Consider the following 107,745-nt stretch of genomic DNA (forward strand, 5'->3'; position numbering starts at 1 on the left):
TGGATCAATTCTATAAAATTCAGTGCTTATTAATTTTCTCTATCCAAATAAAGTTTTAAATGCTTCCATTTCTTCTAACTTAATAATTTTATCTAAGAAACATCTTTATGTATACCAGAGTCAATAGGTCAATCCTGAAATTGCATTATTTCAATGAGGCTAATAGGTATTAGAAAAGATGGACTCTTTGTGCACCTTTTCAAGAGCAGTAGCTAAATAAAACAAATTGAAGGAATATTATTTTTTAGTAAAGAAATATGTACGGCATCCTTGTTGTCACTAAACTGTAGACCTAGAGTCTGAGCTAAACTCCACCCTCACTGGCTTTTCTGTTTGCTTACTGTGAGAGGACAAATAACAGCAGTTCTTGCTTAGCAAGGAAAATATAAAAAGTTCAATCATTTCTAGAAACTTTCTAAACTTCCCAAAGTATGGTGAATAGGCTGGCTATGAGGAAAAATTATTAGCTCTTGGTCAAAGAACAACTAATTCAAAACAGATTTAAATCAGGGCAGCCATAAGACATTGGGTTAAGAAGAAGAAAAGAATAGGAAAAACTTGTTTTGTGTTTCAAGTGGGTTTAGGGGATTTCTTTCAAGTCTAAAAATCACAGCCAAAAGAACATAAAACTTAAATGAACATAACAGTACTATGATTCTTGGACAAGAAATAATATTTTTTTCAATAAGATAATCAGTACATACAAGGCATCTACCATGCCAACAAAGCTATAATATTTATATTGATAAATATAGACCAACATAGAGCAGTTTATATATTGAACGAAAAGTCATGCTAACATAAGATGATACAGTGCATGATTGACCTCAGAAGAGTTATTTTGTACTGTAACCTCCACTAATAACAACAGAGATAGTATCATCAAACTGACCCTTGATTTAAGCTAAAGAAATTATTCCTACAGTTTGGTTTCAATAATTTATATTATTGATTCCATTTTAAGTCAATTTCTTAATAATATATAAGAATGTCAAACTAATGTAGTTTTGTATTTTGACTAAAGATAATACTACATTAGTTTGACATTCTTATGTGGTATATGTATGCCATGGAGTACTACTCAGCTATAAGAAATAATGGGGGTATAGCACCTCTTATATTTTCCTGGATAAAGCTGGAACCCATTCTACTAAGTGAAGTATCCCAAGAATGGAAAAATAAGCACCACATGTACTCACCATCAAATTGGTTTCACTGATCATCACCTAAGAGCACATTTAGGAATAACATTATTTGGGTGTCGGGCAGATGTGGGGGGGATGGGTGTATACATATATAATGAGTGCAATGTGCACTGTCTAGGGGATGGACACGCTTGAAGCTCTGACTCCAGGGGATGGGGGGGCAAGGGCAATATACATAACCTAAACTTTTGTACCCCCATAATATGCTGAAATAAAAAAAATATATAGTGGCCTTCCATGCTGATACCTTGACACTGAGGCAAGAGAAACATAACTATAAAAAAAAAAAGACAATATGACAGAAGTTTTTATAAAATGGTCTATTCCGTTAAGAATCTTCTCTAAAGATTCAATGCAGCCATGATATTATATGTGTATGAAAATACATTAGGGGCTAATTGTGGAATGGGCATGTTACATTTTAACTAAAAAGTATGGCATCTATAAAACCATACAAATATCTATGCAGAAATATAATATTAACTTTTTATTTACTTTGTATTAATAAATATCTAAACCATTTGTAAGAAAGAATAAACTACTTCCTTTGGGTTTTGATAACAATCTATATCAGAATTCCCAAATTAATGGAACAAAATAGGAAAAAGTACTTGAAACCATAATTTATATTTAGGTATTTGTCTCGAGGCCAGATTCCATGAGTTTTGTATATCTGACCCTTTGGCATCTTCCCACATAATCAGCCCTTTAACCCAGACTTGGAGTAAAAGGAATAACAGTATTTTTTCCCTTCTCTGTTTAACTTGGCTTAACTTTCTGTAGAAACTCCTCTTTCCCACAGCCTAATTCCAAACAAATTGTGATATTAACAATACCCTTACTGTGGTTAATTTAGTCATTTTTTGCCAGTTAACTCGATGAAAGACCAACAATTAGATTCATTTCCTTTTTAGGTGAGAAAGTAATTAGAAATTTCAACCTACAATTGACTTGTATACTTATTAGTGAATTTCTTTTTTTCCTCCTTCCACTGTACTTGAGCAGAAATTCCCAGTCATGGGAAGATCCTAACAAAAAAAACCACAAGGGAGATAATATCAAATTATCTAGAAACATATACCTTTTCATTTCATAAGTAACAGGATGCTAGGAAATGGACCACAGACAAATGCTTGAAATTGCAACTTTTTCAGGGGAAATTTGAATGAGTCGAATGTCTTGTTGCTTTTTCGTAGGTCTAAGAGAGAAAATATAAGAATTTAAGAAATCATTACATTTCTTAAATAAGGAGAAAACAAAGTGAGAAAGTTATCTGTGATGCTTTGGATAGAAATTGGGGAATAGTTGGGGGATGTGGAAGCAAGGTAGTCTCATCATACATGAGAGATGGGAGCATGCATCAGGGATGAACTATTTCAGCATTGCTCCAGGTTTGCTTAGTCATTTGATAGGATAGCAATAACCAGGAAATATTTCAAAAGTCCCCTACAATCAGGAATGGGGGATTCTGGGGTTGCAGATCTGTTGGACACAACCCTGGGCAGGCAGCTGGCTTGTGTGTCAGCATTTTCCACGTTGGGGTCAGGAAAACATCGAAGTCTCCTAAAATATTTAGAAGGTGTCCACAGCGGTGGAGGTGAGGAGTTGTGGGTAATAGTGTTATATGACTAACACTGGCCTTACTCCAAACTCTGGTTGGTTAGTTTGCTTGTGAAAGCCATACTCCTGGCTGGACTTTTTATCTCTAAGAATTGACAAGCCCCTGGAGGGGCAGTCTGTTTCTCAGCCAGAAGGTTTCTAAAACATCAAAAACTCATAATATACAGAAAATTTAAAATATATATCCAATATAGAGGTGGGGAGAGATTCTAGGAAATTTCCTTCAGTAGAATACTGTCACAGGAGCTTCATGGCCTCAGGCTAAAATCTTTGACCTGCCGTGTGTGTGTGTGTGTGTGTGTGTGTGTGTGTGTGTGTGTGTGTTTAGGTGGAGTACTAAAGATAAAAATTAAGAGATGTTATAAAGTAGAGGTGAAAATATATAAATTATTCTTATAATGTTTTCAAGATATTTGATCGTGAAGGAAGAAAAAGTAGTGGCCAGAGGAGGGTGTAGATTGGAAATAAATATTTATTGAAAACCTATTATATACATGACACTGTTCTAGAGAGTCAGTAACATGTGACACAAACAGGGATCTACAACAATTCTATGAGTTAATGTAAAACTAAAATTGTCACAATTCTAGATTAAAATTAAACTGCCTATTTGATAAAAAACATATAATAAAGAAGAGAGCATGTGCACAAACCAGAATAAGGAAAATTATTATTCACCAAACCTCCTTGTAAAATGTCTATAGGTGTGTTTGACATTGAATGGGCCCCTTTCTATCTCACACTTATGGTCCTAGGATAAACTGTTCTCTATGGCTAGTGGAGTTGTTACTGAGCTTGACTACCATGATGAAATTGAACACTTTCAAAAGAGTCAGAGAACAAAAATGTAATCTAGATTGCAATTTATGATTAAATCTTTTCACATAGCTCTGTAGATTCCAAATATGTGACAACGGAAAGTGGGACTGGTATGTGTTAGATGTCAATGATAAGTTTTCCTTTCAGTATTCCATCTGTCACTACAGCAAAGAAAATTTCCAAGTATAGCTGTTGCTCATGTGACTTTGAAGCTGAAAATCTTTCACAGTATTTGGGAATGTGAGAACTAAGTTACTCTTGACTACTTTTCCTTCATGTACTTATTTATCATTTGTTCATACAGCATAGTTATTGCATTGCATTTATGTACTAGGTATTGAGAGATAGAAATAAAATAGTCATCAAGGAAGAAATTGGCCATGCCCTCCCAGAGTTGACCATCTCATAGGAGACACAAACAATAATTAAGAAATTGCACTGCAGTACAATGAGTGTTGTTAGGGGAAGTACAGAGTGCCATAGAAACACAAGCATGCTACCCTAACAAGGAGTTAGAGATGGATTATTAAGAGAATGAAATCTCAGCTGAGACAATGAATAGGAGTTCGCTGGGCAAAAAGGAGGAAGAAGACGCTTCCAGGCAGAGGCATCAGTAAAAGTAGGCTATGACATGATGGGGTAACAAAAAGGATCTCCAAGTCTCTGTGGGTTAGAACTACAAAGGTTTATTTTATATTCATTCTATGTGTCTATGTGATTTAACCTAAAACAAAAACTGTCACAATTCTAGAATAAAGTTATGCTGCCTAGTATCTTTGATAAAAACACACATGACAAAGAAGAGAGCATGTAAATAAGCCAGATTAAGGAAGATGGTTATTCTGTTACACATGAACCTCCTTCTAAAAACTCCTGTAGGTCTGCTGAAGGTGGCTGACCCCCTTCCTGCCTCACATTTGCAGCCATCATGTGTTGGCTCCAGTTCTGCTCTGTGACTTCTCTCCAGGACACAGGTTCATGAATCATCCTCTGTCTGGGACATTGCCTGTTTTGTGGCAGAGTGAATAAAGAGATAATGTTAAGAGTGACTCTTAAGGCCATCATCCAAAGTGATACGTGCCAATTTTGCTCACATTTCACTAGGCAAAGCAAATCACTTGGCCCAGTCCACTGGACAAGGAAGTGCAACATCCCAATGGACAGGACTGGGCACCACATGGTAGAGAACTGAGCTTTATAGTAGAAGAGCAATACCACCTATCAATGGCATAAATGGAGGGATAGACCCAACATAGAACTCAGAATAGCCTAAGACCTGAATTTATTTCAACACAGCTTGAGCTTACATGGTGAGGCAGAAGGTGGTAAAGCATGAAGCTAGGTCAGTAACATGAGCCAGAGGGTGCTGACTCCACAGGCACACTAAAGAGTTAAAACATCATCACAAATGCTCTGGGTAGCCTTTGATGGCTGATCGTAATGTGGAAACTGGATTAGAAAGAGGCTAGATTGCAGGAAGGGGGTCAGTTAGAAAGTGTGGGCCTTAGTCTAGGTGAAAAATCATGGGGCCCTAACTTGGAAAAAGGCAGTAAGAATGGAAAAAGCCAACAGGATTTCAGACGTGTTTGAAAAATGGGATCAGCAGCAGTTAGAGAATGCTTGGATATGAGAGAGTAATGGAAAAGAAGTAAGGATGTAGTTCAAGTTTTGGTTTGTTCAGGGAAGGGTGATACTAAGCCCAATACAAGAAAGACAGAGCGGAAACGTGTGGAGACAAGATGGTAAATTCCATTGGAAGCATTTTGAGGCTGTCTCTTCTGAAAGGCTTTCCAGTGGAGGTATCCAGCAGGGAGAGATCCATTTAGCTGTAAAGCTATGGAAGAAGGAAAATCTAAGCTAGAGATATAATTACGGGACTCATCAAAAGGTAGATTGCAAACAAAGCTGTAGAGTGGCTGAAGTCATCCAGGGAAATGGTATGAAAGGAAAAAAAGAGGAAGAATAAAAAGATTATGCATCACAAGACCTAAACTTTTTCTGTGGAGAGATTTTCTCAGGTCTTTATTAGAAGCCCATGTCCCTATATCTTTGCTACTCTGTCAGTACAGGAAAGGCATTCGTCCTTAAAGGAAAGACAGGAGCTGTACTCTGACCTCCCATAGCATTCCACACAAAGTGGTCAGTGAATCAGACAGTTTGGGTTTTAGTTCCCAGCTTTGCCTCACAGTAACCACATGTCCTTGGAAAACCCCTTAATCAGCCATGTCCTTTGTAACACCGGGCTGCTGACACCTCCACTCCACTCCACACCGAATGAGGATGTCAGAATTGGCAAAACTGCATGGTATGGGTGAAAGTCCCTTGGAAACTGAAAGTACTTCTAAAATACAGCATTGGTATTATAATGTTCACTCTTGTGGGGGAAATTCCTAAATCTATTTTGAGATCTCATAAAATAAGGAGAAAATAGAAAGTCCTTCGCCAAACCTCATAAGAGCAAAATTGACAATGTTTCTGACATGACTCATTCTTCCTTTGAAAACCAACTATCAGATCCAATAAGGGTCAACTCATTTTAAATAGAAGCTGAAGGAAAATAAAACTTTTAAAAAGTCTTTCTGGAGTGAGACTGTTCTTCATTTTGCTCATTTTGAAGGTGTCCATTAGTTATGTACTAGTTAGCCTATTTATAACCCTAACCCTAACCCTAGTCCTAATCTTTGCATTTTTTTCCTTCAGACAGATACAGTTGTATGGTGGCAAAAATAGTCAAATTTTCCAATTATGTCATCAGATCTTTAGTGATCTTTCTTAGGGAGCTCTCTTAACCAAATTCTTTGAACATCCTTATACACATAAAAAAGAAAAATTCCACAAGACTTGTCTAGAAATGAGACATCAGAAGTTAGGTGTTTACACTGCCAACAGCCCAGCAAATGTTCTCTATAACTTGCATTTTTAAAATGTAATTGTGATTTTCTTCAACAATTTTTAGCTCTTTGAATTATAGCCAGCCTTCACTGTCATTGTTTATGTATTTGAATTTTTCTAAATTCTAATTTAAAAATACTTTAATATCCACTACCCAAGCAGTTTATAAGCAATTTGACTCTTGGTTGTATACTAAGTGTTTTTTTTAAATACTGTGCCAAAAGTAGGACTTACGCTTTCTGCTAACTATAATCTCCTCTTTTTATTTATTCAAACTAGAGTAGCCCCAACACGAAAGCATTATGCCAGGCTATTATGCAAACATTATGATTTATAAAGAGAAAAATAAATAAAAACTTCACTGTGTATTTAATTAAATGTCTTTAGATTTTATAGGATAAAATGTTAAATATATATTCATGGATATATAAATAATAGAATTAGTTTTGTCTTTTCAGTTAATTTCTAAGCTATATTAGCTTTAGTGATAGTAAATGTTAGCCATCACTCACCAGCCCCACCCCAAACTCAGAATCTTTCTGAACACAGTGCCCCAGGCAGCCACTTTTGATCAACTAGAGTTTTCACAGAAGATGAAACTTATTTGCTACCCTGAGGCCAACAGTCAGGATAGGGGAGAAAGACTAATAATCAAATACATTCCATCTTACCTATGATGTATTTTGTAGATGTATTTTGTCTGGAAATTTTATCTTTGAATATGAAAAAATATTCCTTATAACTAAATTTATGCTCCACGTACTTAAACATATAGACAACTGCCTATTTTTCTACAAGTATGAACACTATTCATGGAATAATAAGTTATTATCATTATACCACTACTCTCTCTGTCACCCTTCGCTATTGTCAAAAAACGGCGAAGTGTTTGTCCATCATTAATAACTAAATGCTCATTTAACAATTATCACTATATTCATGTCAAATAAACTGGAAATTTAGGAAGTTAAGAGTATGTTGATTTTAAATCTTGTGCAAACTTTATTTTACCACTTCCATGACTATAGCCTATTTTTTCATATTTCTGCTAATCTTTTCATTATTGTTTGTCAAGCAATAACAAAATGGACTTTTATTGTGCACTAATGTGGAAAGTTATCATTATTCTTCTAAAATACATCCTTTTGCCTCTTATTGAAAGGTATTTTTCTATTTTTTATATTCATTTGAAATATTCCAAATGAAACCATTAATACTAATTGCATTGTAAAGTCACACTATGTAGTCTTTGAGATCATACAGATGTGTGTTGACAAAATAGCTATTTCAAACATTGTATGTGGCCTTGAAAAAAAGTGTTTTAATGACTAAGAAAGGAGATTTGTTAAAGAAAACAAGTTGATGGTAAGCAGCTGTTTCTGTTTTAAACATTCCATCTGTTGAACTACATTTTATGTCTGTTCCCTTTTCAAGTCAAATCTTCAACAGATTCATCTTAGTCATTATTCATTTAATAGGAAGCGTCTGGTAGGGTATAGTTTTGGTATTTATAGTCAGCTGGTTGGTGGATAATATATATTGCATACCACTCCTGCCCAGGGGCCCGAGGCAACTTTACTGGGATACATACAGTTCTTAGTTGACAGTGTGAAAGAGATTTTCAACCACCATGGAAAAGTGTGATAATATCTCACTATATATAGCACTATAATGTGAGATCTTAAAAATGCACACCTATAAACACACATCTGAAAATACTGGTATTAGAAGTATATTTTCATCAGCATATAATATGTCTTTTTTTAGAGAGTCTACATTTAAAGCCTACTTTGAATTAACTTAGTAAATTCTAGTTACAAAAATCTTTTATGGCTACTTACATAGGACTCCTTATGTAAATAATAATAGTAATAATACAAATAAGTTTGTTAAAAACATTTTAAACAGGATTTGTTCATTTATTTCATTCTTTTGTTGAAAAAATGAATTAACCAAATTAGGTTGTGGCAGAGAAATCGAGTAAAGAGAAACTTATAGAAAGGGTCAGAATTCCTGGGCTGGACCATAGCACTTTTACTCTCTCTCGAATTGTTGCATATCACACTTGAGAATTAAAATGGCCAATGCTACAGTTGTGTGGTATTGATGAGTACCAGAGAGCTTACGAGGTCTAATTCCCATGATTTAAGCAAGTTGGTTGGGGAAAATGCATGTTTCCCCTTTTAGAACCGGAAATTAATGACCTGACTATTTCTAAATGGATTATATGACAAGCTATTAAGAATTTTATTGGGTAACAATAAAACTGGTAAAATGTCAGTACACAGTAATTATTTAAATAAAGAACCATTTGAAGTTCAAGCCAAAACAGCACAACTTGCAACTGCAAAGATATGGAACCAACATAAGTACCCACCAACCAATGAATGGACACAGAAAATGTGATATATATGTACCATGGAATACTACATTATTGAGGTGATAGGTACAGTAAAAGCCCAGACTTAACCACTATATAATTCATCCATGTAACCAAAAACCACTTGTACCTATAAATCTATTGAAATAAAAAATAAAAACATCTCCACTCACAGTGTGGTTTGTAAAAATATAAAACAAAATAAAAACACATACACCTAGCATATGATCCAGGCTTTGCAGTCCTAGGTATTAACTTGAGAGAAATAAAAACTTCACCAAAAAAATAATTAATTAATTATTAAATAAAATAAAATTTAAGCTAAAAGTCTTAATATGTTCACTGATGAATATGAGTGAACCATAGTCAATAATTTGATTTCTTAAATGATAGTCTCATAACTAAAGTATAGAAAACTAATCTAATGAATGAACTCAGAGTTGTCTGGGGTCTGATATTGGTAAATCAATAATCAGTAACTAGGTATCGATGTATCACATACCTTTGGCAGGTCTTCAGAGGGTACAGCTATGAGGTTAAACTGTGCAACAAGTAAACAGCATATATAACTGAAACTCCTGGAGTTGTGCAGTGTACAAGCTACAGAACAATACTTGGCAGCTCTGGGAGCCCGTCTATGGTGTGATATTAATGTTTTAATCAATAGTTTTGATGATAGAAATGAAATAGAAAGACCATGATATGATTCTCACTTTTATGTCAAGATTGGCCCTAAAATAACATGTCAGTAAGAGTTTTTGCTAAAAGATTTACTCTGACCACGTCTGCCCTACTCAAAATGACTCTATTACGTTAGACAGAAGTCCTAAATTTTGGTTTGTCAAGATCAGTTTTAAGTTGTGCCCAAAATGTTACTAATTTTAGTGAAATATTCAAATGTGTGCACAATTTGCTTGAAAAATAAGTTAGAATATAATCAAGGGTATCTCTACATACCTCTCTCATTTGCATTTCAAAGTGTTTTCTTGGGTAGGAGCAGAGGAGTGACATAGTGAGTACCATTAGGACTCCATCCAACCTGTGCTCCCTGCTCTGTCTTGTCTGTACCACAGTCCCTAACAGAGCTGGGCCCATGGGAACCTGTGGCACGGTGCACATCATTTTCTGTGTGCTAGAGCAAAGAAAGAAAGCAGCTTTACTCTGAAGAATGGATCGAACTCTCTTTGAATACAGACTGGGCAAAGGAAGTTCGCGATAGAAACGAATGTGTGAGAATGGGGAAATGAAGAAAAACCTTGAGTCCCAGAGTCAAAGGCAGCAGATGTGACATAACAGATGTTTCTGGCCTGAGTTCCCCTGAGAAATAAGTTCATGGTTCTTATTCTCAAAGAGCTCATAGTCAAGAAGTACAGACAGATGTAAACAAAATACTACAATATCATATATGAGCAAAACAGAAGAGAAGTGATCCACTTTTGCCAGGGTTTGGGCTAGAAAGGCAAGGCCCCACACCTGAGAGGAAGCTAGAGTAGGCAGGGCAGGAGGGGAGGTGGGACACAGGAGAATGTCACCACCACTCTGGCCTCTCTAATCTCTGGATGAGGATAATAAGGAATCTTATCGTCAGGGTCTGCAAAGGGCTGGGTGGAGCTTCCTAACAACAGAGCCAGCTTAATTTACAACCTGGGGTTTGTGATGCCTCCTAGGAAGCAGTACAGATGTGTAAGATTGCAGAGTTCAATGGGTCCAGGGTCCAGGGAGGATATGGAGGTAATGGAAAGTGACCTCCTATTCCTCCCTGGACCGCTGTGTTTTTAAATGCAGGCCAGAGTCAGAGAAAGTTATTTTTATCCATTTTCAAGGCCACTATTTCTTTCTCCCTGTGGTCTCCACTCCAGCTACACTCATCTTTCAGTTCCTCCAACATACTATGTTCCTTGTCCTCAGGGCTCTCCATGGAGCTCTAGTTTATTTTACTGGAGAGTGGAATTAGAAGCCCAGATTTGGGCACTAAATGATGATTGCTTTTTAAAACTACTAGTTCCAGGTTCATTAAAACATGCTTTCATTGTGAAGTCAACAGCATTGTATAGATGTTTCCCTGATGTTGATACAACACAGAGATGCTTCTATGTCTTGTTAATGTGTAGGTAGTCTATACTTTATTTAATAAAGAAACATATATGGTAAATCCATTTGGTCTTTTTGGTTTTATTTTTAGAGACAAGGTCTTGCTATATTGCCTGAAGTGGTCTGGAACTCCCAGGCTCAAGCAATCCTCCCACCTCACCCTTCAGAGTAACTGGTACTACAGGCACGTGCCACCAGACGGCTGCTAAATCCATCTGTAAAGTTATCTTTGACATGCTCCTTTCTTGTGTCTACTTCAGTGATAGCCTCCATTTATGCATCTCCAATGCAATATTCACAACAGATGCGTTACTTCTCTTCCACTGCACCCTCTAGTACATGATCTCAAATATCCAAAGGCAAATATTCTCTGCTTTTCAAGAGTAAGACTTAAGGGAAAAAAATCTTTAACATCCAGTTTTTCATTTTTGCTGTTCTTTTGATATATCTAACTTGGCAGTTATAAAAATTTTCTTCTGAGAAAGAAAGGACCTCTGAACCACAGGCCCTTCTAATGTGGGGCATAGGAAATTTCTGTTATAAACAGAGGAAGTCAGATGTTTCCTTTTCCCTAACTTCTAAGAAAATTATTATTGCTAACATCTACTCCCACCTAGGAATAAAAGTAATTTAATACAAATCAAAGAAAAGTCTTCATCACAGAAATTTATTTGCTTTATTTAGAGAGACAGATGTTAAGCGATGTTCTCATAAACTTGGTGGGGATATTTTCTATTTTTACGTAGTTTAGGTAAGTATATTTTAATCATTACAGAGTCTATACTACTTACTTCTAATGCAAGAACATGACTGTATTTTTGAAATATATTTTAATCTTGTAATGATAATTGGACAGTGAGTCTTTATAAATGAACCAGAAGGTATTAAAGTCAAACACCTGCACAGGGCTTTATAACCGTAGGTGCTTGATTCTTCCCATATAATTTATTGTCCAAATCAAACACTACTGAGAATGCAAAGGGATACTAAAAGTAATTCAAATTATATAACTTTTGAAATGCTTAATTTTGTCTAATAAGAGTTTTAGTGTTTTATGAATACATATTTCAAACATATCTATTTTAACATTTTTAGAAATATTTTCTTTTCAAATTAAAATAGCACATCTGTATATATTAAAGGCAAATAATATTTTAATCTTTTTATATTAACTACCTTGAATATAACATATTCAGGGCTTCCAGTTTCAACTCTGATATGTAAAAAGCTTAGAAGTTGTAACTTTAAACTTTACAGGAAGAAAAAGCTAGAAAAATTAAAAATGAACTACTTTTTTTAGACTCATCAGAAAGCTAAAGTGACATGACAAACCACAGCCCCAAAATCTGGAGAGACAGGAAAGTTTAGAGAACCACAGCTAAGCAGTAGCACCTGGAAACATGAACTTGTAGGAACATTTAAATGGCAATTTTGATGAATTGCTAGCTGCTGAGTGTGGTTGGGGTGAGAACAAGAAACTTTTGGGGGCCACAATCTTTGAAAGTTTTCCACACTTCTGTAGATTTTACCTCCAGGAACTTACCAGGTTTTCAGTGTGAAGATCCATAAAACTTCCCTCCTGGTTCTGGTCGGAGGGAGGGACAGAGAAATCATTGTGAAATCGTCACAGTGCCTTCTCCATATAAAAAGTCCTACTCTACAGGGAAAAGTGTTCACCTTTTGAGGGAAGGACATTCCTTTCTCTCTGACATTCCTGCTTCATATAGGAGAGGAACAAAAGCTATGCCACTAGAGAAATACTTGAGAAAGTCATAGCTTAGAGTCACAGACTTGATCAAAGACTGAGATTTAATTATAAGATTATAGAACTCTCCCAATCTCCAACACCTTACCTCCACACCAGCAGGGTTCCTGTATAATAATAGTGGATTATGGCTGAAATTGACATAAGATGCACTCTCTCTGAGAAGAAGTAGTCAGGGAAGCCTGAAGTTAAGAGGAGAAATAAAAACAAGAACACTAAAGGAATGTAAAGGTTTTGGCACCTAAAGCAAAAGCAAACATCAAACATGGCCAAATCCCTATCCTGACATAAATCTTCAAACTAAACAACTATTTTCCTTGGTTCTTACTTCCCAATACAGCATGTGCAGCTTTCACCAAAAATTCCAAGGCATGCCCCCACCCCCAAAAAAGTAGAAAACACAGTCTAAAAAACAAAGCAAGCATTAGAAGCAGACTCAGATGTGACACAGATGTTGGAATCATCAGACCCAGGATTTAAAATAACCAAGATTAATATGTTAATATCTCTAATGAAAAAAGTGGACAACATGCAAGAACAGATAGGTAATATAAGCAGAGAAATAAAAACTCTAAGAATCAAAAGAAAATGGTAGACATCAAAAAAATTGTAAAGGAAATAAAGAATGCCTTTGATTGACTTGTCAGTAGAAGAGGACGTGGCCAAGGAAAGAATTAGGGAGACTGAAAATAGAACAATAGCATCTTTCCAAACTGTAAATCTAAACCTGTTCTAGAATAATAAAACATTTATTTAAAAGTAGCAACTAGCAGTATGAAATAGAAATATAATTGGTATAATTTCACAAGCTTTAGTCAATTTCTTATTTATTTCTGCTTCTATTACTATGTTACTGGAAAATTTTTGATTTATCTTTATAATATACTATTATTACGTTATTACATTTAATTCTTTATAAAATTGCCTATAATCTTCTTCAAAATAGCAATTTATGGTCGGGGCACACATCTTTACCAGCTAGTGCCTTTATGCTTTTCTTGATAGGAATATATCAGTTATATTGCATCTGAAAAGGGAGATATTGTCTTTTGGATTTATCTACATGTATCTATATGTATCTATATTTATCTATGTTAAAATAAAAAGTCTCTATATTGCAATAGGATACACATTGCTATAGCCCAGATGCTGTATACACAAAGTGGAGGTCTGCCAAACCAATCTATGATCATCATAATGCAACTACTATTAATAATACTGCATTTTAAAATATGAGAAATCTAAACTAAGGCCAATCCAGGTATAACAATGGAACAACAGACATAAATAAGAACTGTCACAGGTAAAGTGAGACATTCCTGGATAGCTCAGACCAGCCATGTACCACTTAACAAAAGGGATATGTTTTGAGAAATGCATCTTCAAGCAATTTTACCGTCATGCAAACATCATAGAGTGTACTCACGCAAACCTAGATGGTATAGCCTACTGTACACCCAGGCTGTATGGTATAGCCTAATCCTCCTAGGCTACAAACCTGTATGGCATGTATTGAATACTGTAAGAAACTGTAACACAATGGTAAGAATCTGTGCTTCTAAACACATCTAAACCTAGAAAAGGATCCATGAAAATTCATTTTTTAAAAGAGTTTAAAAAATGATATGCCTGTACAGAACACTTACGATGAATGAAGTTTGCAGGACTGGAAGTTGTTCTGGGTGAGTTAGTGAGTGAGTAGTGAGTGCATGTGAAGGGCTAGGACATTACTGTGCACTGTAGACTTTATAAACACTCTACACTTAGACTACCCTAAATTTATTTTAAAAATATTTGTCTTTCTTCAACAATAAATTAAACTTAGCTTATTATAACTTTTTAAATTTTTTTTTTTAACTTTTTGACTCCAAGTTTGAAGGAGGGAGGTGGATGATGATGTGACTCTGTCTGAGTTTGAAAGCTGGAAAACCAGGAGCTCTGATATTTGGGGGCAGGAGAAGACGGATGTCCCAGCTCAGGCAGAGAGAGTGAATTCACCCTTCTCTGCCTTTTTGTTCTATTCAGGCCCTCAAAGGATTGCAAGGTGCCCACTTACACTGGTGAGAGAGATCTTCTTCACTCATTCTACCAATTTAAATGCTAATCTCTTCTAGAAACACACAGACACACCCAGAAATGTTTTACCAGCTATTTGGGCATCCTTTAGCCTGGTCAAGTTGCCACAAAAAATTAACCATCATGCTCTTGTTTATTTGAAGCTGATTAATTTCTTTAAAATCGTGGTACTCTATGATTAGACTTTGTGAGAAATAATTGACCTTTTCAATAAAAAGGTAAACTAAGTTCAGAGAAAAGGAAAAGATAAAGAATGAGCTTTATGTCCATTTTCCGGGTATAGGACAAAATGAAGGGATAATTTTAAGAGACTGTAAGCATTGCAAACAACATAATGGTTAACGTGCTTATGAGAAGGTAGTCTTGAAAACCTTCACCAAAACTTCATGCAAAATGGAATTTAGATAAAAATTGTTCAGTTGTTTACAACTATTGTATAGTGTATTGAATTGTGGCTCCCCAAAAATATGTCCACCAGGGACATCATAATGTCACCTTATTTGGAATAAGGATCTCTACAGATGTAATTAAGGTTAGGACCTAGAGATGAAATCATACCGGATTAGGGTGTGCCTTGAATTCAGGGAGAGTTTATAAGAAACATAACACGAAAAAGCCATAGAGGCAGAGGGGAGGCCATGTGAAGGTGGAGGCTGAGATTGGTGATATGCAATGCAGCAACAGCAGAAGGAATACCACGTATTGCCAGCAGCAACCAAAGCTAGGACAGAGATGTGGAACACATTCTCCACCTTGATTTTGGACTCCTGAACTGTGAGAGAAGAAATTCTGGATTTCTTTTTAAGCCACCAAGTTTGTGGTAGTTCATTGCCGTGTCTCTAGGAAACTAATACATATGGTGATTCTCATTAGCTGGGTGAAAGAACAGATGGTCTATAGATTTAAGATTCTCTAGCAGCTATCTTTAGGTGGAATGGCCTACAGACATTTATGTTTTTCTCTTTTTAAATATCTAAGGCAGGAGGCTGTTCTAAAGATTTCCAATTATCTTAAAGCTAATGCTCATTTGATTAAATTTAGTTGACTAAGATGAATGTTGGGGATCTAAGTAACTCAGTTTTGCTATCTGTACAGCCAAAGCATTTGTATAATTGAGATATCTCCCCATTTGTGTTATGATGAGTAAACATTGCCTCTCATTATGATGAGATTCATGTCCTCTGACCTAAAAACAGTGACAGCATTCTGATAATTGCTTTATCACCACTAAAATAAACATTTACACAAACTTTCGATTACACTCATAAGCATTTATTAATATACTGGTACCTTTGTATTTTCACTATCAATTTCTGACTAAAGAAGGGGAAACCATGCAAGAAACCTGAAATTACGTAGAGAACACCTAATGAACATACGAGTTATAGCTTTTTCTAAAATTAACAAAAAGCATTCTTTTTGTCCTTACACCAGTCAAAACATTAAGTAGAAGATGAATTCCAAAGACTTATGTGACTTTCCAATTTACTAGGAAGTTTAAATAATCCTTAGGAAAATCCAACTATAACAATTTAGAAGGGTCCATTCCACTTTAGTTATGAAATAAAACCAGGGTTAAATTAAGCAAGATCTAAAAATATATTAATAGTCTTACGCTGAAAGACTGAAAATAAAATTTAGATTAAATTATAAATCCTATTTTAGTTAATGTTTTACTAATTCAAATTAATAGTTGCCCCTGTCCTTTTACTAAAGTGTTGTACTTACAGGAAATAGAAAAGGGAATTTAAAAAATGATTCTGCCTGAATAAGTGTTCAGAATAATCACTGTTATTTGAAGTTTTCTTTCTTCTGTAAAAGAGATGTATTAAAGAAATGTATAAAGTCTTACTTGTTACTGTTGAAAGAATGTCTGGTAGAATTACCTATGTGTGAAAAGATTGAATTATAAGGCAATTTTTTTACTTCATCAAGCCTTAACCATCCTCAAATCAGGCTTCCAAACTGTCAAGGGAATTTGAGACCCTATACTCTGTCATAACATTCATCTAGGATAGTGACATTTATTACCTTATATAACTCCCTCTTTAATAAGGAGAATTGCGTTAAACAGTTTCCTAATTTTAAAGATCTCTGCACAGTCTTTTTATGCTGGTTGAGTTCATTAAAATGAGATAGATCAATGAGTTAATAATCAGTATGTTAATTATCACAAAGTTGGTAAGTAAAATATATTTCTAACGACAAACATTGTTTATAAGTGAACGAATAAAATTTTCTGCAATAATTTATATTCTAAAACCTGTAGCTCAATATTCTTGAAAATATTGAAACAAATAACATATAAGAATATTATTTGCCTCTTTCAGGAAATATAGTTGAAATACAATAGCTCTTCGACATAAAATACAGAATAAATATATACCAAGCTTGTTATGATAGGCAAACATTTTTTAACCTAAACAGAAAGTACTATTTATCCAATACTTTGCTTTACTAGTTCTCGAAGAACTAACATCAATAATTCTGAGTTAAAGCCGGGCGTGGCAGCTTCCTCCTGTAATCCTAGCATTCTAAGAGGCTGAGGTAGGAGGATCGCTTGAGCTCAGGAGTTCAAGACTAGCCTGAGCAAGAGCAAGATCGTCTCTACTAAAAATAGAAATATTTAGCCGGGTGTGATGGCACACCCTGACAGCCCCAGCTACTCAGAAGGCTGAGGCAAGAGATTTGCTTGAGCCTAGGAGTTTCAGGTTGCAGTGAGCTATGATGACGCTACTGCACTTTACCTGGGGCAAGAGAGCGAGACCCTGTCTCAAAAAGTAATAATAATAATAACAATAATAATAATTCTGATTTTCATCTGTTAATGTCTTTTTTTTTTTTTTGAAGCTTTGACCTCTCTTCTTAATGCACTTTTTAATCACAGTTAAAACATTACTAGGAAACTGGTTTTACATGACTTGCTCAATATAGAAATTAAGTGATCTGTCCACTGAACCAAGGTTTTTGAACTATAGTATTACATTATTTGTACTCCTGTTCCTTATTTTATGAGTAACCTAATATATCCAAGCTTTTTTTGTTTACTAATTATAGTTTTACTCCTTTGTCCTACAAAAATACAAGTTAAAGTTTATTACTAAATATGTCAAATTATTTTTCATTACCAATTATTTCCATATTTCACCTCATGGTTTTGAAGATCTTAAAAATAATTCTAGTCAATGGATTAATTTTGTATTTCATGGAAAAGGGAAAATTAAGATACAATAACTTTATTGCTATTCTTATGTTTTGCTATCTAGTAACAATTGTTCTGTAGCATAGCAAATGTCTAGTTACTTTAATTTACCCATCTTAATTCCCAAAATAAAACAAACACGATATGCAGAAGGAAAGCAAATAGGTAATAGGATGAAAATGTTCTCACTTTTCCACATGATTAAAATAGGCACTATCACCAGATAACTCTTTAAAAGTGCCTGGACATTGGCTATTTTTACTTTCCACGGCCTGTAGCCTAAAATTTTTGTTTTGTAGGATGAATATAAGTAATTTAGAAGTCTTGGTCAGTTCTTATATCTTTGATCTCTAATTTAGATTAAAAACCTCTGAGTGAAGCAGATATAAAATATTTGGGGATTCTTAATAGTATTTGTTGAATTATTAAAGATAACACAAAACCACAATTAAAGGTTGTGAACATAGTTTTGTTTTCTTATAAGCATTCCCCTTGTCCTCTTGGTTCCCGTTGTTCTAATCAGCTAAATTATGTGTGGCCTTTAAGCAGTTTTTGATTTTTGGTTTGTTTATTGTCATTGTTAGTATTGTTTGATAGGTTATTATCACAATAAAAATTTTACTCTTTTTCTCTTAAAATATATCACGAGATGTTAAAAAGAATCTGAACCAAGAGCAAAGCACCCGATTCTCTGAAATTTCAAAATGTAAGCCTTAGTAAATACAATCATAGGCTCCTACTCTTTCTCTAGTAACCAAATCATGCCTCACCCTTTCATCCATTCAACAAATATTCATATTAGGAGCCCCTACCCTGTGATAGGCACTATGTCAGATACTGTCCGACTTTACAAAGTTACTAGTTAACCTCTCTGAGGCTCAATTTCCTAATCTATAAAATTGAGCTATATTACTAGTTAGGCCTGAATTCTCAATTCAAATATCATCACTCTTCAAAATTATTCATGACCCTCCTTGGGTTCCCAATGCACACCGAGCATTTCTATGACATCATATGTATCACCCTATTACAATTGTGTTCAATTTTCCTTTCCACTTCTAGACTGTGAATTCCTGGAGAAACATCACTAGATCACATTTGTTTTACATCCTCCGCAGTTAGGCTAATAGACAAATAATAAAGTATAATTGAATCAAGTGAAAGAAAGATTAAATGAATAAACAAATTTAAGCATATCATTTATGGCATGTTCGTCTCATCAAAAGGTAGAATAAATGTTTAAATGTGTAAAATTTATGAATAAACATAAAATATAATTGATTTCATGTTTATATCACTCTTGATGCTTTAGACTTACTTAATCTACCTTACAACCCATAAATCAAATTGCAGTACAACTGTTTTTCCTCTCAGCCTCAACTCACCTCTCCACGTTAATCATTATTCTTCTCCCATACTTCAAACTTTTGATTAATTAACTCAAAGCTGGTGAATTTATTTACAACTTAGATGAGAAAACTCAGTATACTATAATAAATATATTGTATGGACTAATCGGACAAAAACCAACTTTTGCATATTTGCAATAATGAATGTTTCTTTCAAGCTTTGTTGTTGTATCAGATTGCCTGTTATCGACTCAGCATCGCCCCTGCCCCTTTCTATACATGTTTTTGCAATGCAAGCAGGGAGCGCGGAAACACAGTTCCCAGCATCCCTTCCCAACAGGGTTTAATTTGGATTCTGAATTCCTGTGAGATTTAGATGGCACAGAAAAGGAGAAGCACTATTCTCTGGCAGCAGCGGACACCTGCAGGGGCAGAGGGCCTTGTGAGATTTGTATCAACCACGTGCCTGTTGCAGGCAGCTGGCATCATTAATGGTATTTTTCCTTTGATCCCTAAGTTCCTCCCCTAGATCTTTCAATAGTTCTGTTAGCATCCTTTTCTGTCTGAAATGCATAAAGTGGTTTCTATTTTCCTAAAGAAAAAGAAATCTGATACAGTGGGGCTAACAAAACTTAAATGCTTTATATCTGAGAGATTTAAGAAGTAACAATTTATCGACTGCACATAAGAAGCAGAAGTTCCTTTCCCCCCCACCTTACCCCCTCCCACCAACCATCCTTCTATGTTCTATTTTTCTCCATAGCATCTATTACCATCTGACATCCTGTGTATATTACTTGTTAAGGTTTTTAATTGTCTGTCATGTCATATGGAAAGCCATGACAACAGGGATCCTTCTTTTATTTTTCTCCAGTTTTAGAACAGTGACTGGTATATGATTGTTATTCAATGTAAGTATTTTTATTTTAAAATAAGATATTTTCCTTCTCTTTGAATGTTAGGAAAAAACTAAAAGGGGGCTCTAATTATGGTAAGAAGAATGAGAGCATGCATACTGTAATTTTGCACAAGTCCTTGCCTTGTCTGACTAGTCCCCCAACAGTGTTCTTTCCTTGTCCTACTATGTTGTCCTTGCCCTACTATGGTCATTATAATGCAAAAATAGTCTTTAACTAGCTTGAAAAGGATAATAATCAGTCCAGCACTGAGTGCTATTTTCTTCGGGATTTGTCATTAAATTCCACTGTAATCTATAGTTTCTTATAATTCAACCAAGATGAATTCAATTTGGAGTCTCATTATTTTTGTTTCAGGTGAACATTCTCAATATAGAAGGACTATCTTCAAATGAATTGGGAAAACACTAATACCTCAATCAAAGACAAAGAACATAAACTAACAGTTCAAAAAATACAGGGTTGTGGTAATAATAATGACCAAATAAACCTATAAGTTATTTAAAATCATCTATGAAAGAAATATAATTTGAGATTCACTTTTAACAAAAAACATCTAACATAAATCTTTCATACAAATAATAACAAGCATGTAGTTCATCCTTTACACAAAACTGATAAGATTATAAATTTATTAAAACTTATTAAATGATTTGGCAAATGGTATTAGTCACAATTAAGTAAGATCCTCTGACGCCAAAATTCCTGGAATGTATCAAAGGGAAATTTAAGTCGTGTGGACTATTTATGAAGTTGCTCATCTGTTTTTAATTATGTGTTGCAAATAACTCACAGTTTTAGCTTCTTGCTTTACTCTTTTTGATGAAAGGAAGTGTTTAAGTTAAAAATAATCTAAGTTTATCAACCTTTTTCTTTGTTTATATTTAACCTAAACATATTATATGCTTACTGTGGTCCCCCCCCCATTCTTTCTTGGTGCTTAGATCTTCTGATTGGAAATTTTTCTTTCTGTGGTACATCTTTACAAATTATCTTTTCAAAGATATGTTGATTTTAAAATCTCCAAGTAAGATTACCTTCTTCCCACCCCGGCCACCAATTCTTGAAAGTCAGTTTTGCTGAATATATAATTTTAAATTGAAAGTTATTTTTCTGTCAGCACTTTCCAGCAGTTTGAGGATAATAGTCTATTTTTCTCCACTTTTAATTGTTTCTGTTAATCAGTTAGCAAAGTTGGTAATCAATCTACTTGTCATTCAATTATAGGCAATTGGACTACTTTTCTGGCTGCTTTTTAGATCTCTCTATCTTCAGTTTGGTCATTCTACCAAATATATTTATAAGTGGATTTTTAAAAATTTATTTATCCCTCTTGAGAAGTGGGCTAACCAGAAGATGGATGACTGAACTAAATTCTGGAAAATCTTAGCGATTGTCATGTTGAAATTGCCTTTCTACTAAATTGCTATTCTCTCCTTATAGTATCTGTCAAACATCTTAACCTATCGTTCATATTTTCATCCATCTCTTTGTCTAAATTCTGGTTTATTTCTTTAAATGCATTTTCTAGTTCATTAATTTTCTCTTCAGTTTTATCTAATCTGTTGTTTAGCTCATTCATGAAATTTTAGTTTCAATTATTATATTTTCTATTTTTGGAAGTTGTTTTTGGTTTTAGTTTCAACCAGGTTAAGTTGTATATTCTGTCTGGTTCCTTTGTCATACTATGAATACATTTTATTCTTTTAAATATATTAAACATGTTTATTTTATATTCTGTTTTGAATAACTTCAGCTTTTATGGCCTTATAGGTCTGACTTTTAATTTATTTAGTTCTGCTTTCTATCTATCATTTATGGTGGCTTTCTTCCTCATGTATTTGGTGACTTCCTTATTACAGACTCATTTTCCCTGGGACTTTATCTCTATAGATTATTTGAAGCTCATCTTAAAATAGAATTCCCCCGGTGAGGATTTGTGTTTATTTCTGCCAGGCTCCTAAGGTCATGACCACTTTAAAATAAAGTTTCCACCTTAGGAATTTCAAGCCACAGAATTAATATGAATTTCCAATCCAAAACTGTGGAAGTACAGTCTTGTGATCAGGAATTCTCAGGAGAAACATGTTTTCTCCCCTGCTTCATTCTGAGCCAAAACCTAAAGAGACAAGGTACTTTGTGTGAGAATACTCTCCTCTTCCACCCAAGGTGTCTATTTGTGTGTTGTCATTTCCTATTTGCACGGCTAGTTTTGTCTTCTGTCTCCCCTGTACATGTCACCAGATAACCCAGGCTCTAGCCCACCAGTGATAGGCAGATGGCCTCAGGGCAATTGCCAGCTACAGTGCTTGCTCACCAGTGACATCCTTCTTTCTAGTCTCCACTCATTACCTTTTCTGAACAGCCAGCCTGGTTAAGCCTAAAAGCACGTTTAGATTTTTATCCACCATTGACAGGTGTTCAGTACCGGGAAGGGAGTCTCAGTACATCTTTTATAGTGTTGGAAAGGGAAAGTCCTTTGCATTAATTTTATAATCAGACCAAAATAAAATACTCTCAAAAGCAATAAGAAAGAGATTAGGTAAGACACTATTTCCCTTAGGTAATATTGTCAACTGTTTAAACAAAGTATTTTATAAATATGAGAGAGGCAGCCATAACTGTCATTTTCATAAAATGAGATTTCAACAAGCCTGCCTCTGCATAATTTGCCATTTCTTTATGTCAAAACAGAGTTCTTTTTACTTTCAAACTTGAATAAGTTTCTTTTTTTAAACCACAGCTCAGGATATGGCTTTTGGCCCCATCTGGCAAGACTATCATTTAAGAGTATCTTGATCTCCTTGGCTGCCTTTTCCAGTTTTGAGATCTATGTGCTTTACTTTTTTCAAGAAGGAGAAGTGTACATAAAACATACTTATGAATGAGATACAAAGAAAACATCTTGACTTCTGAAGCAAAGTGAGAATCAAAAGCACAATTGATATCCATTCATTAGAGGTTTCTGATACAGTTGCATTAGCTCGTTAATATAACCCCCCCCCCAGGTAGTGAATGTCCTGTGTAAGCAACATGAAAATGACCTGGCCTTACTCCCATTGGGCTGCTTAATTAGAGGCATATTATTTTTCTCATATCATATTTTGTAGCTTTAAATTATAAAAGTATAATATAGAAAGCAGAAAAAAATGTATCTGTTAACAGTATTTTAAAACAAGAGAGGGTACTTTAGTGACTAAAGCACATTTTTAATTCTTTTTTTGGTTGTTGTTAACATTCTTCAAAAAGTTACAAGTTTGTCTTTCTACACAGACAACTCTTTCCCATCCATCACTAGATCGTATTACTTTGGAACATTTCTTAAAATGTAAGTGCTCATAGATCTCCACATTAAAAACTCTTCTAATTTTGAGTAAATGTGTTCTTCTAAAAGTGATGTTCTATTAAGGCCGTGATTTTTAAACTCCATTTCAACTCGGCTATGCAAGACCCCTTGAAATAGCAGACAGCTGTACTATTGGGGAAGATGCATGGGAGCTTCACCTTCAGGAGCTTTGGGGTTGTTTATATGTCCAGTGTCTAAAAATAGAAGATGTTAATTTTCAACTCTGTAAAAGGCATTCATTTAACCAATGATTATTTCTGAATAGGCCTTGCCATGAAAGGAAGCAGGAATAAGGCAATCTTTATGACATTTGAAGAACTGGGAGAAAGTTACCTGAGTATGTTTTTCTTAATATTTTCTTTTCTAAGCAGCTTTATTGGATATATTTCCAATGCTTTGCCCACCTGCTTTGGTAAAGTTCCTTTCTCCCTTCCTCCCTTCCTTCCTTTCTGTAAATGCATAATTAAACGGAAACACACTACTCCTAGTTAACCATTCTACGAGGAAATCAAACTCTTGAAACTCATGTTCTCCACCAATCACTTAGTAACTTAAACTAATGTCAAGCAAAGTAGTCAAGAAAATAGAACCGGTTTGACGTACTAGTGCTGAGAACCACAGCCTATTACATAAGGGCATCACCAATGTGCACCTGCCCAAGGACTTCTTCAATAAGATAGCTTTACTACTTCGAAGTTTTTAGTATTTCTGAGTGTCATCCTCAATATTCAGAATGATCTACAGATGCTTGTTAAAGTGCAGGTTCCTGGAGCCTACCACTACCCAAAGAATATGATTTAATAAGTCTGCACTGGTGATCTTTATTTTGATAACTCACAAGCTCTTTTCAGAATGACAAGCATGATTAATACCCTGGAGTTATGAGCCAGACTGCTTGAGTTTGAGTCCTGATTTTGCCACTTGGAGAAAGATGCTTAAACTCCCTGCACCTCAATTTTCTCATTTGTAAAGCTGATATAATAATAGTACTTACCTCTAAGGGATTTTAGAGGAAACAAATTATGCAATGCATATAAAGTGCTTATAACAGTGCCAGGCACATAATAAACATCCAATAATGTTAACTATTTAATATTATGTTTCTCTCTTGACAATTGAAATGTTAGAACCACAGCAAATAACTCATTGGTCTTTCTTTTGATAAGTTTTTTGTTGGCAGCTGGCATTAGTTTTCTATTTAAAAATAGTGACATCAAAGACTCATAAAACATAGAATCTGTTTTTAAATGGCCAATTATTTTGGAAATCCCAGAAATCTTATACAAAGTGGGGCTAGGAGACAGAAACTAAGTGAAAGAAGAAAAAAACAATATGGAAAACTAAGTGTTTGTGAACCAACTTAGAATGAGAGCTTACCTGTAACTATCTTTCTATGGACTTTTTTCTTTTTTTAGAAATGGGATCTCCCGATATGTTGCTTAGGCTGGAGCACAGTGGCTATTCACAGGCACAATCACAGTGCACTGTGGCCTCAAACTCCTGGCCTCAAGCAATCCTCCTGTCTCAGCCTCCCCAATAGCTGGGACTACAGGCATGTGCCATTTTGTTCTTTTTATTTTACAGAAATTAGCTTTGTTTGGCTGACCCATTCTTTTAAAACTGGTCAGATCTTACTTGCATGAGATATCTTGTGCTGAAATATTTTGAGTTACACTCAAAAAATACCTTGGACATGTTTCACAGACATTTATGTTGCAGTGGCCACAAACCCATTCATCTTACTCTTTCATATGCCACTGTATCCATCCTATGTTTTTTTCAATTTCCCAAAGTCAATGAAATTTTAAGTTATCCCTTTGGGGTAGTATTTTTAAACAGCTTTAAATATGTTTGGACCATCAGGATACCGTTATTATTTCCTTTTAAAGTACATATTAATACAATTTGTGGAATAGCAGTGCCTAGACTAAATATTGGCAACTAAAAAAATCAATATAATTATTATTTTAACATAGATTAAAATATAGAGATCTCTTGTATCAAAACATTTAGCAGATTTTTCAAATATGAGAACTGATAAAAACTTTCAGTCCTGCCAAAGTACAAAGACATTACGCTCACCAGGACAAAGGAGGATGTAGCATCCTTTGCAATCTGGATAGGCTGAGGATTCCCCAGATAATCAAGTCCAGCTTCTTTTTTGTTTAATAGTTCTTCCTTCAATCAATCTCTTTCTCTCACATTTTATAATAAATAGCATGAAAAAAAAACTAGGCCACACCTTTACCACTTTGCTTAAAAATCTTCTCAGCTAAATATCCAAGATCATTATTTTCACCTATCTATGAAACAAAAATCAGCTAAGCTTTCTGCCACTACACACTATGAATATCGTTTCCACCACTTTCCAATAACACTTTCCTCATTTCCATCTAAGTCGTAGCCAATAGTACTTTTAAAGTCCATATTTGTACCAGCAGTCTGTTCATGATGATTTATATATTCCCAAAGATGCTATAGGCTTTCTCTACCATGCTCCTTATTTCCTTCTGAGGTCTCACTAGCAGAGTTAACAACTATATTTTTATTAACAGCGTGCTCAAGGAAATCTAGGCTTTTTAAATGCTGGCTCCACAAAATACTTCCAGCCTCTATCATTGCCCAACCCCAAAGGCTCTTTCACATGTTCAGGCATTTGCATAGTAGTGCTCACTTCTCAGTATCAAAATCTCTATAGTTTCTTATTGCTGCTGTGACAACTTAACCCAACCTTAATGCTTAGAGCAACACAAATTTAGTATCTTACATTTGTGGAAGTCAGAAGTTTAAAATGAATCTCGCTGGAGCTCTTCCCAAACCAAAGTGACGGCAGGGCTGCCTTTTTCTCTGGAGAGCCTAGGGGAGAATAATTTTCTAGCCTTATCTAGTTTCTGGAGACTGCACACATTCCTTGGCTAAAGCCCTTTCCATCTTCAAAGCCAACAATTGCTGGTCAAGTCTTTCTCACATTGCATCACTCTTGACTCTGACCCTGACACTGACTCCTTGCCTCTTTCTTTCTTTTATAAGGACACTTATGACCACATTGGGGTCACCCAGATAATCTGAAATAATCTCTCCATCTCAAGATTAACAGATTAGCAACCCTAATTCCATCTGCATCCTTAATCCCCCCCTTACCGTGTAATAAAGAATATTCACGGGTTCTGAGGATTAGCATGTGGCTATCCTTGGGAGGGCCCATACTCTGCCTACCCCTCTATTTCATTTCTGTCACCATCAGAGTCTTTTCAAATTCAGACTACTTCATGAATGCCTATATCAGGACTAGAAATTTATGGACTCCAACATCATACCATCTGTTGTTCTTAAATAAAACTTCACGTTCCTAAAGAGACAACTTGGAGTACAACCATGGTTCTAATTATCATAAGTTACCAGTGTAAAATTTATCTAACGAGGTGTGTTAAAACAAATAGAAAATAAATGATACTAAGAAGAAGAGGAGGAAATCAAGTAATGAAGAGGTAGAAGTTTATCTTGTTTTTCTTATGTTTGGCAGGCTATTTGGTCAATAGTACAATTAGTGGTTTGATTGTTTGCTAAAATAAACAGAAGTTCTTCCTCTGACATTGCACACACACACACACACACACACACACAATGCTTCTCTCATTTTTACACTCTTGCTGTTTTTTTTTTCTCTCTCTCTCTCTATTCCTTTTGGTTTATGAATTTTTTAAGGTCCATGAAGTCAGAAGAGGTGAACTCATTAGTCCTGTTACTTTATTTGAACTGACATGGCAATAGTAACCCAGAAAAATAAAGCTTCTGGTTCTAAAAATTCCTGGATTTAGAAAGATTCAGAAAAACTGTTTGGGGGCTCAGCATACTTAATGAGTTGATTTTAGAACAGTGCTTTACAAACTTTCATAAACTTGAGAATCACCTGAGGATTTGTTAAATGAATATTCTGATTCAGTTGGTTTGGGGTGGGGCATGCGATTCTTTATTTCTAACAAGATTGGAAGTTATACAGATACTGCTAATACACAGACCACACCCTGAGTACTAAGGATTTAGATCATATATCTCTGGTTGCCATTGTCACTTCATTTTCAAGTATGAAAATAATGTACAGTGGAATGCTTCTGTACTACTGTCAATTGTGAGTACAAGAAAAGCAAAGGATCTTGAGGAGAAACACAAATACCTTGAGCTTTTCTGCCAGAGCGAGCCAACAAGGCTAGGGAGGATTGCTTTCCACTAAATAAGTGTCTTTGTTAACATTTTTATTAAATTGTCATGATAACTATCCTATTCTTAATAAAATGGAGGCAAGTAAGTTTTAACCTACAAGTCAACTGTAAGATAGAAGAATGAACCTGGAAGACGACGAAATGTTCAGATATTCATTTATCTATTCAGTCTTTTTACTGAATCCCTGTTATGAACCATGTTCATTGCTAGGCAATTAGGCTGCAACAATTAGACTTCCCTAGCATCAAGGAACACTTAGGACTTTTGTAGGGCACATCAAACATCCAGATTAAAGAATGTCTCTTGTAATCATCTTTTGGTAGTTCCAGCCCACCTTATACTTAGAGTGGTTGCTTCCTCCATCTACCCCATGGCCTGATACAAAGGATGGGAGAAGGGGAAGGAGGTAAGACACTCTCCAGTTGAGAGTTTACCCTTGATAAAACTAAGTATCTCCTGGCAGAAATTACTAGGGTTAAACATAGTATATATCAAGGAATTTGGTGTGCTATGAACTTTGAGGGTGGTAAAGGCAGAAATGAATGGGTTAAACAAGTCATGTTCCAGAAGGAAAGGAATATTGAGAATAGTAAAGTCAGTAGGGGAAGGCAACAACAGCAAAAAAAGTCTTTATAAAAGGCTACAACTCGTGACAAGTAGAGGACAGGCAAACTGGGGCATCTGGCCCCAATCTGTGTTTCCATCATATCTTCCTATACTTTTCTTTATGTACTGTTCTTTTGTAGCAGATGGTACCACTCCTTGTTTCTCGAATACCTGTGCCATGCCTTCTCACCTCTATGTGCTTGCTCACAAGTTTTCCTCTGTCAGAAACAAAACAAAGCAAAACAAACTTTCCTCTATTTCATCTTTTTTCCAAACATGACCAATCCTTTAAGACCTAACTAAAATGCTGTTCCTTTATGAAGTATTTTCCCTGTCAAAAGGTATCTCTTTTTACTCTGAACAGTCATATCATTTAATTTACTTTAAAAAAAATACGAATCCCTCCCCCCTTTTACTTGGGAGTTACTGTGTATTTTTTAAAATTTTTCTTTCTAGATCTTAAGTTCTAAGTACTCTGAATACAAATGCCCCACAGATATAAGATGGTATCATGGATTAGAAGTAGAAGAAGAGAAGCTTCTGAGATGGCAGAAAAAGCAAAACACTGAAACCTGACAGCTCTGAACTTGTGCCTGATGCTAAAACAAAAATTTCTGTGGCTACTGTATTTATTTACTGACTCTCCTGACTATTTCAATGCATTTTTTTTTCTGATTCTGATTAATGTTTGCTATGAGGCAAGCACAGTAGTAGGCAAGGCTGGGGGAAAGTTTGCAAATGCTATGAGACTAAATGGGACCAGATGAGATGATGGGTTTGGTAAGCATTTTTAAGAGGATATAACCATGAACAATTTGTCTCAAAGTTCCTGGGTTTGAAGAGGGATCACATAAAGATCATGATTCATTGTGAATGAACAATGGAAAACATGACAGGATTTTTTTTAAAGTCAGAAAGGCAACTAAAAACGTTAACACCAGAACACACACATTTATAACAAATAGAGCTAAATGTACTGAACCAAACAGAAGCCGGACCTTACTTAAAAGAAAATCTCTGCAACCATAGAAGTGTATCTGCAAAGAGATTAGCTTCAAACATGAAAATCAGGACAAGAAAACCATCCGTGCAGATGTCAACTTCCCAGCAGAAATGTTGGAGTTTTTGACTATGGAAAAATACAATTTTTTCCAGATCAGTGCAGAGTGGAGAAGATGCGTTTTTGTTTTTATTTTTAAGCGGATAAAATTTTGCTACAGTCCCCACCCTCTTTTTCCTTTCTTCTTCTTTGTCCCCTTCCTCTCGGTCTCTGTCTCCGCATAGTAATTTCTAGGATGGCGATTGGGTGGCTGCGGAAAGCAGGGCTCTGTTCCCCTGCCCTAGTCTGAGCGTAGTGGGTGGGACTCAGCACAGAGGCAGTTTTCCACCAGCAGATTTCAATGCAGAGTTTGCCTACACTTTCCCCACGCTAGAGCAGCCTCGGCCGGGAGAGCGGCCCGGGGAGAAGGACACCTGTGGGGAGGGAGTGCCGCGAGCAGCAGGGGGGCTCGGGCCCTGCCTTGACCTCACCATGGTGCGTTTTGGCAGCTACTTTCTTTTTCAGTCTTTCAGTGCAGAGAAGGTGAAGAGGCGGGGAGAGGTCTGAAAAGTCGAATGCTGTAGGGAAAGGAACTGCAAGGCATCCTTTGGGGGTGACCAAAGAGAGAGATACCGAGAGACACTGGGAGAGACAAAGGCGAGAACTGATTGTCTGAGAGCAGCGCTGGCAATCGGGTTTGCGAGGCACGTCGCGTCCCGCCCAGCCTGTTGAGCAGGTAGACCGAAGCCAGCCCAAGTGTCAGCGCCGCGGCCGCGTGTGCCGTGGGTGCACTAGCGCGGGGACCGACAGGTGCCACTGCAGGGTCGCCTCTCCCCACCGCCTCCCGCCCCTGACGCCCTCTCTCTTTCTCCGTTCGCAGTGCGGATCTGCGAGGCGCGCCCTGGAGCTGCAGGAGATCCAGAAACTCTGCCCCGAGGTGTGGGAAGCCACCAAGTAAGTGGGCGCTGTGGGGGCTCTCCAGAGAGGCGGCCCCCCTCCCGGGACCCCGGCCTGGACTCGTCCTCCTTCCCTTCCAGGGAAGCCTTCCGTGCGCTCCCAGCTGCCCAGCCCTGGGAAGCCGGCGCCGGGTTCCCACGCTGGGGAGGAGCGAGAGAGCAAAGCAGACGACGCCCGGGGACCGGCTCAGGGCCTGGGGGAGGAGCGCTGACGCGGGTGGGCGCCGGGCCGCGCCGCGCCGCGCGGGTGGCTTTGCTCGCCGGGCCGGGCCGTGAGAAGGCGCGGGGCGCGCCGGGGCGCTGCTCTCCCACGACCGGGGCGCCGGGGCCTCGGAGCCCTCCAGCCCCGCGCAGCGCCGCGGCCTCCCGCGCACTGGCGGGCGAGCCGGAGCACCCAAGGGATGCCCGGACCTTAAAGGCAGCCGGGCTTGAGGCCGCGCCCCGGCTTTACAACAACTTCATCAGGAGGCTGCTGCGCGGGTAAGCGACACGTCTTCCTGCGGAGCAAACGCTGTGGTCGCCGGATTGCCTAGAGAATGCAAACTTCCAGCGGGCTGCTCAGGGGCTCCGCGAAGTGTGTGCGTGGTGTGTGTGCCAGTGTGTATTACTGCTCAGCAGTCTCATTTCTGTTTTCATTATGACTGAGGCTCTTTGCAAAACAGTGACCAGGGGGTCACCACGGTCTCTGTGCCTCTGCGTGGGCAGCTGCTAGCCAGTCGGCTGAGCTGCCCTAGAGTGACATTTGTGTGAGGGGCTGCGTTGCAATTTGGTCATGTGATTCAGATTATGGATTTCATGAGTCTTTCTTTTACTCACCGGTTTTCACATGCTTATTCCTTCATTTTGTACTTTATAAACAGTTTACATCTTCTGAAATAAACCAGAAGATTGTATGTCTCACTTAGGTGACTGGTTGAAGACACCTTGATTTCCAATATATTGAAACCCCGCTGGGTTTTAAATAGGACGCTTTTTTTTTTTTCATTTCAACTTCACTTATAACACATCAGAAATTAAGTTCTCCAATGGTGATTTCATTAAATATCTACCTACTTACCAGCACTGATCGTCGTAGGAACATGCTAACTTTCCTGTTGCATATAGGTAAACATTGAAGTACTTGATGATAGATACAGATTTTTATATCTTGGTTCATAGTGTAGAAGTAATCGTTTGCTTTTCCTAAAATAGCTATATGTTTTTCTTCAGCAGTGATAAATTCAGGTACTGTATTTTGAATGGTAAAAATCAACACTTGTTATGATAGCAACAGTATAACAACAATAAAGATGTCTAGAATTCCAAAGCAAAACTTTATTTGTCTAAAAGTCATCTAAGCTTTATTAAGCCTTCAGTGGAGGTTGTATGGATAGTCTATGCTTTGTTCAGTCATGAAACAATTTTGTGGACCTACTTCAGGGGATCATGAGGGCTGTAAAATTGTACTCAGACATTTGAGTTGCTGCATTTTTATCGAGATAGTAGCACCCTCAGATATCCAAAGGGCTCTGTGACCTAATAGAAAAATAAGAACCAAGGAATTGAAACACATAAGCCGCACTTTTTCTTGTCAAAACGACAGACTCACTAAATAAAGCCTGCAGATACAGACTAGTAGGGAAAAACTCTAGAATAATTAAATAGTGTTGCAATAAACATTTCATATAAAATAGACCATTTGTATGTTTTCAAATGCGTCAGTTCAGGAAACAGGTCTGTGAAGTTTATTTAGTAAAAATTTATAATGAATAGCTGAGTACCTACTATTTCTTCATGTTCTGTAAGATCTCTTTCTAGTACATGACAGAAAATTTTAAATTTTTTTTTGTCTTTGAAATCTAACCGAAATGTAAAGTACTTATGCTTCGTATGGTGTTTCATAGTGTACAAAATATTGATAGCCCCTTACAGGCCCTGTTTATAGGTGTTCAAATATAAAACAACATGTTTAAGATAGTCTTCTGTCTTTCAGAGAATGAAGAAGAAAATAAAAAGTTATTTTATTTATATACGGCAAAATCAAAGGTAAAAGAAATGTGGAAAACTTCACAACACTTAGTACTTATAAGCATTTTGATAAGCTGTTTTAGTTAATATTATATTTCATTAAACTTAAATGATAGCATTAAAATTAAATTATATTTATTATGAATCATCAATAAAATATTATTGTGTCTAAATTTTAAGAATTTTGTCATAGACATTTTTCAAACAAAATTTAAAAAATTTAAATTTTTAGCTAATATCACTTTTATTGACACATTAAGATATTGTATAACTTTAGATTTTTCAGACATCATACAAGGGAAATTAAATCCTATATTTACATTTGCTAACAATTAATGAGTGTGGGGTGAAGAGAATATTTATTTTTTTACAGGTTAGTTTAAAATAACATGATATGTACTCCCCCCAAAAAACTTAATCCTTTTTCAGAAATAATTATCAAATTAGCTGTAATAATGAATGTCCATAAGTAAGGGGAAATGGAAAGGAAGACAGTATTTTGATAAAACAAGTCAAAAAGTATGTTAATGATTAGAAAAAGATTTGAAGAAAGTGATTATTTAGAACAACTTTGTATATGTCAGATTCTCTAAGAAGTCACTTGGCTTTTCTTTCATTGCTGGTATAGTCAATGTTATGGTACTGATGTTTATACAAGTTAATGAGAAATATTTACCCAGGTAAGTTTTCTTAAACATTTGTATTTATTACTTTTCTGCACATTTGTAAAAAGAAATATTTTTCTTTCTAAAGTATTAATAATTATAATGATCTTTATCTCTAGACCATCTGGATTTATTCTGTAATGGTTTCTTTGGGTGTGTCCCTTTCATTGTGATAAAAGAAGAGCTTTTGGAAATTTTTAGTTCTTTTGTTGAACCAATTTAGTTGGCCATAACTAGTTGTAATAAATTACTAGTAATAATAAATAGCTAGTAATTTATTGGCTCTCCTGAATCATATCTGCTTCTTTTATTTTCTTTCAGAACATTTTGAAAGGTCTTACCTATTTTATATTTTTTCTTCTCCCTTGGATTCAGACCAACAGGCTTCGTCTTCCTATATTTTAGGGGGGTTACAGAGTATCAACAGAATTATTTGGGAAGCATGAAGGGCTTTAGGGCTAGCTTTGCTTTCGGAGAGAATGACTACATTATAACACTTGAGAGACTTTGAGGTATGGTCTCTCTTGTCACAAAAATGTGCCTCACTGCTTATAGTTACTAACTTCTCTTACCTGGCATGCTTTCTGGCTATTAATAATCTTTTATTAAAGCAGAACTTCCCTTTTATAAAATTGAAGCCAACTCAAATTAGTTAAGTCACGTACCAACTCCTCCATCTCCCCATAGTAAGAATTAAGGAAATCAACACTGGACAATGGCTTTGGGAGTGAACGCCCTGGAAAAAGGAAATGGGGCAGACCCACTGCTTAATCCTGAAATTTTTTTCTAGGTACAACCTATTGGCATATCTGCTTTTGCTATGCCACATTACATCGTGAAAGTACCTGTTTAAATGTCTGCCTCCCCTACCAAACCCAAATCTCCCTCAGGATTTCTGTTGTTGAATTCACAGTACTTGGCACATAGTAGGTGTCTAGTGAGCTTAATGTTTGTTTTTGTTATTCTTGAATTAAGGCTTTTTTGTACCTTGATGCAATAGGTTATTTGATTTATGATGACCCCACACAGAGCTATAGTGTTAGTTATATAGAGACCCTTCTGTGCTCTTTTCTTATATAGTTTCTTACATAGTTTCACCACTTGTAAACTGTTATTTCTTTCACCAGCAATTTCACCTCTGCTCCAATCTCTTGCCACTAGACCTATCATAACCTGCTTGTCCAATTTTGTCTTCACTTTTAACGGCTACTTCACCTTCCTTGCTGTGGATTTAGCTGGACAAAGTGATATAACTGTATCTTGTGGTCAACTACAAATTGGTTCACTCCAACTTCAGCTTGGGGGATGCCTAATGGTATTATGACGTTATTTTATTCTTTCTTGGTTAATTCCGTACCAAATTCTCCATAATACATATTCTGAATTTTTTCCAGTTTTCTAATCCACTCAGATTATCCCCACTGTTCATTATTAGTGGATGATCATGTTTCCTAGCTCACAGAGAATATTAAGGTCAATTTTGGCAAATTATTTGTCAATACTCACCTTGCATATAGTAGGCATTTCTTTATTTGACCATTTCTGAGTGTAAGAACTCTTTTCTTATATCGAACTATACTATTTGTCTCAATAATAGTCATATCCTTATTTTAACCTCATAAGGAATTATACAAAATGCTTTTACCTACAACGACTCTTGCAGTTTCAAGGATAATTCTCAGTTCCTTCAACCCATGCATATTCGGTATGTGGTGAGAGTCTCATTATCACCAGGGATTTTCTTCTTGCATACCTGTTTTTCTTAAATTGTGGTCCCCAGAGCCCAACACAGAGCGCTGTCCTAATATCATCAGTTTTATTGGGTTATCTCCTCTGGATACCATGCAGTAAATCAACCTAAGATCTAATCTACCTCTTTTTGTTTGCACTTATACCACATTGTTTAATTATGTATTTCTTCTGCATGTTCTTCTGCAAATATGCTTCTTCTCCCCAATTTTATGTTTGGCCACTTGACTTGGGACTTTTAAAACTACTTACTGCAATTTAGTTTAATCTTTACCTTTAGTTAGCTTATTGTTCCAGAAGGTCAAGGTCTTTTTGGATTTTGATTGCATAATACAGGTTAGCCATTTTCCCCAACTTAGGGGAATTGATTAGGATATAATTAATGTCTTCATCCAGGTGACCATCTAAATTGCTGCACTGGAACTACATTTGGCATGATCCTAGACACATTCCCTAAGTTAGACTACTGCTTTACATTAGTCCATAAATCAGTCCTTTTTATAAGGCTGTTCAACCAGTTATACAGTCAAATAACTTTCTTTCTTTGGAGTTTACATTCCTTGTGTGGCCTAAGAGTATACTGTGACAGACTTCATCAAATTCCTTGATGACCTGTATTTCCACTTTCTGCAGAGTAGATATTAGTAACCCTATTAAAAACAAAAGGAAATAACACACAAGTTAGTTTATAATGATGTGTTCCTGTGACCTCTCATTGGCTTGTAGATAACACTTCACATTTTGAGTGCTCACATACCAACTTCTTAAGCATCTCTTTGGAAGAGTGCCTGGAATTAATGTCAAGCTCTCTAGGCTAGAGTTGGTGGAATTCACCTTCTTTATTTTGAAAATTGAAGCAATGGCTGGATTCCTTATTCTCGGTCAACCCGTCTCTTCATCATCATATTTTTAAAGATGATTTTAACAATTCCCTTATTTTATTCTCAAATACTTTAAGTATTATATAGCATAATTTCTCCAACTTAATGGATTTAAACTCATTTTGAGTATTTAATTTCATCCTCTGTCTTTGGCCTTAAATGTATTATTTTCATTTTTGCCCTACTTTTATCAGTATGCATATTATTTTCTTGAGGAACAGAGATGAAGCAAAACAAGAATAGAGTAGTTCTGCCTGTCTGATCATGTATTATCATTTGAATTTCTTCATTTGCCAGAAGCCAGTGTATTTTCTTGCTATTTCTAATAAAAATGCCATCATGACCACTTTGTCTGGCAATCATAGCAAGAATAAAAAGGACATTTTTTTGATTTTGTAATTTTTGAAAGCATCAGCTTATTTTATGTTTTATATTTTATGCCAGTCTTCTTAGAGATTCAGCCACTGTTTTGTACTTCTCTCAATAAAGTTTATTATGGATTATACTTGTCACCAAGGGAGATACAAGCAAAGTTTATGACACAGTCTCTGACATGAAGGCATTTAAAGTCTGAGCGTGGAGAGAACAAAACCAAGAAATAGTGTCAGAATTATACATGGCAGCACTTAACAATGAGCTTAATATTTGTGGAACAGTTTTAAGAAGTTCTAAAGAACGTGGGAGAAGGGAGAGAGTTCTTCTGCAGGAAGGAAATATTGAATAAGACTTTCCAGAGAAGATCTAGGACTTAGCTGAGATTTTAAAACAAGATCAGGATGTTGGACTTCACAGGACCTGTAGGATTTAAATATAGAGAATAGTGGGGGAGTGTATTCTAGGCAGAGGAAAGGAAAGGAGTTGCTGCAGGGAGCAGGGTGTGTGTGTGTGTGTGTGTGTGTGTACCCAGGGTATGGCAGAAAGGGCAACACCCTGCCTTCCCAAGCCTCCAGTTTGAAATACTCAAAAGTTTGTGCAGAACACCACCACTCCTCTGTCCATTTCCAGCTTTCCCTTTCCTCTTGCTCAGTCTTTGCAAGGTGCACAGCTACTCATCCTTTAGATCTCAAACTAAGTCCTACTTCTCAGGAACTTTCCTGATCTTCCAAGCCTGAGCTGAGTGTGTGGTTATGTTTTCCTGCAACACCCTATGCTTCCCCTATCCTATTATTATGCTATATTGTAATTGCTTGCTGAATCATCTGTTTTCCCCATTAGGCTGATACTCTGTAAGAGAAGGTACCATTTCTGTTTAGTTCCCCATTCTATGCACAAACACCTGACAGAAGTGCTTAATGGCTCATAAGCACTCAGTAAAAATGTGTGCTATGATATGAGCCTGCTTGGAGAAATGAAGATATATTGGGGATTTATTTTTTTTTATTTATTTTTTCTTTTCTTTTAAACAGTTTTATTGGTATATAATGTGCATACCATAAAGTTCGCCCTTTTAAGGTACACAATTCAATGATTTTTTTTTTTATTTTTTTATTTTTTGTTTGTTTTTCAGCTCATTAAGGGCGTACAAAAGATCAGGCTATATACATTTCCCGTGCCTCACCATCCCCCCAAGTCTGAGCTTCAGTTGGGATTTTTTTTTAAGATGTTTTAAGATAAAGAGGGGTTAGATTACAATAAATCCAGAATGTCAGACTGAGTCTTTGCTTTATTAGGTAATGTGGAGCCATGTTATGTTTTTTTCAGTTTTGAGGAAGGGGTGTATAGCGTATGCATCGCTTTTAATTACACTTTCATAAATCTATTCAAAGTTCGATATGCCTTTCTACACTTAATGAGGAAATTATTTGGCATACTTATCTTGTGTTCATTAAGGCTGTTATAAAAAATTACTGTACACTTTGTGGCTTATAAACAACAGAAATTTACTTCTCATAGTTCTGGAGACTGGGAAGTCCAAGGTCAAGGCGCTGGCAGATTCGGTGTCTGGTGAAGGCCAGCTTCTCTCTGTGTCCTCATATGGTGAAAGGGGTTTCTTTCATAAAGACACTAATCTCATTCATGAGGTCTCTACCTTCATGACCTAATCATCTCCCAAAGGTCATGACATCTCACTGAACTGAATTTGTGTGGTTTTTAGTCTGTTCATCCTTAACCTTTGCTTAAAACACTCCTTAAAGGTCTCAAGTTGACTTGTTTTTATTTGTTTGTTTTTGTTTCTAATCCCAGAAACCCCATCCTTTAGAATGCAGTAATACATACTTAATAAATACTTTTGAGATATAAGAATGAATGACTGAATGAATGGTCAGATAGGTTGATGAAAGATACTAAGGGAAGATCAGGAAGAATCATGATAAAGAAAGGTCCTTGAAGAATGCTTAGGAATCAATCCTTTATGCATATATAATTTTGGTCATCAGATCATGTAACATCATGGTCATTTGGAAAATATCGGTGCATTGAGATTTACAGATATTCCAAATGGTGGTAGACTTTCTTATACAGTATAAAAAGGTAACCTTCCTGAATATCACCACTGATCTTGGTAGGAAGTATTGGTAAGCCACAAGCACTCACCATGGAAGGTTTAGGTAGTGCACCTGTGCGTTGAGAAAGTCTCCTAGTGTCCTTTCTTTAAGCCAAGAATCTATCCTTAAATATAAGAAAAATATAAGTAGATTTTCCTTTAAATTAGAATAAACATTAAATTCTAAATTAATTAAGTGAAAATTTTAAAATTTAGAAAAGTTAAAACAATTTGATAGTACTGCAAAACAAAACAGCAAAGTGTAGTTACTTTTTTCTTTACATGTAAGCTCAAGAAAAACTTTAGGATTTCAAAATAATGAATTATTATAAAGAAATGAGATTATAGGAATTATAGCAAGTAAAAGGATAGCTAGGAAAAACAAAATGGAAGTTCTGAGAACAAACTCCATTAATCTCTGAAAATGTGAATTTATAGCCTAAGTCTACTAATTTAGAAAATTTTGTACAAACATAAATTCCATTAGAATGATAACATCATCACATGTCATGTAGCCTCTGGAAAACTGCACTGTGACCTGTGAGGGAATGAAAGTGAAAAAAGCACACAATATCAGAGTATTTGCAAGTTTTGCATGTGAACAATAGCGTTTGTTTATACCATGGTTTAATCAGACTCTATAGCATATAACTTTCAGAGTTAGGTTTCAAGGATGTGTGCACTTCCAAATAAATCAAATGATATAGAAAAAAATTAATATATTTGAGAAAATTTTAATAGAAATTTAGTCAAATTAAAATAAAAATAATTCTTTAATTTTGCCTTGTCTAATGCTAACACAATTGAAATGTTTAAGAAATTTGTTTGTATTTCATATTCACTCTTGAAGTATCTTTTGTTGGATGTAGAATTTAAGGTAGACAGATTTTGTTTTGTTTTTCTTCACACATTAAATTGCTGTGATTAGAATTAATCTTATCATTTTTCCTATCTTCATTATGGTCCTTGCTTTTTTCCTGTGGCTGTTTTTAAAGTTTGAAAAATTTAAAGTATGCAAAAACTTTTTTATCTTTGAATTTCAGAAGTTAGATTACGATTTGTTTAGGTGTGGTTTTCTTTGCATTTATCATGTGTGGGCTTTACTAACCTTCTTGGATTTGTGACTTGATGTTGTCATCAAATACAGAAAATCCCTAGCCATTACCTATTCAAATATTTCTTCTGCTGCAATTGACTCTCTGATAACAGCAATATCTGGGCAATTTCTTGGTCTGTTTCTATTAACTGTTTCTTCTCTTGACCCTGGGTATTTTTTTTTTGTTTTCTCCTTCTTTGTGTGTTATATATCAGGCTGTATGTGTATATATACATCAGGCAGCAAGTTAGAAGGGCTGAGTCCAGTAGTTAACCTGGATCTGAGCTTTGTTGCAGCCCTACTTTGAACCAGTTCACCACTGGTTTCAAATGTTTTGTGGGCAGAATTAGGGCTTTCTTTTTAACGGTTTGAGATCTGATACATCTGACATATTTGTATATCTCACTACCACAGTGGGTCTCTGGGGATTTCCCTTTGCTCTCCTAGCATTCTGTGCATTGAAAGACTTTTCTTTGTCCTATTTTCTTGCCACAGCTTCTAGCAGCACAGCCTTCTACTTGTTGGAGGCTTTGAATACCTCAGAGCTCTTTTTCTCAGCTCTTTTGCTTGGTTCATAGTCTTCAGCAAGCCATTGTCTTGCACTTGAGGAAAGCCCACACACCACAAAAAGGAACTCTCACCTCTCATACCTTGCCTCCAGCATTTGGCAGTGTGCTGTGCTTGATGAAGGCCAGCAGAAAGGAAGTGGCATGTAGGTGGAGCTCGTCAGTGTTCTAATCTGTTATGCTAGCCACTTGCTGTGGTTAAACATTTGATAAACATTTAACTAGTGTCTCCCGTGTGGGAGATTCTGTCGAATTCCACCACTTCATCAAGGATGAGCATACTGATGTTCATCCTTGGAACATACCCAGTTTTAAATCAGGTACATAAGTCCTTCAGTGTTTTGTTTCTTTTTCAATGTTGATTTGGTTATTCTGTGTCTCTCTATATAGTTGACCCTTGAACAACATGGGGGTTAGGGACACTGACCCCTCATGAACTCAAAAATCCACATAAAATACCCCTAAAACTTAACTACCAGTAGCCTACTGTTGGCAAGAAGCCTTATCACTAACATAAATAATCAATTATCACATATTTTGTGTGTTGTATGTGCTATACATACTGTATTCTTATAATAACATAAGCTAGAGAAAAGAAAATGTTAGTAAGAATGTCATAAGGAAGAGAAAATATATTTACTATTCATTAAGTGGAAGTGGATCATTATAAAGGTCTTCATCCTCCTTGTCTCCACATTGAGTAAGCTGGGGAGGATGAGGAGTAAGAGAAGGGGCTGGTGTTGCTGTCTCATGACGTGGCAGAAGGGGAAGAAAATCCACTTATAAGTGGACCCACACATTTCAAACCCATGTTGTGCAAGGCTCAACTGGATACACACACACACACACACACACACACACACCCCTGCAATCTTTTTGCCTTTTGTTTCTTTTACTAAACTTATTGCAATGGCTAGGACCTACCTTCAGTACAATGTTGATTAGAAGTCATGAGAACAGGCATCCTTACTTTCTTCTTCATAGTGGTGGGAAAGCATTCAGTCCCTGATAATTAATTGTGACTTTAACTATAGTTTCCATAGATGCTTTGTGATGGATTTTTTTTTTAAATTATGATTGCTTAGCTTGTCTAGCTTTTTCTCATTATTAGGTTCAGAATGGGAGTCTCTTGTGATTTTCTACAACTAAACCAGAAGTAAAAAACCGTGTACTTTGACTTTGTTTGAGCTAACTTTGTTACAGAAAGCTACTAATATAGGTAAATAAGGAAAAAGAGATTTCCTATCCTCAAAATTCTCTTTCAAACTTGCTATTTCTCAATCCATTGGTCAATGTAATCTATACTCAATTACAGCATAGTATTTCCACACCATACATCCTTATCTCTTTCCACTTCCATGAAGCTATTCTTATTGAATTTCTGTATTAAAAATCATAAGTATCTTTGTATCTTAAAAATCAAATGATATTTTATCAGCCCTCCTGACCTTGTTCAGACTTTAAACATTCACTTTTTTGAAACAGTTATCCTATTTTTTATTCATTCTCATCATACTTTTCTAATTTCTGCTTCTCTGTCTTAGTCATAACCATCCTTCTCCAATCCTTAAACATGAGTAGTCTCCACAGTTCTAATTGGCCATCTTCTTTCCCTACATGTAGCCCTTGATCTTGAACATTTTGAATAAAACTCCTGACTTGAATGGCTTCTTCTATATGGAGGAACACAAATTCATCTCTAATTTGTAATGCATTCCTGCAGTAAAGACTCCAGTTTACAAATGCACCTCTAACTAGATGCCCTGCTAACAGTTCAAGATCCATGTTTACAAAACAAAATTCAATATCCTTTTTTCTCAGGCCTAGTGCTCTACTTCTGTTACTTCTTTCTATTAATGGCACCATATCATTCCAGACAAAACTTCAGCGTCATCCTGTTCCTCAGATCTAGTGAGTTGCAACATAATGCCAATTTTAATTTTATCATATCTCTAGTACCCATCCTTTCCTGCCACTTTCCCACAATTTCCTGCATTCCTTGCATTCACTTGTGCTGTTCTCTCTCTATGGCTGCCCCTTGCCAATGTCTTAAGTTTTCAAACTCTAGTCATTTGAAAAAATAAGCTCAAATTTGCCATATTCCCAGAAGGCTTCCCTGATCATCTTTTTGCTGCCACTGTTTAAAAGTCTCTATCTCTAAATTCTCCATTTTTTATCATAGCCATTTAAGAAAATTTAGTGTGTGTGTATACATTTGTATGTATATATGGAATATATTTATGTGTATATATGTATGTATAGATATCCCACCGATAGCACACTTTGAAGAAAATTACAGGGAGGAACAGTTTTATTCTTTTCTGAAGCTCTGAAAATTTTGATTGAATAATAATTATAAATAAATTTATTAACAATTCATTTTAAAACATGTTCCCAAATAGCAAGACATTTTAGAGGCTCTGATTTAGCTTCCTTTTACTTGTGTTTTTATGAGGTTATTTTTGCCTTTGTCTCACACTATATATTGCTTATAGTTAATAGCCCAATATTAATATATTTTATTAACATTAGATTAATATTAATTGAATGCCCAATGATGCATGATACTGTGCTAAGTGCTTCTGATAAGGCAACGAACTATAGGAAGTGTGGATGGTTTTTCATTTAGCTGATTTCACGGTGAGGTTAAAAGGAGAATAAGGAATCACAGGACATTGTTGATTTCTTTGACAAGCTCAGACCTTAGAAATTCATAAACTTCTATATCTAGCCAGATTTGGCCCTTCCAAAAAATGTAGAACACTATACAGCTAATAATAGAAAAGAAGAATATATAGAAAAATTTTTGAAAAAGTTTTTCTCATCATATTGTGTATTATTTACACATGTATGTTTATGTCTTCACATACTAAGGATTCAAGGAAAAGACAATAAATTTGATAATAACAGTTTAGGCTCCCTATCTATACCCCTTCCTCTTCTGTGTTCATACCAGGAGACTTGGAGCCAGTAGTTCTTTTAATTTCAGTAGAAATTAAGTTGCTGGAGGTCCAAAGTTGGATAAACTGTGATCTGCGTTGGCTGGTTTGATTAAGCTGGAAAATACCTAACTTTCCATTAAGTGACAAAGACAGGATGAGGAAGGTTATTTAGAAAATGTGTTTAGAGAATTGAAAAGGGACTAAAGATAGCATCTTAAGAAAGTGCAAAAGGTGATGAGAAAATTATGAAAAAGAGTCTGGGGAAATAATTTAGAAAATGCAGATAGCCGAAGCAATTCTATAGTGTGTATTAATATTAGTGTGAAGTGTAGGTGAAATGTTACCTTCTAATGGGACTAATGTGAAGTATTTATGTAACACTCAAAAGATGGCTGAGTATTTAACTTTCATTAAAAGAACTAAGTGACAAATATTTCTTAGAGTGATCCTTGCAGTGGTTGAGGGTCCACAAAAAGAGGGGGAATTCTCTGCATTTCAGTTGAAGAGTTGATCAGGATCCACTGGGCTGAGCTCTGGGGTTGTGGCCAAACTGCCTCAGTTCCTGTCTCACCTATACACTTCATGAGCTTGGGGTTTGGGCCAAGTCACTAAAATCTGGACTCCTCTTCTGTCACCTGCAATTGAAAGAGATTGCAGTAAGTAATCTCTAACATGTCGTCCAGTTCCAAATTTATGTTCTGAAAATGACTGTGTCTTTATGTTGACTTTTATGTAAGATGCTGAAATGAAGAGTAAAACTTGTTTGGGATTTACTGCGAACAGGAAGGTTTCTTTTAACTTTGCCTATTTTGAATCAATTAGAGGGCAGAAGGCATTAAAAGAATATGATTGTGGTTTTGGATTTAATGAGAAAGGACTCAGTCTTTCTCAACATGGAATTTGTGGGTCTCCAAATATATACCTGCAAAGTACATGTCCAGAAGCCAAAATCCATTTCTGTTAATGATTTCTTCTAAACTAATCATTACATAAAAATTCAGAATGAATTGAATTTGTGTTGGAATTTGTTGCCTGTCTTTTGCTAGCCTAGTTCCAGCCTAAGTGTCCCAGTATTGGTGAAAAAAGGCATTTCATGTCTTAAGAATCAGAAAGAGCTTTGCTGCTGATCTGAAAACTTGAGAACACCTGGACATCCTGTTGGTTCCTAATTACTCAGTAGCCATGCCCCCAGCCCACCTACAGAGAAACATCTTCCCCTGGTCTTCAGGATTCTAATCTAGCCCTTTTATTAAATATTAGCCTTCTTCCTCCTTCCCCCATCCCCACCAATCATAAAAGAAAAATTCTCCAGTAAACATACTTGGACAGAATTTCTTCTTCTACTTTGCCATAATGATCCTTTAAATGTGGCAGAGACACCTACAGTCTTTCTAGTTGCCTTTTGATTCTTATCTGAGTCATAATACAAAAGAGGCTCAAAATGAAGGTTTGCAAAGGGAGTCCCTTTAGAATTCACTGGGAGCCTGAGAGGATCTCTTGCACCTGCATTTTGGGAATATCTCGGCTTCATCCTCTTAACTGACATGTCCAAAAATCTGACCTTCCATTTTCTACTGTACTCTAAGTTAGCAGATAAAATTTAGTCTTTGTTTTCCCAGATCCTGTGTATTGATAGGGGAACTTGAGTCACAATCACAATGCTGTGTAAAAAGCCCTTTGTTTCTCAAGGCCACTCCAGAGTGTGAGCTGGGTTCATTTCCTGTTTCTGCCACTCACTAGCTATGACCCAGGGCAAGTTACCTAATCTATGTTTTAGATTATTCTTGTGTAAAAAAATACTAAAACACACACACACACACACACACACACACACACACACCCATATACCCTACCCCATAAGAATGTTGCAAAGATTAAATGAGATAATGCATCTGATGTCCTGAGCATCCTTTTAAAGCAGAAATCAATCAACTGCTTTTACAAAGGACAAGATAGTAGATGTTTAAGGCTCTGCTGGCCATGTGGTTTCTGTCGCAGTTACTCAACTGCTCTGTTGTAGCAGGAACGCAGCAGTCACAGACAACACATAAATGAATGAGTGTGGCTGTGTTCCCGTAAAACTGTATTTATGGGGACAAAAATTTAAATCTTACATAATGTTCATGTATCATGAAATATTTTTGTTTTGATTTTTAGTTACCATTTAATGATGTAAAGGCCGTTCTTAGATCATGGGCTGGATAAAAACAGGCAACGGGATAGAGTTTGGCCCACAGACCGTAGTTTGCCAACCCTGCTTTCCAGGCTCCTGAGTGTCTGTGTCCTCCACAGTGGCAGTTTAGCTTTGTCTCAGCCTTCCAGCCTGCTCCAGCGTCGGCCCCTCGTCTGCTGCCTGAGCCTCCGCCGTTAGTACATTTGTTCTGGTTCTCCTTTCTCTTTCTTCGCTGTTCTGTGGCCAGGCCTGCACTTCTTGATTAATTTGTTCTTGATGAAGTTGGGTAAGGTTCTATCTCTAGCAGTGTGTAAAAGTCTTAAGTTTTCTGGCTGCATTAGTTTATGGTCCTTTCTCTCAAGGAGCTTGGGAAAGGTGCCAAGGGCTGGATTAGAAGAACTGGGAGAATCACTAGCATCTCTTATTCCAGAATCTTTTCTCCAAGTATATGACAAGTTAGAGCCAAACAATTTGACTTTCCTCTACCACTGGGTGAGTAATGAGCTCATAAAGTCACTTCTTCCTTTCTATCAGAAATAAGATAGCCTTGATATCTCCCCATTGTTCAAGATATTAATTGAAGTGCTCCACAGATGTGACTGTCAATCCCAGTAGCCGCTTTTCTTTTGTCAGGGGCCCTATATTTCTATTTTAATTGGAATCTGGGTGGTGACTTACCTAGGTTCTGCAAATATCCTAAAAAAAAATGCCAATTAGTGTCTCGCCTCTCCCTGCCCACTGCCCAAACATTTCTACAAAATAAATAAACACTGAGAAAGTAAGTAGACAAAAGAGGTCGATGTTGAGAACAGTTAGTTTATAAAAGCAGTGTTTGGAGACAACATTCTTTATATAACATACACTAATCATTTCTCAATATAGCGTTCTAGGAAAAGAAAATCAGATACCACAGAATTTTTATTTAAGCGTGGTTGTTATGATATGGTTTGTTTTTAAAATTTTCACATTGGGAATAATGTAGATTTATAGAAAAGAGTATATACTACAGTGGCATAAGACTGCTTGATTTATATAACAGTTTTGATTTAATGAGTAGAAAAGAGGTTTGAAATTCAGCATAGTTTCTCTATTTTTATATTCTAAATATTTTATTAAAGGAATTTGACATACAATTTATTATTTAATAGAATTAGATAAGATAAAATGCAAAATAGAATCTTTCTGCTCTGTGATGTGTTGTAAACTCTATTAATTTGTAATTCAATATAAGGAACTCTAACTATTGACTTAGATATAACTTTTTTTAAAGCATAACTTTTTTATTTCAAAATATATCAGGGGTACAAATGTTTTTGGTTATATGAGTTACTTTCATAGTGCTTGAGTCAGAGTTATAAGTGTGTCCATCACCCAGATAGTGCTCATTGTAACTGTTAGGTAGGTTTTTGCCCATCCCCTCCATCCTCCTTCCCCCTGGTTGATTTCTGTTAAGTTTTACGTCCCTTTATGTACATGTGTGCTCATCACTTAGTTGCTGTTTAATAGTGAGCACATATGGTGTCTGATTTTCCATTCTTTAGATATCTCACTTAGGATAATGGTTTCCAGTTCTATCCAAATTGTTACAAAAGGCATTAAGTCATCCTTCTTCATGGCTGGGTAGTATTCCACGGTATACATACACCACATTTTGTTAACCCACTCATGAATTGATGGGCTTTTGGGTTGATTCCACATCTTAGCAATTGTGAATTGTGCTGCAATAAACATTCAAATGCAGGTGTCTTTTTGATATAATTATTTCTTTTCCTTTGGCTAAATACCCAGTACAGGGATTGCTGGATCAAATGGTAGGTCAACTTTTAGTTCTTTGAGGAATTGCCATACTGATTTCCACAGAAGTTGTACAAATTTTCAGTCTCACCAACAGTGTATAAGCGTTCCTTTCTCTCTGTATCCACGGCAACAACTTAGATATAACTTTTTTGGTATTCATTAATATTCTTCAAGTGGAGATTATTTTCTATATTAGTAGGGTACTGGACATTTGCTATCCCCAGAGTTCCCTTTAATAGATTTTTATAAGTGAAGAATAAAAGGTTTCATAGGTGTAAAACATTACTGGATCTTTCTGAAAAGATAGACTAAGTTTAACAATCATTTATTTAGTAACTGCTGCTGGCATGATCCTCTTGTAGTATGTGATGAGCATTTACATTTGATTGTGTGTACTCAAATCTCTGATTATAAGGGTTGCTCTAAAGTCATCAAGCAGACACTGATAATTTCCTCTCAATTGTAAGAACTTGCCTAGAGATCTAGAAGAACAGGCATCATATCTTTGATAAAGCAAATAACTTAAGACTTGAATGCAAGACTGGGCTCTTTTTCTTTTTATTTTTTTATTTATATTTTTAAATTATGGATGTATGAGAGCCAGGCAAGGTCAGGCATTTTACATATATTATCTCCATCCTTAAATCAACCCATTTCATTACGACTTTACCATTTTGTGGGTGAGATAACAGAAGCTCATGAAGTTAAAAAGCTTGTATAATGTCACCCTGCTACTAAGTATAAATTGTGATGGTCAACGTATATTCATCAAATATTGGGTGCCAGTGCCTTTCTAAGTGCTTTATATTTATTGCTTTGTTTGATTTCACAACACATTTATGAAATAGTTGCTATTAGTACTCTTATTTTCCAGATGAAGAAAATTGAGGTGAAGTTCAGTTAAGAACTTGGCTAATGTCACAGAGCTAGGAAATGGAAGAGAACACAGACCACGTGGTTCTATAGCCTAAGCTCTTAACTGCTATACTAACTCCACTGCCTCAGGGCACGACTGGGCATGGCACCTACATTTATGTGAACACATGCTTTCAAATCATGAAGTCCTTCTATGCTAATCATCAGCATGAAACACACAGACACACAGACACACACACGCCCCGCTATATTTCTCACTTAAAACTCACCATTACATAAGGGGAAAAATAAGTGTATGTATACAAGTATATGTGTGTGTGTATGTCTGTCTGTATGTATATGACATCAAGAATGTAGAGGGTGTACTTCCAGGCTCTCCTGCCTTACTGAAATTTAAAAGAAGAGAAAACGGAGGAGTTATGATGTCATATAATCATTAGTTTTATTATGTCCCTTAAAAGAAATCTATCAATCAGTCCAATTGTTTAGTAAATAAAGGATTTGTTTTTATCTAAAAAGTTTCACCAGATTATTTTACCTAAATCATAAGCAAATCTGTGCAGTCTTAGAGAATGTGATTTTATGGAATGTGTCTTCCAGCTAGTTAAGTCAGCTTTTAACCTTACTTGTACATTTAAATCAACCACTGATGAGAGCAAAGACATTTCTGATATAACGCTATCGATGTGTTCCTAGAAAACCACATATGTTTCAAAACTGTGCACTAAAATTAAAAGGACTTATGGGAAGAAAATGTGTTGGGGTGAAACCACTCAACACTTATGAGCACTAACAAAAGCAATAATAATCCTAAAAAAAAAAAATGCATGGCTTAGATAAAAGGTAGGTTGAATTCTAATGAATACTGCATTACAGTAATTACAGGCCTTGACTTGAGGGGAAAAAAGCAAAAGTAGCCGATAGGAAAGGACTATAAGAAAGTTCTGAGCCTGCTGAGTTGTGGACACAGAGACCAGGGAAAAATAAAGGAAAACTGCTCAATGAGTGCTTCCAAGACTGAGTGTACAGTCAGATTACGCTAAGTGGAAGAATGGGGGGTGGAGGAGTTCCAGCATGACTGCCACCTTATCCTGACATCATTCCCCTTTTGACAGGTGTGTCTGAGCCTATTCACATTACAGAAATACACAGCACTTAATTTGAAAGTAGATAGAAACAAAATGGATTTCTCCAGAGGAAAGGGGACTTACATTTCCATCTTAACTCATTTTATAATAATTAGTATACTTTCAGCAAGTATATTTTTAAATGACTAAGCCTCTATAAGGAACTATTTAGTAATGTAACTATAATGAGAATCATAGAAACAGCTGCAAGAAATTGTTTTATATAATTCAGGACAAAATCTGATTTCCTCGTGGCCTACATGATACACCCTAAGTGGTAATGATTTTTAATTTAAACAGGTTTATTTACATGTACTCAAATTTTGCTACTACAGAGTATACTGAATTTTGCTATTACTTCAAAGATGTCACAGAATTGCCTTATAGATCTAATTTTAAAAGATTGTGGATTACACTCATCTTATTTTTAATAAATAATTTAATATAGCTTATTAAGCATAGTTTGTGTCCAGTACTATAGCTTTATCAAAGCAGTTGCCATCAGGCAAGGGTGGGACTCCTGGTATATTTGATTATTGGAAATGAAGTTGCCATTGCCTTTAGAGCTGATCTCTTTGTTTTGTGAGAATTGCCAGTATGGGCTCTTTAGTGACAAAAACTTGAGAAAAACATCCTCCATTCTTCTTTAAAATATCTTGAGCCGGCTAACACTTGCATGTAGATGCAGTCGGTTGGGAAGGTGCGTGCTCTTCTCAGAAATATAAATTGGAATCAGCTTTCCGGTGTCTGGAGTTTTGAACAAGAAAGAGAAATTGCTTTCCAAGAGGAGATTTTAACAGGAGAGTTGGAGTACCCCGACTCCCACAAGGTATTACATAACATCGGGAACTCAAACTCTGGGCTTAATTACAATTAAATAACCAAAGTCATAGGAAATGTATTAGGGCCGATTTTGATTGCTTTCCATGGTCCCTAGAGTTTTTTCCTGACTGTGGTTATTGAGAAGTAAAGTCAGAGGAATGTGTCCTCCCTCTCTTTGAGCTCTATGCGCAATGCAGTAGCTAAGGCCTGTGGATTCTCTCTCTGAAATACTTCTGCTTTTGATCCACTTATTTTATTCCCAGGTCACCATTTTTGCCCAACCTAAATCTGCCATCTGCCCAACTTTGATCCATTTTTCATTCTACATTCCAAATAATCTTTTAAAAACGTAGCCTAATTTATTCATTCTCTTGCTTCTTAGCCATGTAGTTGATTGCCCTTAGAATAGAATATTATCTGTTTGGCATGATTTACAGAACTCTGCAAAATCCTGCTCTACCTGTTTTATCTCTCACCAGCATCACCTTGTTCTCCCTGACCACGTCCCCTGGCTCCACTGGAATTATTTCAGTTCCTAGAACATGACGAGGTCTGTCTTGGCTTCCAAGCATATTGTTCTTTCTGGAACTCTCTTAACCTGACTCAGCTCAAATGCTTCTTATGGGACTAGGTTCAGACCCCTGATATGCACTCCTAAAGTACTATGTGCCTCCTCACCTTTTTGTACCACGTGCCACACTCAAAACTATGTCAGAAGCAGTTTTCTTTCTGGACTGTAAGCTCCACGAGAGCAGGAGCTCTGTCCCTGTGTCTATAAGAATGCCCTGCACATAGCAGGATATCTCTTATATAAATATTTGCCAAATAGAATGAAAAATGAGCAAGTGAATGCATGAAGAAGCAGAAGGCAATCTGGCGATAGCAAAGAATCTAGGAGATCAGGATTATGAACAAGAAAATGCAAATGAATGGAGAATTCAAGCAAAAGCCAAAAGATTCTTGAGTTTTGACCTTTAGGCATCATTGAATTTAACAAGGAGGTTTCAGTAACATACTAGAAACAAAAGTCAGATAGTTATAGAAATAGGAATAAATATGATGTAGGGAAATGAACCCCATAAGGCCTGTTCTTCCAACAAGTACGACAATAAAGAGACACTGGTAGTACTGGGGAGGAGTAATGGGATGAAGGGGTCTGAGATTTGTTTGCCTTCTTTTATTTAACTTTGTACTGGAGAGACTTGGATATGCTCACCAGTTTTCCTACTACTTTGTTTAATTTTCCTGTTATAGCACAGAGAAGGTTCTATAAATATTTCTTACTGCAAAGTAAAAAGAAACACATTTTAAAAGACTGATTTATGGGATTTTATTTAATAAATTTTCAATGTTTGAGGAAGAAAAAACTGTCTACGTTTTCTGCCTACCTGAAAACTAAGCTGTTTTCTTTAGTTTATGAAAATAGTTGTTATAATTTGTACTGAAGTATGGCAACATTATCCTTACTAGGGCAATTTTCTTTTAAGTTCTTTCCTTCTTTTGGCTACTCTTAAAAATATGGCCTTTTGAATTTGATCTTAAAAACTTGTGTCTCTTTAACCACAGATATTGGCATGTCAAGGTCCTAGGTGTGATTTTAGATGTCAGATATAGCTCTTTGTTTTTAATATTGAGACAATTCTTAGGCTTGCCCCTTCTTGCCATCGGTAACTTTGGAACCTACTCTTTAAGAACTGCTGTTGTAAAAGAGGCTTGCTGTGTCAGAGTCCTGAAAGGGTGTTTTCCTCAGGTCTACATGACCTTGTTACATGTAGTAAACAAGGTGTTCATGCTTAATTAAATCCCAGAGTTTAAATGCTGGAGAGCCACCTTCCCTGAACAATAATACGTCTTGATTATTAATACCGGGCCAGTAGCTGGGTCATTATTCTCACCGCAGCAAAGTTAATCGCTCACTAGTAAAAGGGAGTGAGCATTCAGTATAGCTGGAAGCTGTTTAATCATCAACTTTGGGGATGGCAAGTACCTCTTCAAGTTTCTGAGAACGTGTTATCCCTCTGCTTGCCAAGGCCTGTCACCAAATTTATTATTTTAATTTATTTGTTTTCCCCTTACCATGTTCCTACCATTTCTACCACCAGCTTTGTACTGAATTCATCAACTGACCAAACCATTTCTGTAGTTACTGCTAATGTTACCCATAAAATTTAGCACTAGTTTAGCTGAAGAACATATTCTGTATTCCTGGCAGGCAAAGAAAGGCAAGACAAACATAGGTTTCCAAGGTATCAGCACTGTGTGCATCTGTTTCGTAGTGTAATTTCATCAGTTGAACAGATGAAGAATGCTAATTAGTTTGTTTATACATATGTGATTTAATGAGACTAAACACTCTACTGATCCTGAAGTAAGCACAACTTGTTTCCTGTTGCTGTTTTTACTTTAATAAAAAACTGTGTTCGACACATTTTCTGGAAATTATAGTACTGTGCAATACAGGAAAAGAAAGGATTTCAAGGAAGGTTAGCTGGTCATTTGTATCCTGCTGCAGCCAGATTGAGTTGGAAGATGAGAATTAAAATATTGTGTTTGGGTACCAAGGTTGAACTCCGGTGTGAATGAGAGAGATTAAGTTTAATGGAAGGATTTATCATAAGCTATATGATGTCAAACTTCTAAGTCCAATACTAAAATTCTAATGTGTGCCAGGATAACTTATTTTAGGAAGCGGTTCTACGCCTTTGTCAGATCCAACCTATAATTTTCTATTTCTTATTGTCTTCCATTTTTTGGTTTTTCTTTTTTTTTTTTAGTACTCTCTTCTGCTAGTTATTATAGTTATATTTTCACATAACTGAAATAGTGGCATTTGGTTAATACAACTCTACTTCCTGAAAATTAATATAAAATAATGGTATTGTTATTTTTATAAATGGTTAGTTAATATTATCTGATAAATTCTCTTTGATTACGTTCAAGTTGTAAAAAACTAGGTCCACATAGGCTGCTATTTTTGGAAAGAGGTGAGGGTAGAGAGGATGAGAAAATAACTCTGCCCCTATAGTCAAAATTACATTTGAATCAAAATGCTCCAGTACATCTACCCAGCCTTTTCAATCAGGGGTCAGCAAACTACTGGGCTACATTCACAGCCTGTGCAAGTAAGGTTGTATTGGCACATAACCATGCCCCTTCGTTTGCATATGTCATCTATGGCTGCCTTCATGCTGAGGTGGTAGAGTTGAGTAGTTGCAACAGAGACCATATAGCCTGCAGAGCTGCAAACCATTACAAAAATGTTTATTGATCACTGATTTAAACCATAAATCAGAACAGGAATTAGTAAACAATGATTAGAGTTATGCTGAGATAAAGTAAGAACTGAGAAACAGATATTAAATTAAATCCTGTAAGAAATGTGAGTTCTTAAAATCCTTAGATTTTTAGGTTTCTTGGAATCTAAGTAACCATTGCCTCTATTGGCATATTACCTTTGGGTCACTTCAGTAGATTGTTGAAATAGACAGTTCCCATTCTCTTCTGGCAGAATATGTTTTCTGCTCATGAATATATAGGATCTTCCTTTGTGCTCTCTTGAAGATTCATTAATTACATATGATCACAAATATAACTTTAGGTAACAGAGAGTACTGGCAGCTGCTTCTGGCCTGTCAGCATCCATAATCTTCTCCTGTACCTGATGTCCCATGACACCTCCAGGGGTGACAGATGTTGAATTTAGCTTCAGAAAATGAATCATCCATTGTTCTAAACTCAGATGACTTACCTGTGACAACTTACAGACTGTTGCTGATACATGTTAGGAACATATTAAGGGCATTGTGAAGCATAGAAAAGAAAAAAATAATTGAACTCCAGTTCTGAAGATTAAAATATAAGGCTGTATCTTGGATAATTCAAATACCATCAACCAATGAGAAGAATTATGTTCTTGATTGGATTTCAATATAAAGTTATAAATCATATTTGCAAAATAAACTAATCTTAATTTATAAACTAAGCATGATTATGTAGAAACTGGTCTAACTTGGTAATATGAGTTCAGGGTCATAGAAAACACATTGGCTCTGTCGTCATATGAGTCTACGTTTGAACTCCTTCTCTGTCATTTTCTGGCATTTTGAATGAGAGAAAATGACCTAAACTTTTGGGCCTCTGGCCCATTAGGAATAATAATACCTGTGTCATATGGTCGCTGTGAAGATTAATTATAAATATAGAGTTCCCAGCACTGTGTCAGACACACTGTAGGGGATTAGTAAATGTGGATTCATTTCTGCTGCTTTTGGTGTTTTTCTTTTATTTTCCAAGCATAGGAAACAGTTGGTGGAGTGAGTTAATCAAGATCATTAATATTGTTGATAAGCTGAATTTGCAACTAGACAGTTCCAGTGACAAACAACTAATGATACATGGGTTGTGAATTGTGTGAGGATTTACAATCCCATCAACAAAAACAAAAGCACAAGGGAACATACGCTGGAATATGATTTCAGTGGGAAGAGAGGCATTCTTGATTTCTCCCAGTGTTGTCTAGATTCAGATCCAGAGATCCCTGCAAATCCCATGGTATGTTCTTAGGGATAAAGAGTTCTTTGGGGGAAAAAATTATTTTGATAATAATATTTTAAAATTACTGTTCTATTTCATATTTATAGCAATAAGTATTTTCTTTTGCAACAGTCATTTTCATTGAAATTTTTTTCATCTTAAAGTCAATGCTTCAAATCTGAAAACCTATACATGGGCACCATTTTATATATATATTATTTTCCTTTAGGTATTTTTGGAAACATTTGTTTGTACAATTCTGATTTTTCAGAAAGGACAGCATAATGAGAATGTAATAGTACTGTCATTAATAAAACACAGATTTAGACTTGACTTCTGTCATCAAACCATGGTGTTCTACTCTTGTGAAATTAAACTGGACCAAATGGGTTATATAAAATGGAAATCAGTAGTTCATGCTAAGGACATTGTGAAACAAATACATTTTATTTGAAAAGCATTAAAATATTAAAAGCAAATATTTACTTGTATACTGTATATTTACATAAATGTACACTAGTATACTCACATGCACATATATTAAATCATAAATATGTGCATAAATGCACACATTGCATCAGTGTATAAAGTCACTCCTCTTTCTGTTCTGACTTTTTGATGCCCATAGACATCCCAGTTACCAGTGCCCTTGAATTGATAGTGGCTTCTTTGAAGAATTTCGGTCCCACATAAGAACAACAGCTCATCAGGAGGAGATCAGGGCAGTGTGAGCACCACTGGCACCATGTTCTGCACCAAGCTCAAGGATCTCAAGATCACAGGGGAGTGTCCTTTCTCCTTACTGGCACCAGGTCAGGTTCCTAAAGAGTCAGCAGAGGAGGTAGCAGGAAGCTCAGAGAACTGCAAAGCAAGTCCACCCATCTGTCAAGACATTCCTGAGAAGAATGTGCAAGAAAGTCTTCCTCAAAGAAAGACCAGTCGGAGCCGAGTCTATCTTCACACATTGGCAGAGAGTATTTGCAAACTGATTTTCCCAGAGGTGAGTGCTTGCCCTTTCGAGATTTTAATATTTTGAAATTGTAAAAAGGTTTCACTAAGGAAAATTTAAACACTTGCTTTCTCACTTTCAAGGCTATAATAAATGTTGAGAAATGTTCTCTTACTTCAGTCATGTTCTTAAGTTGTGTTTAATCTTAAAATGTTTAAGATCTTGAATTCTTTTCAAAAGGATCCTGCACTCTGACAAACTTTATGACTTTGGGCAACTGGCTTAATCCTTCTTAGCCTCAGCTTCCTCTTTTTTTTTTTTTTTTTTTTTTGGAGACAAGAGTCTCGCTCTGTTGCCCAGGCTAGAATGCCGTGGCATCAAGCCTAGCTCACAGCAACCTCAAACTACTGGGCGTAAGCAATCCTCCTGCCTCAGCCTCCCGAGTAGCTGGGACTACAGGCATGTGCCATTATGCCTGGCTAATTTTTTCTATATATTTTTAGTTGTCCAGCTAATTTCTTTCTATTTTTTTTTTTAGTAGAGATGAGGTCTCGCTCTTGCTCAGGCTGGTCTTGAACTCCTGACCTCGAGTGATCCTCCCACCTCGGCCTCCCAGAGTGCTAGGATTACAGGCATGAGCCACCGTGCCTGGCCAGCCTCAGCTTCCTTATCTATAAAAGAGAAATAGTAATAGTATCTGCCTGCTAGATTTTTAATGAATGTTAAGTGAAGCCATCCATAGCTCATGTCATACCCAAAGTGATCAGTAGTTGTTAACTACTATTTTAAAATTAAATTCTTCAAAGAATAATTTATTTTCCTCTCAGTTTTCCTCTCTTAATATCATCATATATTCCCTGCCAATTTGCAGAGGTGTGAAAATCTCCCTTGTCTGCTCGCTCTGAGTCAGAAGTCTCTGCTCAGCCAAGCTTTACCTGCTCCCTTGGGTCAGAGTCATGAGGCTGAGATTACCTACATCTATGTGTTATTTTCTCTGACACTTCTTCATATAGCCCTGCAATCTGCATAGCATAGTGTCATCCTATGCTCCAGACAGAAGATCTGGAACATTTTCTGTCAATCCACGGTTAAGGGAACTCTGGGAACATAACATATACCTAAACAGATCAAATATCTTATGAGTAGACGGGGTATGTAGAGAGCTCCTCTCCCTCTGCAGGATTAAAGAGCAGTTGAAAGTCCTCATAATGTCTTCCTCCCTCTGTCAGTGTTCACAGTTTTATATAAATTCACCTGATCTATGAGGTTGAACACTCATTTAATCAGATGCCAGTTGTTATATAACACACTGGTCATTTTTAATTTACTCAACACCAACCATCTACCTTTCCCAAAGCACTAAAGAACCAAAGACTCATTGACTTTTAGAACTGAATGCAATTTCAGAGGTAATCTTATTTCACTCCCAGAAAGTGCTTGGGAAGTTAAGTGACTTAATCAAAATCACACAGCTTTCCAAGGGTAGAGCAATTAATTACTGCTGTAAACCATACAAGCTGGAGTGACTGAGAAAGAAGAGACTTGGACTGAAGCTTGAAGGATGGACAAATTACAATTAGCAGAAAACTGAGGGAGTTTATTTTAGATAAAATATTATCACAATAGTAATTTGGTTAATGAACTTTGAAATTGAAATATTTAATTATTCTCACCCCACTCCAGTCAATAGACAGCCAGCTTTGGAAGGGAGGAGGGATGCAGCCTTTCTCAGGGAGTTGGTTTGCATCACAGTCTGGGAAACAATTGGAACTCTCATTTCTAAGGAAAGAGTGCAAAGCACAGAAATGAACAGATGGTGATCATGAGGAAGCTGGATAGCTTCCATGCTTTCCTTGACTGTCGTCATTACCACGTTGGCTTCATTCTTTTGTTTGGTAGATTTTGAATTCCTACAATGGAACTCTTATACATATTGGACTCTCTTTTTATAACATCTGGTTCACTTAATAGATCCCAAAAGTCCTACAGGCTTTCTCCACTCTTTTTCATTGTTTTTGCTTTTTGCTTCGTTGACCAGAAAATTTCAAATGACCTGTCTTTGAGTTTGCTGATTCTTCTGCTCAATCACGTCTGCTATTGAAGTTCTCTATTTGAATTTTTCAGTTCAGTTATTCTTCTATTCAAGAATTTCTGTTTGGTTCTTTTTTGTGGTTGTTATCTCTTTGTTGATATTCTCATTTCTTTATGTATAGTTTTCCTGATTTCATTTAGTTGTCTATTTGTGTTCTCTTGCAGCTCACTGAGATTCTTTATTTTGAATTATTTGTCAGGCGCTTCATAGTTCTTCATTTCTTTAGGGTCAGTAACCAGAGATTCATTTTGTCCCTTTGGTCATGTCATATTTCCCTGATTCTACCTGTTCCTTGTAGCTTTGTGCTGTGCTGGTGTCTGTGCATTTGAATAAGCAACCACTTCTTTATGGACTGGCTTTGACAATGAAAGACGTTCACCAGTGGGTCCAGCTAAAGATTCTGATAGCCTCTGAAACCTTTTCTACAGATGCGCATTTTCCATTCCTCTCCCTCCCTGCCAGAGGAGAAATTTCAGGGTTGTGTGCCTTCTCCCAATCTTGAAGAGCCATGTAGGGTGCTGTAAAATGCCCTTCCATTTTCTTTAGGAGATTGTACTGAGGGGCTGGATGCAATGCCAAATATAAATTATATGTGTGTGTATATTTCAAATTTGAAATAATCTGCTGTTTGTTCATTAGCTTATAAGACTAATCATCAAGATTTGACTATAGTGTCATGCAGCAGAGAGGGCAAGGCTATAGGAGGTAGAAGGAGTACATTTGGCATGAGTGACTAGAACTCTTCTCCATCTGAGACCATTGCTTTATGACAGTAAATGGTCCTATGTTGACTACATTTGAACTGTTTAGTAATCAATCTAGATGACTTCATCAAATGTCCAAATGTCTACTTATCTTTGATAAATACCTGTCATTTTTTACTGATTGTTTTTTAAGTTGACAGGTTTAATGTTTAGATTACTACTTAGTTTCAGTTCTATCAAAAATCCAAAGGAAGAGGCTCAAAATATTATTTGACATCATAGTTTTTGTTTTAGATAATTATATTTAGCTTCCTGATTATATTTTTATTAGGGAGGGGGCAAGAATTAGAATTTGTTTTCCTTAGAAAATTTAAAATGTGAGATGTCATTTTAGACTAGTGGAATATTAGAGTTTACAAAGGTCTTCTGAACATCTAATGCAAAGTTTTCATTTCTATTTGATGACATCAAGGCACATAAAGTTAGATCACTTGCTTAAAGTAAAAATAATAACTGGAGAAATGAGAAACTCTCTGCATTTTGTTCATAATCCATGACTCATTCTACTATAATATCGTTTGCACTTTTTTCCTGGCTATTGCTCCCCAATAATCCTGTAAGCTCCTCGTGCATAGTGTCTATAAGCAGCTTGTAATAGAGTATTAGCCACAGTTGTAGCAAATCAGAACCCACTTACTGAATTGAATCAATTGAATTGGATATGCTTATGTAAATGATATTACCCCAAATCAAAGAGTTAGTGAGAATAAGAGGATCTGAAGAGATTCACGAGGTCTCTAGATGTGTTCCAGAGTATTGGATTGGAAGAAGAAAAAAACAGAAAGAGTATTGCAATTTATCCTTATGAATTAAAATATCCTTTGTCTAGAAAAACATTAAAAACTATAGAAAAGTTAAAAATCTTAGCCAAGCATGATGTCTACTCCAGAGGCTGAGGCAGGAGGATCAGTTGAGCCCAGGGATTAAGGTTACAATGAGCTATGATCATGATATCTCACTCCAACCTAAGCAACAGAGTGAGACCCTGTCTCTAAGAAACAAAAACAAGAAAACAACAATGGAAATGGTAACTTATCTATAACCCATACCAATGAAATTTCATCCATCAGAATTCATAGTGTTCACAGCAATGTTATATCAAATAGCAGTTATTCCTAAAGTATTCGTATATGGTATATTCATGACAAAAGTACTTATTTTAACAATTTAATACATACCTATTTTTTATAAAGCCAAAAGATAATTGTTTGGTCAAGAGAAACAAACTTGAGAGCAATAAAAAATGTTTACTTTTGGGGACAGGTGCTCCTTCTGTGAATCAGAAATTCTGTGATCCACAACACTTTAGGATCCAAGAATTGTAGATATAAGAGGACCTGTTCTTCCAAAATTCACAATGGAGGCTTTCCCAAATATATGTATGAGACTTTTAGTGCTGGACAACTAAAAGACCTGCAGACACTGCTACAAAATATTTATATGTATTTAATTGTAAGGAAGAAATTTGAAAGGAAATATTGGATTTAGTTCTAAAATACCACACTAAGCTAAAAATGCATATATAGAATTGTTGAGATATAGAACAGTCCAGGAGTGTTTGATTTTATGTCATGAGGCCCTGAGGTTGGCTATGTGTGACCGGTGTCACTTAAAGCTGAGTCCTGCCTATGGCTTTATTGTGGACTCTTGTCATCTCCAAGTCTGGGCTCAGGGTATATCACAGGAAGTACAGCGCCAAGGTAGGAAACTCTATGCACCAGCAGCCATTACCAATAAATGTTTTGCCTGGATAGCTTGTGGATTTGGTCCCTTGTGGGTTTTGTTTTGAACTTATAACAGTTTTCCAGGAGAGCAAAGATATGAGATGAGATTCCCACAAATGTCTATTAACCTATAATATCGCTAAAGTATGCTACTAATGCTTTGCTAAAATTTCAGCACTTTTTTTCCTTAGGCAAATAAGCTATAGTTCAAAATAGAAAGTCAGGACTACATTTGCTCCACCAACCCCAGCAATGGGAAGGGGACTATTTCTCCTCCCTTCTTACAATGACAGCACATACATTAGGAAGAAAGGACCAGAAAAAGATGTTCCTGGTGACAGTGGGAAGGAAATAAAAGACTAAGAAGGATCTTGACTGAAAAGGATAAAAGACTGTACCTGATGGTCTAATCAGAAAGGTCAAGAGGAAGAGAATGATATCTTCAGTAGCACTGGAGAGGAAGAAGGAAACAATCTTCGGTGGCAGAGCTGGCTGGATTTTCTTTCCTTATGGTGCATCAAAAGTTATTGGTCAGAGCAGCAATTCATATACAAGCAAATGTAATTCAAATTATTTTACATTGGAAACAACCTGAATTTGTTTGTAAGCAAGCTAACAGACCAACACCTCTGTACTTGGCTCTATCACTTCATTGATAAGTTTTTATAGATTCAGCCTTCAAGACTTTGAATACCTGACAGGGAAATTTCACTCATTCATTAATTCAATAAATATGTATTGAACATCTCCTATAGGCAGGTTATGTAATGGGTTCTGGACATACAGAGGTAAATGAAACAGACACTCCTTGCCCTTTTGGAACTCCTAGTTTAGTGGACGAAAAAGATAATGAAAAATTTTTAAAGTTGGGTAGCAAATGCTATGAAGGAAAACTTGAGAGCTCACGTGCAAAGGCAGCAACTCTCAATTTATCCATGACCCCTTTTCCCACGTGAATATTTTTGCAGGAATTAATAAGTCACAGCCACCCAACATTTCATGGATTTGTACCTACACAAACGCTCTGGTGCTGGTAATGCCCAAGTAACTTTCTACTGTACCAAGTACACAGCTCTTGAGAAATGTAAACTTTTCAAGCACCCTAGTTGATCTACTTCATTTACAGTCTTGCCAATTTAATATTACCTTCCTCTTTCCTTGATGTGAAAGACTACTAAGAAACATGCCCATATTTTCCTTCCTGAACATGTTCCACACCAACCAGGCTTCCTGCCCTTTGCCCTTACATATAGCCTACCAAGACCTGCTGAGAATTTGCCCTCTGGGTAATGGAAATGTCTCCTGCCAGCCTTCCTTTCATCCTGTGGCAGATGTATCCTTCCTCTCTATACCTGAAGGGTTAAAAAAAATTATTCTACATTGTTAATTTAAACATTGCTTTTCAGCAATTGCATTTTCTTTTATTTCTTTTCAGCAATTGCATTTTCTTTCAATTAATTTTAAATTTCCTTTCCGAGCTTTATAGACGCTTTTAAAGCTAAAGCCTTTTTCATAATTCATTTTGTTAAAGCAGAATCTTGCTCTATTTGGTTTAACTCCACTGCCTCACTTGACTGGTGGAAACTTTACAGGAGATATAAATAGTTCTTAAGGAAAAAGGAATTTCTCAACCTGGAACGTAGCCAAAAAATTCTTCACTTTCCTCTGGGTAGGCTACAGAAAGAACCAACAGTTATATATACGTACATAAGTATGTAGGATTTTTATAGAATGCTAAAAAATTTATAGCACTGCTTATCAGTGCTCTGCTTCCCACTTATCAATTAATTGGAAACAAACAGTTGTAAAGAGAGAATGGTAGTCAAAAAGTATTATTTACGCATGGAGACTTACATACAAATATCTTGTAAAATAGGAAAACTAATGAAATACTCAGAAGTCAATAAAAGAGAGTAAAACTATGACTACATTATTAGTTCAAAAGAAAGGAAATCAGTACAAGTTAAGCTAAATCCAAGACTCATTTCAAGTAAACAATCAACTGACTTTGGTGAGATATTAGATTTAAGTAATTAAAAAAAAAAAGGTTGAGATGGAGATAACACCAGAATTTTCTAGACTGAAAGATATGAAACATAAATATGAATGTGTAGTTAAGGGTAGAGGGTCATTGGGATGGTTGGGTGTGGAGTTTGTGAACGGAACAGGAATTTGCTTGGCTGAAGTCATACTCAGATTGCAATATTGGCAGCTCATCCAAGGAGATTTCCTGACCCAGAGGAAGTGATGCCCACAGATTCCCATATTATAGAAGACCTGACATTATCAAATTGGAGTCTTCCGTTTGGATTCAGACGTAGCTTGACTGTTTTGTGACTGTCAGTGAGACCACCAGCAAAGGCAAAGCCTGTGACCAAAATACGCATCCAAACTCAAATTAGTCTAAGCTTGTTTCTTCTCAAGTTTGAACAACCCATAGAAAATCAGTCCTCGTTTGCAAAGTGTAAATGCACAATACTCATCATTCAAGTAATAATGTTTCTGTTTCTTCAAAAGAAATAGGATGAATTTATCAAATGCATATTTTTAAATAAATCATTATTTAAGAGAATGCTTAAAACATTTCTTTTCAATTTTCAGTTTGAACGACTGAACCTCGCACTTCAGAGAACGTTGGCAAAGCATAAAATAAAAGAAAGCAGGTAAGTGCAACCTCTTCAGTCGTCTGAACCTTCTGTTACAATTACTGCCACTGCTACTAACAGCCAACACTTAGAATATATCAACCTTCACTGAGTCATTATGGTACGCCTTTTAACTGCTACTAATTTGAAAGTAAGTACATTTATTTTTCACATTTAACAGATGACGAGGGTTTAGGATTTTATAGCTGTTTAGGAAAAGATAGAGCTGGGGTTGAAGCCTGGGTTTTTCAGAGCCCATGATTTAAACCATATTACTGTTTGCTGCCGTTTTTAACAAGCTCTCATAAGGCCTGTTCTTTCATACTAAAGGATAATTTCTAAAATATTTAACAAAAGGTATGGCATGGATACCAAACAATCAGAACAAACTCCTTGCCTGAAGGATGTGGCCAAAGGTCTGAGCAGGGTCCCAGTGGACACCCCATCCCTAGTACATACACTTCAGCAACATGTTAAAACTTAGCAGCTACATCAGGAGGAGGTAGAAGTTATCAAGGGGGAAAGAGAAAGGGATTCAAGGGCTTTGGGGCAGCAGCTATTTAATTAGGGAATCTAAGATTCCCTAATCTTTAGGGAAATGTTTCAGTATTTTCCTAACCAGTTTGGTTGCCCTGGTGAATATCAGTTCTGTTTATGCCCTTTTTCTTGTATTCTTAGAAATTTTCTTTAAAAAGGTTTCTGAAGAGGTTTAATATAAAGTTCTTTTTTAAGATCTGATTTGTATAGTTAAGTTTTCAAATATAACTTAGCACATTTACTGCCGGTAGACAATTTAATAGGCCCTGTTTTTGATTCCCTGAAATCTCAAGGATTATTTAACTTGTAAATAATAGAATAAATACTTGAGTTCACATTTGCAGAATTGAGCATTGAGGTTTTGCAAACCACTATCATTGTCAGGAAGGTTTTATAAATTCATTCATCTGTCTCGTACTTGAGAGTCCATAGTCTGCTCTGTGGATTATCTGTGCTTCGTTTTCCTTGCTGACTAACTGCTCCCAGACTGCAGGCAGCAGGACCAAGCCAGGAAGGGGTCACGGGCGGGTGCAGAAGGAGAGAGTGTGAATCTATGTGTCTGACAGAAGCTTTGTGTATGGGAGCAATATGAAAGCATTCCAGAAGGCCTCTGACCTTAATTCTCAGTCAAGCTGATAAGGTAGCCCCAAGTCATTCTAGCTGTGCTACCGTGTCTGTCTGCTGAAGTCCTTGGCAGACAGTTTACTCAAAATTTATTCTTAGGGCTTTGTGTTCTGAAATGTTCCTGCAGCTTCATGCAGATACTCAGTTAGAATGTGTTCCCAACAGTGTTTCTCTTTTTAAAAAATCTCACAAGTTAGGCAAACAATAATCATTTCATTTGGAAATTTTGAAAAATCTTTTACCACTTCTGTAATTTCTTAAAAAAAAAAAAGCTGATTATGCTAGTGATAACTATTCAGTTGTTGAAATAAGATTTTTCATCATGAGACTACCCGCTGATATGCTAAATGGCTCCACTCTGCTTGCTTTTCTTAGTTCCTGAGCATCCTCTTTGATTCTGTGTTTTTCCTTCACTTTCTTGTTCCCTAGTCAGCTGCTGTCTCTAGGGCTCTGAACTTGCCAACTGCTGAACACATTTTAACCCTTTTTGTGCTACTTATTATCTGCTATGACTTGAAAAACAAAAAACCAATATACTAAACAATAAACTGTCCTTGATTGAATGACTAGAGCCTCCCCCCACCTTCTTTTTTTTTGTTTTAGTGAATGAGTTTTAGTACAGTCATTACATCTCTCTGAATTGGTTGCTCAGAAAGCTTTTGCTTGGTTTCTTTTTTGATCACATCACGATGTGTGTGAACTCATGGCTTTTGTGATGTGTGTGTATGTGTGTGTGTGTGTGTGTGTGTCTATGCATGTGGTGCACACATGCATTTGCTAGTGTATGTGTCGTGCTTACACCTGCTGGTATTTTTTGAAGGTGAGGGTGAAGAACGTAGTTTGAATTGCACTCTGAGCTATTTGGATTAGCTAATCTTTGCTCGCATCTCATGAAATGGGTGCTGGGAAATGGCAGCTTGGGCCTGAGTTCGCTGAGCAGATTTACTGCCATTCTTTAGAAAAAAAAAAAAAATTGAAGTTGGTTAAATAAGCTAAAGAAGCAAATCTAAAGATTGGTTAATAGAGAGAAATATATAAAAAGATATTTGGGGATCTCTAGATCCCAAATGGATATAATATCATGTAGGGATCTTCAACCAACTTAAATAAGAAAATATTTCTACCTAGCATTTCAAATATTTTTAAGTGTATATACCTTTATATAGGCATAGTTAAGTAGTTTTGAGCAATATACCTTTATGTGATAAAGTGGTAAACTGAACAATTGAAAATATTTCCTTCTGAAATTTTTCAACATGTACCATGTTTTACTGAAATCTGCTTAAAATCATAGTTGTGTGCCTGTTTTTAAACTTGTCTGGGCTAATGACAAATTAAACCACAAATAGAACCTTGGGTGACTTTTCATATGTTCAAGTAATTTGGCAAATTTGGTGATTATCAAAACAATCATCAAAAAACAATCAGGAAAATATGAATCAAAAAGTTGTCCAGTTGAAATTACAGAAAACTTCTATCAATCAAAATATATGCCATCATCAACTTCTGTGCTACAGAAACAAATGTAGTAATTGAATAGATTTCTTTTATTAATTTTTCATACAATAGCAACTTTTTATACAAAGGTTTAATATAATGATGTCTGAGAGATAAATATCAAGACCCTTAAATGCAAAAACAAGAAATAATATGTGTTTGTTTGATAAAATAATAGCATTACTTAAAAGTGAAATCCATCTCTATGTACATTTTTCGTCTCGGTTAAGTTATCAGAAAACCCCTGGGCCAATTAATTACCATCCTTTCCTTGGCCACTGCACACTCCTGACTGCTAGGCAGTGCAGGTTCTCTTTAGCACAGGTGCTCCTCAACCTACATGGGTTATGTCCTAATAAAGCCATCATGATTGAAAATTTCGTAAGTCGAGAATACATTGAATGCACTTAATCTACTGAATATCGTAGCTTTGCCTAGCCTAACTTAAATGTGCTCAAGATCACTTAAACATTAGCCTACAGCTGGGCAAAACCATCTTGCAATACAATGCGTTGTAGAATATTAGTTGCTTACTCTCGTGATCTTGTGTCTGCCTGGGAGCTGTGGTTCCACGCTGCTGCCTAGTATCACAAGAGAGTATCATACCACATACTGCTAGCAGCGAGGAAGATCAAAAATCAAAACTGAAAGTACAGTTTCTACTGAATACATATCACCTTCACATCATCTTAAAGTTGAAAAATCGTTAAGTTGGGAACATCTGTGTTAGCGTCCGGAAAGTTTATTTAAAAGGCAAATATGCTTCATAAAGAATGATGAAACACTCTATATCCTCAATGTCATGTATATTTTGGGGTTTTCCAACATTGTTTTGGATTGTGCATATCATTGCTCCCTTCCTGTAAACTTCATAGCCAAGATCTGCCTCTACAGAAAAGGTAATTAATTCTTTTCTGTCATTATTTCTGTATATTATACTATGAAGTTTTAGCATTCATTTATCAGTTTGTAATTTAAGATATTGACATATTTCTAGGAAATCTTTGGAAAGAGAAGACTTTGAAAAAATAATTGCAGACCAAGCAATTGCAGCAGGTAATAGAATTAAGCATATGTAATTAAGAAATATATCCTATACCTATATAACTAATATTTTCTCCAAAAATATTCATATGTATTTGTTGGTGACTCCCAGTATAAAATGTTCACTATTATATACTGTGTTAATGTAAAGAATAACTCTTTTTAATACTATGTTTTTGTTAGACCTAAAACATTTTCTCTTTTTATGTTTGCTTGCTGAGAAGTTGCTAAGGCTGTATGAGAAGCTGACTCACAGATATTCACAGGCTTTGGTGTTGAACCTAACTGTTCTTCATTTATGCATAAAAAATTATACTCAGCAAACTAAAATAAAAATAAAGAGTATTTTTAAAGGTTGGAAGCAATTATAGGAAAAAGGGTTAACAATGTTCTCACATTAATAAGTTTGGGGGAAAAATTAGATGAGTCATTTGGTTTTCCTGTCCTTTCCAAAGTTTGAGTACATGAACCAAGAGGTTCCATCTTTCTAAAGGTACAAAATGTTAAAAATTATAATGATAAAAGTAACTAACTTCCATTGAGCCCTTCCTAGGAGCCAGGTGCTATTCTAAACATAATCCTCACACGTCACAACAGTGCTGTGAAGGGGGCACTATTGTTTCTCCTACATTACACATGAGAAAAATGTGGCGCACAGAATATAAAAACTAAAGGAGGTTATTAAAGGAGAAGCTATAGAAAGTAAATAATATATTCTAAGCAAATATTCAGGTCATGCTAAACAACAAAACTGCTGTTTTATGCAGGAAAAAAATACTTTAAAATCATCTCTAGACAAAATTAAACTTCACAATCAGTGATTTTAAAATAATTCCCATATCTGGATGCTCTCTGAGGGAGAGAGCCCCTTCATGACGATGTATCATATTTGTTGTTAATAGAAAGATGGGAGGATTTTTTCTGAACTGGACTTAATTCTGGAAATCTAATTGTTCTGTTAAGTTTAAGGGAGATAAAAAGTTATATATTATAGTCAATTGGCCATTCTTTTTTAATTAACTGATTGGGGATTTTTATGCAGAGTTTTCAGAATTTTAGAAACTAATCTATGTAGATCATTTGAATATAGGTGTTTGATTTTGGTTATGACTCTTATTACCAGATACAAAGGGAGCTAAGTCAGCGAATAACACAGCCTCGAAAATAGAAGTAACAGCACAGTTCTACCAAGGTGGCATATTTGATATGGCAGAAAACGTATTTGTATGTTTGCAGGAGTTCCAGTGGAGATCATCAAAGAGTCTCTCGGTGAAGAGCTTTTTAGAATATGTTATGAGGAAGATGAGCACATCCTCGGCGTGGTTGGAGGCACCCTTAAAGATTTTTTAAATAGCTTCAGCACCCTTCTGAAACAGAGCAGCCATTGCCAAGAAGCGGGAAAGAGGGGCAGGCTTGAGGACGCCTCCATTCTGTGCCTGGATAAAGATCAGGATTTCCTAAATGTGTATTATTTCTTCCCTAAGAGAACCACCTCCCTGATTCTTCCCGGCATCATTAAGGCAGCTGCTCGCGTATTGTACGAAACAGAAGTAAAAGTGTCGTTAATGCCTCCCTGCTTCCACAATGATTGCGGCGAGTTTGTTAATCAGCCCTATTTGTTATACTCTGTTCACGTGAAAAGCACCAAACCATCCCTGTCCCCCAGCAAGCCCCAGTCCTCCCTGGTGATCCCTGCGTCTCTCTTCTGTAAGACATTTCCATTCCATTTCATGTTCGACAAAGACATGACGATTCTGCAGTTTGGCAATGGCATTAGAAGACTGATGAGCAGAAGAGACTTTCAGGGAAAGCCTAATTTTGAAGAATACTTTGAAATTCTGACTCCAAAAATCAACCAGACCTTTAGCGGGATCATGACCATGTTGAATATGCAATTTGTTGTGCGTGTGAGGAGATGGGACAACTCTGTGAAGAAATCTTCGAGGGTAAGGAAAACATGCTATTCTCTTCAATATGAAATCAATTATTTCATATTTAAGGACTAGAAACAAAAAGGTAAAAACATATGCATCACTTGAAAAGCTTTGATAAAATATTGGTGTCTAAAACAACTTTAAAATAATTTAAAACTGGAATTAAAACAAAATTCTTTCTGCTTACTTGATTCATTACTTGACAGATATTTATTGAATGCAGTGTGCCTTTTAAAATCTTTATTGAGTATTTTATAACTAAATCAGATCATAGTTTATATAAAATACGTTTTCAATTATTATCAAATAGCTTAGTTCAAATAATAAGAGGAATTGTTTTACAATTAACAAGAAACTACTTGTTTTTTATACTAGGCAACTAAATGGATTTTTAATCAATATTTAATAGACAGAAAAATAATTTAATTGTTACAGAATGTGGGGGTGCAAATATACTCTGTCATCTCATGGTAGAGAACTTTGATAATTATTTAGTCTCAGGAAAGAAAGTTTGCTAACTCGTAGTTGGTAGTACAAGCAAAGCTAAGAGAGAGAGGCTTTAGTCACTATAACCCCAAGCAGAAGCATTGTTTGTTCCCCCAAGTACAAAACAGTTTTATTATTATTTTTCTATCATATATCTGAATGTTTAAAAAGTGAGTGATACTTAAAGATATCCACTGCAGTAAAAAATGGAAAACAGTAGTTATATACATTCTTGTTTAAAACAAAAAAATACTATTTTATAACTTTTTTTTTTATCACTGAACAATATGTTTTGGGCATCCTTCTACATCATTGGATGTAAGTTTATTTTACTATTTCTGAGGCTGAGTGATATTCCAATGTATGGTTGTGCTCTACTTTACTTAACTAGTCCCTTACTGAAGGCCTTTGGCTTGCTTTTGAATTTTTGCTGCAGTGAACACACATGTACGTATTTGCCACCCATGTGCAAGTAAATCTTGTGATCCTAGACGATCACCTGAAGCCCCACCTCTCTCAAGGAGCCCTGGGTACAATCCTTTCTGTTGGCTGGTTTGTTCTTTTGTTTGTGTCCTGCCGGACACGGTTGGTTAGGTTCTTAAGGCAAAGTAGAAATAGGGAGAGGGAGGTAGTCTTTCTGGTAAGTTTTAGATACCTCATGCAGAAGTCTGGAAAAATAATGCCTTCCAAAAAATAGCTCAGGGGACTACTCATGATAGAAAAACAAAATATTCAAACAAAAATCTTACCTTTGGAGTCTTTTTAACTTCTGTACCTGCCATATGGAACCGGTAGCTCATGGGAGAAGAGGGAAGAAAAAAGAAGCATGCTGAAACAGGAGATATTTAAAAAAAAAAAAAAGAACAACAACAACAACAGAAAAAGAAAAACGAAGAAGAAAATAAAAGGAAGGGAAGGAGGGAAACAGGAAGGAAAGAAAAAAGGAAGGAAGGATATAATTTCATGATTACCACATTATTCAAAAAATATAGCTCCAGATTAACCAAATGAGAATATGAAAAGAATGTAGTAGCAAAAGTATCAGCATACTACTTAGTGAGAAAGCCTTGAAGCAAGAATTTTTTGCATTGTTCATTGTAAATCATGATTTCTGTGTAGAGTATACTGCAGTTCTTCAAATGTCTACATGCATTTTAGAATTCATTGCAAATTAGAACTATAAGGAAATATGTTCTTTTTTAGCAGGTTGAAAAAAATAGAGTTTAAACACAAAGCAATTATCATTGTATCTACTTCCTCTCCTTTTGTGTCAGAACGATGTTGAAAACTTGAATACACCACAACTGGTTCTCTTTTGCTTCATAGGTCATGGACCTCAAAGGCCAAATGATCTACATTGTGGAATCCAGTGCGATCTTGTTCTTGGGCTCACCCTGTGTAGACAGATTAGAAGATTTTACAGGACGAGGGCTCTACCTGTCAGACATCCCAATTCACAACGCACTGAGGGACGTGGTCTTGATAGGGGAACAAGCTCGAGCTCAAGATGGTCTGAAAAAGAGGCTGGGGAAGCTGAAGGCCACCCTGGAGCAAGCCCACCAAGCCCTGGAGGAGGAGAAGAAAAAGACAGTAGATCTCCTGTGCTCTATATTTCCCTGCGAGGTCGCTCAGCAGCTGTGGCAAGGGCAAGTTGTGCAAGCCAAGAAGTTCAGTAATGTCACCATGCTCTTCTCAGACATTGTCGGGTTCACTGCCATCTGCTCCCAGTGCTCACCGCTGCAGGTCATCACCATGCTCAATGCGCTCTACACTCGCTTTGACCAGCAGTGCGGAGAGCTGGATGTCTACAAGGTAGGGGTGGGGCAGGGCAATGACTGTTTGACCTGCCAAAGTCACTGGGGCGGGAGTGGGCGGTGTGGAGGCAGGGAAATACTGTGCCTTGGTCCTGAATTATACTGCAAGTGAAAGGCCTTCTCTGCAGGGTCGTGCAAGCCGCATTGTAGGAGCAGGCATTGTAAGTTAATTATGTGGGTGTTCTCCAGCCAAAAATAGCTCTGAATCTGCTAGAAAACAGAGATAATTGTTCCATGAAAGGACTGCCACATTGTCTTCTCAAAAAATGAGCAGAGAATGGAGAGAGGATAGGACCTGCCACTTCACTGTGGAAACTGAGTTGAATTATTAAGCATGAGATAATTCAAGCTATGACTTATACAGGGAAGCTTATACAGGGAAATCTTAAAATCTTGTTTTCTATCTTACTTGCCTTGTAAACTAAGCAATTTAACCTTTCTCATCATTTCTGAAACAGAGAAAACAATATCCACCCACAGAGTTTATATGCACATTATATCCTGAAATCTTCATGAACAGGATTGTTATAAAGACTATGGCAGATAATATATGTTATTAAGCATCCAGGATGGATTGGGAGCCTAGAATCAGTGAGGCATCCTTCTAGGCTCTAGGGATACAGCAGTGACCTATACCTAATAAGTTACTATTTTTTAAATGTAAAAGTTAGAGAGCTAGTAAAGAGATTTCAAGTTCTACCTGCTTCTTTAGAATTAAAACAGTTTTTACTGATTTAAATTATTTTTCCTTGTTTTAGATATTGGCACTAAGAATAAAGCATGTTTCTCGTTTATATGGCTTGAATTATCTTCTTAATTTGCCACATAATAATCTAGCATCCCAGAGCTTAACCTAACATGAAATAAATAAATTATTGAAGAGGAAACAGATATTATTCATGGGAATACATAAACCATTGCCTGTTTTGTTCTGGATGCTAGAAGTGAAACCTTCCTTTTCGAAATTTCTAACAGGAAATTCCAGACAGAGCTATGATTCCCTTGGGGAAAAAAGAGGTCTATGTATAATTACAGATAAAATAATTGACTTCAGTTAGGTTAAGTTTGATGGCCTCTTGTGGAATCCACTCCATTTATTTGTAGACATTTTCTAACTTGAGAATGTCTCCTCTTAGGATTGTGACAAGGAAGTTTTTTCTCCTTTGCAAACTGCTGTTATTGCTAACAGAAACTTTTGGTTATTTCTACCAAGGGTATGGAGTATAGTTTCCAAATATCCTATCAAGTATTTTGAAGCTATGCTCCTTACTATTAGGACAGCAGTTGATTAATCTAACTATAGTTGGAGTTAGATAACAAATCACTTTATCTCCCAGACCTCATTCTCACCTTCTCATTTCTTCACTTCTCATTTTGCATGAAAACATATGGAGAGAGTTCACTACAAATAAGGAAGGGTCTTAAGCATGCAATAAACTTCAGATATGCAGAATGCATAATCATAGGCAGACTATGAGTGTGATGGCTTCCAAGGAAGGGTCAACCTTATTTATTCCATGACACGATTGTACCAGGGCTTTATTTAATTTTATTTTCTTTCTGTCTTTCAATCTTTTAACCATTTCTCTATTTATATTCTGTGTTCATGTACCCACTGCTTTAGCCAATATTTACTGGTCATCCAGCATTTGCCAGCATGGATGGGCAGTGGAGACAGAGGTAGAGGGTACAGTTGCTGTGAGGAGAGTTTGCACTTGGGGGGAGAGAGAAAGGAGTGTGGAAAGGACAAACGCCATATTTCCATTTGACATAATAGGTGAATGCCTGCTTCTGCCCAAGTATATATTATACAAGATGCTCCAAGAGCAGAAAGAAGAGGCCCCTAACACCAAGTAGGGGTGGAGGCAGATTTTCTCCTAGTTAGTATGTTTACTGAGAGCCCGTGATAGCCATCATGATGAGCACTTCTTATGTACTCATTGCTGTGGAAAAGCTTATGGGAAGGGGACGTTTCTGTCTGGTTCATTCATTACTGGGCACTGGCGATATAAGAGTTAATAAAATAGATGAACTCACGGAGCTTACATCCTATTGGGGAAAAGAAAGACAATAAACAAATGAGCAAACTTACAGTATTTCAGTTGGTATAATATTCTAGAGGAAAAATAAAGCAGGTTCAGGGGAAGAGGTGCAGAAGATAAGGGGTGATAGGCCCTCCTAATAAGGTGAGGTTTTAGCAGGGACTGAAGGTAGTGAGGGACAAGCCACATGGTTATTTGGAGAGAGGTTGTTCCAGACAAAAGAATAGCAAACGAGAGCATGTTTGGGATGTTTGAGAGATAACAGCGGGCCAGTGCTATTGGAACAAATTGAGCTAGTTGGAAGATGAGAAGATAACTTCAGAGATTAGCAGAAAGACAGGTCAAGAACTTTGGAGCCATTATAAGGGTATCAGCATTTACTCTGAGTGTCTGATGAGGAATTTCTGAAGGTTTGCTCCTCTTTTCTGTTTTTCCTTTCTCACCCTTATCCTTTCATAATGGAGACTTTGGGTAAGAAGAGTAATATGATCTTACAAGTTACAATAAATATTTAGAGGAGAAGCAAAATGCAGCTATGAGAATTAGGGGGATTATTTGTAGATTTAAATTAACTCTTTACTTTCCGTAGCCAGTATCACAGATAAAAATTTCCTGTAACAACAAAAATAATGATGATAATAATGTTAATACTTGAGGTTTAGATAATAGCTTGATTTCCAATAGCCTTACAAATACCATTGTTTTTATCTCCTGGTTCAACATCTTGGCTTCTATACTTTGTAATTAATATCCGTGTAGACACTTGATAATTGCTATAAGAACCCCAAGAGTCTTTTAGAAAAGCCACATCTCTTTCGCTCTTATGACTGTTAATATCTTGGTTTTACACTGCACATTTTTACTACAATCATATGACATTTATTGAATAGTGGCTTCATGCAAAACACTGTTTTGTGAGGAGGATATAAAATCAGTAAATGATCCCAATATCTTTAGGTAATTTCTTTTAATTCCAAAATATATCATTTGTCTCTACAAAAACTATTTTACATGGCGGGGAGGGAAAAAAAGAGGTTAAATGATGTGATGAGCCAGTGACACATCTGGGAGTAGAAGGCATCTTATAGTGTGTTCACAGGACTGTGCTGCCTCTCAGTGCAGTACCCGATGTAAGGCGTCTAAGTCTTGTGCATTTCCTGAAAGGGAAAGCGTTTTCTGAGTGTATCTGATTGACCCTGATTCTCCATAGGGCCTGAGCACTGAGATTTCTGCTATATGATTCTTAATTTCTGCTATACACTGTAGGCTGTGATTCTTCCTGAGCTTTTTGTTATAATGTGGAAACTATATCATGTCTAGGTGGAGACCATTGGCGATGCATATTGCGTAGCTGGGGGATTACACAAAGAGAGTGACACCCATGCTGTTCAGATAGCGCTGATGGCCCTGAAGATGATGGAGCTCTCTGATGAAGTCATGTCTCCCCATGGAGAACCTATCAAGGTAAGACAGAAGACGTATTGTCCAGGAGATGTCGTGGGAACAAATGCATATTAGCTGATTATCAAAAGAATGGTGTATCCATTGGGGTTTGGTTGCAGAGAGCAAAATCTCTAACTTATTTAAGCAGGAATAAATTTATTATGGAATATTAAACAGATTCCAGATTCATTGAGAGGACAGAAGAAGCCATCTTTCAAAAAATGCCTCCAAAAACCACACTTCAGATCCACTGCTTTTTCCTGATCTGGAAGCTGATTCCAGAACTATACCACCACAGTCACAATCAGGAAACTACCATGTTTAGAAAGCTGCTACTTCTACTACTGGCTACAAAAAAAACCTGCACCTACTGTGATTTGTATCAGCAAGATGGCAATTCTGCATCATGACCATCCCAAGACGAGTGACTGGGAAGTGAACTCTCTGCTAAGTGTCCCATAGAAAACACAAAGGCTTCCACAATTGTGCTTGCACCTGGAAGCAAAAGATGTGCAGTCATAGCAAAAATCATACCTTCCAAATCTTATGCAAGTGCATCTGATTCACCAAACCTGAATGCATTTAGAAGCTGCAAGTTAATTTGGAAAGTGTAGTTTTTAGTTTTCCAACCCCTGCAGGAGAGGACATTACACTCAAATGGGTGTTGACTGTTACTCCACCAATATTTTCCACTGCACATAACATTCCAAAATTTCCAGATGAATAGATCCCAGAATAATGTCTTCTTGCAGATGAGAAAATAAAGTGAACATGCTAGACATTGGTTTAATGGATAGAACATGAGCAGATTAACTTTATCTGTCCCACTTGTAGTGAATCTGCCACCTAATTTTTATAGAACACTCCTCAATTGATGACCTTCTGAAATAGGCCTTTGAAATAATGGCCTATTTTTTTCTTTGTTATGTATATATTTTATATACATAACAAAGAAAAAAAACATTTTGTAAACAAACTATGATATTTAGAAGTTTAGCCTTGGCTCTCTTTAAACATAATAGAAACCAAATGTCTAAGCCTTCATAACTATTTTTTAACTCTGTTGTCCAGCCATTTACATGTTGTTGTGTAGCATATGTCCCTAAATTTAGTGGTGTAAAACCACAAACCTTTTATTATGCATGGCTTCTGTGTATCAAAAATTTGCATAAGGCATAGAAGGGATTCCCTATCATTGCTCCACAATATCTGGGATGTCAGCTAGAAATACTCAGTGGTTGTGGATGTGTGAATGTGTGAATGTGTTGGGATTGCAGTACTTGGACCGGGAGGATTCATGGCAAGATGGCTGCCTCACTTACATGCGTGGTTCTTTGGTGGGGATGGCTGAAAGGTTGGGCTCAGCTGGGATTGTCAGTCCAAGTGGTGCTCCAATATGGCAGTCTCAGAGTAGTCACATTTCTTACATGGTGGCTTGTGTCCCACAAAGCAAGATTGGTGGAAGCTGCATGGCCTTTTATAACCTAATGTTGGAAGACAAATGGTGACACTTCCACTATATTCTATTGGTCAGAGCAATCATAAGGCTGTCCAGAGGAGAGGGAGCATAGACTCTATGTCTCTCTCTCTCTATTTTTTTTTTTTTGGATACAGAGTCTTGCTCTGTTGCCCGAGCTAGAGTCACCCTAGCTCACAGCAACCTCAAACTCCTGGGCTTAAGCAATCCTTCTGCCTCAGCCTCCTGAGTAGCTGGCACTACAGGCATGAACCATCATGCCTAGCTAATTTTTTCTATATGTTTTTAGTTGTCCAGCTAATTTCTTTCTATTTTTAGTAGAGACGGGGTCTCACTCTTGCTCAGGCTGGTCTCAAACTCCTGACCTCGAGCGATCCTCCCACCTCGGCCTCCCAGAGTGCTAGGATTACAGGCGTGAGCCACCACACCCGGCCAACTCTATGTCTCAATAGGAGGAATGTGAAATAATTTGCAGCTGATTTTTAAAAGTATAAAAATGTCCAAAAAACCCCCCAAAAAACCAAAAAAAAAGTATTAAAATGTCTGACTTTTTGAGACTTAATTTCAATAATTATGTTTTTAGAAGGGAATTATGTATTTCTTTTTTTTCTAATTTTTGTGAGGGAATTCATAGCATCAAAGTAAATATTAAAACTATCCAGACTCTTAATATAATTTAATGATTAACATAGGACCAGTGATTTCTACATAAATTGATTTTGTAGTTAAGAAGTATATGCTTGGGTGAGGGAATTAATGGCATGATTTTTGTTATTTATAGAAATGTATTTTTAGATTTTTGCAATTGGAAGAAGTATTCATAGTTACCTGAGTAATAATAGATTAGCTTTAATAACCTGTAAAGTGTGACATTAATCGTACCTTTTTACATGTACTAACCCACAGTCCTGGGAAATATTTGATGGCCTTAAGAGCTACCTGTGAAACATTGCAGTGGTAAAATGGAGAGTATTTTTAGTAAATGGGGAAGCATTAACATGTATCAGAAGGGAACATATTATGACTTAAACATTGTCTCATTTACTCTTTATAACAACATTATGAAGAGAAATTCACAGCTCCCGGAGAGACAAGAGCAGTCAAGTCTCATGTGTCAGGATGGGGAGTCATGTCCACCTGGCTTCAAAGCCCAGGCTTTTTTCTCCCTGCCCTGCTGCCTCACAGGATGGAATCTAAATGAAAGAATAGAAAATATTCCCTTTTTTTCTTTTCAAACTCTATCCTTTTCTCCATCATGTCACATATGCAAATCGAATGAATCGTCTTCTCACTTATTTCCATTGATTTCCTTCCTGACATCCATTCAGTCGAGCTTGGAAAACCACAGGTAGATTGGTGACAGAGACGAGAGGGCTGAATGCGACAGTGAAAGTAAGTGGTGAGCGAACATGGAAACAAACTTCTGGTGTCTGTCACCTCCTTTCCTATTCCTGGAAGCCTATGATAAGAAATGGGCTATGCCAAAAGTAGTCCCCAAATAGAAGATGCCTGCAGCAGGCTCCTGTTCAAACTTTTACTGAGAGCCAGAATTCTGTCTTTGCCTTTTCATTGTTGCACATGGAAGTCTGTTACCAGTGAAAAGAGATGTGTTTGGGGCATGATGTGTATCTTAAACTTGGGATCATTTTCTTGCTCATGAATCTGAAAAGCTCTCTGATAAGAAAACTTTGGGCCTGAGTGTGAGATTCAGAGCTAGAGAAGGGGACGTAGGGAGAGCTGCACAGAAGGAATCAGGGGGTCGTCTGCTTTATCTGTGTTGTTTGGATTTTTAGGAGGAGAAGGTATTTACATATTAATTATGAAATAAAAAAGATAAAAATGCGTGGTAAATTCCTCATATAAAAATCTGGAATAACTAGGTACATAGAGAGAAACTGTTTAACCAGAAGAGCCCCCAAAGAGGGCAAAAACTTGTCAATCTAAATGTGGTAAAGTTGTAGCTAATATTTATGGGCAGAAGATAGTCTTTACTCACCTTTCTAAAAATTTTTCAAAATTTTTTTATTTCAAAATATTAAAAGGGTACAAATGTTTTTGTTACATGGATGCATTGTATAAGGCGTAAGTCGGGGCTTTCAGTGTGCCCATCACCAGAATAGTGTTCATTGTACCCAACAGATAAGTTTTTATGTCTCATCCCTCCCACTGTCCCCCCTTCTTGGTTTCCAATGTCCTTTGCATCTCTTTGTGCCCATGTGTGCCCATTGTTTAGCTTCCAATTATTAAAGAGTACGTGTGCTGTTTGTTTTTGCATTCCTAAGATACTCCACTTAGGATAATGGTCTCCAGTTCCATCCAAGTCTTTGCTGCAAAAGACATTATTTCATTCCTTTTTATGAATGAGTAGTACTCCATGGTGTGTGTGTCTCTGTGTGTGTGTGTGTGTGTGTGTGTGTATCATATTTTCTTTATCCACTCATGGATTGATGGGCATTTAGGTTGATTCCACATCTTTGCAATTGTGAATTGTGCTGTGATAAACATTCCAGTGCAGGTGTCTTTTTGATAAAAATGACTTCTTTTCCTTTGGGTAGATACCTAGCATTGGGATTGCTGGATTGAATGATAAGTCTACATATATTTCTTTGAGGAATATCCATACTATTTTCCATATTTTACACTCCCACCAACAGTGTATAAGCATTCCTATCTCTCTGCATCCACACCAGCATTTTTTAACTCTGTTGTCATCCCATTGTTTTCTGACTTTTTATTAATGGCCATTCTGACAGGAGTAAAGTTGGCATCTCATTGTGCTTTTAATTTGCATTTCCCTGATAATTAGTGAAAATGTCCATATTGCCTAAAGCAATTTACAGATTCAACAAAATCCCCATCAAAATACCAATATCCTACCTCACAGATCTGGAAAAAGTAATTCTATGCCTCATTTGGATGCAAAAAAGAGCTCAAATAGCCAAAGCAATCTTAAGCAAAAAGAACAAATCTGGAGGCATCACAATACCTGACTTCAAATTATACTACAATGCTATAGTAACCAAAACAGCATGGTACCAGTATAAAATTAGAGATGTAGACCAATGGAACAGAATAGAGAACCCAGAAATAAAATCATCTACCTACAATCAGCTGACGACAGCATACACTGGGGAAAGGAAGTCCTGTTTAATAATTGGTGCTGGGAAAACTGGATAGCCACATGCAGAAGAATAAAACAGGACCCCTATCTCTCACTGTATACAAAAATTAATTCAAGATAGATAAAAGACCTACATGTAAGAAATTAAACCATTAAAATTCTAGAAGAAAATATAGGGAAGTTTTTTCTACACATTGGCCTAGGCAAAGAATTTATGACTAAGACCCCAGAGGCAAATACAGGAACAACAAAAATAAATAAATGAGATTTAATAAAATTAAAAAGCTTCTGCACAGCAAAGAAAGTAATCAACAGAGTTAGTAGACAACCTATAGAATGGAGACAATATTAGCAAACTATACATCTGATAAAGGTCTAATATCCAGAATCTACAAAGAACTCAAACAAATCAGCAAGAAAAAAACAAATGACCCCATTAAAAAGTGGGCAGAGGACATGAACAGAAGTTTTTCAAAAGAAGGTAGACAAATGGCCAACAAATATTTGAAAAAATGCTTAACTTCTTTTTTTAAATATCTATATCATATAATTGTTATATGTGTAAACTAATATTATCCTAAAGAAGAAAAAGCAAAATATAACATACATCTAAATTTTGCTTCTTAAGGTAAAACTCTGATGAAGAAAGGACTTTAAAAATAATCCAAGTCTGCATTTTATAGCTGAAAAGATAATCAGAGGGAAGAAAAGAGACTTATAGAAAGTCAGACTGCTAGTTACTAGCCAAGTTTGGTTTAGAATGCAAATCTCCTGATTCAAAATCTAGTGATTTTTTCAAAAATTTTGTAGGATTCATGTTATAACATCTTCAAAGCAAGCAATTCCAGAAAGTTTCTAGCAGGTATCTGAAATTAGCTATAAAGCTAGGTAGAACTGGAGTCTTCTGATTTCTAAATTATATCTAAGTTACTAAGTACTTGGCCTTTGTTCAAAAGGTGTATATCTAATAAAACTTTTTTAAATGGTCAACTAAACATAGAACTTAAAAATAATGAATATGATATCTGGTTGTCAGTTAAAATATCCCCACTTTAACTTGCTTTGTGATAGCAGTAATTTAAGAATTAAGAAGATCCTATTTTAAAATATACTATCTCAATGGGTCTCCAAATCATTGATAACTTTCAGGATTCCTAAACTTTTGCCCTAACATATCCCAGACTGCCTCTTATAGGTAGGTGCGGTACAACTCTGGTTTTCCATGGTTCCAGATTTTTAGCTTAGTGTATGTAGTCACTGAAATCTAGACCTTAACAACTCAGCTTTATCCTTTCTCTGTTATTTTCTGCTTAAATATTACAATTTCCTTTACCCAGCTGTTAGTCATTTGAACAGTGGGATAATGTTTGGCAAAAAGTTATTTTAAGGCAAAATGTCTAAAAAACACATTTTATGTCCTTAGGGCTAACTTCATTTGCCCTTCTCCATCATTGTTCTTGGAAATGACTCCTGAAGTCCAGAAATTATGTCAATCTCACTTGATGGACAGAGCAGGTTCACATGAACAGCTCATGGACTCTGTTGTGTTGATGTGGTGACTGTGATAGGTGTGCATGGAAATTTGTTTCAGATACTAAAGACAGGCACAATAAAAATAGTTCATGTAATAAACCTAACCGTATAAATGGAGGAGAGTTCTGAGATATGACTGCTGATTCTGCACTAGTAATTTTTAATTGCACGTGCGGAGTAGGGGGAAGCTGGCTGGAGGTTTTGAGAAAAGGAGTGGTATGGGGAGGCTGAATGGTAAATTAATTTAGAAAGCATTCAAGTGGGAAATGTTTCACCAGTGACTGGGAACATTGTGTTATTTTTTGCTTTCAGATGCGAATTGGACTGCATTCTGGATCAGTTTTTGCTGGAGTTGTTGGAGTTAAAATGCCACGTTACTGTCTTTTCGGAAACAATGTCACTCTGGCTAACAAGTTTGAGTCCTGCAGTGTACCACGGAAAATCAATGTCAGTCCAACGACTTACAGGTATTGATTGCATTAAGCACCTACAATCTATTGTTTTTATTCATACACAATTAGCATTTTCCCATTCATTTGATTCATTCTCCATCACTTTTTTTCTTACTTAGATAATCTTAAAGGAAAAAACAAAGCAATAACTTTTTATCATCCTCACTTTAAGTCTTTCTGCAAACTGCGTATTAGCCTCATGAGAACGACACTCCTGAGGTATTTGTAGCCCAGCTGTAATCTTTGGCAGACATCACATTCTCCTCCATCATTCTTCTTTTATGTGTGTATATTAATGCTCTTAGTATGTTGATAGGTGTTCTGATATCAGCTGGTGTAGTGCAGTACAATTCTGGCACTAACCACCTAGAATTAGCACAGTCATAACCACAGGTTACAGGGCATGGTACCCAACAAGACTGCCCTTAATTTAGATGACAACCATACTTCATGGTTCTCTACACCATCAGCATATCTGACCAACTGACTACAAATTTGGGGGTTCCCAAGACCCCTTCTAGTTAGATAATTAGCTAAAATGATTCACAGTACTCAGGAAAGCCCTAGAATTACTATTAAGGTTTAATTATAAAGGGTACAAATCAGGACCAACCAAATAAAAAGAAAGATAGGGTGTGTATCTCCACCTTAAAACAAAACCTCTATATATGCAAAGCATATTTTTCTGTTTCTTTTCTATTTTGATTGTTTTTAAGCAGTATAAAACTGAACTCTTTCGAAAATCTTCTGTTCCATATCTTAAATTCTGGTGGTCTTGAGTCATGTTTGGAGATATTGATACTAACTATTCATTTTACTCACCAAATATAGTTGAGAAACTCGGGTATTTCAACAGAGGATCGTGACGTGTTAAAATACATTTCCAGCAGTAGGCCAAGGCTTATGACTTAAATCTTAGATTCACTGTATTGGCAATGTTACTAGAAATGCACATATAGGTTTTTATATCATAGACAGTGGGATTTTTTAAATAAAATTTTTTTTTATTACAATAGTAACATGTCCATTTTAGAAAATTTACAAAATCAGAAATTTATAAAATAAATCAAAATTACTCATAACCTCACTATCCAGAGATAGTAACTATTGACGTTTTTGTGTTTTTCATTTTTTCTTAGTTACATGTTTCTATGCACATATGTGAATGATATTGAAAATTTAATTCAGTTTATATTGAACTTCAGCACATTTGCTAAAGACATTTCTACTTTTTATAGACATATATGATATAGCTTTTTCCCTTTTCTGTTTATTTGAATAATAATTTTTTTTATATATGAGATATTCCTGTCTTGACTAAAGAGCAAGCAGTGGTTAATATGTTTTATTTAGGCAGGAAATAAATACTTAATGTGAAATACTTTTAAGAACATTTTAAAATCCTTTTAGAGCTACTTCATTTTTTTCTATATGATAGGAAAGCTTAAAAGGGTATAGGTAATTTAAATTTCAATCAAACATCCATACTTTATAAAATTTAACTAATAATAGGGACATAATTTTAGTTTTGCTCTTAATTTCAGGACAAGCAGTAGATGCCAATAGAAGGTATACAAATATAAAAGGCAATTGTTTCTTTGGAGAGCTTTATTGGCAATACATTGAATTCTGGAATGACATTTGTCTAGTAATAAAATAATGTTTGACATTAAATGTAACTTCCTCAATAGATTTATGAAACCTATGTAAATTTAGGACACAGAATACATACCCACACCAAAAAAAAAAATCCTTATCTTCAAATTTCTACTTTCAAATTCTAATCAGTGATTCAGAATGTAGGATTGTAATGAAATTATGCATTCTTTTCTTTTAAATGTTGTAAGGTGTTTTACTTTTATTTTCGGGGACAGTATTCCGTATTTTTGTTTGCTTTTTTTGAAGTAAGGAAAACAAGTAAACACTACATTACATATTGTTAAAGTTTCAGGGCAGTGGATTAATCATAGAGGCTTATGTGGTGATTCAGGGATCAATAAAAACAAACATGGCAGGTGGGAGTATGTATAGATGCTGCCCAGTGTAGGGTAGGTGAATAGACCTAGGAAGTCTTATTTGTAGATGTCTGAGAACATAGTGCTAGAAGAACCAGGACTTGACTTTTATAAGAAGAAAGAACAAAGTGAATAAAGGAATATAGGAGACATAACAGAAATCGGAGGAGTTGATGCAATAATTTTGGGCAAATGGTGCCTGATCAAGAGGGAGTAGAGAAAATGTCCACTATGTGAGGACATCTAGAATGTTGCTGCCTTTCTTGATGTTATGGTCATCAAGCTTTCATCTAAATGGTTTTATTTTTCTAAGCTGTCTTTCTTATAAATTCTGATTTTTTTAAAAGATGATTTTATGAACATTTCTAACTCCGTGACATTCTAATTGTGTTTGTTAAGTTTCTTTTAAAAGCTTAGGATTTTCATTAGTTTTAATATTTTGCACATTACACATTCATTGATATACCAATAAAAATTAGTTAATAGAATACCATGTTGTAGTCCACTCAAGGTATGAAATTTTTGAGACACAGATTTCTATTCAATTGGTTTCTTCAGCCCATAAAAGTTGTCACAGTACCAAAATCTAATTCAGCAACATCATTCTATTTCATTTAGACATGACATCATAGACTGGTAAGTAGAAGGCCTTGGTCTGATTGGGCAGATATGATAAATGATTTTCTGTAGAAGTGGGTGAAGAGCCCACGATGATTCAGCATTTTTCATCCATGGCCTGAGTAGGAGAGAGAATGCAGTAGATTAGAGGGAATGCTTATTAAGTTTGCATTTGGGAGAAAGTTAGGGAAACAAATGGGAAGAGGTGCCAGTAACTTAATCAGTAAAATTAAAATTTAAAATACATTTAGCATATGGACAAGTAGTAAATAACAAATGATATAATTTGGTAGAACAGGTAAATTTAAGAAGAAAAAATGATGCTAATAACAATCAGTAAGTAGAGTACTGTTGTTTATAATTAAATATCATTTGAGTCCTACTAATCTAGAATTCATAAAAATTCTTTTGAAAGATTCAAATATTGTTCTTACATCACTTTTATCATTTTACTTTTCTTTCACAATTTCTTGCCCATGATTACTTCTCAATGATATTTGCACAATTGATGAATTGATAAATGGACAATGTCTTATCTCTTTCAACTTAGGAAGCCTTATTTAATATCATTATAATTATGTGTGGGTTTTTTTTGCTATTATTAGACCTTTGGATTATTTTGGTGTTTTTTTTTTTCATTATTGTGAATTGCACTGTTATATAGATTATGTCTTTGCAAAGATATTTTATAATTACTTACTTTTTCCAACAGGAGTGAAATACGTTAGTTAGTAGAATTTTCTTGTTATTGTGAATTTATTCCTCATGGAACTTCTGTGAAGATGTCTGTCAATGTCATTAGACTTTTTCTGTCAATCACACCTAAAATGGCTGGTTTATTAATATTCTCAGTAATATTCATGTACTTATTTTGTCTTCTTTTCTTGAGTGGACATTTATGCCAGTGTTAAATTTTAATATTTTTATTTAATCTTTTCAGATTACTCAAAGACTGTCCTGGCTTTGTGTTTACTCCTCGATCAAGGGAAGAACTTCCACCAAACTTCCCCAGTGAAATTCCTGGAATCTGTCATTTTCTAGATGCTTATCAACAAGGAACAAATTCAAAACCATGGTTCCAAAAAAGAGATGTTGAAGATGGCAATGCCAATTTTTTAGGCAAAGCATCAGGAATAGATTAGCGAACTGTATACCTGTTCATTAGTCTTTGGGGTTTGACTCCTTTGAGGATGTGTAGAACCTCTGAAAGCACTTTAGGACCGCAGACGGCTAAAGAGCAGTATTAAAATTTCAGGAGCTAAGTCACAATCTACTCATTCTCCCATTTAACATGACAAAAGTGTATTCAATTCAATACTCTTCTGTTTAAATACTCTTCAATACTCTTCCGTTTTGTTTTTTTTTTTAAAGAAACCTCAAAAGGTAACATTTTGGGGGATATTTCTGTTATAGATCACTTACAACCCATACTCAAAATTCAGCACATTGTACATATATCAGATAATTGTAGTCAACTGTACAAAGTGATGGAGTCACCTGCAATCTTGTGCCCTGGTGGAATGCCATGGTTATTAAAGTGTGTTTGTGATAGTGTTGCCTTAAAAAAGTTTTTTGAATAGAAATTACATTCTTTGATATCATAAATTCTTTCAGCCTTTCAACTCTGCATTTTATTACATGTTCTTATTTAACTGTTTAGCTTATATAGGAAAACAGGCTGAGACTTTTTTTCTCTGTTGCACTTTCTTCCTTTTTTCCTTTTTAGAAAATAAGCAATTAGGGGTTAGATGCAATATGAATATAAAATAGTTCTTCTGTAAATACCAAAGATTATTTTTAGTTCTTGAAGTTAAAAATATTCTCCGTAACACAATGTGTCATAACAATAAATATTTCTTTTTGTTTGACATTGTTTTTTATTCTATATATGGTAAAGGCTATTTTAATTCATATTAGCATTTTAGCATCGTAATAGCAAAATATTCAGAATAAAAGAGGTTTATAACCTGTATTAAAATGCAATAATATCATTCTAGTTTAATTTGGCCATAAGCCCCATGGGAGTAAAGTAAGCTCCCAAAGGACCCATAAAGTATAGTACTAAGACATTTGCACACATGCATATATACACATACACTTGGAATAATTTGGACCTACTTCAGCAGACAATTTTCATTGCCATGCTGAGCCATGTAAAGTTGCAAGAAGAAAATCTAAGTTCAGAAGTAAAAAAATAAGACTTGTTCTTTTTATTGATAGCTCATTTTTTAAAGTATTTGTATTGAATATTTTGGTGTATGTATATGTACTAAGAATCAAGTTTTTGACTCATTAAGTATATGTGCATGAAGATTTTAATTCTAGTTGAAATATCTCAATGCCATTTTTTAAAGAGATTGTTAATATTGATGAAGAAAATGATGCAGTGACTTCATTATGGGATTTTCTAAACATTTTTCTGGAGCTTGAGTTTTTTTTTTTGTTTTTTTTTTTAAGAAAATGATGTCAGTCTAAGTTCTCTGTTAAACTAAAAAGTCTACAGAGTTTTGTTTGGGACAAGGATTTGATTTGCAAAAGAGTTCAACTTTAAAGCAAGAAAAAGATGAACATTGTAGTTTCAAAATTAGTATTAGCAGAGCCATAGATACACTGAACTCTTATTTGGGGTTCTGAGAAGTAACTCAGTTTAAAAGTTCTTGGCCGGGTGCGGTGGCTCACGCCTGTAATCCTAGCACTCCGGGAGGCCGAGGCGGGTGGATCGCTCAAGGTCAGGAGTTCGAGACTAGCCTGAGCAAGAGCGAGACCCCGTCTCTACTAAAAATAGAAAAGAAATTATATGGACAACTAAAATATATATAGAAAAAATTAGCCGGGCATGGTGGCGCATGCCTGTAGTCCCAGCTACTCGGGAGGCTGAGACAGTAGGATCGCTTAAGCCCAGGAGTTTGAGGTTGCTGTGAGCTAGGCTGACGCCACGGCACTCACTCTAGCCAGGGTAACAAAGCAAGACTCTGTCTCAAAAAAAAAAAAAAAAAAAAAAAAGTTCTTTAACTGTCTCTATTTGTCCGGAGGCTAGTCCATGGTGATGTCAGGAATAAAAAGTCATTGCCGATTGACCTCCAGTATCCCAAGGGTACCACTATAGATGCTACAATGATTACTATTTACTGTTACCTTAGTGAAGAATAGGACTGAATGTGTCTCATTCAACACCCACCCTATTATTGGAGAGTACCATAAGCCTTGGGAAAATATAGTTACAGTCTCATAATTTTATGAAGTTAAATAAGTATATACAAGGAAAATAAAGATGTAAACACATTTTTTTGTGGAATTGAACCCTTATTATAGGGAAATAATAGAATTTAAAGAAAATTAAAAAGCATAAAATAGAATGTGGTCTTCAACAATATTTAAGCAGACCTCAATTAGGTAATAATTTGTTATCTAAAAGTTTATAACTTAATTAGAATTCAAAAAGTATTTTCCGTATGTGTGTGATATATTAGTGTACACAAACCTGCACACACACAGAACAAATGGGGGAAATGGACATAATCGGGGTAAAAAGCTGTATGGGAGTTCCTTGTACTTTCCTGCAACTTTTCTATAGATTTGGCATTTTATCTAACTAAAAAGTTACCACAAATGTATTTTCCCAGAGAAATTAAATCATCTGAGATAGATTCCCCAGATCAACCTACAAAGACTGATTAATGATGGAATAACTTGTGGACTTTAAACAAAAGGAATGTACATTCCCATGAGAGAATGCATTCAAAAGTCATAATTTGGATTTGGATGCTAAAAAATTTTAAGAGTCTCTTTTTTCTCTATTTTATCTGGTTTAGGGAAGAGATCGTGGAGACATTTTTCAGACCCAGAACACTCATAATAGCCAGGGCACAGACCATGAAGGGTAAATTCTCAAAAGAAGTAAGAGACCAAAATCAGAGCTCCAAGGTTAGGAGTGGAACTGAAGATAGAGAAAAGAATGGACCGACAGGGCCTATAACTGAGTAGGAGACTAAGGGAACTGAATCATGTTGCCAGTTACCTATTCTAAAAAATAAGGTGGGGTTCCAAGACTGCTTCCCTATCAGCCTGTTTCTCCTGAGAACTCCAGGAGCTATTTCTTCTGCTTGAGTTATATAGTTTCCATTCGTCACTTCTTGTCCTGTTATTTTGTGTCAAGTACACAAAATATTACTCTTCAAACATATTTCTCAAGCAAGCATAGAGTTGAAGTTTTCTACAGATGCTTTGCATCAAGAAGCAAAGAGAAATATGGAGTTAAAATGTTTCTTCCCATTTTGCTTTATCTTTCTATATCCATCTAGACTTTGTAAGAAAATGCCAAGTTTAGTAAGAAAACATAAATATAATAGATTCATTTACTCATTTTCATGTATTCATTCATCAAGCATTTATTGAGTGCCTATGTGTGCCAGGGTAGTGCTGTATTTCTGAAATTTAAAGATATTATATGGACCATTCTATCAAGAAAGGAAAATGAATGACAAATATATGACAAACAATTACAAAATTCTGTGGGATCACAAAGTGGGGGCCTCAGTTCTCGGGGACTTACAGTTCACCCAGCAGAGATGGGGAAGGACATGGTCCAGGCGAGTGATCTATCACACACAAGATATGGGATTTGGGAGTGGCATGGTATATTCTGGACAGCTGGTTGCCTGGGATGAGTTGGAAGGGAAGAGAGTAAGGACAGAAAGACCATCTGGACAAAAATCGTGAAGGGGGCTGTTTGTCATGTAAAGGTATGCAATTAATAATAATTAGAGGTAGTATGTTTAATTTGTCCAAAATGAATCTTACAAAAGAAAAGAGAAAACAAAACAGAAAAAAAGCAGACTCATTGGTTTCTGTTTTCCAGGCCAATAGTTTTAAAGCTACTAGACAAGGGAGACATCAAATCTTAAAGGAAGAGAATGGTATGATCAGATGTGTGTTTTTGAAAGGCAATGTCAGAAACAGCATAGATAAGGCTGGATAGGATGGATATTTACTTACAAAGATGACTAAATGACTATCTGCCTATATCTCAAGGGGAAAAATTAATGCTATATCCTGGATATTTTGCTGAAAATATGAATATAAAGCTCAGATGTTTGGCACTGGAATTTCCTATCACTCTCAAGGACATAGTCCTTCAGATCCTTTGGTAGGGAGGAAAGAAGAGTTGCTTCAGCATTTTAACTAATCTTTCTTCAAATTACTTCTCCCTGATATTGCCAGTCACACTAAGGCAGACCCTGTCCAGGCCCATCCTAGTTAGATTAGGAGAAGGTGTAGGATAGAACAGAGTGTTCTATGATGGGCCTAGAAAATTAAAGAAATGAATGAACACGATGTCTATTCCAAATAGTGCCTGAGGAATAGACATGAATACCCTGAGATTACTGAGCTGGGAAACTGCCCAAATGGAGCTTTACCTGCAAAGCCCCAATGAAATCTAGCGCTATATAATGCCTTAAGGCTGTATTCAAGGCCCTGTTATAGCAAATGGTCACAGTCTCAAACAGAATGGGTTAATGAATTACTGCAGTACTTTTAAGCACATGGGTTTGACCTGCATAAATCATTATTAATAAGTGAAAAAGAATCTTTTTGATACACATTAATGTAGATCAATAGATCACTACCCTTCACTTAACAATAAAACATAGTTTTTCACCTAATTGTGCACTTTGGTGCTATTCACGCTTTAGATAGGGGTACTGGGACAGTTAAATGAAGGCCAGCTTGAAGGGAGCAGGATGGGGGACGTGAGATGTGTGAGAGGCGGGAGGGCAGTCATTAGAAGGGGCTGTGCCAGAGGCCCCACAGTTCCTGCAAGGAGGGACTTATCTCCTCAGAAACAGAAACTCAATGCCGCAGAGAGGATAAGGAAGTGCAATTCTCTTGTTTAAACACGGGCTAAAAGCAGGGACAGCTTGACTTGTTAAGCAGAGAACACAAAAATGGCATTTTCAAACAAAATTTACAGTGTTATAGTGTATAGTCTTTGGTGGGATGCTTTTCAAGACTTGGGAAATCTTTGTGTCCTTTAGTGAGAAGGGGAACAAATCGCTCTAGTTGGGAAAGCCATGAGTTTACAGTAATGGATGCCATTAGTTCTTTGTAGTCTTTGTTGAGTTCAGTTTTCTTCTGCTTTCAGCATGTAGGCTTCTGGGTTTTTTATGAAGTAGTGCTCACTTAAAAATACGTCTCTTATTATATTGATGGCGTGTATTCATTTGGTATTCTTATTTTAAGCCACTTCAAACATCGTACATTTTATTAGCACTTATATTTCTCTTCAAGCAACTTTGCTCTTAACTTAGCCACACTTGCATCTGTTTTGACTAACCCACATAATCCACACATTTTTGCATGCAGAACTATCTCCTCACTTTCTTATTTATGCCCATTTCTTCCCATATCAGGGTCTACCCCCCTCCCCAAAATAGCAAAGCTTCATCAATGCATATATTTTGATTAAAAAAAAAGCAAAACAAAAAAAGTTGTGATATTCTGAAAGCCACACCTTTTACCATCAGTGCAGATTTGTTTCCATCATAATAAATCACTAGTTTCATAAAAATGTTAATATCTTAGATTTAAACGTTTAAGTAGAAATCAGGACAAAATTTAAAGGGCATGGCCAGGACTTAATCTCAGATATTCTGGTAAAAGATTTAAGATAAGATTGGGGCTATTAAGTTTTTAAATGTTTTCAAGTATATGATGTGAGAAAATTAAATCACAAATGAGCCTTACAGAGTGTGAAGAAAATTGCTTAGCAGAAAATGACTTTGCACAATGCCCAAATCTTAAAGTATCTGCTCAGATATTTGTTTAGTCTGAAATACTGCCAAACCCATCTGTATTGAGGAAAGAACTATAAGGTACTTTCAGAGAAAGCTAAAACAAAACAAAGCAAAAGAAAAATGCTGTTATAGAAGTTGGACAGTCCATTGTGTTAAGTATTGTACATCTGGAATAAGAGCAGCAAAACTGAAGCTCTTTGGAAAGTTATGGTGACAGTGGTCATGGAATTTGTGCTTTGGAAATAGGCAGGCCCAGTGATGCAGGGGTTTACAACATCCAGACACCGTTTAATCACAATGAGTGGCCTTCTTCCCTGAATAAATTGTACTTTGTAAAATTGAAATGAATGAAAATATATTAGTATTTGAGAATTTACTGTTCCTTCGCCTCCTCCCACATGTAAATTAAAGATACCCTGAAAAATCTGAGAACTTGACATTGACTGATCTAGAGCAGTGTTCTCCAACCTTTTTGGATTACTGTACACTATTAGTAAAATATTTTAGCACACCAACCCTACATGCTGATATATGCTGCTCTCAATCTGTATACTACATATTAGTACAGAGTAGTTTCTTTTCTAAATAAGCATGAATATAACTAGTAACTCTAGTATTTTTTTCACTTACCCAAGTGAATCATCTTCATATTTTACTTTGGAAACTGCTATAATCAGCCAATGGGTCTTCACTTTTATTGAGTGACATATCATTTTGAGAACTGAATAAAAGACAAAATATATAGACCATCCATCCCTCCAAAAATGTGCATATGCCTTTATGCCGCAAGACATATATACTTCCAGAGGTTTGCAAACTCCCTGAAATCCACTCCTAGATCACCCCAGTGAGACACCATAGACCCTTATTGTCTAGAGGGGACAAAATAATAAATGTTGACTAAGAACTTATTCTCTAGAGGGGAAAATAGTAACTAATGTTTGCAATGATTAAAAAATGAATAACTGTCATACATCTGTGACCATTTTTAGATGAGACCACTATTGAGTTTTTAGGAACAAAGCAAGTTAGTTTTTTGGTCCTACTATGTGAATTTATTCATGGGGTTTCACATACAGGCAACTAAAGTTTTCTTTTTGGCAGGTATTTAACATCTCTCTCAACATATTTTTCTCCAGCTTTTAATAAATGTGTATTGCTATAAGTATCTCAATTTTTTTCTAAGTAATTCATTTCATTTTTCGTCTATAGAAAGATAGCCATTGGACCCTTCATTGAAAACGTTCTTAGTGCTAACAACACTCCTTTCATGATTGCTTTAAATAACACATTTATTTTCAGTTCTGCTTCTGGCAGAGTTGCAAAGTCTATCAAAATGTTACCTCATGTCTCAGAAACTTGTTAGATATTGCTGCCACATAAATATTGTAAAAAAGTGTTTAAATAAAAATCTTAAAATTTAAGATGAGTTCTGTTTAAAAAGAGAAATGAACCATTGAATAAAGTAAAAATGATATTGTTGCAAGTTATACAAAAACATTTGTTCAGATGTAGGTCTTGCTGCTACGGAGAGAGGAAACCTCCAACACAACAGTGTGGAAAACAGGATTATAACAACCATTATGTCAGGCATTCGCTGTGTACAGATCAATGTATCCAAATTCCCATTTCAAAAAGTTATTGTTAAATAAGATAATAATATAACCAAAATACATTTACTTAAGTATGTAAAGCTCCTATTTTCAACAAAATTCATATCATATATAAAATAAAAATTAAATTTAGAATTAAATTTTAAATTTTTTTATTTACAAAAAACTAAACTTGAAAATTTGTTTTTTAATCACATACAAAATTAAAATTAAAAAAAAAAACTTACATTTAGAAATAAATTGTACTTGGCTTATCCAAGTATACAGGCCAGTAGTACAAGCTTGGGGGTAAATTTGTCTTCATTGTTTTCTGTCAGGAGACAATTTTCCATCAATCCCTCATGTCTTGTAGAGAAACAGACACAGAGAAATTCAAACACAGACACACAGAGAGAATGCCATGTGAAGATGAAGGCAGTGATTGGGGAAATGCTTGTACATGCCCAGCAACAGCAAGGATTTCCAGCAAATCCCCAGACACTAGGTGGGAGGCATGGAACACACAGCCCCCAGAAGCAACCAATGCTGATGACACCTTGATCTTGGACTTCTAGTGTCTAAAACTGGGAGACAATAAATGTCTGTTGTTTAAGCCACCCAGTTTATGGTGCTTTATCACAGCAGCCCTAGCAAACTAATATGGCCATTGACTAATCTTTGGGCTTTTAATGCCCTGAATTGGGTTTATAATGCTGGTGAAAGTGACTCACTGGAGAAAGAGAGACTAAAATTGTAGATAAATTCTTGACGTTAAACCTACAGCTTTGGAAAACTCCCCTGGCCTTTACACTTAAATTGGACAAGAAATTAAGCTTATTTTCTTGGTAAAGGAACAGGAGATGTTTCAGACTTTTTTCATAAAATTGGTCCTGTGCCAATCAATCCCATATCAGCTACAATGGGAATACCAGGCTGCTGTGGGTGCTCAGTCAAGGGACCCCCAAAGCTGAAATAGATGACGTCAGTATTGAGGGCTCTGCCACCCGCTACAGATGTTGAGCAGGTCAAATACATTGCAAGTTCATTTGGTTGAGCCAGAGCTGCCTCCATGTGCTCCAAACTGAAAGTAAATGTTCTTCCCTTGCTAGCACGGAGCCACTCTCTCCCTCTCTCCCCTTGATCCATCCTTCTCTCTCTATTCTGATCTCAGCTGCTTTAAGGAGAAAGATGAGTAGGGATGAGGCCAATATCTCCCTGCCCCCAAGGGGAATCAGAGGCCACAAACAACTGCCCAAGTATGGCAGTGGGTGGAGGCTTTGGGGAGGGGAGGGAATCAAAATGTTATGTTTCTATTGTGTACTGACACCCAGGTCACATCCTACCTGGTCCCTTGTTGGGATGGGGCATACAAATTCAATTAATGGAGTTTGGACAAGAATCATAGTGGGGAAGGGAAGCAAATGTGACCTTGTATGGGGGTCCTTGGGGCCAATTCAATGTATCATTTTTTTCATACCTATATCTTAATGCACATTAGGGATTGAAGTGCTATGTGCTCGTACCTCCTGACCAATAAGAACAGCAAGTAGGTAAGCACTAGTACCTTTGGAGCCCCACCACCTCGTCGAGCTACAAGTCTCCATGTCTCATAATTTTGGTGACAGGAGCCTCTGGTGAAGGGAGTCCCCCTTTACCCAGACGTCATCACTGAGGTTTTGACTTGCTACCTCCTTGACATAGCTATTAAATAACTTCAATGATAAAGCCTCTTTATCTTGCCACCAGGCACCTGTCAAAACTGAATACCTACCTCATGAAAGCCTTGTGACTCTTCAGCCTGATATTTTCATTTTAGGGTGTGTTGACTCAGATTCACTGATTAGCAGGGTGGGAGGGCGGGCTCTACAATTCTCACTTGGTAAATGGAAATGGTATATTCATGAATGCAGCTAGCCTAGTGCCAGCAGCACCTCAGCTTTACACGAAAAAGTGTCAACTGTCACTCACTCTGGGGGAATCTTTACTACCTACTCTGCCACTTACGGCAAAGCTACTGGCTCAATGGGACCCTCGATTCACAAAGGTTTCCTCCATGGCTGTGCCTCTTTCACTGACAATTCAGCTAACCTGAAATCCAATGGTGTCCTGTTACATTTTTACTTATTCTTGGGTTGTTGCCAACGTCCTAGCTATTTGTTCTGCTACTTGTAAAATTACATATTAGCAGATTAAAGGCACCCTTTTTTGGGGCCATGTAGTATGGAAATAAAGTGCAATTACTGACAGAACTCTTTGCATCACTCATGTAAATGCCCACGCTAAGGGCCTGTTCTCTAAGGATACTGGCTGGATCATATGGCCCAAGTGGCAGAACAGCTTGCACAGTAGCCTGAACCTGTTTCAGTGTCTTCTCTTGTTCTGGCCTCCACTCAAAAATAGAGGCTTTCTGGGTCACTGGGTAAATGGGCTGGAGTAAAATACCCAGATATGTTGCCTCCAAAATCCAAATAGGCCTGCTAGGCATTATGCCTCTTTCTTGAGCGTACAAGGCGCTATATGCAACAAATTATCCTTTGCCTTAGAAGAGATATCTTGGTATACCCCACCCCATTGGACCCCTAGAAAGTTTACTGAGGCAGAAAGCCCCTGAATTTTAGTCCAATTTATTTACCACCCACTGATACAAAAGTGTCTTATTAGTAAGTCTAGAGTAGTTGCTACTTTTTGCTCACTAGGTCTAATTAACATAATGCCATCAATGTAATGGGCCTGGGTGATACTTGTAGAAAGGAAAGGTGGTCAAGATCTCTGCAAACTAAATTATGCTATAGGGCTGGAGAGTTAATATACCCCGAGATAGGACAGTGAAAATATATTGGTGCCTTGCTAGCTGAAAGCAAACTCCTCTAGTGGCCTCATGGACAGGTACAGAGAAAAAGGCATTTGTCAGAACAGTAGCTGCATACCAGCTACCAGGGGATGTGTTAATTTGCTCAAGCATTAAAACCACATCTGGTATAGCAGTGGAATTGGAGTCACCACCTAGTTAATCTTAAAGTAATCCACTGCCATTCTCCAAGAGCCATCTGTCAATTGGCCAAATAAATAGGAAAGCTGAATGGTGATGTGGTGGCTATCACCACCCATCTTTCTTCTGGATGGTGGCACTAATCTCTGAAATCCTTCCAGGAATGCAATTTTGCTTTTGGTTTACTATTTTCCTAGGTAAAAGCAGTTCTAATGGCCTTTCTCACCAAGCCCTTATTCCAGAGGTCAGGGAGCCAATGTGAGGATTCTGCCAGGTGCTAAGTATGTCTACTGCAGTTATGCATTCTGGAACTGGGCAAACAACCACAGGATGGGTTCTGGGACCAACTGGATCCTGTGTGAATCAGACCTGAGCTAAAACTCCATTGATCACCTGACCTCTATGAGGCCCTACTCTGACTGGAGGGCCACTGGGTCTCCTGAAATCAATGTCCGTTCAGAGCCAGTATCCAGTAGTCCCCAGAAACTCTGATTATTTCTTTTTCCCCAATGCATAATTATCCTGGTAAAAGGCTGGAGGTGCCTTTGGGGAAGGGTGGGAGAAACATTAACAGTACACATTTTCAGTAGTGTAGTGGGGACCTTCCTCAAGGGGACCCAGACTCCTCACATTCAAGGAATTCTGGATCTGTAAATTGGTTCAAATCTGAGAAGTGATTGAGGGACCATGAGTCTCTGTTTTTAGGATTCAAGTTAAAATTTTGTTTACTTGACTTGGAATTTTTCTGCTTTTACAAGTCGAGTAAGAATTTAGTAGGCTCTCTATCTCTCTCATTTCTATGAACACCATGCCATAGGTCTACTTGAGTTAGGCTATGCTGATTGTTGCTTTGCCTCTGTTGTCCATCAAGGTAACCATGTCCACTTTACCTTTGATGGTTGAGTGCTGCCACTTGGCCCCTGTCACCCCACATCCTATTACTCTCATTGCATTAGATTTCTCAGTTCAGTGACTGCAGATCCCACTGTGAGTTCTGGCCCACAGAAAATAGCCATTCCAGAGGGGAGCTCTTCGAGGATGCCAGAGGTCCCTTGCAAATTTATTTCTCACAGAATTGGTGAAAGGTATGTCTTCTGGATGCTCCCAGTATGGGTGAGTAGGTCTTAAATGACAAAAATATTCCAATGTTGCATTCTCCTCAAGCCTTTGCTTTGAATCTCTTCCTCTACATTAAACCAAGGCAGGTCTGACATTTCCAATTCACTAACTCTGAGCTCCCTATTGGGCCATAATTCAGCCAAATGACCAAAGAAACTCTTAGAGCCCTTTCTTACTCCCTTGGCTGCAACATTGAATGCAGAATCTGCTTAGTGAGCCCATGTCAATAAAATTGTCCTAATCTAACCTTATGCTCCTTCCACCACCATCCCACACCCTTAAGCGTCCATTCTCACACATGTTCCCTGGATTCTCTCTGTATAAATTAGGAAACTCAAGTGGTTCTTTGGGGGTTTCATGCACCTCGTCATTAGTCACACATTGTACCTCACCTTTAGGGGCATGCTGGGACTTAAGTCTAGTTATAGGTCTGGAAGGAAGGAGGAGCAGAAGGGGTGGGTCCTGAGAAGACTCAGTATTGTCTTACATAGCAACACCTTAGGGGAGCCTATTACCACTTCATCAGGTAATGCAGGATCAGTCCCTCAGATGGGGATGCAAAGGCCAATACAACTGGCGAGAGGATGCCACTGCCCCTGGGGGCTGGGCAGTCACTTTTGCCAGCGGCAGAGGGCCAATTCTGCTGGGGTTGGGGAGGCTGCTTTCACTGGGGGTGGAGAGAGCTCTTCCCCTGGCAAAGAAGACTCATCAGAATTTAGGGGCTCAATGGCCCCAGCTTCAGCAGGGTCTTTGCACATGTCATTATCTTAACTTACAGGATCTCATTCTTTCCCAATAAATGCCCTGACTATAACAACAGATACCCCCTGAGGCTGGGAACTCAACTTGTATTGTAATTCAGCTAGTCACAGAATGAAATTTTGTGTTTGATTTTCGGCAGTTTCAGTCCTATGGCTATAGGAGATATGGTCTTTTTCAGGGTACATATAGATGCTCTTTGATTATTTATGTGGCTGGGAATTTGAATCCCTGAGCTCCTTTTCTTGTACAACTTTGGCCAATGACATTAGGAACAACCAGTCTGTGTCATTATATGCATAAATTTTCCAAAAATATTCACAAATGTATACAAAGTCATCCAGCTCCTTACTTCTTATAAGTGGTTGATTAGGAGTATCCATGCAGATACTTCACATATCTCTATTGCCAGAGCATGCCATTGACTATCAGTACTCTCTTTACAACTGGAAATAGAGTCCTTAGCATCTTTAAATATAACAGGATTAGAGAGCCAATTCCAAAAACCCCAGAATGAATTCAGAAAGCTCATCTTTAATATTATGTTACTCTAGAACCAACCTTGACATTAAAATCTATGTTAGGGTTCTCCAAAAAAACAGAACTATACATATATTTCATATATACCAATATTTTATTCATAGATATGTATATAAATGAGGAAGTGGCTCACACAATTGTGAAGGCTGAGAAGTACCACAATCTGCTATCCACAAGCTGGAGACCCAAGAATGCTAAGGTGTAATTCTGAAGGTCTGAGAATTAGGGAGCTGACAATATAAATCCCACCCCAAGGGCAGGAAACAATGAGATGAGATGCAATGTTCTAGCTAAGGCACTGAGGGAGAAAAAAGGGGCTGAATTCCTCCTTTCTCTACCGTTTGCTCTATTCAAGCCTTCAAATAGATTGGGTGATACTCACCCACACTGGGGAAGGCAATCTACTTTACTGAATCCACTGACTCAATGCTAATCTCATCCAGAAACACCTTCACAGGCACACCAAGAAATAATGTTTAATCTGGGCACTCTGTGGCTGATTCAAGTCAACACATAATACTAACTATCACCAGGGGAACAAAAGATCTTCAAGTGCCTTTTAGGATCATGATGCCTGCAGAAGACTATGAAGATCTCTCCAAAGTGAGGCCATCCATGATTACTCAGGGAAGCTTCCTTGAGGGCTAACTGATTGGTCATTTATGCACACAATGCAAGCAGCTGTCCCTGCAATGGGAGTCATACAGTTAAAAGGATGTTACAAAATTTTTCCTGACTTTAGTTGAAGTGATCAAAGACACCATCTCGACCTTCAAAGGAATTCAGCTCAGACTCACTGGCCACGGTCTTTATGAAAGACAGTATTAATAAAATTAATCTAGACTTTCTTCTTACAGGCCAAGGTGGAGCCTATATATTTAGGTTATTAAGTATGAAATGTCTGATTTCCTTAAGTACTAAGTTTGACAGTTGATATCGCTGACATTTCACTTTGACATCTCTTGTTTTATTTTTATTGTGAAGGTACATCCTCAGTCTTTCAAACGCATGGTTTGGCTTGTGATTATCTTTCAATTTTTTTTTTTAGAGCAATTTTTATGAAACTATGGATAACTCAAAAATTAGTGTTATTTTTGAATATGAGTTCCATTGTGGAACCAAAGCTGTGCAGACAGCTTGAAATATCAAAGATGTGCTTTGGAAGGAAGTGGTTATTGAATGCACAGTACGTCCATGGTTTGAGAAGTTCTGTTCTGGTGATTTTAGTTTTGAAAATGAGTCACATAGGCAACTTTAGACCAAGGTAGATAATGATGAGCTGAAAGCCGTAGTGGAAGCGAATCCATCTCAACCTACGGGTGAACTAGCAGCAAGGTTTAACGTTACTATTCCAACAATATTGGACCATTTGAAACAAATGGGCAAGGTAAAGAAGTTGGATAGATGGGTACCACATGAATTAAATGAGCGTTAGAAGAGAACATCTTGAAGCTTGCCCTTCTTTGCTGTCACGACATAAAGGAGAACCATTTCCGTACAATATTGTTATGTGTGCTGAAAATAGATTCTTTTTGACAATTGCAAGTGCTTGGCACAATGGCTGCATAAAGATGAAGTGCTGAAACACAGTCCAAAACTGATATTCACCAAAAACAGCTAACAATGTCTGTTTTGTGGGCCAGCGCTGGTATTATTCATGAAACCTGGTCAATCCATTATAGTGGATGTCTACTGCAACCAGTTGGACAAAATGATTAGGATGCTTGTGATTAAGCAGCTGAGATTGGTCAACAGAGACAGGCCAATCCTCTTGCGAGACCACATTCACAAAAAACAATGCTGCTCAAACTACAGAAGCTGGACACAGACTGTCATCTATCGTATTTACCAGAGCTTGTACCAACCGACTACCACTTCTTCCAGGCTTTGGACCACTTCTTGCAAGGAAAAGTATTCAATTTTTAACAAGCTGTGGAAAATGCCTTTCGCAATGATTTTGCTACTTGCTCTCTAGGCTTCTTCGCTTCTGGCATAAACAAGCTGCCATTAAGATGGCAAAACTGTGTCAATAGTTTAGGTGCATACTTTGATTAATTGTACTGCTTCTTGTTTCAGATATAATAAACTACACTTTTCATTCAAAATCAGCATTTCATATTCAATGAATGACCTAATAATTGCTAATACACCCTGTTGTACCTGGAGTAAGGCTTCTGGCCAAGGGGAAAGGTCAGTAGAGAAACTTAAGGAGAAAAGTACTTGGCTTTCTAAGGTAGACCTGCTGTTTTTATGGCGTTTGTTTTGCTGGTTGGGTTCAGAACCCAGGGTGCAGAACATGATAGAGGTCAATATTGCAGGTTGGCCTCATCCTGCTGCTTGGAGTCCTATTGATAGTAGCTGTAATTAAATGCTGTATGAGCCAAATTGAACAGATTTAGGCCCAGGTCTTTTGATGAGGTTAATCAGAGTGCTGATGGAGCGATGTATTCAAGGGGAAATTCTCCAGAAGACAAGATGGTGTAGAAACTAGGGGTCTGTGTTGTTAGGAGGCAATCTTTCATGTTTGTCTATGTCTTATAATCAGAGCCTCCCCCTGCACTAGCGTTTCAGGGATGTGTGTAGAGCAAACTGCCTTAAAACATAGAGATACTATCTTCCTCAGAGCAAAGGGAAGATGTGCTTAGTGTCCAATATAAAATATTTATGTCCCCTAAGTTCAGAGTTCCTCTTTTATAATGTAGCCTACTGCATGTACAAGTGTCACCAGGCCCTCTTGGTGTCGTCTTGTGGGAGTTAGGACACAGGAAACTGGCTACTCTAGCTATTGCTATTGCTGTGAGTAATGCAGTCCTTACTTACTGACCCAGAAATTCTGTGTCTTCTGCCAGCATCCATGAAAATGCAGAAAGCTAATTCATTAGCTTCCAAGTAGGATAAGGTTAGGACAGCATGCTAAAATTTTAAAATGAGATGATTTCACTAAGAAATTAGATCACAGATTTCATTAAATAATTTCAGTGTGTGGGTCCCTTTTCTCCTGCTTCCTCCTATCTCTCCTAGGCGCAATAGGTTAGGGCAATGTTATCTATGGGGCAAGAGTAGAAGAGAGAGATAAACCCTGAAATACCAGTTACATTTGGGACTAAGGATAAAGGATTCTTACTAAGAATCTGTGCCAGCAAATAGTAGCTAAGCAAGAAGCTGAGTATCAGAAGATGAATGGTAGAACTGGGATCTAAAAAAGCCAATTGATTGGCTTATAGTTGTTTTACTACATTTATACTTGATTGTAAGCAGTATCTTCTGTGCAATTTATGGTAAATCACAGTATTGATTTTCATTCACAGGCTTATAACTGCACTGTGACTCATCTTCCCTGGATGTTTTTTCCCTGCCCCAGAGATGAACAGTTCCATATGCCTCTCCCCTTCTCTTTCCCAGCCTTCTGGCTTCACTGCTGGCTTTTTCTCAAACCTCATTCTCAAATCCCAGGATGAACTACTTACTGCTACACATTCCTGATGTTCAAATATAATGAAAACATGGAAAACTCGATTAGTGTTTGGAAACAGACCAAAGATCTTGGTGTTGGTAGAAGGAAGTTTTTTGGCTGTGAGAAGACAACGTTAGACTCTGTAATGCACCTAGAAGCACAAAGAGCAAAGATACTTTTTTAACTCCCCAAATCAAAAACAACTATTAAATAATGCTATTTCCTTGTACAAAGTCACCCCCCACAATCTTCATACTTACGTAATATATGAAGCACAACTGACCCAAATTAATTAATTTTGCATGACTTTTCATGGAGGAAATGAGTAGAATTTATACATAATTTATGTTTCTCTCACCATTTTTTTAGGCTTCTTTGTGATTTCATGAGATACCCAATATTCATGTTTCTTTTTCCTTTAAGTCAGCTGCAGTTGGTTTCTGTTGCTTGCAGTGAAAAGCTTTGGCTGATGGAGAGATCAACAATTTCCCTAACAATTATTCCTAGGGAAATATACCTTCTTTCAAAGCAGATTGTAGTTCGCTGAGACAAGAGTCCTATCACAAGATAGACAAGCTACATCAGTATGGTCATTTCATCAGTGAAACAACATGGCCAACAGGAGAATAAGAGATTGACACATACAGTAATAGGATATATGTGGAAGTAGAGTGGAAGACTTTCTACCATTATTGACATCTCTGAAAGATTAACATAGAATGTAACTTGTAAGTTTGTCTTAGTCAGCTCAGCTTAGCTATAACAAAATAGCAGAGACTGAGTGGCTTAAACAACAGACATTAATTGTTTGCAGTTCTGAAGTCTCAAAGTCCAAGATCAAAGTGCCAGAAGCTTCAGTTCTTGGCGAGGGTGCTCTTCCTGCCTTGTAGATGGTATGCCTTCACCATGCTTCACATGCTGGAGAGGAGGCTCTGGTCTTTCCTTCTTTTCTTACAAGGACATTAAACCCATCTGGGAGGCCCCACCTCAATGTCTTCATCTAAAACAGAATTACCTCCCAAAGGCCTAAAACACCATCACATTGGAGGTTAGGGTTTCAACATACTAGTTTTAGAAGGACACAAACATGCAGTCCATACCAAGGTCTTTAAGAGTTCTCAGAATTCGGTTCAGAAAAGATAATTTGCATATTGTATTAGTATCCTAGTGCTGCTATAACAAATTATCATAATCTTAGTAGCTTAAAACAACATACATTTTTTATCCTGTAGTACTGGAGGTCAGAAGTCCTAAAATCAAGGTGTTAGCAGGGCTCCTTTCCTTCTGGAGGTCCTAGGAGATAATCCATTTCCTTATCTTTCCCAGAGTCCAAAGGCTATCTGCATTTCTTGGCTCATGGTCCCTTCCTCACAACATCTGACCTCTACTTTCATCATCACATCTGCTTCTCTAACATGACACTCCTGCTGGTCTCTTATAAGGACCTTTGTGATTAAATTGGGCCCACTCAGATATTCAGGATAATCTCTCCATATCAATATCCTTTGCTTAATCACATATGCAAAGTTCCTTTTGTTATGTAGGGTGACATATTCACAGACTGGGGGATTAGGATGTGGACATCTTGTTGAGGAGTGGCAGAGGGGGCATTATTCTCCACTATAGCATTCCTACTGTCACATATGTAGGAAGATCCAGATCAAAGCTTAGGGCTCACTAATTCAGTTTACTCCACTTAGCATTTTTTTTTTTCATGTGAGAAAACCCCTGGCTTCACTAAAATCAACTTTACCTAGGATCTGACTGAAGAAACCACAGACTTCCACTGCAGGCCAAAACAGTCAGTCCGAGTAGCCTTGGAAATTATGGCCAATTATTTGTGGACTTTTTTTATTGGTTTCTTGGCAAGGATAAAAATGAAGATAAGAGAGTACAAAGAACAAAGAAATAAGAGCAGTTCAATAAACTGAATGCACATTAATTTGGTAGACAGAACATAAAAATATACCCTAGGGTTGATTTTCATTCATTTAAAGTATTAGAATAGAATCCATCTGGGGCTGCTTTGTTCTGATAACTTTTGTTCCTGTTGTGGGGCTGGAGTGATACCAAAGGAAGGGCTCAGAAAACCACAGCTTATATTCTTTATAACTCAAGTATAAGATTCAAGCAAGTTATCTTAACTAAACAGAGCATTTGTGCAAATGGATTATTACACTTTTATAAACATGATGCCTAAATCGATTATAAAGCTCACATTTGATGAGTGCTTACCATGTGTTAATCACTCTAAAATGTCCTTTAATATAAAATATCCACCTTTAATTTCTACAATTGTCTTATTTTCAGAAAACGAAAGTAAGTTTTAGAGAGGCTCAGTCATGTGTCTTATGAATACCAATCTCTTATCTCTTTCATGGTATTTTCTCATATGAAGAATGTTTAAAATTCATATAATTCAAATAGAGAATCAAATAATAAAGATATCAAATCAAATATCCATTGTATTGCACTGCATATAAAATGCTGTTATTTTATGTTAACTTATTTGATCCTTACCAAAAACCCTACAGAAGGTATAGAAGTTACTACTTACAGCACTTTTGTTTTATAAACAAGAAAAGTAATGTTTAGGAAAATAATGTGAAATCCCCCAATTTATATAGTTATCAATTTGCAGATACTGTTCTGATTTTTTTCCACTCTACTATATATTATAATAAACAAACACCAACTATTAATTCCCATAGCACATGAAGGAAAAGAATAATATCATAAAGAAAGTGTTATAGGTTTGGTATCCATGATCTGCAATGAGCCAATGAGTCAAGTAATGACCCTGATTAATGTTCGAGCTTCTCACTCCTCTAGGTCATAGGTTCTCATGTGCAAAAGGAACAAAATGCTATCTGGCTTGTAGAAAACCAGAAGGGGTAACGTATATGAAAGCACTTTGTAACCTGCAAAGATTATTTAGAGGTAAGGTATCTTTTTTTAACTAAAAAGCATTAGAATCACTCTACTGGAACAAATACTGTTTTACACTGGAATCTTTTTAATAGCGTATTTATTGATGCTTCTCAAGTGAAGCATCATGAATGGCTCTTTGAATCTGGCAAAACCAGTTCGGGACTTTCTGTTTCTGTATTTCAGCTTGATGTTCTTTTGTCACATGGGAGACCTGTCATGTGGAGACGCTGGAAATCATTAAGATCCTTCAAAATACATCCTAAATGATATTTTATTACCATACTAGTGGGTACATTCAATGCAATTCTTTTGCTTCGAATGTCAACAGAAGTCAGTAAGATTTTATTAAATTAACACAGGCTAGCTTCAACTTTTTTTGTTGCTGATAAAGCACCCATTCAGAAAAAAAAAAAGCCCATGCTCTATGCAAACAGACCAGCAATTTACCTCCTTTTCATTATTTTTACTCGTTATATCTGTTAGAAAAATCATAATGTAGTTGTATATTATGAATGTAGTTAGATTTGGATTTTATATTCAACAAAAAGAAAAAACAATAATCTGTAGATATAGACAAGAGATTTTCTAGCAGATTTGCACTTGTTTCACCTGTGAGTCCTTGGCTTATTCACTTACTAATTCCATACGATCAGTAACAGTTCTTTAAAGTTTATGAGAAGCTTACAAGCATATTGCCTCATTGATCCTCATAATATTTTAGTTGAGGAAGGTGGGCCAAGCAATGTTATCACCATTATAAAATGGGAAATTCCAGGCTCAGATAGGTTGACTTACTAAGCAAGTAACTGACAAAGCTGATCTAGATCTTTTAGTTTGACATATTTCAGCTCTTTTTATTATGCATTCAATACCAGTGAACATTTTATTTCTATACAGTGTACAAAAGGGGTTTAGTCTCGTTAATTGTTGATTTCAAACACAGCAATAACAACAACCTCAAAAATAATATTAGCTAACAGTTCTCAGTACTTAAGGTGCACCGCTCACTGTTTAAACATCGCACTTGCAATAAAACATTTGTTGCCCACAACGAACCTGAGGTCAGCAGTATTTTCAACTTTCTTAACACAAGAGCATATTGACCTGCTATTTATCACATTTTACAAGTGAGGAAACTGCAATTCAAGTAAATTAAGTAACTTGCCATTTGTCACTTCTCTACTAAATGGTGAAAATCAGGCAGTCTGAGTAAAGAATTAAACACTGCACAACCTGTCCCTATAGCTTTGTTCTTCTTCTTGTTGTTGTTCCAATCAAAAAAAGATACAAGAGAAGTAACCAAATACTTGAGTGAGTGGCTTTCATTCTCTCCTATTTCCTTTCATATCTGCAATGCTCAGTAAGTAGTTGAACATAGACTAGAGAAGAGCAATATTTTATATGCGCTATCTCGAGGCTCTTGAGAGTTATGGACTGCTTTTGAAATAGACGCATTATAGCTAAAATGTTAGATTCTGACTATCACTGGGAATAGCAAAGTAGTGATGGAAATCTTAAAATCTTCCAGGGTTTCTGAGGACAACAATTCATTACTATTACTTCTAGGCTAAAATTTTTAATTTTCATTGTTCCCCAACAAGTACATAAAGAGGTTTCCAGATAAAGAAAAAGAAAATTTGACTAAGTGACCTCTAAAATACCTTTCAGTGCTCAAAGTGGATTAATCTTTGACCTAGTCAATCTTGGTACATCTATCCTTATTTTTTTAAAAATCAGATCATCTCTCCTAGCCATGTGTAAGTTTGGGCTATGGCCAAGGGAAGAACAATTAGTTTTTATTTTATTCAATTTGACTCCAAAAATATGTTAGTGCTCAATCTAGATTTTGTAAGCTTTCCTCAGAAATAAAACATGTATTTATTTAATTCCATATACTTCCAATATAGATATAGTAATTAGTTGATTTAACTTAATGCTTTTAATTATTATAAAATCAATACTAAACATCATCTTTAATTCTCTTTTAATTTCTTTCCATTTACATATGTGTGTATATATGTGTATATGTATATAGGCTTGAACTCTATAAGTAAATGGATACATAGGTATAGATATATAGACATCCATATATATAGATATATAGATATCCATTTACTTATAGATGATATCTATATATCTATATTGACTAATTTTTCTGTTTACAATTCTGATGGCAAGATAAATATTTAAAAGAATTTTATGTAGAAAAGTAACTTTACAAAGTGCTTCTTTTAATATTCAGCAACACCTTTTTGTGTGACAAAACTTACAGTTAATTTGAAAATTAAAAAGAAATCTGAATGTCACCTCTTTAGGAATCTGAGTTATTGGATCTCTTTTCTTCCCGTTGATCCAGAACCACATCACAGAACATGTCATTTAGAATGTACTTTTCTCTTTGCTTGTAAGCATTCTGAATTCCTTGCTTTAAGTATTGAGTGACCATGTTAGTAAAGATTATGAACAAGAGGTGTGATTATTGTGTGACAACCAAACACTAGCCCCAGAAGCTTCAGGAAGAAACAATAAGCGGGCTCTGAGCCATGCGGATTAAACAAGCATATGAATATAAAGCAATCATTGTATAAGGAATTGTTGAAATTAAAGAACATGCTGCTCTATGAAATGATCCCAAAATGGAAGCCCTTATTCCATGATAGGAAGAAAGTGGCAAAACACAAAAGCTTTGAAAAACACAGGCATAGACCTGGGAGCACCCTCAAAATTGTGCTCCCCTTCATCCTCAGTCTAAGGGTTATTATTTTCACTTTAACTGGAAAAGCCTGGAAAACAATGGTTACAAAATTTTTAATATTTAACTTACCAGACTGATTTATTTTTATTAGCTGAAAATGTGAGTCACTTCAGCTGACATTTCTGAAAGCCATATACTACCTTATTATTTATTTATTTTTCATTCATTAGACTGATCTTCAGATAGTGTTGACTTTAGGGCTGGCTAAGATGCTCTAAAATCCTTCTTTTCGTCTTTAACTGATTCTCCTCAACTTGGGACATACATAGAAAAATGCAGTGTACTGTTTCTGCAAATACAGAATAATCCACTTTGTGAAATCATTCCTAGGCTATTTGGTCAGCAGTAGTGACAATGGGTAGGGAGTTTGCAGAAGCATGGTGACCTCCTTTTGGGCTTCTCCATGGCTGGCAAGCACTCTTCTGTCCCTGAACATTATACCTTTGAAATATCTTTTGGGCCAAACAGAAGTTAGCAAAGGTTTAGTGAACAGAACTTTCTTTAGATTCAGAGTGAATACAAGACAATTAGAAAACAAATGAGTATATTTACAAATGCAAATATGTGTGGACAAAAGTACAGTAAGTACAAAAAGCTATTGGACAAAAGGAACAAAGAGGGTGGAAGTTTGAACTTGAGAGAGATTGGCAGGAATGCTCATGCTTCATTTCTTCTCACAACTTCCCCAGGTGACCTTTTCTCAATATTCATCCCCAGAGAGCATTTTTCTTTCCTTATCTTTTGCCTATATAAAGTCTAAGGTGCCATTGCACCGGAGCACATTCTAGGCAAAGACAGTGTAGGTCCACTGCAGATAGAGACATGGCGGGTGGGCGGAAAGTTAAAAAATCATTATGTTTATATAGAAAAAAAACTAAAAGATACAGAAGGTTATATATGCTATAAAAAGTAAAAGTCTTGGTCACTCCAGTCACTGGTTCTTCTTACAGATAATTGCCATATCAACAGTTTCCTGTGTTTCCTCCCAGGAGGCTATACTTACAGCAATGTGTATGTGCCTGTGTGTTTTTATTACCCAAATAGCACCTTACTCTATACAACCACTAAAAAATTGAGAATTACATTCATGTGTCTTTTGTTTACCTAAAAATATCTTTCTGTATCATTATGTAGCCAGTCTTCCTCGTGTTTTTTTATGGCTGTATAGAATAACATGCCATTTTAATGGTTAATATTAAATAATGCCTTAGTATTTTAATAGCTGTGTAAAGTAAGATGTTTTGTCATATGAAAGACCGCAATTTATTTAATCACTCCACCACTGATGGACATTTTTATAAATAATTTATAGCTCTGATTGTTTGTTATATTGTTGTTTCTGTATGAATTATCCTTCAACCTATGTCTGTGGGTGCTGATGCCAGCACAATTTTATTGTTTTGAAATTCTCTCTCTAATCATATTGAGATTGTTCTCACAGTAACTACGACTATTCACATCTTAGAATACTATCTGGCTTCTCAGGTCCACTTGAGACTGGTAACCTCACCTTTGACCTTATACTATGGCAACAGGTATCCACACACCTCAGGCACAAACGGCTTTAGTCAATGGACAGTTCCTGTTCTCTCTACTTTTCTCTTTGACGGGTCTCAGAGCATTAACTAAAACAAGTCCCCGGTAGAATGTAGACTGCGGGTAGATAAATTAAAAGTCTGTGCATTTGATTCTGAACCTTGTCCAGTTCATCAGTTACCTCTGAGAAACTGCAACAGGGACCGGGTCTAGAGTTAAAAACTCCTGGAATCATGGTTCTTCGGCCATGGCGAATGGTCGG

General features: G+C 36.4%; 1 protein-coding gene across 1 annotated transcript; it reads left to right on the plus strand.

The window, feature by feature from the left end:
- Positions 1–29,911: 29,911 nt before the first annotated feature.
- On the plus strand, positions 29,912–84,319 carry GUCY1A1 (guanylate cyclase 1 soluble subunit alpha 1). Its single transcript, XM_069493097.1, has 10 exons — positions 29,912–30,023; positions 30,409–30,482; positions 54,832–55,203; positions 62,334–62,395; positions 66,033–66,091; positions 67,316–68,025; positions 69,826–70,311; positions 73,676–73,819; positions 80,242–80,396; positions 83,955–84,319. Exons 3-10 carry the CDS (start codon positions 54,949–54,951, stop codon positions 84,154–84,156), a joined length of 2,073 nt encoding a protein of 690 aa, XP_069349198.1. The 5' UTR covers positions 29,912–30,023; positions 30,409–30,482; positions 54,832–54,948; the 3' UTR covers positions 84,157–84,319.
- The last annotated feature ends 23,426 nt before the right edge of the window (positions 84,320–107,745 follow it).

This window comes from Eulemur rufifrons, chromosome 18 (assembly GCF_041146395.1).
Source record: "Eulemur rufifrons isolate Redbay chromosome 18, OSU_ERuf_1, whole genome shotgun sequence".
NCBI classification, from domain to species: domain Eukaryota; kingdom Metazoa; phylum Chordata; class Mammalia; order Primates; family Lemuridae; genus Eulemur; species Eulemur rufifrons.

Bases quoted from the DNA above. Each gene is read 5' to 3' on its own strand.
- GUCY1A1 (XM_069493097.1), top strand. From the start codon at position 54,949: ATGTTCTGCACCAAGCTCAAGGATCTCAAGATCACAGGGGAGTGTCCT. The intron at 70,312-73,675 runs GTAGGGGTGGGG...TATCATGTCTAG, and splicing joins GAGAGCTGGATGTCTACAAG to GTGGAGACCATTGGCGATGC. The intron at 73,820-80,241 runs GTAAGACAGAAG...TTTTGCTTTCAG, and splicing joins CCCATGGAGAACCTATCAAG to ATGCGAATTGGACTGCATTC.